At 43.9% G+C, this 144,179-nt stretch overlaps 1 protein-coding gene and 1 pseudogene across 2 annotated transcripts; both read left to right on the top strand.

Moving 5' to 3' along the window:
• Positions 1–23,884: 23,884 nt before the first annotated feature.
• LOC311199745 (DNA mismatch repair protein Msh3-like) lies at positions 23,885–104,926 on the top strand (the record flags this gene model as incomplete). The annotated part of the gene is made up of 21 exons (XM_084273878.1): positions 23,885–23,991; positions 25,675–25,747; positions 26,668–27,376; positions 27,584–27,811; positions 29,934–29,985; positions 39,648–39,760; positions 40,999–41,113; positions 47,981–48,065; positions 48,658–48,767; positions 58,970–59,102; positions 65,297–65,484; positions 67,518–67,686; positions 71,008–71,072; positions 72,318–72,434; positions 74,099–74,206; positions 77,714–77,828; positions 81,135–81,292; positions 98,597–98,783; positions 98,987–99,116; positions 101,244–101,418; positions 104,472–104,926. The coding sequence occupies 21 exons, from the start codon at positions 23,885–23,887 to the stop codon at positions 104,578–104,580; spliced, it is 3,246 nt and encodes a 1,081-aa protein (XP_084130004.1). The 3' UTR covers positions 104,581–104,926.
• Positions 104,927–115,534: 10,608 nt separating this feature from the next.
• On the top strand, positions 115,535–123,372 carry LOC311199743 (tubulin polyglutamylase TTLL13-like; annotated as a pseudogene). The gene is made up of 9 exons: positions 115,535–115,600; positions 115,981–116,111; positions 117,033–117,189; positions 117,479–117,625; positions 117,783–117,868; positions 118,010–118,235; positions 122,184–122,355; positions 122,842–122,866; positions 123,085–123,372. The product of its transcript is annotated as a tubulin polyglutamylase TTLL13-like (transcript).
• Positions 123,373–144,179: the final 20,807 nt, after the last annotated feature.

Raw genomic sequence — 144,179 nt, 5'->3', positions numbered from 1 at the left:
TGTCCTCAGTCAGGATTTAACCCCTTATCTCATTGTCCAGGGTCATCTGTATATAGCAGAGCTATGTACTCAAATTGAACCCTTATTTGAGAACAGTATTCCCCCTTATTGTATGTGCTATCCTAAATTCCCTACACAGGATCTCTGATGAGTCAGCCTGAGTCCTCTCAGTCAGTAAAGAATACAATAACATTTTTCAGTTTGCAAAAGCAACATTTCTTACCATTTTCCACAATTTCCCCTTCTTTTCTTTATACTCACTGTTGTCTTTTGCATATTTTCAAAGTCCTGTTTCATATGAAGCTTCTAACCTGGCCAGCATTGCTTCACATTCTTTTTCCTGAGATTCTCAATTATCTGTTTCTTGTTCCTCTAGGAGAAGCATATTATAAGGCAGTGGTCCCAGGGGCATCTTCTTAGTTATTGCAGTTTCTGTTAATCTCTTTATAAGACCCCTAACACAAGGGATTCTACAACACCCTATGGCCACTAAAATTCCTGTTACACCTATCAGGGAAGTGAAAACTGGTATCACCTTTCCCTTCCATTTTCCAAACCAGGATTCCTACCACCCAGTAAGAGAAGTAGCTATTCCTGTATTTTCTGCTAGTTCATCAGCCAAAGTGGTAAGGCCTTGTAAAGCTCTGCTAATCGTTCCATCAGGAGCAGTAGTATTTGGTATAAATGTGCAACACTGTCCCCCTAACATGACACATACTCCTCCTTTCTCTGCTAACATCATATCTATGTTGGAGAAGGAAGACACGGACACCAAGTGGTTCGTCAGGCTGTCTCAAACTTTAATCACACAAGCATAGCTTAAATATAGTAGTTAATTAGCTCATTGAATCCTGAATTAGCTCATTGACCACTGAATCCTCCATATTTCCCCCGTTTTCTTTTTGGGCTAATAGCGTCTGATTGAAAGCTGCCGATACCATTTTTTGCATCATGTTCTGCAGACACATACAGAGACATGGTAAGAGTAAGGTAAAGGTTAGTAGTATTATTCCTATCAGAATGGCTGCCTTTACTATGGATAGCAGCCAGGGTTCCAGTCCCAGTGATTGTAACCATCCATCAAGTCCTAAACTAGAATCCACTTGTAAGTTGTTAGTTAACCTCTGTAGTTCATTAGTTTGGGAATGTATGGATCGCGAATGATCAGAGAGGTTCATCCAACACATGCCTTCAAACTCCTCCTTGGGTTGAGGCAGTGCGTACCTCTGTCTTCAAGGTCAGTATGTTTGAGAATGTAATTACCAAATACCTCTCAGCATGAGTAATTTTCCTGTCTTATGGGAATTCAAGGATATTGTCTTCTGTGAGGAGAGCCAGGCCGCCGGCAGGCCCACTGTCCTCCTTGCCAATTTTTCCTTTTTAGCATCTGTGTCACAAAAACTGCTTTTTGAGGTCTCTGCAAGGGCCCTTTGCAGAAAGGTCAATGAACCCGACAGTAAATGTAAGACAAATACCATAATTACCAAATCCAATAATCCAAATTTGACCATCCACAATATCCATCCTGAAATTCTCCAGTCATGAAACCAATTGTAAGTGCCTTGATACCTTTGTTGTTGCATTTGTTTGCTTTGCCAATCAGGAGTGTCAGGAGTGCAGATAACATCAGCCTCATGTTTTCCTGCAGGTACTGATCGCAATCTGTGACCTTAGGCTGTTCAGAAATGACTATTTCCCTAATTTTCATTTAGCACAAATACATGTATTTTTTCAAAGACTGTCAGATCATTCAAAATATCTCGCAGCAAAGTTCATCGTCCACTGTGGTTGCACTTGGAACACTTGACTTCAGTCACTGGGATCAGGATCTTGTCCTGGTTCATGCAAGCTTGAGTTCTTCTGGATCCACAGCTTTATCCGCTTGGCTCCCGTATCTGTAATGACACAGGCAGATCTCCTTCCCAAGTTAGTACCTGTAATTTCGTTCTTAATAACACTTGACATTGACTTTTCTCTCCCGTTTTCCCCCTCTTTTTTTTTTTTCTTCTTTTCCTTTTTTTTTTTTTTTTTTTTTTTGCAAACCTTCTTTTAAACCTACTGCATGGTTCACTATTGGAGGTACCAAACTGTTCTGTGAGAGACATAACTAGGTCAAAACATAAAGAGCTTTCTGAGAGTTTGATTCATATATTTTACCATGGTTTTGCCTGAAGGCAAATGTGGTGTCCCTGTAACACAGGCAGTGTTTGTGCCATATATTCTGAGCTGTTGTCCAGTTTGATTTCACGGGGTATTCAAGTGCTGCTATAGCAGAGCACACTTACTGGATTCCCCTGTTTGTGTAGTAGCTCACACTGCCAGAAAACACAGTAATCTCTAATCCTTTGCACTGGTAACTCATGAATCAAACTTTCAATGTCCAAACGCATAATGGAAAATAAAACCCAATCCTTGAAAATCTTTGCATGTTCCACAAACTTGCGGAAGGCTTTATACACCTCGTAGTCAGTTACTCCTGTATTAAACGTTGCAATTGGGCAATTTTTTTTTGTTTTGTTTTGTTTTGTTTTGTTTTGTTTTTGTCCAAGTAAGTAGTTAGTAATCAGCCCAAACGGGGATTTTTTGTTTTCCAGGTTAAATTTATAAAGTAAGCTGCCCAGTTTCAATGATTGCTATCCCAAATCCCTTTGCTAAGTAGGCAGCCTTGCTCTCAGTGGACAAACGCATCTCTGAACCCATAGCACATACAAACAAACACTGCAAAGCAAGTCATCAAACAAACCACATTGCAAGATGCAAGTTGTCACATCCAGTCCGTATGGGTGGGTGGGTGGGGGGTGGCGGGGGCAGTTCTCCCACTTCTACGGCAGTTCTGCCAAAGCACTCGGCTGCGCAGCCTGGTGTCAGGGGTCTGGGCTGCTGCCCGCAGCGCCCTTCTCCTCTCCGTGCTGTGAACCACAGCGCGACCCCGACGGTCACCGGGGCCGAGCCCTGGGTGAGCACTAGGACCTGGCGGAACACCAGGACCTGCCGCACAGTCTCCCCTTTCCGTCCACCTCCCACCTCCCCACTATTCACTCTCTGCACCACCCGCTCATTCCCACGTAAACTTTTCCCCAGTAAGTTCTGCAACTGAGTAGGAATCCAAATACCCTGATGTAACCCTTTATCCCATTCTGACGGCATCTTACATGCCCAGGCTGTGACGAGCAGCCTCTGCAGAGTGTCTCGGGCGTCAGGAGACAGTGATGGATTGATGAGTTCGTCGGGAGGTGAGGATGATGTGTCCATCTCCGTTGGGTTCTTGTCCCCATGCTTAGGTTCTTTGTCCATGGGGGCAACACTGCTCTGTGCCTTAGTTGGTGATTCTTCATGTAGGTAGATCTTATCTCAGTAATTTTCAGGTGGGTGGGTGGGCAGTTCTGCAAACCCTTTCCCAGCAGGGCATGCCATCGCCCGCTCTGCTTTTTTCCAGCTTTTCAAGAACAGGCTGAAGTTGTCGATGCCAGTTAACATTTTCAACTGCGTCATGTGGTGCTTTAGGTGCAGTAAAAGTTAAAGGTAAACAGATATTAAAGGCAGTCAGTTGTACGTTTGTTTCCACATTTTTCCTTCCAAAGGTATAGTAGTGGGGGGGGCGCAGGCCGTGGTGGCAGATTTACGCGCACTACACGCTCCCCTTCCCGGTCAGTTCTGACAGATTTATCACTTTGTTCTGATAACACGGCATTCTTACTTGGCATAGTAACTGGGGTAGATGAAAGAGCACCCAGAAACAAAACCACATTCTTTATAGTAGATTTTTCCCTTTTTAAATCGGTTCTGTCGAATCCAGAACTGGTGCTAAAGCTGCAAAGGCTGAAGTAGCAGCTATGTTTTCTGTCTCTATTTTGGTTAAAGTCGTTTTACTTGATTTCCAGAGAGTTATTAAGGATTTAGTTTCTTTCGCCCGAACTGAGGGTTCGTCAAGGATTTGAGCTCCAATAGCTTCCCAAGTAGGTAAATCAAATGTGCTGTCAAGGCTTGTTATCAGTTTTCTTTCTTCGCTGCTCAAAAAGGAGGGATTTCAAAGACTTCATAATTCTTAATCACTCTCTTAGACAGCAGATTGTAGAGGAATTGCCTCAAAAGCCCCTGATGTTTTAAAGGGTTCAGCTGTTACCAATAGTCCAGTTGGGGTGGTAGGTACATAATCACTTTCTAAGACTGAGTTTCCGTCTTATCCCCTTTGGTCTTCTAATTGAGCAGCTTTTGCTTGATATTGCTTTATACAGTTAACTCGTGAACCGTGTGCAAGTTCTGAAAACACCCCTTAGCATACCCATAAGCCAATAACCCCGGTAATTCCTTTTTTAGATCTAACCCCTTAATATCCCATTTTCTTAAAGTATTTGCAAATAAATCATATACCACTTGCCTATCCATCGTGTAATCCTCAGCGCGCGCCGTTGCAGCTTCCAGGCTTCTGTGGCACGTATGGCCCAAAATTACCTTTGTAATCTTTGGGGGCGCACCCTGATTAAATCGCCGTCCTGCCTGCTTACAGGACCCAGCTCGACTTCTTCGACCGTGGTGCCACGTTGCAGTATTCACGTCGGGGGATTGGGAGTTGACGAGAATCACGTCGGGGTCACCATTTTGTCGGAGAAGGAAGACACGGACACCAAGTGGTTCGTCAGGCTGTCTCAAACTTTAATCACACAAGCATAGCTTAAATATAGTAGTTAATTAGCTCATTGAATATTGCAAAGCCGAGCTCATCATTGGTCCAGCTAATCGATTGCAGTCCTGCCCTTGCTTACATTCTATTACACATTTGCTTACATTCTGTTGCATTTTGTTATGAGAAAGACCTCTTTCTAAGACAACAGGACTGCCTGCAGCTGGTCCCAAGGGCACACTGACTTTGAACCAACCTTTACCCTACATATGCCATCTCGAGCAGGTCTGTGCAGCTGTGTCCCTTCTCCAACAACCAAGTCTGCACTGAATCCTCCACATATCTAGGACCATCCAATTGTCCCATGTCATTCTGCTATTGGCATCCAGCTGTTCTGCTATTCCTTTAACAGCATCCCTCGTATGATTTATGAATCTCTGTTGATTATAATAGATATAATTGATCCAATGTACATTTTTATTCACTGTGACCCACCAAAAAAAAGAATGATTCAAAACCTGCAGCAATCTGATTCCTAGCCTTAAATTCCTCAGGAACCCCTCGAGGAACTCCAATTGAGTCTCTATATATTCCTTGAGTCTATATATATTCTGTCATCAAAGGAGGTTCCCAATATGCTGCTTTTGGCCCTGATCTTTTGTTCTCTAGAAACCTTATCCTCTCTGAATGCCAGGTGGCCCTTGCATTACATTGAACCATGGACATGAAATTACTGGTTCCACATACCTCAGGACCAATCGCTTTCCCCTGTATGGCTTATTCCCATTTCATCTATCTGTCCATGGGTGTCTGGATCAGGGTTGTTTGCCTCTGCATCCCAAAGTCTTATTATCCCAACAAAGGGAACATAAGAACAATTTAGGCTCCAAATGGAGGTTCGATTTAATGTATTATTAAATGGTCATTTCCATTCAAAGTCTCCCCAAAGAATCGACTTATTCTGGTTCCAAAGCCAGTCTAATTTTTTACCCATATCCACAGGCAGAGCTGTTATAGGGATCCCTTGAGCAGGGATATGTGGTAAAGGCAAACAGGTAATCACATGAGAAAAGTTAAGCATATGAGCAAAACCTCATATCATTTTATAGATCAGACTTTATAAGAGAATTTATAATTGCAGAACCATCAACATGTTGCAAACAATCACACCTATTGAAATGAACAGACAGACAGACAAAAGTAAGACCAGAAACTCAAAGCTGCCAGTCTGTGCTTCAGGTTTCAGTATTTCTTCAATTTCCTCCAGGTACGGTTCATATTTCAGACTTATACCCATAAGGTCTGCACCCTGTGTCTTCTCAGCTGTCCCTTTACTTTTTCTTACTGGAGCAGTCCTGTGATTAAAAGAGAAGAGAACTGCAGGAACATACATATGCTCGACAGTGAATTGGGTAGAATTCTGGTGTCATTCACCTTTTAGGAGATCATTTTTCTTCAATGTTCTTACCAGTGCACTACGGGCAATGGCAGAGGAGCGTTTGCATCCTTGGGGAAGTTGAAGGTATATTGTGCTCCCTCCCAAGTGAACACAGATTGATGTTTGTTTTGTCCTCCTGGAAGAGGAATCGTCCTATTCAGCTTGCATTTGGCCGACTGGTTCAGCAGAGCCAGCACCAGCGGCTGAGTGGCACCGTGTCACTGTTGTCTTTGATCCCTTCTGTGATCCCCTGCTTAGCAGCAGATGGTAAAGGGTATTGATTATTCTGGAAGGAGGTGACTCAACAGCTTCCCCAAGCACTGGACCCTCACAGAGCAGGGATCCAAAGCTCCACACTGTTCCATTAGGTAGCTTCCAGACTTTGCTGGGACATCAAATCTTAGTATATTATTTCAGTATGGACCACTGACAACCTTTATCTTAGATACTGGGTTTTCCCCTGGAGAGCAAACACACAGAGTACAAATTAGTCTGTTTTCAGGGGCTCCAGTTACTCCTCTTATATTTATTTTTGCCTGGGTAGCAGTCAGTCCTAACCTTTTGGCTGATAACACTTATTTGAGTTCCTATATTAATGGTGAAATGCACAGGTCTGCGCCTGGGACCAGCGGTGAACAGAACATGTGGGTCAGTGTGCTGGTCAGGCCATTCTAAGGTGGGGATCATGCGAGTGGTTCAGCCTGAAATTCCCCCCACCTTTTCTAGTTGAAATCCATCAGGTCCTTCCTTAAGTCTGAGTAAGGACTGACTGACAGGCACAGAGGTTTCAGTTATGTGCATGTTAATTTTGTAACATTTTTCATTTTGCAAAAGCAACATTTCTTAGCACTTTCCACACAGCCACTCTTGGTTAGTTAGATAGAAAGTTCCCATTACCTATGGATTCCTGGGAGCTGCTGCCCCATACCTTTCAATTCACTTCCGCTTTTAGCTGCCAACAACAGAAACCATTGTTCCATGCTATTTCTCAGTTTCTCTTAACAGAGGAAAAGGCATAAGACATGTAAAGGTGATGTTACTGAGAAAAGGCTGGGGTTTTGTTTGCAAGTAGAACTGCAGAGAAACGGTGTCGATGCTGGTTCCTCTTCTTATTGCCTGATTTTAGAAAAAGTAATCTCAGATTGTCAGCGTTGATTTTTTGCAGCTTGTGTGTTTCTCATTCATTCAGTTTTACCTTCAGCATTTAATAATGTAGCTCCAAGCCTCATCTCTCAGTAGGTTGTAAAGGAGAAAAGACATTACAGAAACATCACCTGAATATCTTGTTGCATGCTGGATAACCAAATATTATAGGTTCCCCATTGATTTTTAGTCTTTATCTGTTCTTGCTTGTAGTGTTTTGGTTGCTGGCTGATGTTATGTTTTTGTTTTTGTGTTTGTGTTGGGGAAGAAAAGTCCCTTGAGAGTGGGATGTTTGTGCTGTGACCTTCTGCCTCAGGGATTCGTAGCGCCGTTAAAGGATGCTGTTAGCACAGCACATGTGTCACTGCAGCTCTGGGAACTTGATTCAGATGCAGCTTCTGCGGTGTGAAAAGCAGTTTCATTGCATGGTGGGTTTGACTTTTGGAGTTGCAGCAGGTACTTTGCATCTGCTAACTGACAGTCCTTTAACTTTGATGCAGTTTTGCTTTACCCACTGTTGCCTCTTTTTTCACTGGTTCTGCACAGGATACAGTCTGAATAGAGAAATGCTGCTCCAGGATTGGGGACTCATTTGAACCCACTCCCACATTCTGAGGGTATGAACATACTGTTGCTGTTAAGCATGGGGGGGGTGGAAAGTTTGTTAGCAAGGAGGGATGCAAGGGAGCTGGGGCTTTGCTGTGCTCTTCTCTGAGATCTGCAGGAGCCCTTAGTTTCTAATGAACGGTGCTTCCACTTCCATGTCCTTCCCTGTGATCTGCTGGGGAGGGCAGGCATCAGGGCTTAGAAGGAAGGAGCAGATCAGTCCTGCTGCTGAAGTTCAGCTGAAGCTGCTGGAGAATAATCCCTTAGCAGGCCGTCAAGGCCACCGCTTCAGAGCCCAGCTTCCCATTCTGCCCACTGGTTTCCGTGTGTGCCGGCTTTCCTCAGCTCTGGGGGAGGATCCCTGCTGTCCCTTTGCTGACTGTCTTTTCCCTCTGCACCTCTTTCAGAAAATCAACCACTTCCCAGGCATGATGGAGATCTGCCGGAAGGACTTGTTAGCGCGCAACCTGAACCGCATGCTCAAGCTCTTCCCCGAGGAGTACAAGATATTCCCCCGCACTTGGTGCCTGCCAGCTGAGTGAGTGATGGGCATTAAAGCAGCTGAGAGCAGGGATAGGAAATGAGGCAGTGGGAACCTCTCTGTGGTGGGCTGGGGGGGTCTCTCACACTTGGGATCCCTCCCTGTGACTGAGCGGTGTGTCGGCACACGTCTCTGGCTTCAGGCCGTGTGCCTTGCAGGCAGAGTGCAGAGGGGCTAAAGCTGGGGAGGGGCACCCACCCGGAATGCCAAAGGGCAGTGGGCGAGGGAGGAGTGTGAATCGGCTTTTGGCTGGAAGGTGTCTCTGCAGCTTGGAGCGAGCAGGAGAGGCGGCAGTGGCGGGGCGGCGGGGCAGGCTCTCGTCTCCCGGGGGCTGGGGCAGTGCCCATTGCTTGCCCGGGAAGGGCATGGGACAGGGGCACGAGGCGGATACACCCCACCGATGGCGATGGCCCCTGTGTCTCTGCCAGCGCTGCAGCAGAGCACGCTGAGGCCAGAGGGTGGTGGGAGAGCGCGGGTCACTCCGCTGAGCAGAATTCTGGGCACAGTGGGATGGAAACTCCCACCAAGGTCCCGAAGCTTTGGGGCGCACGGCCTGGCTTCTCTCTTCACGTACGGGCGAGCAGTGCTCGCAGTGCGGCTGAATGTGGCCCAGGAGCACCCGGTGTCGTGGCAAGGGGCCAAGATGCCCATTCCTAGGCAGATTTTACTCTGGCCATTGCCTGAAAACCTAGAATCAGGGCTCCCATCACCTGCTCCATGGCCACACCCTCCCTCACGCTCAGCAGCATTTTCTCCATTCCTGACCAAAAGCATCTTCGCTGCAAGAGCATCTTATTCAGCTGCTCCTCATAGGGGAGATGCTGCAGGCCCTTAATCATCTTCGTAGCCCTACCAGCGTCAGCACCTGCCTGCACCAGGAGACACAGCAGTGGCATTTAAGAGAGGTGCTCCTGTCTCTACCGGCCAACCCAGTGCTGGGCAGAGCCAGCCATGATGCCCAGGAAAGGTCCATGCGATGAGGGGCAGGATGGGGAAGCCTCAGTCTCCCTCCCCTCAGGAGCACTGGCATACTGGGGCGGTGCTTTGGTGGTTTCCTCAATGACTGTGACCATGGTGATTTTCTGGACAGGTTTAGCCACTGGAGTTTGCCACCCTGGGCAAGGAGCTTGCCGAGGAGCTGTGTGTCTGACGCCTCTTTCCCTGGCTTTGCTGAGATCGTGGCTGCCTGGGAGGCCGTGTCTGTAACTGGACACATAATTGCCCTGCTGGAACATAATCTGGTCCCTCAGAAGGCGGTCAAGGGCACCGCTTTACAGCTTCCCGTTCTGCCCACTGGTTTGCATGAGCACCGACTGCTGTCTTGTCTCTTTCCATTCCAGTGTTCCCTCCATCAACCTGACCAGCTGCAAGTATGAGAGTGGTAAGCCCGAGGTGTCGCAGCGTGTCCTTTTCAGCCAGGGATGAGCGCTGGTGCCCAATGCCCGCGGCACGCTCGCTGTCGCTTCGTGCCTTTATTGCTCACAAGCCCCGTGGAGCCCTGTGCAAAGGAAGGAGCGACACCGCAATGGCGGTGCCAGCCCCCCGCCCCCCGTCTGCCTGTCTTTGCCGTCCAGCTGCTGAAGTGGGTGAGAGGGGTTTAGTGAGGGGCAGTTCGGATGCCAGACTGGAATGATGGGACAGCTCTGGCCTGCACATGGTACTCTGGGACCCTGAGGCATGTGGACTCAGGGTGCTGAGAGGTCCCGGAATACCTGCAGCCAAGGTCTGGGCTGTGTTTAGCTGCGTAAAGCTTTTCTGTCACCTCTCAAAGGGTTCAGTGGGTACCTTGCATCTCTGCGGGTGGAAGCACAGGCTGGAGTGTTTTGTCCCCCACCATGTCCCCAGTTATACTGGGGGTTTAGCAGTCCCGGGGCCCCTCTGCCTGGCCCCTTTGTCACCTGCTCTCTTTGGTCCAGTGCGGCGGGCAGCACAGTGCTGTGGGCTTAGAGAAGCGGGAGAAACGGCCGTGTCTGTAACTGGACACGTAATTGCCCAGCTGGAAACTAATCTGGTCCCTTAACAGGCAGTCAAGGGCACCACTTTACAGCCCAGCTTCCCATTCTGCCCGCTGGTTTCCGTGTGCTCCGGCTTTCCTCGGCTCTGAGGGAGGATCCCTGCTGTCCCTTTGCCGACTCTCTTATTTTTTTTTTCAGTGTGGCCCAAGGGGACATTTTACCCAATGTTCTAATTTATACAGCTGCCACCACTGATTGCAATAGTTAGTCAGTGTGTTTCTGTCTTCTGTTTCTGCTGACCCTACAATATCTTTCCAATGGGCCAAAATACACCCCAGGGTGCTCTTTTTCAATATCCCTCCCCCGTTTTTGCCCACTTTGGGCGAGTTCTAAAGGAGTGTTTTCCCTGCAATGGATGTACTTAAACTGAATGTAAATTCAAATAAGTTCAAATAAAATGTCTGTATAAACCTGTATAAACCTGTATAAATGGGCAAAGACTTATTCTTGCACCTGATTGAGAGATTGAAAGTTCTCTAAAGTCCTCCTCCCATATATTACTGACTTTTTACACTCTTTAGATTTCCACAAATCAGTTGCTTCAGCTGACATGAGCTAAAAACCTTCTACCACTGACACCAGATGTCAACAATCAGTCGAATATTTATTACACCCAGTCACACATACACATAAGAATTCTGAGAAGAGGCTGGGTTATTCAAAGCAGTGCTGAGAAATCATCATCATCAGTCTCCTCGCTCTGGGGCGGGCACGCTGCTATGTGGTGGTGGTCTTTTGGGGTCTTCTGGAGAAAGGCTCATAGTCTTCCTTGCAGTCTGTTCTGCACCTTCGGTTCAGATTGCTGAGTTAATAGACACAGGGACACTTTAAACTGTTCCCTCCTTGAATAATCGCACCATTCGTTTGCTTGTCATGTTTGATCTCCTTTGGGTTACATGTGATGAAGATGCCTTTTCCCTGGCAGCCACTGGTGAGGCTGCAGATGAACATTCCGGTTTTCCTCTTGCCTCTGCAGGCCTGGAAATCCCCATAGCTGTGGGAGGAAGCGGGGGCTGTTAAGACCTTCCACCCAAAAGCCAGTTCACACTCCTCCCACACTGAACCCCCTCATCTACAGCATGAGGAACCAGGAGCTCAAGGATGCCTTGAGCCAACTGACGAGACATTGCTCAGCAGCTACACGCTGCCGGCCTTCCTAGGCAAGTGCCTCCCCGTGTGGGGTTGAATATTCCCAGTCTGTCTTTGCTTCTTCTTTTGATGTTCCCTTTTCCAGTCTGTGGTAATGGAAAGAAATGGATCATCTCCTCCTACGTCAGGAGCCACCCGTCTTGTTCTTCCCGGTGAATTTGTGTGGGAGAGGAGCCAGGCCTCTCTGAATTGAAGCAAAAGAAATGAGCACGCAGCAACTTCTTTGCCTGGGCCAGGCAGGTCAGGAAAGAATGGGAACTGGGAGCAGCTGGGCTGCAGCAGCTCAAGGCCAGCTACTCTGTCCCTTGGGAAGCAGAAGCAGCCAGAGAACTGCCAGGGTTGGGGATCTTGTGCTGGCCGAGGGGAGCGGGGAATGGCACAGAAGGACTTGCACACCCCTCCCCATCCTCTGGGGTGGACAACAGGGAACACTGAGTGCCACTGACCTGATTTTCCTTGTTCTATGGATGCCCCAGTCTCTGTGGCTGAATGCCCCTGTCTGCCACCCAGGAGCTTCTGTGCCCTTCAGAGGCTCTCTGGGGAGGGACCAGAGCTCTGCCTTGGGCACTGCCCAGACTGCCCTCTGCTGGGGAGAAAGAAGGGGAAGGCGAAGAGTTTTTTGGGAGGTAGATTGGGCTAGAAAGTGCCCAGGGAAAAAAAAAACAAACCCGTCCATGTGTCATGGTTTTAGTGTCATGCTTTTAACCTCACCTGGCAACTAAGCACCAGGCAGCAGCTCGCTAACTCTCCCCTGGTGTGATGGGGGGAGGATTCAAAGGGTAAAAAAGAGAAAGAAACTCATGGGATGAGCGAAAAACAGTTTCATAAGCAAAATCAACTTTTAAAAGGGAAGAGGAAAAAAGCCCAAACAACCCCCAGCAAAGAGGGAGGAAAATGAATCCCATGAAAAACAAGCAATGTGCCACAGCACAGGCCCAGAAGTCAATGGAATAGGGCGTCTGCCTCTCCAGAGGATGCACTCCTGCAGATTCCTTCCCTTCCAGCACTCACCAGCTTAGGTGCATCTGTTGAGCACCAGAGCTGCTCCCAAGGAGGGCTCAGAAGCCGGCGGTCTCTGTGCCAGCCCTGTGAGGAGTGGGTTCTCCCCAGGGGCAGCGTACCTGGCACACTCCTCCCTTGCTGTGGATGCGGCCGTTTCCCGGAAGAGGGAGATGCTCTGCTTGAAGAACGGCTCGTACTTCTCTGTCCCACACGCCGGGTAAATGCGCCGGAAACCGCCCAGGTGGGACTTCTCATACTGCTCTGCCTGGGCCAGCCAGGCAGCCTGGTTGCTCTTCAGCTCCTCGTGTCTGCGAACCGGGAGGAAGCAGAGGCAGGGAGATGGGAGAGGAGGCTCCAGGTGCTGCCTAGGTGAGGGACAAGGGCCTAGCAAGCTTCTTTCCCTGTCTGATACCTCCTTTCACATGTGTGCAGGGAAACAACGCAATATGTGCTCCACCTACCCCCAGAGAGGGCTGGGGAAGCACTTCCAGCTCTCTCCCCTGATGCCCAGGCTCTCACCCTGCCCCTCAGCCTTTTCCCCCAGCTAACCCAATGATAACAGAATTCCTTTAGAAGCCCCTGCTCGAGGCGTTCCTGCCACCCCGCACACTGTCAGGAGCTTTCCTCGCAGGCCAGCGGGGAGCTTGGAGCAGCTGAGGCTGCAGGGGCAAGCCGAGTACGGGGTTAACATGCTCAGCAGCTCCAGCCTGGAGTTCTCTTGGGTGTCCTAATTGAAACAGGAGCTGCAGGGGTTCCTGCCCACCCACCGCCCCCTGCCCCCCCGTAGCAGGAAAAGCCCGGGCAGTGGGCTCGATGGGGATGGACCTCAATGCACAGGACCCAGAGCACCCAGCGCCTCAAGTCTCCTCATGCCCAGAGACAAGCCCTGGCGCTTCCTTGCAGGATGCCAATGGCTTGGGAGATTTCTCCTCCGAGGCCTTAGAGTGCCACAGCCTCCTCTGGATGCACGGAGAGGAGTGGGGACTCATTTGAACCCACTCCCACATTTTGAGGGTATGAACATACTGTTGCTGTTAAGCATGGGGGTGCGGGAAAGTTTGTTAGCACGGAGGGATGCAAGGGAGCTGGGGCTTTGCTGTGCTCTTCTCTGAGATCTGCAGGAGCCCTTAGTTTCTAATGAACGGTGCTTCCACTTCCATGTCCTTCCCCCTCCTTGCAAAACCCAGTTGTTACATTCTTCTGCTAAAAGCATAAATTGTGTGCAATTTCATTGGGGGTGTGTGGATGTGGTGTGGGTGTGTTTGGGGGTTTCTTTAATTTTAAAAAATGTGATTCCTGTCATGTTCTTCTGTCTTGAAGTGCACACAGAATGTGACCTCACTGAAGTGAACAGGGAAGACGTTTGGAGCTGATAACCTGTGATGTCAGGGAAAGAAAAAATGCAGGAAAGGGTTTTCCTGAAGTTTCTGCAGAAAGCTTTCTTTGGGCAGGTGAAAGCTCAGCTGGTTCCCACCTTTGTCTCTTGGCAGCCTTGCAGGTTCTTTAACCAGGATTTGTTATTAAGATTACTAAACTAGCTATTTTCTGGCTATGGAGGATTTTCAAGGTCACCTCCTACTTGGGTTAATGCAACCTGGGAGCAAAAATAGGTCTGCCCATTTGTGGAGAAGTTCATCCCCATTTTCTACCACTGATGGTTAGTTAGTAAAGGTCTGTTCTGAAACCCCACTAGTGCTGCAGTAGCTTTGAAAGTGTCTGTCCTGGAATGGGCCAGGGGCAGGTACACTTGTTACAATCCTGTAAATTGAGCACATTTTCCCTTCATCCTTTTGTCAGCAAATGAAGGAGGTTGAAGTTCAGCTGCAGGGTAGGAAGTCCTGAGAGTCATTCTGCTCTTCTACAAGAGCACAGGAACCCGTTACCTCCTTATCTCCAAGGTGGTTCCACTTCTGTGGGTCAACTGTGCAGCTCCTTTTATGAAAATAAGTCTAAGTTTATAAAAAATCGCTTAATTTTATGCCAAGTTCTCTATCTCAATTCCCTCCTTTTCTATTTCCTTGCAAATTATTTTTCAATTTCAAAGTCTACTGTGATTTTCAAGTGATTTAACAGAACATTTTCCTCTTACTCCCTGCATTACAGGGAGTGGACATCCACATGCAATGACAGTGATTTGACAAGAGGCTTTTCCTTTGCATGGATCAAAACACAAATTCCAATTTCGGGCTCTGTAGTTTACACCAAAGTTTCCTAATTTCAAGGCACCTGTATAATTTCTCATGATGATTATGGCTTTTCAAACTTGAGACTGGTTCTGTTCTCTAATCCTTTATTCTTGGGACTGTACAATGATGTTGGGATACCTGACATCATTGCAGCTGTTCCCCAGCATAATGTTAGGGAGTAGCACAGATTCCTGACCAGGGAAACACACAACTCCTTCAATTTCTTTACCAGACCAACAGACTTTCCCAAACTTTCTTCTGGTGGGTATTGAGCAGTGGGTGGTAAAGAATTTCAGTAGACACCAGTGATTACACAGCCATAAACACCCTATCATTAATCCTGTTGTTTCCTAATAGTAATTAACTAACTCTGCCATACTGCTTGTACTCAATTCTGTTCTACTTTACATTCCCTTCCTTAGGTCTCTATTGCATCCCTGCAATACGGCTTACTCCTATCTCCAAACCTCTCCCCTCCACTTGCTCCTTTCCTCTTTTCTTTCTTCCCTTCTCTCTTACTCAGCTTTTCCTCCTGTTCTTTCCTTTCCCCTTCCCCCCCTAGCCCCCTGCCTGCTCTGGCCTCTGCTCCTTGGCTGGGTTTGGGTTTTAGGTTTTTCCCTGCTGCCCCCCACCTGCCCCTTCTTCCTGCTCTTTATTTACTGGGGTTTCTGGGCTACCCCCCAGCCCGCCCCTTCCTCCTGCTTCAGTTACTGGAAGAGTCACTTCTAGGAAGCCACTAATCCCTGTGGCTTTTTGGGAGCCCCTTGAGCAGATGGCCGGAGCTGTTGGGGAACTCTGGGGTCTCTCCAGGTCCTTGGGCTGACTGCTCGAGGGGCTCCCAAGGCTCCCCGACACAGAGCTTCTCCTCACTGTGCAACCAAAGAGTCCTGGCCACCCAGAGCTGCTCAGGGGACCCCACAAAGCCGTTTGACCCACCCATAAGCAATCGACCCCCCACATCCACCTTCTCTCCTGGTCGTTCCTTTTGTCTTTTTTTTTTTACACCCGTCACCTGCCCACCTCTTCCTCTTGATCTTTCTGTTTCTCTTGCTTCTGATTTTTGTTTCCTTCCTGTCCTCCACGCCCCCCTCATCCATCCCCTTCCTCTGACTCTTTCTTCTTTTCTTTTTCTTGGGATATTTCTTTTTTCCTCTTCTCCCTACCCACCCCTCTCTCCTTGTCTTTCCTTGGGGTGCTGATATATTTTGGTTTGGGATTTTTGTCCCCATTTCCCTGTCGCTTCCTCTATGTCTTTTCTCTATTTTTGTTTGCAGTTCTCCAGCTTCTCCAACGTGAGTCCTTGCCCATGGGGTTTCAGCTCTTCCCATCCAGCGTGGGTCACTGCTATGGGGTGCAGTCAGCAATCACAGAATATTTATCAGGCCCAGACTACTCCAGCCTGGTCTTCCACTGGGACACAAGCCACCCTGTCAGCAAACCTGCTCCAGCGTGGATCTCTCTCTCCCTCGCTCATCTCTGTGTCTCTGTCTCTCCCCACGGGCTGCAAGTGCTGCCAGGGGTTTGCTCCAGCCTGGGTCACAGCAGCTCCTGTCTGTCTCCCCCTGCTCCAGCGTGGGGCCTCTCCAGGGGCTGCAGGTGGGGGTCTGGGCCTTGTCCATGGGCTGTGGGGGGACACCCGCTCCACCATGGGTTTCTCCAGGGGCTGCAGGGGCATCTTTCTCCCTGGCACCTGGGGTGCCTCCTCCCCTCCTTCCCTGCCCTTGGTCCCTGCACAGATTCTTACATCTTCTCACTTCTTCTCTGGGGGCACAAAGCAGCTGCTTGTGGGTTTTTTCCTTCTCACTGTGATTCCCAGAGGCGCTGTGAACGTGGCTGATGGGCTCAGCCTTGGTCAGCCGGCTGGTGTTTGCTCTGTGGGGCCTGCAGAGAGCTTCTGGCTGCATCTTGCTGCAGCCCTTTCCTACAGCCCCCCTTCTCCACCTGAACCCAGCCAGGCAAAACTACAACAGGCACTACTGAACTTTGCTATAAAATGAACGATGCCTCAGTTCACTTGTCTGATATCCAAACAGCTCCCAGTCAGTGAGCTCAGGTACTTCATTCGATCGGGGAAGAACAAACACCAGATGTGTTTAGAATGTATTTCCTTTCCAGTCTTCAAATTCCCTTCTTGCCAAGTGTTGTTTCTGCAGGAGGAATGGAGTGGCTTGAACCGTAGGATCTCTGTGGGAGCTGTGGCTGATGCCTCATCCTGTCACCTCCCCACCACGAGGAATCCTATAGTACCAGTGCCACATCTGCCCCTGGAAAAGGGACACAAGGGCGTCAAGGCGGCGGGAAATGTCATGCACCGAGGGAGACGACTTCGTCCCCTCGCCATACCAGATGGCACAGAGCCCCCTCTAAGAAGGGTAAGCGTTTGCCTGATGCTGGAAGGTGCCTGTACATAGTGTGAGTGCAGGTTCAGGGCATTTCTCAAAGACAGACAGCTTGTAGCTACCAAAAGAGAGAACCGCCACCCCTGTCTGTATCTGCTGCAGCACTTGTGGGGTAAAAAAGGGGCTTGAAAAACTGCACCAGAGGAACTCTAGCTTAAAGCCTCCCTTTCTATGATTTTAGTCAACCTGCCCCCACCTGTGGCCCTAGCTGGTGCCAGGATGTCCGAGGGGTGTCTGAGACACTTGGAGTGTATGGAAATGTCACCTGGTACACTGTTGCTCCAGCCAGTTTTGGCTCCTGTAAAGGTTTTTCCGCTCCAGATATTTCTCTGCCCTTCTACATGTTTGAAAACGTGTTCCAAGTTCAGCAGGTCGAGGTCTGTTTGAAAAGACAACCTCAAGTGCCTGCTGTGGTTACATGGTCATTGTGTTCAGCTTCTCTCAGAGCTGGAAGGTGAATGAATGCACTTTTTGTGTCTCTCCTGCCTCAGAATGCCGGAGGATTCCCCCAGTCCCTGCTCTGCAGCAACGCACGTGTTACCATGGTCTTCCTAGGGAAAGGCATCTGTTTATCCCGCAGAGCTGCTGGTGACAGAGGTGAAATCGCAGTCTGTCAGCAGCACTGTGGAGGAGAGAACCTGTGTGTCTAGCAAGGCAACCTGCTGGAAGGAGGTAAGGGTGCAGAGTCAGAGAGTTGCTGCTGATGCAGGCAGCTGGCTCCAATGTGGGCATGAGTGCGAGCGTCTTGGTGCGGGCCCAGAGCCCCTGGCGTGGCCGCTGTCCCCATGGGGAGCCTGGCTGCACTCTGCGAGGAGGCGCCGCTGAGGAACGCCTGCATCACCCTGCGGGAGCTCTGGCTCGCTGCTGCACGGCCCCATCAACGCAGGCACACGCCGGGATCCCCAGCTTCCTGCGCATCCCGCACACTCTGCTAGGGGAGGAGGCAGAGGGCACCTTGCTGGGCCGGGAGGCTCTGGGTTCTGTTGGGCTGCAGTGCGAGCGGCCCAACTGAGGATGGATTTGCTTGTCCCAGGCGTGCCCAGCTTGGTAGTGTGGGGTTGGAAAGTGCCAATGCTGTGGTGTGAGGAGGAGGTGGACTTTTGCCACCCGATTAATAGAGCCGAGAGCCAAAGTACCTGACCTCAGAGGGCTGGCTGCTTTGGTGGGAATGCGATGTGATGATGGCAAGAGGCTGCAAGCACAGCATAACCTGTTTCTGTGAACCCTTTCCTCTCTGTGATTGCAGAAAGCTTCCAGTTCATCTCCAAGAGGCACCATGGTTTCCCATTCAGCGTCACCTTCCTCCTCAATGGGATTTGGGTGTCCTGGTTGAGCACGTGCTGCGAGTACAGACATCAGAAGCGCTGCAGAGTGGGAGGCAGAAGTGGATCCTTCATGTTCCTTAAGGAGGAGGGAGCATCTCCTTGCTACAGGTACGGAGACAAATGCATGTTGCTTGCTCCTCAGGACTTCGTGTCCTGCTTCTTAGCGAGTTTCTCCCTCATTTCCTCTTCTTGAATGTTCCCAGCACCCCAGAGCTCTCTAGAGCCTCATCTGTCCCTTGAAATGTGCAGAACTGAGCTGATCCCTCAGGGTCCCACCGTCCAGGCTGCCCCCCGAGTCCTCTGCTTGTGTGTGCCTCCTGAGTCGCTCTGTCGAGTGCGCGCAGCCACGGACCGTGTTGGCACTGGATGTGTCAGCTGGTCGGGTGGCAGCCAGCACTTCCTCAGCAGTCGAGTGTAGGGGAACAGGGCTGGGGTGGCACACGTACACCACTTGCACATGCTGCTGGTGGAAGCAAGAGTGACAGAATTCTCCTGAGTGCTGCTGGGTTCCCTGTAGTTCCCAGGGTTTTCTTCCGATGGTGAGGAGAAGTGAAGGTATTTTTAAACGGCTCTGCCTGTAAGGTGGGACCCTGTGGTAATCCCCCTGGCTGCAGCATAAGATGCTGTTCAATGTTAGCCACATCTCAGCTGGCAAATGTGTGCAGGAGGCTCATGGTTTGAGGCAAAAGTCAATGCTGTGAGCAACAGCTGCCGTTTTGCCAAGAAGCTTTGATGTGACTCAAATCTTCCTCGTGCCTGATTCCTCAGTCACGCCAGAGAGGTAAACGTCAAATGGGTGTAGTGGCTCTAGAGCTTAGGAACTTCCCAAATCTCAGCTTCTGTGCGATGCCTTCGAAGTCTTGCAGTCAGTTTGCTGGACTCACAGAGTCTCCAAAACCTGGCTGATACTGAGAGTTTTCTGCTTGCCTGGGTCCAGCCTTTTTGTACAGTAGAAGGGCTTCAGTATCTCCATGGCCCCTGAAAAATACAGCATGGACTAATAATTCAGAGGCAGGGCTCTCTTCACAAATGCTCACATTGCCTACAGTGTCTGCCCACGAAATGGAATGATTTCTAGAGTGACTGAGGGACAATCAAGGCAATCAAGCCTTCCATAATAACAGAGGGAAAGAAAAGGAGCTCAGTGTAGCTTGACATTAGCAACACTGGTGGAACTGCATCGATGTCTGAGGAGCACTTGCAGATTTCAGGGTGCTTCTCCCAGCCAGTGCTTCTCAGTAATGGTGATGTCTGAGTGGCAGTGCCAAGGCAGACATGGACAAGGTGTTACTGCTGGTGACAAGCTGAATAGCTCTGTGTGCTGGCTGCCCTACCATTGCCCCACATTGTTTTGCCTGTTTTTCCTTGATGTGGTAATTTGTGCCCCATTGTCAATCAACATGGTCAAAGCCTGTTCAGTTGGGCCAGATTTCCTTAAGTTCCAGCCCATGTCCTCAGTCAGGATTTAACCCCTTATCTCATTGTCCAGGATCATCTGTATCTTTTAGCAGAGCTATGTACTCAAATTGAACCCTTATTTGAGAACAGTATTCCCACTTATTTTATGTGCTATCCTAAATTCCCTACACAGGATTTCTGATGAGGCAGCCTGAGTCCTCTCAGTCAGTAAAGAATACAATAACATGTTTCAGTCTGCAAAAGCAACATTTCTTAACACTTTCCACAATTTCCCCTTCTTTTCTTTATACTCACTGTTGTCTTTTGCCTATTTTCAAAGTCCTGTTTCATATGAAGCTTCTAACCTGGCCAGCATTGCTTCACATTCTTTTTCCTGAGATTCTCTATTATCTGTTTCTTATTCCTCTAGGAGAAGCATATTATAAGGCAGTGGTCCCAGGGGCATCTTCTTAGTTATTGCAGTTTCTGTTAACCTCTTTCTAAGACCCCTAACACAAGGGATTCTACAACACCCTTTGGCCACTAAAATTCCTGTTACCACTATCAGGGAAGTGAAAACTGGTATCACCATTCCCTTCAATTTTCCAAACCAGGATTCCAAGCACCCAGGAAGAGAAGTAGCTATTCCTGTATTTTCTGCTAGTTCATCAGCCAAAGTGGTAAGGCCTTGTAAGGCTCTGGTAATTGTTCCATCAGGAGCAGTAGTATTTGGTATAAATGTGCAACACTGTCCCCCTTACATGACACATACTCCTCCTTTCTCTGCTAACATCATATCTAGGACCATCTGATTTTCCCATGTCATTCTGCTATTGGCATCCAGCTATTCTGCTGTTCCTTTAACAGCATCCCTCGTATGATTTATGAATCTCTGTTGATTATAATAGATATAATTGTTCCAATCTACATTTTTATTTACTGTGACCCCCCCCAAAAAAAGAATGATTCAAAACCTGCAGCAATCTGATTCCTAGCCTTAAATTCCTCAGGAACCCCTCGAGGAACTCCAGTTGAGTCTCTATATATTCCTTGAGTCTATATATATTCTGTCATCAAAGGAGGTTCCCAATATGATCCTTTTGGCCTTGGTCTCTTTCTCTCTAGAAACCTTATCCTCTCTGAATGCCCTTGCATTACACTGAACCATGGACATGAACTTACTGGTTCCACATAGCTCAGGACCAAGCGCTTTCCCCAGTATGGCTTATTCCCATTTCATCTATCTGTCCATGGGTGTCTGGATCAGGGTTGTTTGCCTCTGCATCCCAAAGTCTTATTGTCCCAACAAAGAGAACATAAGTACAATTTAGGCTCCAAATGGAGGTTCGATTTAATGTATTATTAAATGGTCACCTCCATTCAAATTCTTTCCAAAGAATCGACTTATTCGGGTTCCAAAGCCAGTCTAAATTTTTACCCATATCCACAGGCAGAGCTGTTATAGGGATCCCTTGAGCAGGTGTATGTGTTAAAGGCAAACAGGTAATCACATGAGAAAAGTTAAGCATATGAGCAAAACCTCATATCATTTTATAGATCAGACTGTCTGGTTCAGTGTGATTTATAATTGCAGAACCATCAACATGTTGCAAACAATCACTCCTATTGAAATGAACAGACAGACAAAAGTAAGACCAGAAAACCAAAACTGCCAGTCTGTGCTTCAGGTTTCAGTATTTCTTCAATTTCCTCCAGGTACGGTTCATATTTCAAACTTATACCCATGAGGTCTGCACCCTGTGTCTTCTCAGCTGTCCCTTTTCTTTTTCTTACTGGAGCAGTCCTGTGATTAAAAGAGAAGAGAACTGCAGGAACATACATATGCTCGACAGTGAATTGGGTAGAAATCTGGTGTCATTCACCTTTTAGGATATCATTTTTCTTCAATGTTCTTACCAGTGCACTACGGGCAATGGCAGAGGAGCGTTTGCATCCTTGGGGAAGTTGAAGGTATATTGTGCTCCCTCCCAAGTGAACACAGATTGATGTTTATTTTGTCCTCCTCTCGAAGAGGAATCGTCCTATTCAGCTTGCATTTGGCCGACTGGTTCAGCAGAGCCAGCACCAGCGGCTGAGTGGCACCGTGTCACTGTTGTCTGATCCCTTCTGTGATCCCCTCCTTAGCAGCAGATGGTAAAGGACATTGATTATTCTGGAAGGAGGTGACTCAACAGCTTCCCCAAGCACTGGACCCTCACACAGCAGGGATCCAAAGCTCTACACTGTTCCATTAGGTAGTTTCCAGACTTTGCTGGGACATCAAATCTTAGTATATTATTTCAGTATGGACCACTGACAACCTTTATCTTAGATACTGGGTTTTCCCCTGGAGAGCAAACACACACAATACTGATTAGTCTGTTTTCAGGGACTCCAGTTACTCCTCTTATATTTATTTTTGCCTGGGTAGCAGTCAGTCCTAACCTTTTGGCTGATAACACTTATTTGAGTTCCTATATTAATGGTGAAATGCACAGGTCTGCGCCTGGGACCAGCGGTGAACAGAACATGTGGGTCAGTGTGCTGGTCAGGCCATTCTAAGGTGGGGATCATGCGAGTGGTTCAGCCTGAAATTCCCCCCACCTTTTCTAGTTGAAATCCATCAGGTCCTTCCTTAAGTCTGAGTAAGGACTGACTGACAGGCACAGAGGTTTCAGTTATGTGCCTGTTGATTTTGTAACATTTTTCATTTTGCAAAAGCAACATTTCTTAGCACTTTCCACACAGCCACTCTTGGTTAGTTAGATAGAAAGTTCCCATTACCTATGGATTCCTGGGAGCTGCTGCCCCATACCTTTCAATTCACTTCCGCTTTTAGCTGCCAACAACAGAAACCATTGTTCCATGCTATTTCTCAGTTTCTCTTAACAGAGGAAAAGGCATAAGACATGTAAAGGTGATGTTACTGAGAAAAGGCTGGGGTTTTGTTTGCAAGTAGAACTGCAGAGAAACGGTGTTGATGCTGGTTCCTCTTCTTATTGCCTGATTTTAGAAAAAGTAATCTCAGATTGTCAGCGTTGATTTTTTGCAGCTTGTGTGTTTCTCATTCATTCAGTTTTACCTTCAGCATTTAATAATGTAGCTCCAAGCCTCATCTCTCAGTAGGTTGTAAAGGAGAAAAGACATTACAGAAACATCACCTGAATATCTTGTTGCATGCTGGATAACCAAATATTATAGGTTCCCCATTGATTTTTAGTCTTTATCTGTTCTTGCTTGTAGTGTTTTGGTTGCTGGCTGATGTTATGTTTTTGTGTTTGTGTTGGGGAAAAAAAGTCCCTTGAGAGTGGGATGTTTGTGCTGTGACCTTCTGCCTCAGGGATTCGTAGCGCCGTTAAAGGATGCTGTTAGCACAGCACATGTGTCACTGCAGCTCTGGGAACTTGATTCAGATGCAGCTTCTGCGGTGTGAAAAGCAGATTCATTGAATGGTGGGTTTGACTTTGGGAGTTGCAGCAGGTACTTTGCATCTGCTAACTGACAGTCCTTTAACTTTGATGCAGTTTTGCTTTACCCACTGTTGCCTGTTTTTTCACTGGTCCTGCACAGGATACAGTCTGAATAGAGAAATGCTGCTCCAGGAGTGGGGGCTCATTTGAACCCACTCCCACATTTTGAGGGTATGAACATACTGTTGCTGTTAAGCATGGGGCGGGGGGGGGGAAATTTGTTAGCAAGGAGGGATGCAAGGGAGCTGGGTCTTTGCTGTGCTCTTCTCTGAGATCTGCAGGAGCCCTTAGTTTCTAATGAACGGTGCTTCCACTTCCATGTCCTTCCCTGTGATCTGCTGGGGAGGGCAGGCATCAGGGCTTAGAGGGAAGGAGCAGATCAGTCCTGCTGCTGAAGTTCAGCTGAAGCTGCTGGAGAATAATCCCTTAGCAGGCAAAGGTCACTGCTTCAGAGCCCAGCTTCCCATTCTGCCCACTGGTTTCCGTGTGCGCCGGCTTTCCTCAGCTCTGGGGGAGGATCCCTGCTGTCCCTTTGCTGACTGTCTTTTCCCTCTACTCCTCTTTCAGAAAATCAACCACTTCCCAGGCATGATGGAGATCTGCCGGAAGGACTTGTTAGCGCGCAACCTGAACCGCATGCTCAAGCTCTTCCCCGAGGAGTACAAGATATTCCCCCGCACTTGGTGCCTGCCAGCTGAGTGAGTGATGGGCATTAAAGCAGCTGAGAGCAGGGATAGGAAATGAGGCAGTGGGAACCTCTCTGTGGTTTGCTGGGGGGGGTCTCTCACACTTGGGATCCCACCCTGTGACTGAGCAGTGTGTCGGCACATGTCTCTGGCTTCAGGCCGTGTGCCTTGCAGGCAGAGTGCATCTTTGCTGCAAGAGCATCTTATTCAGCTGCTCCTCATAGGGGAGATGCTGCAGGCCCTTAATCATCTTCGTAGCCCTACTAGCCTCAGCAGCTGCCTGCACCAAGAGACACAGCAGTGGCATTTAAGAGAGGTGCTCCTGGCTCTGCCGGCCAACCCAGTGCTGGGGAGAGCCAGCCATGATGCCCAGGAAAGGTCCATGAGATGAGGGGCAGTATGGGGAAGCCTCAGTCTCCCTCCCCTCAGGAGCACTGGCATACTGGGGCGGTGCTTTGGTGGTTTCCTCAATGACTGTGACCATGGTGATTTTCTGGACTGGTTTAGGCACTGGAATTTGCCACCCTGGGCAAGGAGCTTGCCGAGGAGCTGTGTGTCTGACGCCTCTTTCCCTGGCTTTGCAGAGATCGTGGCTGCCTGGGAGGCCGTGTCTGTAACTGGACACATAATTGCCCTGCTGGAACATAATCTGGTCCCTCAGAAGGCGGTCAAGGGCACCGCTTTACAGCCCAGCTTCCCGTTCTGCCCACTGGTTTGCATGAGCACCGACTGCTGTCTTGTCTCTTTCCATTCCAGTGTTCCCTCCATCAACCTGACCAGCTGCAAGTATGAGAGTGGTAAGCCCGAGGTGTCGCAGCGTGTCCTTTTCAGCCAGGGATGAGCGCTGGTGCCCAATGCCCGCGGCACGCTCGCTGTCGCTTCGTGCCTTTATTGCTCACAAGCCCCGTGGAGCCCTGTGCAAAGGAAGGAGCGACACCGCAATGGCGGTGCAAGCCCCCCGCCCCCCGTCTGCCTGTCTTTGCCATCCAGCTGCTAAAGTGGGTGAGAGGGGTTTAGTGAGGGGCAGTTCGGATGCCAGACTGGAATGATGGGACAGCTCTGGCCTGCACATGGTGCTCTGGGACCCTGAGGCATGTGGACTCAGGGAGCTCAGAGGTCCCGGAATACCTGCAGCCAAGGTCTGGGCTGTGTTTAGCTGCGTAAAGCTTTTCTGTCACCTCTCAGTTTGCGCGGCAGTTCGCGCAGGCAGGTCAAGCAGGCAGGGTATCTTGCCCTGACACCAACATCTCAAACATGGTCCTCACTAGGAAATGGGCTTCCCATGCAAAGGCTGTGGCAACCCAGACAGAGGGTCTGCTCCATAATGTGGCAGTTCAGGTTTCTGACTGCCAGGAGTGCCTCAGCCTGCTGCTGCCAGGGAAGGATGAGAAGGATTCCACTTGCGTGCAGTGTGAGCAGCTGCTCAGCCTTCTTGTGGAGCTTAGGAAGGAGGTAGATAGACTGCGGACCATCAGAGAATGCGAGCGGGAGATAGACTGGTGGAGCAACTCTCTGCGAAAAAGGCGCAGAGATTGCACTTCCCAGACTGAGGGAGTATTGGGAGATCTCTCACCATAGTCAAGCAGGGAGAGACAGCTTGAGAGGAGAGGAGGAATGGCAGCAGGTCTCAGCCCGGCGTTGCAGGCGACCCCCATCCCGACCTACCTCGGTTCCGCTGGTCCCTCTCTGTAACAGGTATGAAGCCCTGAAACCAGAGGGAGACGTGAGTGATGATGACATAGGAGCGCTGCCGCCAAGCTTGCCCAAGGTAAGGCGGACGGCTCCACGTTTGAAGACTGCTTCCTCCAGGAAAGAAAGGAGGGTGATAGTTGTGGGCGACTCTCTTCTGAGAGGAACAGAGGGCCCAATATGTCGGCCTGACCCTACCCATAGGGAGGTGTGCTGCCTTCCCGGGGCACGGGTCAGGGATATTTCTAGAAAACTCCCCAGCCTTATCCGCCCCTCCGATTATTACCCTTTATTGGTAGTTCAGACTGGCAGTGATGGGATTGCTGACAGAAGCATGAGGATTATAAAAAATGATTTTAGGAGGCTGGGGAAGTTAGTCGATGGAGCAGGCATGCAAGTTGTGTTTACCAGTATTCCTTTGGTGGCAGGGGCAAACACTGAGATAAGCAGAAAAGGCCATCTTATAAATGCATGGCTGAGAGGCTGGTGCAAACGCAAAAATTTTGGATTCTTTGCTCACGAGGCGGCCTACTCGGCACCTGGCCTGAGGACAGCTGATGGGAATTGCCTGTCTCTGAAAGGGAAACGGATACTTGCCCAGGAGCTGGCAGGACTTGTAGAAAGGGCTTTAAACTAGATAGGAAGGGGGAAGGGGATAAAGCCAGGTCTGATAGAGATCGGCCTGGGGAAGTGGTATTGGGATTAGGAGAGAGACAAGGGGCTCAGCTGAGGTGCGTCTACACTAACGCACGTAGCATGGGCAACAAGCAAGAAGAGTTGGAAGCCATAGTGCGGCAGGCAAACTATGACCTGGTTGCCATAACAGAAACATGGTGGGATTGCTCCCATGACTGGAGTGCTGCAATGGATGGCTACAAACTCTTCAGGAGAGACAGGCAAGGAAGGAGGGGTGGTGGTGTGGCTCTATACGTTAGGGAATCCTTTTCTGCTACTGAGATTGTGACTGGGGATGATAACATTGAATCCCTATGGGTAAAGATCAGAGGAAGGGCTGACAAGGCAGACATCCTGGTGGGCGTCTGTTATAGACCGCCAAACCAGGATGAAGAGACAGATGAGGTGTTCTACAAGCAGCTGGCACGAGCTGCACGGTCATCAGCCCTTGTCCTCATGGGGGACTTCAACTTCCCTGACATATGCTGGGAGTACAGCACAGCACAGAAGAAGCAGTCTAGGAGGTTTTTGGAGTGCATAGAGGATGCCTTCCTGATGCAGCTGGTCAGAGAGCCCACAAGAGGAACTGCCCCGCTAGACCTGCTGTTCATGAACAGGGAAGGTCTGGTAGGAGATGTGAAGGTTGGGGACTGCCTTGGACAGAGTGACCATGAAATGATACATTTCTCAATTCATGGTGGAGCTTGGAGGGGGAATAGTGAAACTGCTACCTTGGACTTCCGGAGGGCGGACTTTGATTTGTTCAAGAGACTGGTAGGGGGAGTCCCTTGGCATTTAGTCCTAGCGAACAAAGGGGTACAAGAGAGCTGGTTGCTCTTCAAGAAGGAAGTCTTAAGGGCGCAGGAGCCGGCGGTCCCCCTGAGCCGCAAAATGAGCCGGCGGGGAAGAAGACCGGCGTGGATGAATAGGGAGTTATTCTTGAGGCTCCGGGAGAAAAAGAGAATCTACCGCCTGTGGAAGGAGGGACGGGCAACTGAGAATGAATTCAAGGAAGTCGTCAGGATGTGTAGAGGTGAAATCAGAAAGGCAAAAGCCCAGCTTGAATTTAACCTGGCCGCTGGGGTGAAAAGGAATAACAAACTCTTTTATAAGTACATTAACAGTAAGAGGAGGACAAAGGAGAATATCCACTCTTTACTGGATGAGGCTGGGAATATGATCACTGAGGATAAGGAAAAGGCGGAGGTTCTGAATGCCTTCTTTACGTCTGTCTTTAAAGGTCAGACCAGTTATGCTCAGGGTACTCCTCTCTCTGACCTGGTAGTCTCGGCTGGGGAGCATGCTAACTCCCCTGTGATTCTGGAAGAAACGGTCAGAGACTTCCTACTCCAACTGGACTGCCACAAGTCCATGGGGCCTGATGAGATCCACCCGAGAGTGCTGAGGGAACTGGCAGAGGTGGTAGCCGAGCCGCTTTCCATTATCTATCAGCTCTCCTTGTTGACTGGTGAGGTCCCAGAAGACTGGAGGCTCGCCAATGTGACTCCCATTTACAAGAAAGGTTGTAAGGAGGATCTGGGGAACTACAGGCCTGTTAGCCTGACCTGGGTTCCAGGGAAGGTTATGGAACAGATAGTCTTGAGGGAGATCATGCGGCATCTGCGGGATGGCCGGGGGATTAGGCCTAGCCAGCATGGGTTCATGAAGGGCAGGTCCTGTTTGACCAACCTGATCTCCTTCTATGATCTAGTGACCCATCTGCTGGATGAGGGAAAGGCTGTTGATGTGGTCTACCTAGACTTCAGCAAAGCCTTTGACACTGTCTCCCACGGTATTCTCCTGCAGAAGCTGGCAGCCCGTGGCTTGGATGGGTACACCCTCGGCTGGGTAAGGAGCTGGCTGGAGGGCCGGGCTCAGAGAGTGGTAGTAAATGGAGTTAAATCCAGCTGGCGACCGGTCACGAGTGGTGTTCCCCAGGGGTCGGTGCTGGGGCCTGTCCTCTTCAATATCTTTATTGATGACCTAGATGAGGGCATTGAGTGCACCCTCAGTAAGTTTGCAGATGACACTAAATTGGCTGGGAGTGTGGATCTGCCTGGGGGTAGCGAGGCCCTACAGAGGGATCTGGACAGGCTGTAGAGCTGGGCTGAAGCCAATGGCATGAGGTTCAACAAGAGCAAATGCCGAGTCCTGCACTTTGGCCACAACAACCCCAGGCAGCGCTATAGGCTTGGGGTGGAGTGGCTGGAGGACTGTGTGGAGGAAATGGACCTGGGGGTACTGATTGATGCACGGCTGAACATGAGCCGACAGTGTGCGCGGGTGGCCAAGAGGGCCAACGGCATCCTGGCTTGCATCAAAAATAGTGTTACTAGTAGGAACAGGGAGGTGGTTGTCCCCCTGTACTCAGCACTTGTGAGGCCGCATCTCGAGTACTGTGTTCAGTTTTGGGCCCCTCACTACAGGAAAGACATTGAGGCCCTGGAACGCATTCAGAGGAGGGCTACTAAGCTGGTGAGGGGTCTGGAACACAGGCCTTACGAGGAGCGGCTGAGGGAGCTGGGATTGTTCAGCCTGGAGAAGAGGAGGCTCAGAGGAGACCTTATGGCTCTCTATAGCTTCCTTAAGGGGGGTTGTAGTGAGCTAGGGGTCGGCCTCTTCTCCCGTGTAGACAGCGACAGAACTAGAGGGAATGGTATCAAGCTGCGGCAGGGGAGGTTCAGGCTGAACATTAGGAAGCACTACTTCTCTGAAAGGGTAGTCAGGCACTGGAATGCACTGCCCAGGGAGGTGGTGGAGTCACCGACCCTGGGGGTGTTCAAGGAAAGACTGGACGTTGTATTGAGGGACATGGTTTAGTGGGAGCTAGTAGTAATAGGTGAATGGTTGGACTGGATGATCTTTTAGGTCTTTTCCAACCTTGATAATTCTGTGATTCTGTGATTCTGTGACTTTTGTATGAGAGTTTCAAAACTCATTTTTCAGTATTATCCTGTCATCTTTTCCTTTATTCTGCTAGTCCAAAATTTTTGGTGTCTTTTAGATCTAGTCACTCTCTTCCCACTATTCAATTTACTGCTCTTGTTTATGGCACTTGAAGTTTTATTTAAAGATGCAAGGTAGGACTGTAATATTTTAGTTACACAGTATGTAATACAAAGCTCATTTTTTTCTGCCTGACACTGTATTGTCTGGTTGTGTCGACATTCTCTAAAAGTCCCTTTTGGTAAAAGACCTTGGTAATTTAGGGGGAGTTTTGAGAGTCAATTATCACTATGTTAGAGGATCATTTTAAATAGTATTAAATGGTTGCTGTAGGTCTTACAGTCAAGTATTAAATTATCTGAAGTATTTCTTAGCATGAGTAGATTCAACAGCATTTTGCAGCAGTGCATTGTCTTTGTAAAAATAAATAATTCAGTATGGAATAATATAGCTGGCTTGTGGGGGAAATATATCAAAAGCAGATGAAAATGACACTGTAATTCCTGGATTACATTTCTGCTTTCTTTTCCAAATAGTTATATACATGAGACTCGTTATTTGACCCAGACGTTGCTTCCTTCCTTTTCCCTAAACATCAGTTTTGTTGTGCTTTCCAGAGACAACAGTTCCCTGTGTGTTTCTAGTGCGTGTCATGTACTGGAAAATCTTGGCACTGGGCTCCTCGTCATGGTTACCGTAAGGAGCTGTTGCTTTTCATGCTGCAGTGTTTCCTTTTAGCTTGTGACCACATTAACAGATATATTATGCTGTTGCCTTGTGCTGTTCTCTGTGGGAACTCAGGGTGTAGCTCCTGCAGCTGTGGCTGCTCCCATCCCACCGTCCTGTCTTTTGTGCTGCATTTCAGAATTCACTTTGGTCTGACCTTGGACTTGCTCTTACAACCTGCTTCTCACTTCTGTCAGCTCCTTTGTTGTACCAGTGACAGATGCTACACGGTTTAGTGAAATGACCTATGTGATGCTGGCGACCTGTGTGATGTTGGTGGTGGTCCTGCTTCAAGTGTAGGGCTGCAAAACATGACCTCCAGAGGCCCCTTGGTGATTTCTGCAGTTTTAGAGGTGGTTCTGCGTGGTCCCACTCTGCTCACTGTGATCACTCCTGACATTTAAAAAAATTAAGTGTTAAGCAGTGAAAATAGGAAAACTTGGATGGGGGAGGGGGGCAGAAGGATAAGGCACTGAAAGTCTCTCAGGGGTGAGTCCTTACACTGACCAGCTGCAAATAGTGAAATAAAGCATCTGGCCCTAGGGAGGGGCTGGAAGAGAACTGTGATACAAGCCTGAGACAATAGCCAGTGCTCCTAAAGCTATCTGGTGACAAGCTTTTGCCACAGTTTCCATTAGAACTCTGCTCTGTCTACCATCTCTTCACTCCACTGTTGGTGAGACATTTAACTGTGCTAAAGACAGCACAATTTTTTTTCCCTTCTCTCCACCATTCTTTTTTTCTGTCATAGCATGCTCCAAGTGCTTGGTGCACAGTCAAAAAAGCTCCACAGCTATTGCAGAGTGAACAGTGGGAATAAGCAAGCAAAGATAAGGTGAGGAGAGTGGTACCATGACAGTGAGTAGCTATGTTGATGTAGACACGCAGAGAACTGCATAGAACTGTTTAGGTTGGAAAAGACCATGAAAATCGTCCAGTCCGACTGTCATCGTAGCACTGCCAAATCCACAGCTAAGTCATGTCCCTAAACACCACATCAGCATGTCTTTTAAATACTTATAGGGATGGTGACTCCACCACTTCCCTGAGAAGCCTGTTCCAGGTTTTGACAAGACTTTCAGTGAAGAAACTCCTTAGTCTAAACTTTCCCAGGTGCAACCTGAGGCCATCTCCTCTTTTTCTGTTGCTTGGAAGAAGAGACCAATGCCCACCTGGCTACAACGTCCTTTCAATGAGTTGCAGAGAGTGATCAGGTCTCCCCTCAGCCTCCTCCAGGCTAAACAGCCCCATTTCCCTCAGGCACTCCTTGTAAGACTTGTGCTCCAGGCCCTTCACCAGCTTTGTTGCCCTTCTTTGGACATGCTCCAGCATCTCAGTGTCTCTTGTTCTGAGGAGCCCTAAACTGAACCTGGGACTTCAGGTGCAGCCTCACCAGTGGTGAATATGGGGGACAATCATTTCCCCAGTACTACTGGTCGCACTATTCCTGATACAGGCCAGGATGCTGTTGGCCTTCTTGGCCACCTGGACACACTGCTGGCTCACAGTCAGCTGGCTGTCAGTCAACATCTCTAGGTCCTTTTCTGCTGGTCAGCTTTCCAGCCACTCTGCCCCAAGCCAGTGTGTGGGGTTGTTGTGACCCAAATTCAGAACCCAGCACTTGTCCTAGTTGAACCTCACACCATTGGCCTTGACCCATCAATCCAGCCCTCCTGGATCCCTCTGCAGGGCCTTCCTGCCCTCAAGCAGATCAACACTCCCACCCAACTTGGTGTCATCTGTGAACTTACTGAGGGTGCTCTCCTTCTCCTTGTCCAGATAAATGATAAAGATATTAAAGAGAACTGTTCCCAGTACTGAGCCCTGGGGAAGTTCATTTGCACCTACTAATTGAGACCAGACACAATTATAACAGTTAGCTTTGACCTAGGTCAGTATTTATCCCCTCCCTTCATATAAATTACGCTTGTCTAGCTGTACATTGTTGTATGAATTTTAAGACCGTGTGTGTGAAGAAAATACTGAAAATTACCCTGTCTGGTGGAAAAGAACACAGATTATTAACATGTTGTGCAGTACTCAGCAAAGACCTGAGCAATGAAGAGAGAGGTGATGATCCATTCTTGAAGAAAAAAGGGGGAGACAGTAGTTCAGAATTTGAAAATGATCGCAAAAGCACAATGTGGTGCTCAGGTGTTTTCATTGACTCTAAGCCAGCTGCAGAGAAAGAGACACAGAGGAGTCCTCTATAACTGATTTTAGGATATAGGAGATATATATATATCTATCTCGTAGATGTGGAGCTTCATTAATTTCTGTCACCCATGTATTTTTCATCTTTGTAAATGTATTGTCTGCTTGGGGTTTTAGAAATACTTGCATTTGCTTTTACATTTCCTGTCCTTCCTTCCTTCCCACTTAAAGTTAACATCTTGAAACGAAGTAGCAAGCTTCAAAGCATTCTGTTCCTTTAAAATCCTTGGTGCTCTGGTAGGATAGAGTGTTTTATCAGGATTTTCTGTATCATAAGAAAAAGATGTTACAAGGTCTATGGGTCATGTTAGGACCATGTGGGGGTCATGTCCGTGGTGTCCTTTTGGAGAAACTCTTCATGGCTGTGAACTGTTAAACCTCTTTGTCATGCTGCTGTGTGCCTGAACCCTGAGAGTTTCAAGGACTGCAGAACAGCATGCACCTGGAGCTTGTGGAACTCTTCTCTGACAGTGAAATCATCTTTTGGGGGGTAGGGGGGAAGTCTGTGCTAATTCTCCCAGAAAATTCCAATCTTACAGAAAATTCAGGGCAGGAATACCCATAGACCACAAAATATGCCTGTTTGTGGTCGACTTCATGGTGTGCAGAAAAGAGGCAAACCACAGGGGTGATCCCAAACGATCACAAGTGAACGATTTGAGCTATATTATCACTCTCTCCTCACTCATGCTTTGATTCAGAAAGGGGTATTTTCCATGTTGGGGTGTAACTGGGTGAACGTTACTTCCTTGGCTTTAATGTAGTATGGCAGATGCCAGGTGAGATGTTCCTACATTTTGTTTGTGAGGGTGCTGCTTTGGGGCTTTTTGCTTGTTTGTTTAATTTTTTGAAGCCCAGCAAGAATAGCAGTAGCTGCTGGAGCACAACTGTGTCTGTGTTTTGTTCAGTAGTACCTAGTTTTGTTCTTACAGAAGGCACAGTGTCATCTAGTACCTACCTAACCCTCTGCCCTTTGCTTTTATGATAGTTTGCTCTACTTCCTTGACAACTCCCATCTGAGTTCCTAAAGTTGAAATAGTATTTTCCTCAAATTTCTTGGACCTAGACTCTGGTAGATGTATTTTGAGTGCTTGTCAGGAGTGGTTCTGCTAAGGTGACTAGAAGGAAACTGGGATGTGCATGCTGAGAAATGTTGATAGTTTAGATAGTAAAGGACAAGCAACACATTGTCTGCAAGATTTTTCTTTGTGTGCATTATATTTTTGTAAAATATCTGTGTGTATTTTAAAAAACTGTGTCAGAGTTGCTTCTAGGCTTTCTAGCAGCTTCTAGCACAAATAAGGGTCTGGGAGTTTGATCTTTGACAAGCTGAAGGTCTCATAGGGTAATATGTTGTATGTAGTATACTGATAACATACATGTGGTAATGATTATTATTACAGGCAGCAGTGGTTTATATCACTCTGAGAGTGGCAGATACTCAAAGAACGTGACTGTGCTGCCATTTTCATTGCAACAATATTCTCTCCATTTCTGGTATCTGAAGGTTTTTCAGAGAAAATGTGGAAAAGTACTTTACTCTGGCAGGAGAAAAAAGCTGTGCTCTGGTTATAAAAATATATTTACTGAATGCCAGAAGAACAGCTGCTTGGAAATGTCATTGAGGCTTTGCCAGAGAAGCTACTGTAGCTCCATGCCAAGATTTGCCAAGAAAGGAAGGAGGATTGTTTTCCAGTTCTCACAGTCAAGTTCAAACCTAGACATCCTGAGCTATAAGAAACTGTGTAATAAAGGCAACACAATGGTGACAAATAAAGGAAATGTAGTTTCTGTTGAGCATGCTCATAAGGGGAGATGACTATGTATACTTGGATTTCTGAAAGGATTAATGCATTCAGGTTACCTTGCTCTGCTGGGCAGCGTTGGCATTTTCCCCTATGATGACACACTGGTAATCCTATTACAGTGCACTATGAGCAGTGCAGAGAAAATAGCAGTTTGAATAAAGTGTATAGGAAAAATTAATTAGATTTTTTTTGCATTTATAAATCTGTGCTTAGAATCAGAATTAAAACCTTCTTAATAAGTTGTGGGAACAGAGATTTCCCCTCCTAAATTCTGTATCATTTATGAACTTGTGATATATGGATGTACAGTAAAGTATTGGTGCCTGCACTCTTGCGTTTGAATAGAACCATAGAATGTGTTAGGCTGGAAGGGACCTTTGAAGGCAATCTAGACCAACCCCCTCCAATGAGCAAGGACATCTTTACAATATCCAGTTGCTCAGAGCCCATCAGTCCTCACTTTGAATGTCTCCAGGGGAAGAGGCCTCCACCACCTCTGTGGGTAACCTGTGCCAGTGATCCACCACCCTCACAGTGAAGAACTTTTTCCAAATATCCAAGCAAAATCTCCCCTTTTCCATTACCCCTTGTCCTATTGCTTCACGTCCCTGGGAACAGTTCTTCCCCAGCTTTCTTAAAGGCATCTTTCTGGTATTGGAAGGCCACTATAAGGTCCCCCCGGGCCCCTCTCTTCTCCAGACTGAACAAGTCCAACTCTCTCAGCCTGTCTTCACAGCAGAGGTGCTCCAGCCCTTTGATCATTTTTGTGGCCTCCTCTGGACATGCTCCAGCAGGTCCATGTCCTTGTGTTGAGGGCTCCAGAGCTGGATGCAGTACTGCAGGTGAGGTCTCACTAGAGCAGAGGGACAGAATCCCCTCTCTCAATCTGCTGGCCACACTTCTTGTGATGCAGCCCAGGATGGGGTTGTCCTTCTGGGCTGTGAGTGCACATTGGTGGCTCATGCCCAGCTTCTCATCCACGAGCACCCCTAAGTCCTTTTCCTCAGGGCTGCTTTCTAGCACATCATCTCCTAATCTGTATGGATAACGGGGTTGCCCTGACTCAGGTGCAGGACCCAGCACTTGGCTTTGTTGAACCTCATGAGGTTCACCTGGGCCCACTTCCCCAGCCTGTCCAGGTCTCCCTGGATGGCATCCTGTCCCTCTGGCACATTAACCTCACCACGCAGCTGGGTGTCATCAGCAAAGTTGCTGAGGGTGCACTCAGTCCCACTGTCAGTATCATTAATGAAGATATTAAACAGCACTGATCCCAGCACAGACCCTTGAGGAACTCCTCTTGTCACCATCTTCCATCGGGACTTGGAGCCATTGACCACCACCCCCTAGATGTGACCATGCAGCCAATTCCTTATCCACTGAACATTCCACCCATCAAATCCACATCTCCAGTTTAGAGAGAAGGATGTTGTGGGAGACTGTGTCAATGGCCTTACAGAATTCCAGATAGAAGGCATCAGTAGCTCTTCCCTTGTTCACTGATGCAGTTGCTCCATTGCAGAAAGCCACTGGATTGGTCAGGCAGGACTTGCCCTAGTAAAGCTGTGGTGGCTGGCTGGAATCCATGGCTCCATGTGCCTCAGAATAGCTTCTAGGAGGATCTGTTCCACGATCTTCCCAGGCACAAAGGTGAGGCTGAGAGGGTGGTGGTTCTTAGGGTTCTCTTTCCTACCCTTTTCAAAAATGGCTGTGATGTTTCTTCTCTTCCAGTCACTAGGGACTTTACCTGACTGCTATGACTTTTCACATATCCTGGAGAGTGGCTTGGCAACTGCATCAACCAATTCCTTCAGGACTCTGAGACGCATCAGGTCTCGCAGACCTGTGTGAAACACAAGTCACGACCCTGATCTTCTCTTACAGTGGGAGGGACTCCCATCTCCTTAGTCCCTGTCTTGTGGGCCCTCAACTTGAGAGCGGTGAGGGCAGAGGTCACCAGTGAAGACCAAGGCAAGAAAGTTGAGAACCTTAGCATTTTCCTCATGTGTTGTTACCAGTTCACCACTGTTCCTCATCATGGGCAGTACACTTTCTTTAACCTTCCTTTTCTGGTTGACATAACCTGTAGAAGCCCTTCTGTTTTTTCTTGGCATCCCTCGCTAACTTCAGCTCCAGCCATGCCTTGGCCATCCTGACCTCTTCCCTACAGAACCAGGCAACATCCCTGTACTTTTCCCAGGATACCTGTGCCTGCTTCCACTGCCTGTGTAATTCCATCTTGCTTTTTGGTTTGACCAGCAGGTCACGACTCAGCCATGTCTGTCTCTTGCCTTCCTTGCCCAGTGTCTTACACCTGGGGATTTAGAACTCTTGTGCTCTGTTGAAAGCATCCTTAGATAGTCCTATGAATAGTCCTAATGCAGAATGGACAGGGAAGAATATTAGTTGGAAAGTGAAATTCTGGAGTCATTTGCTTTCCTTAGGAAAGCTGCCTGAGATGTAAGAAAACTTGGTTTGCATGTGTTTGTTTTTCAGGACATCTTTATGCACTTCATGCCTTGATACAAACTATATTCTTCTTGCTTTTAGCATTTTTTTAGTCTTAAGAGATCCCCCTCTCTCCATCCCACCCAAGTTTAATGATCTCTTTCAAATATTTTCCCTGCAGCACCTTGTAGAGCAATGAATCTTTAAGTTCATGGATTGAATTGTAAGATAAATAGAGGGATAATGTTGATCCTTTTATTTTCCTTGTAGGGTGACAGATAAATTAGTCTCTGTAGTAAGTGAATCATAGAACAGTATAGGTAGAAATGGACTTAATATATTAGGTTATTTGCACAAAACTGTGTGTGTGTGTAAACCTGTGTCTCTGGTCAATATCCAGTTAAAGGTAGTAGCCAGAAAAACTTGTGCTAGGAATGTAAAAGGCTTTGAAAAGTTGAGTTTCATCACTGACTAGTCCTATCAGCATCATGGGACTATTGGATTGCTTGTTTTCAGAAGTACTACAAAGGATATCAATAAAATACTGGATGAGCTGCACAGCAGTTCATTGCAGATGTTCTGACAAGAATGATGTTTACAGAAGTTGATGGCAAATTGACTTCTGATTTAAATAGGCATTGGTAGCTGGAGAGATAAAGCATCAACATAAGCATCAACATATCATTCTGGCTATAATCAGAAAAATGGCCTATGGGTGATCATCTGGCTAAACAAAGGACAGACATGAGAACCTTCTGCAGAAAATTTTATTTTCATACATCTTGATAAAAATGCAGATTTTTCTTCATGTTGAATAGATATATGTAACCTAGTTTTTTTTTGCTTTATCTAGAATTTCAGACATACTTTTAGATAGACAAAATGTCAGATACTTGTTTGATTATGCCTTATCTAGAATATGTATATTAAAATATGTGAAGAACTATTTCCTACCAATATATAGTTGATGGACAAAGGTATCAGTATAAGTCACTCAAGTTATATTGATTGTAAGTATAATTTGCCAAAGTTGATGCTATGAAGCTGGATACATCTGGTTATGGAATGAAAGAAAAATCACAAATGCATTGAAGAAAATGCCAGTTTTTCTCTCTTTAAAAACAAGCAGGTGTGGCATGAATCATTCAATGAATTAACCTCCCCAAAGTCTCCTGTTTTGTCATTGGTTCTAAAAATTAGCTCTGCAGACCTTGCTAGGCCTGGCTTTTCTGAAGGCAGTGTTTTGAAAACAAGTGGAAATGAAAAATAAAAAGATTCCTGCTGTCTTGTTGGACTGGCTCAAAGGCTGGTACTCTGCTAACCTCCAGATACCCTACAACATGTTTTAAAAAGTTTAATGCTGAGGTGGTATTCTTGAAAAAGGCTGTAGTGACTATCCATCCTAATTTAGCAGAATGGATGGATGTGTTAGAGCAGATTATTACTGAAGGTTAGAGCAAGTGAGAAATGCAAGGAGGACAATAGGTGATTGCTATCGGAGGTTGGGGAGCACAGACTAATTGTCTTTTACAGAAATCCATTTGTTACAAAAATGTTTGCTCATTCAGAGTATGATTGGGGCAGAGGAGAGTCACAGAGGATCTAAAGACTAAAAGCTTAATTAGATCAGTCAGTTAAAACTAAGGGACTTGAAGTAGGCAAGGGATCACCTGGGATGTGCTAAGAAAAATAAGACCTCTAAGACTCAGTTAGTTTGTCACTATTTTACCTGTTATAGGAAAATATCTCTCATTTTTAAGACTTGATCCTCAGAGACATATTGATGCTTTCTGATGGAGATATGTACGATGTAATGCAGAAACCCTGGCTGGCTGAAATAAAAAAGCCCTGTAAAAAGGGTATTGATTAATTTCCTTCCTATAATACCTACACAATCCCTCACATTGGCATAATTCCAGTGTGCTGGAATTATTTGGTTAATTCACATCCGGTGGTAGTATGATATTCTGATACTCTGGTAGTATGATGCTTAGATACTCTGAGGCCAAGTATGTTTTATAAATGTCTTTTACTGTCAGCTTCCTACTGGCCACTTCAGTGCTATTCTGTAGCTGTGTAATTAGGCTCAGTGTTAGCAGGGGGAATGTGTATGATTTTTGTTTTGGTTTTTAACCAGCACATCTGTTGAATGCTGAATTACCAGCTCTACAAATTAAATTGATAATGCAGCATCCACTTTTCATTTCAGTGAGCAGTTAGGAAAATCAGCCAGTGTAGAAAGGTTGTATCTTGTAAAAAGCACACACATATTCTCCTCTGAGTCAGATTTTGGCATCTCAGGTGTACTGCTTGACGCTGTAGCCCAGGTACCACACAACAGTGTGCATTGCAAAGAATAAAGGGCTTTGCCACTGACTTTCATAAGCAGGCTGTGGAAGCAGGGGTCACAGGAAACAGGCTAGATTAATTTCTCATGGGTCACAAAACTGGCTGAAACCCTGTACTGCTGTAATTCTCAGTTATTTGCTGGCAGGGAAGGGTTCATTTGGCTTAATGGTGGAACAGAGTAAGTTTGCTACATTTGCTGGTACTGTGAAACTGGCAGGAGCTGCTGGCTTGTTGGGAGCATTGGGCCATCATTAATGACTCCCTGACAACCAAGAAATCACCTCCTTTAGTACAAGGAAGATAAGAATCTTCAAATAGTTACAAAAGGACAAGAATACTTTATTTCAGCTTTATAAAGGAAAAGGTTGTAGGTTAATGTTGCAGTGAGTTGTACAGCATACAACAAAGCCTTTAAAGGATAATGAAATGTGGTAATACATAGCACAGGGTAATTGCTTTATTGTTTACTCAGTCTTTAAGAATAGATAAGGCAAATACTTGTAATGTTTGATGAAAACATTTACATCTATGTTGCAGGTGTACTAGACAACCTCTTGAAGTCTCTTCTGGGCTTGCTTGCTGTTGCTGTTTGGATTTTGTTTGCACTTTTACAATGGAAAGAAGAAAGCTTTTTGAAAAAAAAAATCACACTTAGATTCTAAATGTTTCCAGCCCACACAAATAACTCATCTCTTCATTTTTTAACCATTCAATTCTTAACAAATGAAAGAGAAAAGAAAGTACGCTTTTGTAGTAAGTGTTCTTCATGAAGGAAGCATAAATACTCAAAAGTCCATTATTTTTTCTTTGCAGGTTACGGGATGACCGAATCAGGATAGAAAGGATGGGAAAACTTCATTTTGAATACAGCCATGCTTTCCAGCTGATCACTGATTTTTACACAAAAGAAGTGCCTGATACTACAGGTATCTTGTTCAGATTTTTACATAAAAGAAGTGCCTGATATTACTGGTCTGCCATTGACAACATCTGTTAGCTTTTGCACAGATAAAAATCCATCCTCTTAGCTTTTACACAGATAAGGAATACATGTGGGTATACCTCATCAGGTCTCACGAACTTGTCAATGTCCAATTTGGTTAAGTGTTCCCTAACTTGCTCCTCCTCTGTTAAGGACAAATGTTCAATGCTTCAGAATTTTCCACTGGTCTGAGAGACCTTGTGTTCCTTAAAACACATCTTACCAGTAAAGCCCAGAACAAAGAAGGCACTGAGTTTCTCAGCCTCATCCATGTCCTTTGTCAACCTGCAAGCTTGAACATTCTCTGTATTCTTCCTGGATCACTTGCTCCTGCTTCCACCTCTCGTACTCCTCCTTTCTTACGTTTGAGCTATTTGGGAGCATCATGTTCATCCATTCAGGCCTTCTGCCACTTTTGCTTAATTTTCTGTACACTGGGATCTTTATTGAGTTGAAGGAGGTGAATCTTGAAAATTAACATTATTTAAATAGAAATGAATATAGGGTTAACATGCCTTTTTAAAAAAAAATCTTGAAGATGTGTGTTTAGGCAGGTTTAAATTTACATGTATGTAGCAACTGAGGGAAATTATTCAACATCTGAAATGTTCAACTTCTTGTGTGTGTTAACAGTCTAAGAACAGCTTTAAAACATCTGTGAAAAGAAAATTAAATAAGGTTTTAAAAATACCAGTTAATGTTGAGATATTATGCAGTGAATTTTCCTATTGTTTCAACTGGAACAAGGGCTGTGTTAGGGCGCTGTCAGATACAAATAGCTGTCTCACAAAGATGGATCCATATTCTACAGACTGGCCAAGGCAGATAAATCATTAGCACATGTGCCAAGGCCCGTTTGTTCCTTTTTAACTTACACAGATGTTGCCTACAGTAATGGAGAGTCCAGAATTTTTATTTGTTTGTACATTTACAAATTTGCTACACCAAGTTAGTCATTTTTATGAAGCAAAATCGTGGAGTCAACTGTTTTTAAGTGTTTACATTATTGTAATGTTCTACATTCTTTGGAACCATATCTGTTGTTTTGGAACCTCACTTTATGTTGATTTATAGATATCATAGAACAGTGTGCATATATTACAGATTTCTATTTATTTAAATTGAAGAATAGCTTTTTCTGAAATATGTTGCATGGTAAACAATGAGATGGGTTTTTTTTAGGTCCTCAAAAACTATCTGTAATACTAAGCTTGGATAAGCCTGTTGTTTGCTCTCTGGCAGCAATAATTGCATACCTCAAAGAATTTAATTTGGAAAGGATGCTTTACAATCCAAGGTAAGTTGCCTTATATAAACTTCCAATTCACAGCACCAATAGATGTACCATTGTTCTCTAGTCAGTTTTATCAGACAACTTCCCTTCAATGTAATGAACCCTCCTGCTAGAGCGATCAACATAGTCTTTTTAAAAACTCTACTTTACATTTAAACTCTTAATCAGAACTAGAAGAATCAAGTGTTTTGGGGGTTATTTTCCCCCGCATGATGTTTCATGAATATCTTAATGAAATATGTTTGTCTAGACATTACTATCAGTAATGTAAATAAACTTGTACTGCTGCCAAGTGTATTGAAATCCAATAGGGTGCAACACTGGAAGATAGTAGGAGGGAAGTTTTAGGTTTGTTAGTCAGCCTCAGCCATCATATCTCAACCTCAGTTTTACCCTGAATAAAGTTTTGGGCTTTTTGGCAGCTTTAAAAAAAACACAACGAACAACAAAACTCACCTGTAATTTAGCTTTGCAGTTGTTTCATTTTGCCAGAGGTGTATAAGGAGGTATAAATGCTAATGTGTTGTAATGTTTAGACTGTACTCAGCAGGTCTGAGATAGTGAATCTAGTTATCTGTTACAAATAAAACAGACATTCAACACACCCTGGCTTTGGAACAACCATGCAAAACATTGGTCATAGAACATCACCATTTGTGCAAGATTACTACAAAACCACACAGAAATGGAAATAATCTTGTCTTCCCTTTTGTAGTCACAACACTTAGGTTTATTAGATATGCTCAGTTGAGTACTCAAAATTTGTAACAGGATTATGCAGGTGGAATCAAATGAAAATTGAAATACTGCCACTCAAGCATCTTTTTATCCTGTCTTGCACAAGTACAAAAGATGGCAATCCTACCTGTTGTAAGTTTGAAAAAATAATTGAAGCTTATTAAATGCTTTAATAAAACAGCTTTATCTGTTGTGGATCCTGTGCAAAATATTCTCTTGGTTCTTTCAGTATTCTTCTGTCCAGTAAGTAGACAGGCTTTAACAAAGTAAGTCTGGCTACAAACTGGAACCTTAGAAATATGTCATCAGTTGTAGATTGTTCACATGTTTGTATGAGATAACTGCAGTTGCAAACCTTACTATGAAGGGCCACCAACATTTACAGGTTTTTAAAAATGCAGCTGCAATAAAAAACTGACTGCAGATACCAGTTTTAAACTTCTCTAAGATGCCTACTAAAATATCTAGAAATTACATATACCTGTTTTTTCTGGTTTTTGGAATAAATTTTCTACCTTAACCCTTTCCCTCTTCAAGTGCTATCAAAATGTTAACAGAAAGAATTGCTGTGGTGTCTTTTAAGCTATCTCCCATGCCTCATCCACCAAAGAGTGTTCTGACCTGTTGTATTCCTGCTCATCCTCTTTCATAGGCTTGCTTGTTTCCATTTTCTTTCTGTTTTTTTTTTCTTTTTCTTTTTTTTTCCTTTTTTCTTTCTTTTTTCTTTTTTTTAAATACTTGGGTGGCAAGGAAGGGAGCAGGATAAATCTTCTTGAGAGTTTCTGAAGAAAGTGAACTGCAAGGAAATGCCATTCCACTTTCAGGTCACTGGTGTCACAGTGTGTTACGTGCGATTGCACACAAGGTGAATGTTCTTTCACATGGGGGAAACAGAAAATACATCTTTTATGTAGAATTCAGAAGCAAAGGACAAACAACATTATGTGAAGGCTTACCTAGCAGCGGTCAGTCACATTTCTAGGAACTGCATCTTAAAATCAAGTATAATTACAGACCGGAAAGGAAAAGCACTAAATCTTAAGAGTTGACATTTGCCTGCTGAAGGTTGCTTTAACTGACTTCCTGTGAATGTACAAGCACCTGAGTGGAAAGGCAATGAACTGTTTGAAACCTTGGTGATAGGCCGTAAAGAAATAAAATGCATTCCTTGAGGTAACTTTGTTCCTGTGCGCAGGAGCTTGGATTCTACTACATTTATTTCTAAACCCTTTACTGCTTTGACTGTTCTGATACTGAATTCTGCTTGCTGGTTTTAGTGTGTCACATATATTGAAACAGTGAGGCAAGTACTGAGGCAAACTCAACTTTAGTATTTTTCCTAATGCCAACAAAATACTGTCTAATTACTGAGAAGGGAGAGCCATTTATGCAAAGGGTGCCAGGCTTACAAATCCTCTGTGATTCTGCAGGAAATAGAAGAGAGAGGCTTCCATAGTACTGTCAAGCAACTTAAAATTCCTAAGAGAATTCAGGTCAGTGAGCATATACTGATGAGTCAGTGAGCATGAAGTTAGACTTGTGAGATAGTTTCCAGTTTATTAATGTAAGTGACACAGATCAGGATGAAAAGGACCTACCTGATAGGAAGAGTGACAAAAGAATTCCTTGCATCTCTGTTCCCTCTTCAGATAAACACTCTTCTCTCAGCTGGACAAAGTTCCAGCTCAACTTAACAATAAGACTCATAAAGTGAATTCAATAAGTGATGAGGATTCTTCATTACTGGGAGGGACGAATTATGTTTTAATATTCAGGTAAAGCTTTTAAATCCACTTTTTCAGATCCTAAATAAATAAAGCAAAATCCTAAAAAGGAGAAAAGATTTCTGCCACAGCAGACCCTGGAACACGCACAGACTGCATTAGAGCTCTAACAGCAAGTGAGAGTGGATCTAACAATGAATGATACAAACTTTTTTTAATCAACATGATTTAAGACCTTTGCATACAGAGACACCTTCACTGGCTTTTGACAAGAAGCTGGTACACAGCTAGGAGAGGTTTCCAAATACCAGTAGAGTACCCAGTATTGCTTGAAAAATCATAATTTTCATCGCAGTTGCTGGGAGATGTCTAAGTGTGTTTTAAATTTAGCTACATGTTTTCCAGCATATTGGACACAGAAGAGAGAGACTGCAGTGATACATGAACTTCAAGAAATGCAGGGAATGAAAGAGACAGGTATCTTTCTGAAGGAGGGGAGTAGCTTTGCAACTGCAGGGCTATTGAGCAGAGAATATAGACAGAGGCAGAAGTGAAAAAGGTGAGGGGAGGGTTAAAATGGCTTTGAGGGAGAAGAGGGAAAGAATTCAAGGAGAGGAGAAGTGTTTGATTGTACTTTCTAGTAGGGGTGGAAGGGAGTTAGGGAGACGAAATTGACAGAGAAGTCAAAATACAAGTTCTTCAGCTTAAAATGGTGAACATCCTTGGGTTTTCAGGGGGAATGTCACCAAACTCGAGGGAATGGTGTTCATAAGGCTTTCATATCTCTTGAGTGCTGATAACATCAGAAACAGAAGGTGTACAAGACAATGCATCTATTTTATTACCCACTGTCACTGTGAGAAAGGGCATACTGAAATGATTTTGGGAGATTTCAAAGTCAGCTCAGGAGCGTGAAGGGCTGATAAAGGGAAGACATGATTTTCAGACACTAAGAAGAGGTGCTTAGGACAGGATATTCCATCTCTTCTAAGACTTCAGAAGAGCAGCAGGTGGGCCCTCCTGCGTGGTGGACATTTGGAGCTTGTAGGAGTACTGAGGCTGTGTACAAGGAAAGTGGGCCAAGAGGCTGCTGACGTCTGGGTAGAGCAAGGTTGCAGGCCCACTGCTTGGGGTGAGTGAGTCCAGTGGAGAAAAAGAAGACTAATTCAAGATAAAATTGATGGGGTCTGTTTCTGTTTCTCTTAATTCTTCCTAGGTCCTCTGATTTCTGTTCTTGTTCTTGGCTTCGTATTTCTTATTTTTGTGTGTGTTTTTTTAGGTTGTTATTGGTTTAGGTGGAAGTTTCTGGATTCCTGTTGCATCACAGCTCCAGATCAGAAGTTCTATCCCTGTAGCAATAATTTGCTAATAAATTTAAAACTGGTTAATTAAATACAAAACATAGTCTGAGCTTGATGTCCTTCGCTACTTAGACTGTAGTAAGTATCTTTCTGAGAAATTGAGAGGCTTGTTTTTACTTCTTAAAGCTGAATGGGGATTTCTGCAACTCTTGTCTAAACATATAGCTTTGTTCAGTGGTTTATTCACCCTTCGAAATCTCAAAGACACAGACACCAGAGGTCTGTAAAAGGTAATTGAGCACAGAAAATCTGCTGCTTAGTAGGCTTTCAATGCAGTGCCTTGCAGCTTTGCTGGAAAGATTGTACAGATTTGCAAAATTAAAGTTGTTGAGAACTACTGATCTGAATAACATGCATTCAATTAGGGTGGGTTACTAAGTACAAAATGATATATAATATCTTCTGTGGAGAGAATAATGAATAAAGCACAAAAGGTGCCTTTCACCTCAAGCTTCTTGGGAGGCAGAATAACCAAGATGATGCACGGGTGAGACAGAATAATCAAAGTCTGAGGATGTAGTTTACTGTCCTAAAGCAATCATATTTACCTTTTAATACTCATCATCAAGTGTGGTTCTACTCTGAAATGTCATTTCATGAGTAGGAACCTCTTCCTCATGAGTATTCCTCAGAACTGTCCTAAACCTTACTAGAGGCTTGTGTTTCTTTTTGTTTCCTCTCTTTGTTTTCCTTGACTCAGATGGCATGATCCCACCTTGCCTTGCTCATGTCAATTCTGTTCTGTGCTGTTTAAGTACTTTACAGTTGCAAACCTGTCCTTTGAAACCCAGGTCACTGTCACCTACAGAAGGAACTACTGCATTGTCATTTAGTTGATGTGATTTTGAAGGGTTGTTATTTACTGATGCAGGATATGGTTGAGAGCAGCACATTAGAATTTCTCACAAGGGGGTTGTTGACATCCTTGCTGCAAAACCGGCAGGGATGACTTAGTATTTGTTTACAGCCACCTTCTTATGCCATTTTGTCCCTAAATATCCTACAAAGAGTCTGTTCACGTTTTTATCAAGTTCTGATCCCAAGCTGAAGGAAGATGAGTGGGTGGAAGCAAAACATGTTCTGTGCAGTGACATCTGGAATTGTTGGTTGGGCATATACGGCAGTTGATCCTGGCTGTTACTCATGTACTCTCAGCTCTCAGTTATCAGGGTTAATAGCAGGGTTGAGGAGCTCAGGTAACGCAAATACCTGGATAATACAAAACACACATAATTTATGCTGTGAGAGCAACTTTGGCACATCTAATTCTGAAAGAATAGTAAATATACTCTGCAATGGAGTAGAGTTAGTGGTCTTCAGATACCAACAGAGAGCAAGCTTGCTGTGAAACAACACAGGGTGTGAAGTGTTCTGGAGGCAAGTGAAGTGGGGAAGCACTAGAGCCAGGAAATAGGCAATCTTGAAACTCACATGTGGGTGATTGCGGGTTAATAGAAACAGCCAAAAGCATCCTTTCCATTTTCAGCTATGGTTCCTACACTGCTGGCTTTTAGAGACTACAGGCAAACTGAAATGCAGTAAATGGGGAAACTGCAGTTTAGCCAAGTCCCAGATACAGAAGAGGTGCTTTGGAAAGAGTGGGTAGGATATGTTGCAGATCATAAGGATAAATCATTCCTATTTAATTTTTGCAAGTGTCAGCAGTTGAAGATAATAAAAGGAAGTATTGTTTTGTTGCTTATAATTTTGTATACTTTGAAGACTTGCTGCTTCTTTTGCCTCCAAGGTTTTGTTTTGCTGGTCAGCTTTGTTGGTTGCTGGGATAGCATACTAAATCAGAATAATTATGACAATGGGTGCAGTTCAGAGTCAAGCTTACTTCCAAACCGTCACTGAAATTCTTTAGGGCATCAGTTAAAGGGGCTGCTGCCACCTTTTTTTTGGTTGTGTGTGTAAAATACTTCTCCTATGACTCATTATTTAGGAAATATGCTAGTAGGCCCCAACACCTGCATACAACATAAATATATAAGATTAGTCTCTGAATATTTCATGTTTCTGAAAGTTTTTTTACAATTTTTGTTTTTAATATAGCAATAATGCAGCTGTGTATGCCTAAAACAAAAGTTTGAGCATTTGAGTGCTTTCCCAGAGTGATTAAAATTGAATGCAGTGAAAAAAAACTTGTGAAAAGTCAAGAAAGCAGTTTTAAATTGTACCTAGCAAGTAATTCTCTTTAGTCTAAGACAATAAAGAGTGTCCTAGATTTTGTGCAAAGGGCAGTCAGCAGTATGATTAACCTAGACAATCACGACTTGATTTGTCAGAAGCATTTAGTGAGGATCTTGCACTTTGTGGTCCCGGCTACCACATGTGTATGTCTGACTCTGGAATAATTTTCCTATCTAATATGACCACACATACAATACAATACAATTATTTTATTAATGTTTGTTCTAAGCCAACACAACCTTTGGGTTGGTCTCATCTGTTCTGTTAGGGAGTGTGAACAAGTCGGGTAATTTCAGTCATAGTTATTTCAGATTAAAAATAAAGTAGTTTAAATATGTTTTAGTTTTCCTAAGTAATTGTACTAACGCCAATTTAAATTTGTAGTAGTAGTGAAAAGTAAGAATATGTCTTTTGATACACTGTTTTGATGATGTGTTTAAAGTCTGTTCTACTCTTGAAATATTCTTAGTCCTATCCCTGACCTTCATCTTACAGTAACAGAACACTAACAAAAACAAGTACTTTTTCAGTTTCATCATAGACTGAAGAAGGGGCACTTCTTTAACCAGTTAGTGCATTAGGATTAGATAATAGGAGAGTAGGATTTTCTTCTGGGCTGTGTCAGAGTCATTGTAGGAAACTGGGAATTGAGTCATAAATCTTGTTTTCCTAAACAGTAAATTAAACTAAGTTGTAAGTATTCAGTTCTTTTATTTATTTGAATAGATTTTAATGTCTTGATTACTTTTTATTTTGGATAACGAATGAATTCTCTAATGTGAGAAACTTGACAGTGTTTTTACCATTATGTCTATGCCTTAATTTAAAATATAACATGAAATTCCTCTCCCCAGCAATTTCAAACGCCTGCCAAGTGAAACTGAATACATGACAATTAATGGGACAACAATGAAAAATCTTGAAATTTTACAGAATCAGGTAAGGACAGCTGACATTTAAAAACATTTTTTTTTCTTTTTTTAAGAAATGCTGAGATCTTCATAGTTGCTTGACATGTTGTTGCCAATGAAGTTAGTTTCCAAATATCACACAGGTTTAAATTCTTCTGTATGGGATTGAACTGAAGGAGGAGGAGTACATTTTCAGAGGCATAAACGAAAGTTAATCTGTGCTGGCTGTTAGTATGAATTAGGAACCTTATTGCACTTTCACTAGCAAAGAACTTTCCTAAAGTTTGAGTTCTTGAGCAACTGCAGACAAGTCATAGGACTGTAGTAGGGTTTGTTTTTCTTTTGTGCTACTGCACCGACCTTTATCTGCAGACTTAATTTAACATGTGTAAATTATTCCAGTCGTTTTCTAAAAAAAAATTCTGTCTAAAGGAAAAACATACTTAAGTATCTTACGATTGCTGGAGGTACTTTATGTAAGGCATTGTTGGTGAACAAGATCTGTAAACATACAGTTGCTCTGTCTTAAGGCCTAAACAGAATGTTTAAGGAGTATAGTTAAGATCTTTAAGTAACTGATTATTCAGTTAAAAGTAACGGTGCTTTTTTTACTGTTTTAGACTGATATGAAAACAAAAGGAAGCCTACTCTGGGTCTTGGATCATACTAAAACTTCCTTTGGACGTCGAAGATTGAAGAAATGGGTAACCCAGCCCCTCATTAAATCCAGGTGAGATAGTTCTTTACTGTAGGCTAAATTTGTGTTTATTTTTTCCTAAAGATTTGAGGTCCATGGTAGAGTTTAAACAGGAAATTATATGATAGAAGATGTGGATGTTATATATAGATTGGAAAGAGTTAAACCACTGTTTGGGCGCCAGGCATCTAAGTAGTTCAAACCAGTAGGTTTGGAGCAAGTTAGAGATTTCTATGCAGAAATCAGAATGAGTACTGTTGTGTTTCAGTATCCTTTTTCAGACCATGGATGAGGATTGCCTGCTATTGGAGGATGTTTTATTCCAAAATATGCCAGTTAGTGTTTGATGTCTTTCTTGCTTCACAAGTATTTGCATCGTTAATGTATTTGATTTGCTCTAAATTAGCGGTGGATATTTCTGTTAGCCCTGTATACAATATGTTGCATATGAAAGTATTTCTTTTTATTAGTTCTGAATATTAGTTCTGATATACTATATATATTGTATTTCTTTTCATTAGTTCTGATCACTCTTGTATATTGAGCTATGCTTTATTAATTAGCGCTTCAGAAATGCTTTATTTTATAATGTTGTCATGCTCATGCTTGGTCTTAGTTGTCTCCTGAAATGAAATCCACTTTTTCTGATTTTATTTTGCAGGCTTTATTGGAGTGTTTTACTTGAATATGTAGTAAATAGCAGTATTGAGTCCATGGAAAGCTTGTTGACTACATTTAAAGTTTTTTGGATTTGTTCCTTGGAATGTGTGTTCTGTGATGGTTGTCAATGTAGATTTTACTTGTCACTTCAGCTATAGTATAGAGAAAATCTTTTTGGTTTGTTTGCCTAAAATAATTTTTTTACTGTTTTACTTTTAAAAATATATTGAACTGCTCTAGCTTTTATTAAATTCTAACAGTTCTAATTAGGTGTACCAATATTTTTGCACCTTGCTGTTGTTGGTAATACACAAAAGTTTCTATGGAACCAACTTTTTTTCCTTGACAGAATTTTTAATATGTTTATGTACTATATTCTGAAGCATCTCTGCTTAATTTTCTTATTAGCCTTTTTGTAAGGATCTTTTCTCAATAGTGAAAGAAAAGCTCATAGCTGTTTTTTCCTTCCTATTTGATTGATTTGTAATATTAGAGAACATTTCCATTTGTAGGAGCATTACTTGCCCCGCTTTTTAAACTGTTTCACTCTGCAGCTTCTGGCAGAGATTAAAAACGTTGATTTCAGTATGCTATTTTTAAAAAAAGATAAATTCTTGTGATAGTAGCTTTTATATATTTCACCCACTCCAAAAAGGCTTTTTATGTAACTATCCTAAAATACTATTAGATTCTGTGGAAGTTGGTTAAGTGCCTGGTGTTCTCCTTGAAAGCATTTAGATAGATTTGCTGGGCCACTTTACAGGAATGAATTGAAATAAATTGGTTTCTGTTTTTTCCCTACCCTCTATGACCTTTTGGGAATTGCTGGTAAAACTGTCGGCGGGGGGAGCCAGAGCACAGGCTCTGGTGTGGTGTGTGGCAGCACTGAGTTGAGTGTCTCTGAGCTTGCAGCAGGTGAAATACCAGTCAACAGTAAAATAGAGCCCTTACGTGGACGCAGAGGACAGAAATCTGCTTGGGACTTCAGGCTTTCTCAGTAAACAGCTAAATTTGCTGGTTAAGAAAGAAGCAATTCTTCCTTGTTTCAGTGCAGAACCAGCTTTACAAATTTGCAGTTTTGGTTTCTTCTCTTTCTCTGCTCTTTGCTCCTTCAAAGCTGCGACAGGGGAGGTTTTGGATGGGTCCTAGGAAGAGGTTCTTTACTGAGAGGGGGGTCAGGCACTGGAACAGGCTCCCCAGGGAAGGGGTCACACCTCTGAGCTGGACTGAGGTCAAGAAGCTTCTGGACGATACATTCAGTCCCATGCTCTGACTTGGCTGGGCCTGTGTGGAGCCAGGAGTTGGACTCACTGATGCTTATGGGTCCCTTCCGACTCCGGAGATTCTAGGATTCCATAATTCTGCAGATTGCTACTTCCCCTTTCTAGCCTTGTTTCTCAGTATGGAAGGAAGCTCTGTGGTTGTAGGGGACACTGCTCCCTCCTTGAAGCTAAAAAAGCTATTTTGTTTCTGCGTATTTCTCCCTTTCTGACTTTGTTGTAATTTCATGTACTCAGTGCATCAGACATTCAGCAATATTGTTTCCATTAATGCACACAAATGCTCTCAGAGAACAGTCTGTAATTGTAATTCACCTGTGCCTCCTGGAGTGACATTTTCAGAGGAAGTAGGGTTTCTGTGCTGCGTCTTTTCTAGTCAGTGGGCAGATGCATTTCCCTTAGTGTATCAGAAAGTGAGAGGATTAATTGCATACTGCTTTATGCCTTATAGTTGAAAATCACTAGGGATGATGATTAAATTTCCAGGGGAGAAACTATACACTAGACTGAATAAAGGTGGAATGTGTACAGACAGCTCATTTGGGCAATCCTGAAGTTGTCTGTTAGATCATCAGTGATCAGTACCTTGGCTTCATCAAGGAAGTTCTAATGTCCTCACTTACTCACCTAGGTATACAATGATGAGATAAGAATGTGTGAATCATTGAAGACTGAACTTTTTAGGAGGAATCAGGAAAGTCATCGTTTTTTGAAGGAGTCTGCTGATTTGAGTTCCATCTTTGTGGATTACAGACCCCTTATCTTGCCTTGCTCATCTTGCCTTTTAAATGTTAAATTCCATCAAGTACCTTTCTTGCTTAATTTCTGTAGGGGGAGCAGGAAGAAAAGGAAATAGAAAGCTGAGTTGGTTGGAACATCTTTGACTGAAAAACATGCTCTTAGTTTGTGAGTTATGAAAGTATCTAGTACAAAATTTTAAAAGCTGGAAGTGATGTTTCTTGTGTGTGTGATGCGAATATAGTAGTTTGCACAGTGCTCTCTCTTTGGGATGATAGCTGCTGTTTTATGAAGTAAATTTGTATTTTTTTCATATTCTGTTAACTCTCTTAGGGTTTTTTTGTATGTTATGTATGATATGCAGAAGCTAACGTAATGAGGTTAATTATAAGATTAGGGATAGCAGAATGCCCTAAACATAGAGTTCAGCGGTCATGCAACTTACAACGTGGGAAACTTTCTTTTTTGGGGACAACAGGCCTTGTTAGTGTGTGCTGAAATAGGACAAACACCCATTCTCTTGCCTGCACACATGACTTCACATCTGTGTTTTGAGGATACACGTGTCAGTTCTGGTGTAGCACAAGCCACAGAACATGCTTAGTGTCCTGGACTAAATGTAGAGCAAAAAACTAAACGCCTCTAATGTAAGTCAGTGTGCCATGGGAAAAGAGTGGTTGTCAAAGGTTTCATCAATGTCTTGGTCCTCTGCAGTAACAGAGATGTAGTGAGATAAAAGTGGCAATACCCACCTCACCTGGAGGTCCAGTGTCCCTGCTTTCTGTGCAGACCCTGAGGTAGTGGCAAGGTGTAGCCAGCACGAGGGTCAGTGTTTTCTCAGTATTCCCAATACACCTCCATGTCAAACACTCTGATGCTGCCACTGGTGCTGAGTTCATGGAAAATGAAAAAGTCTAAATTCTTCCAGACCATTAGTAGAAGTCCAGAAGCATGGAACTAATTAGTTAAAAAGTATTCTAGACCACATCAAATACATGGTGATGAAACCTCTTTTTGTGTGCTGCAAGGGGCATCAGCAGATCACTTAAAACCTTGTTAGGATGAGCTCACATTTTTGTCCCCAAATTCACCCCAAGGTATTTCAGCTTTTTACTGTGATGTAGTTCATGATCTTGTCTCCACAGCACACTGTTTACCAGTAGTAAATATGGGTTAGAATGGTTAGAACTAGTTCCTTGCTTGTTATTTATTTGTAGTCAAATTATAATAATTTATCTTTTTCTAGTTAAAGCTGATGTTTAAATCTCAAGGAAGGGCAAAATTTTTGTGTATTCAGAGAGTTGCCAGAAATATTTTAACCTTTGCTTTGTGCTAGGGAAATGAAGTATCTCAAAAATAAGTTTTCCATTTTTCTCGCTGTTACTCAAGTAGCTTTGTTGTACTCCAGTTCTTCCACTGTAGAATGACATCATGCTTTTATTGAGGCTGACACAAAGTTTTGTAAGATAATACCAATAATTTCTATTAGCTTGACTATACTTTGCCTGCAAGAGCACAGAACGACTGTAGCTTTGGCAGATTTAGAACTGCACAGTTCAGAACTGCAGATGCTTCCTTATCTACTATTAAAGAAGAGAAAGAGTGTAAATTGGTATTACCAATGCAATGTCACCTTTATTTGGAGATGTGCTGCAGCACTGGAAAGAAGAGCATCCCTTTATAGTGATGTTGGCAACATGTCTTTCCGAATATGAAACCAGCTTGTTCTAAATCCTCTTAACTTTGAATGTATTGAGTGCTGTTTTATTTATACTTCTGTGCACAAAGTACCATCCTAAAGGAAAGGCTTTGAAGTTTGACCTTGTCCCATAATTAAGAGACCTAGGCAGTAAAACAAACTACCTAAAGGTCTTTAAAGAAACCCATCTTAATTCAGAGTTAAACTGGTTTCCTTTAGCCATCATCATCACCCAGAGTTGGATTAGAATCTTTCTTTGCAGCAGTGATTTAGGGATAAATTCCAACCATCCCACATCAGAATTTCACAGGCTAAATTTTCCTCCTAACAATAAAGATTTTATAGCATCACTGCCAATACAAAATGCACAAATGCAGGTTACAGCATATGCCTGAGATCTCAAAATTGTTGTAGTGAAGAAAAAGACTGCAGCATCATCACATGTACTCATTCATTTCTGCTAGCTCTGTTGTGGCACCATTGAATGCTCTGTCTAACTCCTTATAAATGTAGTAATCAGGAATTCATTCATGTTGGCTAAAGTATCTAACAGTTCCCTTTTTTGTCACCAGTAGCTGAAATACATTGTGTGTGAGCATAAACAAAAGTGTTTGATTACCATTTTTTACACAATCTCTTAAACAGATGTGAAGACAAAGTTTATATTACTTGTATATTGCTGTTAAGTATTTGAGATCCATCAGGAATATTGTCTTCTCCTGGCTGCGTGTTTATTTAGGGAAATGCTTAGCCTCCCTGGAGGAGTGTAAGACAATAGGAAGTTTGAGACTAAATTACTCTTTCTCCTGTGTATAGAAAAAAAAAGTGAACAAGTCCAGAAGGTTGCTAAGGTTTTTTTAGGTTTCACTTAAATGTCACTGCCGTAATTATGATATAATTACCCATATGTACTCTTTCTTTGTTGTTAATACATAAAATTACAGTGGCCACCACAGAAATTAACAATTCTGGATTTATCCCATAAAGTTGCCCAGATTCTAACGTTGCCACTTAGGTAAAAAAGCCAGAGATCGAGTGTATTTTTGTGTGATTGTTGTTTAGAAAGACATACGTACTTTTTTATGGATTGTAGAGTGGTAATTCTGCCATGGCTTTGGGTTTTGATGACATTAATTGCTTGTTATGTAAAACAGTGATCTGAAGCAGAAAACACTCTGTACTCTTTTACATGGTCTTTAACTTGATCGGCTCATGAAGTCTTTGTAAACTGTGTTCCGAAGGAAGATGAAAAAAGTGTAAGTGAGACAAAATATAAAGCAGCAGAAATTGTGATAGCATTCACCTTGTACTGTGCTTAGGTAAATGCTTCATGCATTTCTCTTAGGTAAGCAGCCACTATCAGAGCAGAGTGGGAGCAGAGCAAGCACTCTCCCAGTTTCCAGCAATTTGCAGTTCAGAGACTTCCTCAGGCACAGTTGATACCCCTGTGAATCTTGCATTTGCTCGATGGTTAAGTAATACATTTTCTTCCTTTGAAATTCTGCAGTTAGACAGGGGGCTGCTAGGCTTTGATTTAGATAATGTATCTGAGGGAAAGCAATGTTTGTTGTTTCATACCTTCCATTATATTTTTTCAGCTGTTGAATTCTGGTGACTGGTAGTTTTGCTTATTGCTGTGGTTTCTAAACACATTTAGTCCATTTTATACATTCACTGTATACTTGAACCTATGTACTACCATAATCAGTGAACTTGTGCTTCACACATTTATCTTAAGCTAAGAGATTTCTGATCAATTTGTATTTATTTACCTTGTATAAAAGACTTTATATGACTGACAATTTTCTGCAGTTCCTATACAGTAATGTTATGAGTTTCCCCCTGCTTTAATTAAAATGATATCACATCTAAAAATGTTTTGCTTCACTGTGTGAGAGGCGAACGTATCTTTTAGCATGCCAGCAAACAGCTGTCCTGTTTATATTGTGAAGATGTTCATATGATAATTGAGTACAGTGCATTCGTATCTGCAGCCTTCAGCTTTGTTAAAATAACTTTCAGTTCAGGATTCAAATGTTTTTGTGTTTGCTAGTATTCTGTATTGTTCACCTCTGGCAGTAGAACAATACAAAGGGGTATCTCAATTTCAAGTAGTTCTTTTAAGTGACTAGAATAAAAAAATTCTGCATTTAGATTGTGTTATGTTTAAATACATTACAGAGTGATTTTTAGTATTGTATTAATGATGCTATTCTGAGGTGGAGGGTGCAGCAGAAGTAAGTGTATTGCTTTTAGTCAATTGACTTATGTTACATTATTTCACAGAAGATTGTTTGGAAAATTGGATAGAGCTCAGGTTGCTGACATGGTTTATACAGATGGGAAAGAATAGTCCAATATCACACCTAAATAGAGAATGAAGTAATAGCCAGTTTATAAAATGTGAGAAGGGTGCTTAGCATAAGCTGCTGAGTTTTGTTGTAGAATCCTAGATTCAGATTTTCTACTGATGGAACATTTTTCCAGACCATGAGAGATTAGAAACCCCGAGCCATACATCAGATGTGTTGAATAACTGTGCAGCATAGAACAAACGTCTTCTGAGGTGGTTTAACAAAGATCAGTAAAATATAGTGGTGTTCAACAAAATGTTTATTAGCTTAAGTATAAATAGTTAACGTTTAAAAGCATACTTTGGAATTAGTCATCTGGCTGTTTTTATAATTTCTTTTCCCTGTCTTTCCTTCCTGTTACACGTGTAGCTTTACATAACTCTTCACTATACTTTCTGGCTTTTGAAATAGAAAACCTGGTATGTTTTGTTTACAGGTGGAAAAAATGGGTCATTTGATACTGGATACCGTTTTCCTGACCCTTTCTTATTTGTAGGATTAAAGCAGAAAAACTGTATGGATGCTTAGTTTTAGATTGCTGGGGCTGCAGTAACATGGCCATATGTGAGGATGATTAAAGTGGAGATTAAGCTTTGAAGGGAGGAGGGTTTTTTTAATATCTGCAGCTATTTTACATATTACTGTTGGTCACAGATAAAATCATGCTGTTCAAATTAAGTGACAATGTTCTAGAACAGAATTATTTTGTTTACACGTGCTTTTTATAACAAAAGCACAGATTATTTTCTTTTTTAAGGTACACATGTGTATAATTTAACAGTTCACTACTCCTTCACACAGAGGAGCATTCCAGGGTCTTCAGTACAGTGAATTTTAATATTTCTCCATGAAAATGTAGTTGTGGCTGATGATAGTGACCTTTCAGAATTTCAGTGTAAACATTTGCTAGCTTCAAAGCTGCCTACTCGGGGTATTTTATTACTTCCTCACTGATATTAACACTTCTCAATTTCCTTTCCATTACCCAGTTGTAAAGCACCTCACTAATTGATGCGCAAAGCTTAAATCTCTGCTGTCTTGGATACTCTGTATGGATGCCAACAGTCTGCTCTTTGGTTATTTGGTTGCATAACTTAGTAACCCTGCCACTCTACACCAGATACGTGATTGTGGCTCTTAAGGATGGGATTTAAAGCTCAAATGTGTTCTGTGCTGTAAACAGCCCCTCTGAGAGCAGTTGCACTGACAGTAGCCGCCGTCTGCTGCTGCTGCTTCCAAGTTGCCTGCCTGCCCAGAGGAGTGGGAAGAGTTTTTAGTTTTGTGTATTTTGCTGGAAGGGTGGAATGGTGATGGGGAGGAAGGTATTCCTGTGACCTGCAACAGGGCTGCTAAGCAGAGCCTACAAAGCCTGACATTTCAGTCCTTCAAAATACTGGAATATTTTGGTGGTTATGATATGATTGGAGAGGCTGTGGTCCAGCTCAGAGATAACTGATGGAGTTCTGTAGTCAGTGCCCAGGGTCAAGTGAGCATAAAGTCTGTCCCCAGTTCACATAGTGGCTATGAAGGAGTGCATCCACCTGTGCTCCAGGTAGATGATGGCAGGTGGGGCACTGCAAACCCTGGTGATGTACAGCAAGGCTGCTCTGGGATTAAAGCACACCATTTGTAGTTTCACTGGTTTTATTGTTTTAGTGTAAAGCAGCAGGTCACTGAAAAAATCCTGGCACTTAAATGCTGTAAGATTTATTTGTATCCCAGGGCACATCCAGTCATGATGGCATGTAATAAAATTTCCAGGACTCAGATTTAGCTGTCTTCAGGGCCAGAGGCCTCTGACTGCTGGTCTGTTGTAATGCCTGCAACCTGTGGAGCTGCCTAATTTTATTGTTTTTCTCATGGATAGTATTTGTTAGCAGGTACAATGAAAAGTGGCGAGTCAGTTCTGCAGTAAAAGTCAGGGACAAGAGCAGCAGCCTCCCCCAAAACCTTACATTTTGATTGCATCCTTTCTTTTTATCCTTCTGTGCTTCCTGAGCTCTAAGCATCTCGCTGGTCCATGAGAACCGACGTGGGCTGGGCTGTATTTGCCTTGCACACACTTGGCTGCTGTATGAAGTGTCTGTATCAGAAGACAGCTTTGTTCTTAACCTGCACGGGTGGACAGGCACACACAGAACAGCCTGGGGAATTTCTGAACTTTCTTGTCTCAGGAAGAGAATGTTGTGATAAGGCTTAGTTGTCATTCTGGAAGAGACTGCAAGGGTTTTAAAATAAGCACTGGGACGTCTTGAGGATTTTTAGAGTGTCGTGGAACATGATGTTTCAGATTTAGCCTTACTTGCCGGAAACTTTCCCAACGCCAGCTAAAGCCTTCCAGCGCGCTTGTACCCACAGAGCAGATGTTTTTGTGGTGAAACCTCAGCAGTCTGAGCACAACTTTCACCTAGTCGACTCAGTTTTGTAGCGCACACAAACTCTGCACCTTAGAGATAAAGCCTGAAGGTGGAAAAGCTGCATTCAGAGGGATGGTGCTATTCAGCTTTGACATGTCTGTTTCAGTGCTGTCCCTCAGCCAGCTAGCTACCTTTCGCTCTGTTTCCTTTGGGCTGCATGAACTGACAGTGCTTTGGCTCACCAGCTCCCAAAGATAAACTCTTAACCTGTATGTTTTGGAAGCACCCCTGTAATCCTAATCTCAGTCTTTGCCTAGAAGGTAGCAAGGAGGCAATTTGGTTGCACAAAAAAGCAGAAATGGGAGTTAAGCTTAGGTCTGCAAACTACAGCCAGTTCATGGACCTGGTAGAAATTTTAGCTGTGCCATTAGCATCAGTGTGGATACAGGTGAATCTTGGCAGTAAGTTGTCCATTTTAAAAGCTCTTTTCCAATAATGGCTGCAAGAATATGATTGTAAGGGAGGTGCAAAGAACTACAGAATTGTTTCTGTGCATAAGAAGTATTTCCTCACTGTTTCACGTAAGTCCTGAAATGTGGAGATTTGATGTTACAGATTTTGGAAGTTAAAAAAAAAAAGGCAGCCAAAACCCCAACATGGTTCTGATTCATGTTATTGCCAGTTGCTGGTCAGGATAAAAAACCAGGCAAAATGATAACTAATATTTATACCCTTTTGGAATAAAGTATACTTTATAGAGTTCAAGCCTAATCTCCCCCCGTCTGTCCCGCCCCCCAGCCTCCCTCTCCCCCCTGGAACTTACTTGCAAATTTAAGGTTAAGTATTCAAGATTCAGTGCTGCTCATACTGTGTACCACTAGAAGAACATGAAATTTATGTTTGGTTGTTTGAGCCAAAGGAAGGCTTAATAAGCTTCTATGTAAGGTTTTTCTTGCATCTGAAATGAAAGTCTGAATTTCTCAGCATTTATTAATTCTTGCCTACTATGTGCCCTTAGTCAAAGTTTTTAAAAAAACACAATGCAGCAAAACCTAAACAAACTAGAGGAGAAAGTTCACTAGTTCTGTGGCTGCCTGTCAGAGGAACAGAGTTTTGCTTTATTGATCTTATGATTATTCTTTTACAGTGAAATAAACGCCCGGCTTGATGCTGTGTCTGAAATTCTACAGTCAGAATCCACTGTATTTGGTCAGATTCGAAATCTTCTTTGTAAGCTGCCAGATATAGAGAGAGGCCTCTGCAGTGTTTTTCATAAAAAGGTATACCCGTAATTATCCTAATTTATTGTTTTCTAAATAGCATTATTCTGTCTTAATATACTTCCATAGGTTTTCCTGTTTGTTTAACAATATTCTTAGTAAGACTGAGGCTGACATCCTAAAGGGATGCAAGTTATAAAAATTATTTTTGTCTTATGGTAGAACCTTATTTTGTATCAGTGATACGCTGGTAGAAGAAATGTCTTGAGTAGAAATCTAGAATACATATACTGTATTGCTAATGCTAACAGGAAAAACATCTATGATACTTATGATTTAGTGGCTGGATTCAATGAGATGGGATGGTGTAATAGGTCTTTGTGCCATAAATTACTTCCCTTTACAGAACGCAACACATTGTTTTATACTTATCTAAAATCACACTTGCAAGTGAAACCACTTGGCTGTAGCTAGCTATTTTCAAATGAATGTTAATTTGTTTATGAAGTCTGTAATTCGCATCTCAGTTGCACATTTTAATAAGAATTACTTGTAATGAGACACTGACAATTCTTAGTTGAAGCAGATTAATGTGCTAATAGCACCTGTGCAGTACTTCATGTTCTTTCATTTCACTGCTGTATAGAAGGGTTTTGACAGTTTGTTTTAGATGAAGGAATAGGTGGGTAGAAAGAGAACAGAGTTGTAATTTCTTTGAATGGTTCAGCACAAAGGTTTCCTCTTTGAAAATCTGAAATTCTGTTCTGGAATAATTTTTAAAGCCCTAATGTGTTGCAGCGGAAAGACTTGTGTATTTCAATGAATGGATACAGAGATCCAGCTGTAATGGTATTTGAAAGGGCTGAGTCCACCAACTTCCTCAGCCTCTAAAGTGTGCTGTATCCACATGATATAATTGTTCGTTCAAAACAACTGTCCAGGAATTGGAAAATTTACTTTTTAATGGTTTAACTAATTTCAGGTTGAGTGATACCTAAGAAGGTTTGTAGGGATACATCTGTGTCTCACAACATCCTGGCAAATCTCTACTGCTATTCTGTGCTTCCCTTTTTTTCTGGCCCCTTTTTTTTCAGTATTATTTTGTACCTGTGTCCCCTCCTATTTCAAAGCCTGATTGCCCTTCTCTGCTTTAAAGCCACTATTTAGGTGGAACCATTCAGAGCCCCTGTATTTTCATAGGATTTTTGGAATGAGGTGACTGTAGTTTATTTTAACAACAGCCACTGTAGCAAGAAGTTACATGTTTAGTGATTCAGATGGTGGAAAGACGTTGTGGGTGAGAAGTGCACCAGCAAGACTATGAAGAAGGGTAAATGGGGTGGGGGGAGCTCCAAGCACACTCTTCCTTTGATGAGTTTGCTTCACTTGGTAAAAGTCTAGTTTGTCATTCATTGCAGAACACTGTGGAGAGTGCCCAGAGGACTGAAGATCTTTAGGAGTTTGAGGAGATGACAGTATCCCTGAAAATCTGTGTCTGTTTTGAATAAAGAATCAAAAGCAAACTTGGGGAAACAGATTCCATAGTCTAGACAGACAGTGAATAGGGAGCCTGAAGAAAGGTCCCTGCAAAACAGATACATATTCAAGAACACAGAGTTACTGGTTTTCATGATTTTTTTTTGGAGTATCCATTAAACTCTGCCATTTAATCTCCCACTAGGAGCCTTTCCAGTTCTGTTAATTCCAGATGTCCATCTCTCACATGCTCAAAATAAGGTTCCCTGCAATTTATTCCCACTAAGGATTCCAAAACTCCCAGTGAAATGTGTTGATGGCTTAACCAAGGAAATATGCTGTAATACAGGCTTGTTAATTCAATGTCAACTGCAGGAAAAATAGGTGAATGTGACAAATATTTAATCCTTCAGGTCCTTTTGATGATCTTAAAGGTTTTTTCAACCTTGTGATTCTGTGATTTAGATTTCAATGACATTAGAATTTGAGGAGGAATGTTTCATGAAAGGAGACCTCAGCACTGTACAGAGGTGGCTGGATTATCTCAGATGTTCCAAACATCTTTCATTCAGGTCAGCCACTGCAGGTATTTTGTCATGGACTGCACGTTGCACTAGTAACCTCTAGCGGAGACAGGAAAAAACAGAAGGCCCAAAATTGCTTTGGTTTGGAACTGACTTTGCAAGGCAAAGCATTTTTATTGGAGGTCTTTGAGTAAATAGCATCATTGTATATTTTCCTTTTTTAAAGTCTGCTAATGATTCTCATCTGGTAGTATCATTCAAATTGGCAGTTGTTAATTTGACCCTCCATAACTTCCCATTACCCCAAACCACCAAGAAATATTGCTGATCTGCCTCCAGGTATGAGCAACCTGGTATTAGAACAGCATTCTTTGTAGTGGGAATTAGATATTAACCTTGGAGGTTGTATTGCTAGTGGTGGGTTTGCTCCAGCCTGGAAGAGAACTAGGGAATGGTTAAGGAGACAAGCAATGTTGCTGTTGCTATGGAGAGTGGAATTAATATATGAGGACTGGTTGTTCTCAGTTCCTGCAGCTCCAGTACCTGACATCTTTCAAGGCAGAAACACTGTCAACAGCAGAATGGCCTCACCCTTCTCTATGGCAAGAGAAGTATGGCTGGAGATTAATTGTTTGAAGACTTCTTGGTAGCATTCAGAAGTTGACTTCAGCAGTAAACTGAGAGGCAGCAGTGCCTGGAGTTGGTGCAGATTTAGATCTTGCTGGAAGACACTGTCTCAATGCCTTCTGTAACTATTTTAGCCATGTCCTGTAGCCCTTGGAGAGAGCCACGGAGTAAAGGAAAAAACTTTAGGCCACATACATTTCCTTTTGTGATCTACACCTCAGGACTGTAGGAAATACAAATGGCAGGACACTACTTTTTTTGTCTCAAAGTGATGACTGCATAGTCTTGCCTTGGAGTGCACAGAGCTGTCAGAGACCTGTGCTTGAGTAGGTCTAAAAACCAACACAGAGAACACGTGCCATGGGTACTTGTAAAAATGTTTCCTGCAGGGCCATTCTGATGTTATTTGCTGTTTTCATGCCTGGTTTCATGCAGTGTGTTTCAGAAGATAAATATTTATACAGGCTTGATCCATAAATGTTTGTTTTATTTGTACCCTCTGCTCAGTAAACATTCTTTTTTTGACTAAAACTCCCACTTAATGGGGCCCAGCTTTTTGGAGTTATTTTTATGTGTCTGTTCCAAGTTATCAGTTTGCTTAGTAAATCATTTCTTCAGTGGAGCCATTAAATTTTAGATGCGAAGTCCTGCAGTGCTACCAAAATGAAGCCAGGGGAAACAGTAATACTCTGAATAAGCACAAAATAGGGATGTTGACTCTCTTTCTTGGGAGTGTTGTGTTTAACAAAGTTGTTTGCAGTAAAGCATGTTGAATTTCCCACCTGTAGATTGTATCCCACAGTAGCATCGATTTTTTTAACTCATTAGGTGACTGTTGTGGTGTGTAGACTATCAGAGTTGCTGTGAGAAGCTTCAGCATATTCATTAAGCATCCTTCAAGACATCTCATGATTACTTTCAGGGTTGTTTACAGTATCTTTTATACACAACCAAGTTTGTGTGTGTGTGTTTTTTCCCTCCACAGATTCTTTTATAGGTGACACTATAAAAACCTGGCTTCCTCCTGTTATTGAAACCTCACCTTTACCAGCCTCACCACCCTGGTGGAAGAACTCCTCAGACAGGTGTTCTTGCATATTTGTAACCCACCCTCCTATAGGTAGTGTAGTAATTAAATAACTATTGGAATTCTGTTTTAAAAAGAATAATGTAAAGAAAAGCCCAAAAAATGCCACCTGTTAAACTGATACGTTTCTTAAAGTCCGTATTTGCTTGTTCTTCTTTTCTGGACATTGTTCTCCTGTGAATCACTTGATGCTCCAGGGACCTACTTCACAGTTTTGTGTAGCAAGGCTTCAGCCTTTACTTCTTTGAGTAATTTTGTAGTCAAAGGAAGTCTTCCAGAATTTTGTCCTTTATGTGCATCAAGGTTGATGATGATGATGCAGTCAGTCATACTGCACTTTATTTTGACGTTGAGTCCAAGACTGGATTTATCACCTGTTTAGTCTTTCAGACCTTTCCTTTGTGCTTTGACTTCAGATGCCATTGACAGATTTACTGTTTTATTATTTTATTTTATTTTGTTAGAGCTTTTACAAGATAGAATAAGTAAATTCCAGATTATCAGAAAGATGTTGATAAATTGCAGCAAGTGCAGGGGACTGCCAAAGTTTTCATGTGGCTGAATAATGGACTGTTCATGAGGATAGATCAGAAGATTATTGTGTGGTTAAATTGATGATTAAAAGATGTCAGAAGGTTTAGAGATATCTGAAGAGTATTAAGAGCAAAGAGGGAGTTGAGTTAGTGTAATACAGGAGAGTATTAATTTAATGGATGGGAAGTTGAGGCTATTGGATAAAACTTTTACATGGCAATACTTACTGCTTTATGGATTAGTTTCTGAAAGGAAATGGTAATCATGTAATTCGTTGGAATATAAGGACCTGGAATATAAGGGGCCTCTCTGCGGGCTGCAGGGGGGGTCTCAGCCTTTTCCATGGGCTGTGGGGGGACACCAGCTCCACCATGGGTTTCTCCAGGGGCTGCAGGGGCATCTTCTCTCTGGCACCTGGTGCACCTCCTCTTCACTTCTCACCAGCCTTGGTGTCTGCACAGTTTCTTACACCTTCTCACCCCCTTCTCTGGGGGCAAAAAGCAGCTGCTTGTGGGTTTTTTCTCCCAATGTGGTTCCCAGAGGCACTGTGACCATCGCTGATGGCCTCAGCCTTGGTCAGCAATGACTCTGACCATCAGCTGGCTGCTGTTTGCTCTGTGGGGCCTGCAGAGAGCTTCTGGCTGCTTCTTGCAGAAGCCACCCCTGCAGCTCCCCTTCTCCACCAGAACCCAGCCACGCAAAACCAAAACACTTTACTTCCTCTGATGAGGAATGTAAACATGGCTTTTCAGTAGTGTCAGTTGATTGATGGGAGAAGTTCAGAAAACTGAAGAAGGAATGTTCCTATGGATCAGTAAAATGTGAAAAAATGCTGGCATAACTATTTATGGACAACTTTTTTCAAACCTCAAATGGAATTGTCTTGGAGTGACACTGAATTTAGCAGGGTTTGAAGGCATTAAGTGTCTCTGAGTTCCGTTTAGTATGCAAATGTTGTGTAGCACAAAACCAAACGTGCTATCAGGTGGAGCATGACTTCCACAGGTAACTAAGAGTTGAATAGGACATCTGCATGGAGGGGATTCCGAGCGTGGCAGGAAGTGCAACGTTCTGTTAAAGTTGTTAACTGCTTGCAAAGTCCTGCCTAATGCTTGGAAATGAACTGAAGGTAGCAAACTGATGAGTTTGAAGAGTGTCTGGAATCTAACAGCAAAATATTTGAGCCACATCAGAAGTCATGTTAATGTTTAAAAAAGGAGTTTCACTGTTTATGGTGAGAAGCTGCTTCATGGGAACCAATATGCTCCTGCTCTGTGGATATCATGAAGCAAGCTCTGAAAGTGCTGTGTGGTATTGGCTGAAATCTGGAAGATTCCTCTTCTGTGGTACCTGGCTAACTGTCTGACATAGGTAGAACAATCTCTTTCTACCTATTGAGGAGAGGATGAAAGGCAAAGTCCAGGTTAGTGTGTTCTTATTACATAGATCTAGGAGTGACCTGACAGAGGCTGAAACTGGCAATAGCTACAAGCACTTTAAGCAATGACTGCTGGTTTTCTCTTTCTGTGGGTTTTTTTTTCTTTTATTTTCTGTGTTCTTATTCCAAGACTCTGCCTCTTAGTGCCTGACCTTGTCTTTGCAAACCCCCTCTTGCCAAAACAGCAGCCTGGGGATTCAGATAACAGCACATAGATGCAGAAATCCATATGGAGAAGTTGTGGTACTCATAAAGTTTCTCAGCCTGCGTTTTTGATTCTTGCACATAATTAGTCCATTTTTCAGCTATTTGTGTACTGCATATGTGCTACAGACCACCATCCAGCAAAAAGTGTAATGTACATCAGCTCTCAACTGTTTGTTGACAACAATGGTTAAAACAATTAGTATGCTTTATTAACCTTTTGAATGTGATGATTATGCAACTGTGTTACAGTTAATTCATTTAAACTGTATTTTATGTCATTTTCTGAAAGCAAAAAAACCCCAACTATGTAGGATTAAATGAAAATACACTGTAATGGTTTACATATTGCCTTCTTTCTCAGTGCTCAACCCAAGAGTTTTTCTTGATACTCAGCACCCTGTCCCGTCTGGATTTGGAAATTCAAGCTCTTGTTCCAGTCATACATTCTCAAGTGAAAACTCCACTATTACAAAATGTGCTTTTGGAAATCCCAGAACTTCTCTCCCCAGTAAAACATTATTTAAAGATCCTTAATGAAGAAGCAGCCAAGTAAGTAGAGAAAATAGATTAGTCTTCTGTGCCTTGTGGGCTTGCTGACTACATGTATTCAGTTATGTGAATTACACATCTTATTTTAATATACCCTAGGTTTATATTTTTGATTTTATATATGTACAGGTTGCTTATAGTTAAGCAGAGATTGTGCTTTTCTACAGCTCATACCCTTCCCCTAAACCAGGCAAGCAAATATTTTGCCTAGTGGATATCTGCCTCAGGTTGAAGAGTTTTTTAGTTTCTTGGCTCTTTGGGGGAATGAATTTATAGCAAAATGTGTTTTGCTCATGTTAAATTGTTTAACAATTTATGAAATACTTTGTTTTTAAGCTATTCCTTTTGAAGTGAGACTTGACCTTTAGCAAAGTGGCTGCTTTGCAGTCAGGAATGTGGCTTCTACTATTGTTTGTGAAAATTTTTCAAAGCTTTGCATGTCCCACCATCCTTCTTAAAAATACATTTATATGCTCACTAACAACAGAGAATATGCAGTTGACAGCTACATGCATGCTTGCACGTGCATGTGTATATTGCATTGTGTTAGTTGTATAGTGCAGGTAAATCCTGTAATAGTTTTCAAAAGTGGCCCTTTGCTCCAGGGAGGAGTTTGAGATTAAGGGTTAAGGGGAGTTTGAGATGTTGGGTTTTATGTTGGGGTTTTTAAACTGTCAGTTTTTGAATTTTTGGTGTACATCACATAGTGACAGTCTTCACAATCAGCTGCTGGCTACTACCGATCATTTTATCCTTTCCATTCCCATGGAAACAAGTCTAATTAGCACAAAATCATTTCTAAAAATTAGTACTGTATTTACAAATGGCATCTTTACTGTCACTTATATAATAATCCTGTGTAATGCAAAATCAAAGTCCAGCTTTGCGTTACCTGTATGGTCACTGGCTCCATCTGTAGTTTCATTCTCAAGCAAAAGGGGTATTGATATAAGTAGAAAATGAGACTTTCTATTATTTTTGTGTTTTAGTACTTTCAGTTTGCTAACTATTTGTTCTCCAAATATTAGATTTCAAGGTAATTATCTAATTAAATGGTACAGTTTTGTATTTGCTCTAAAGTACAAATGTATACTTCAGTTCATTTAGGCCTGTTTGTACTACTTTTTGTTGTTTGCCTGATAGTTATTAGGACAACTTAAATTTTTGTTACTTTTGATGACAACAATATTTTTAATAGTTTGTTCGGCTTCCAGTTTTAAATATTTGAATGATGTTATTTCAGGTTTCAATCCTGAGCTGAGATATTGCAGCCAAAACTATTTTGTCATTTTCTGACATTAAGACTAGAAAAGAGCAGATTTTTTGCATGTATTAAAAACTGCTCTGGTTAATCATTTCTTTAGAAAAGAAGCAAGGTACTCTGAAAAACTCCTGGTGACATTCTGCTTTGATGAGAACTTTATAGGATGTTTTTTTCTTTGTAATCCTCATTAAAATCTGTCCAAATTTGGACAAATTCTAAATATGCAAAAAAATCTGTGTTCCTGTTATGCAGAAATTATCTAGAGCTTCACTTTTGATCATGGTAAAAGGGGTTGTCTGTACTTGGGATCCTCCATGTTGGGACAACAGTTGTATTCTGAAATTCTGGATTGAGCCAGAAGGGAATGATCTGTCTTGTGATTCCTTTTCTTGCTTTACTTGACTAAGGGAAAACAAGCATAAAGCTGCAGGATGCACACTGAGAGATGACAGAAATCCAAGTCAGCAGGGTTTGGCATAGAAGGGCAAATATAATGTAGACGAGTAGAAAGCAATAGCAATAGATGGGTTTTTTAATACAATGGGGAAAGGACTATCAGTGTTTAAATGCCTTTGTGTTTATATACTGTGCATAGCAGCTTTTGGTAAATGTGCTGTACTATGAAGAAATAACAGAAAAAACTTACTGAGAGAGGAATGAAGCTAGTATTAAGTGAGAATAACAAATAAAAATATGGACACAGCCAGTAGAATTGGGGAGTGTGTCTTTTGGTTTTACCATTACTATATCTTTTGCTCCTTATGGATAGGACTGGAGATAAAACCCAATTGTTCAAGGACCTTACGGACTTCCCTGTCATCAGAAAGAAAAAAGAGGAGATCTTGGATGTGCTTTCTAAAATCCAGTTGCATCTGGTAGACATTCGTAAACAGATCAAGAATCCTTCTGCCGAGTATGTTACAGTTTCTGGTCAAGAGGTAATATGGTGTCTATTATGGATGGCTGTTCCCTTGCTTGTCTAGAAAATAGCTTAAAAGCTAGGCTTAACTAGAACTCTCTTCATTTAGTATGGTACTTGATCAGGTCATTTGCCTATATTTGCACAACTTCAAAAAACAGGTTTTTGACAGTGTCACTTTATTTAAGTCAATTTCTTTGGTGATTTAAATAATAAAACCACATTACTGCAGTCAAATTTGTTTCAGTAATGCTTTGCTTTTTTGTGTATTGAATTGAAAGTATCAGTGAGATACCACTGTTCAGCATTGCGCTGGAACTGAGAGTGGGAGACCTGGGGAAAACTCCACAGAAAGTTGGGAAAAGAAATTAGCTTGGCAACTGAATGAGGGTTGAGAGTAAAAGAGATGAATCAGTGAGGACAGTGTGGTATGAAGCTGGAAGCAGATCACCGTCCCACTGAGGACCTGGGACGCTGAGAAAGACCCAAGAGATGCAGCAGGGAGCAAATAGACAATGCTGAGAGGGGATGGGAGAAGGGATGAGTTAGAGTATCACTTGATAAAGACCTTGGGTGGATATTTCTTTTGCTACTGAGGTTCAGAAGAACAAACATGTGGCAGGAGAGTTGGGGAGGATGTCAGCTAAGATGCTAAGTCCAAGAGGAAATGTGGAAGAGTGCATTTCGGTATTGCATGAGGAAGGAAAGAGCCAGGATTTGAAGGATTTCTCTGAAATACTGGCTTAAGAGTTGGATGATGACATGTGTGTGAAAGAGGGAAGAGTTGATGAAAGAGGAGAGTATCAAGAAAGTAGCCAGGTCTGAACTGGAGAGTTTCAGAAACCACCAGTTAACTATGCCTGTTTTAGAGGGGCCCCTTGTAGCAGCAGACAGCTCAGAAACCATTGCAGGCAAAGAGCTCTGTCTTGGGAAATTCATTAATGGAGCTGCACAAGTTAAAGCTATCTGTCATTTAATTACATCTGGTATGAGTGTATTGCAGACATCAAAAGACACAAAAGAGGAAGGGTTAGAGAAGAGGGTCAGTGAGGAAAGGGAATTGAAGGGGAGGAGCAAAGCATAGACACGAGTCTGAGTTAAGCTCAGCCTTCCTCAGAACTTGTGCTGTTGTAGCACTCTAGCACTCTGATAGATGTTGTGTTCAAGCACTTCTTTGCAACAGGACTGGTCAGAAGTAGGTTTATGGTTTGCTGGTTCTGGAAGAAAAAGAAGCTGCCAGGAAATCTGTTCTCTTTATCTTCCCACTCCGAACACATTCAGAGAACAGACGTTCTGTCAGGGAGGCACTCAGATTCTTTGCTCCTGCATGTGTGCCCTCCAAACACACTATTATGAATGCAGTCAGCCCACAGTTTATTAACTTAAATTTGTGAAGATCCACTTGACATACACCTTTTCAAAAATATGAGGTTACATCCATATCTGTCTTATCTTTCATTTCCAGACCTCTAATGTAACTAATAGCATCACTAAACAGGACAGAAAGCTGTCCAGATAGTGATAGCATTGCTATTCTTTTCAGGCAGGATTTAGAGAGAAATTGCTACATTTGGGAAAAGTTTGCTTCCTGATAAGCAGTGCTTCAGGCCCAGTTTATTTAATACTGCACATATTTATATAATAGGCCTAAGAATTAAAGGGTAAAAAAGGAAATGTTTTTGTTGTTTTGAAGAAGATTGCAACCTCTCTACTTCTTTCTTGCTAGCCACACAAACACACCAGGCAATTGAACTGGCTGTGTAACTGTTCTGAGTTCAGTTAGTCGTCTAGCATAGACACAAATATGGTCTTGTTTTCTGACTACTCTTCATGAACACGGCTTGCTTAATTGTTTTGAGCTAAAATTCAAGAAAAAAATGCAATACTAGCACATCAGCAACACTACTAGCAGCAGCAGCAGTTGATTCATTTTCAAATCTTTGTCTTGTGTATTATGCAACTTCAGGGTTTCAGAGGTACCGATTATTTTCAAGGTGTTTTAGGTAAATTAAGAACTAGTGTAGTCTGTCCATTCTGGAGTGTGCTCATGTTAGGGTTATTCTTCTTGTTTGTAGTCTAAGGTGATTGCTGGGTATTCTGGTGAGGTGTGGAAGGTTTTATCTAAATCATACTAACTGTAATGTAAGAGCTTTGTCAGATGAGTCTTGGGCATTTCTGTAAAGGTGATCAGATACTGGGCTAATCTAATCTCTGCTGGAAATTAATTTTCCATCTGTGTTTTTTATTCTTTGACGTCTAGAACCTCAGGCTGGTGTTATAAAAATAACTGACATGAATTGTATAAAATACTGCAGGAAAGACGTAATGTAAATTTCACTGTACTAAGCTTCTTGCCATTACTGCTGGTTTCCTCTGTTCTTTCCATTTCTGAACTCCAATTGATCCAAACGTGAAGGAAGGTACTGTACATGCAGTGCTAGCATTTGAGGTTTTGAGCTCTTGTCTGTGAAATACTGTAGGTAAATATGGCTCAATAGGAATCACTGATCCCTGGGCAGGAAAGCACATCTTACTCGTAAGGCTGAGGGACTTGGGACTCTTTAGCCTAGGTGAGACTGAGGGAGGATCTTACCAGTCCTTTTAAATACTTGTAGGCTGGGTGTCAGGAGAACAGGGTCAGTCTTTTGACAGTGATGCCCTGCAACAGGACAGAGGCAATGGGTACAAAGTGAAATATAGGAAGTTCCAGCTAAACATGAGGAGGAACTTCTTTACTGTGGGGGTGGCAGAGCTCAGGGCCAGGGCTGCCTAGAGAGGTTGTGGAGTCTCCATCTCTGGAGACATTCAAAACCTGCCTGGACTGTGTCCTGTGCAACCTGCTCAAGAGGACCCTGCTCTGGCAGGGGGGTTGGACTAGATGATCTTCAAAGGCCCCTTCCAACCCCGATCATTATGTGATTCTGTGAAACAGCCTGAGTACAGCTTGTGTATAGTGTAGAGTCTGTGTAAATGCTGAATTCTCTGCGAGGCCCAGTCAGGATCAGGTAAGTCTTAACTAGCTTTAGTCTGGGTTTGGCTTGGTAAGAGGGAGGTGAGCAGAACATTTTAGTAGATGGAGGAGCAAAAGGGCAAAGATGAGGCAGGAACATGGCAGAGCAAAAGAACAGCTCAGGGTAGAAGTTGCTCTGTTGGCAGCAAATGTACGTGATTACCCTCATTTTTAGGGAAGAAAGAACATTAGCTTCTGGTCTGCTCAGTCTCTTCAGGATGAGTATGGGTTTCGTCTGATGCTTGCAGATTTCTTGATTTCATTATGGTTATGCTTCTGTAGTCTTCTTAACTTCCCATGATGTGTAATATTATATTTCTGTTTGTTTAGTTTATGATAGAAGTCAAGTATTCCCATAAATCATCCGTTCCATCTGACTGGGTTATGGTTAGTAGGTATGTAAAATGTCTTTAAAGTTTGCTGTATTTTAATATATAAGGAAAAAAATATAGTATGGGCCATTTTGGTTTTACAGTTAATTAGATACACATTGTCACAGCTCCATGTGTGTTTGTGGTTTGGGGTTTCTTTAAACTAAAAGCAACCAATGAAAATGGTTACATTGATTTATTGCCATAGCAAGTTTTGCTTAAAACCAAACAAGACCAAGCTGAAAAACCGGAACTTTTAAAAGTGTTTATTTTTAAATAGTACTTAATGTTTCAAAGCAGATGTATTGGCATGAAAATTACGGTTTTGATTCAGTTGTGCCTGTAGATTGTAGATTTTTCGTAAAATTTTAGTTGTTCTTACTTTATTCAGAAAGGTAAAAGTAGCTGTGCAAAATATCTCAGTATCTAAGACTTAGTGTATTAAAAATGTTTTAATTTTATTTGTTCATACAAACAAGCTTTGCTTGCTTTGTTACTTAGTGTTGTGTAAGCATGATTTTAGATAGTTTAGATACTTTTTCCAGTACATGAAACAGAGGTGAACTGGAAGATCATTTATTATTTAAACAGGTAGAATACCTTATGTTATGATGTGTACACAGAGCCATGTCTCATCAGAAGTAGGCATAATAAAGGTGAACTCTGAAGCGATGTTCTATTCACTGATGCAAGAATTCGATATTGAAGTGCACAGAGTAGACAGAATTAAGGCGATGAAGGAAAAATACAGCTATTCTGGATATTGTAAAAGAATGCCTGGGAATGCCAACATGAGTCCTTAATGGAAATACATAAATAAAGAGCAAGTGCCTTAAATGGAAACTAGTATCCATGCAATACAGTCTGTATTTACTAAGTTTATTCCAGGTTTATTGTGAAGTTTCAGCTTTAAAGTAGAAATTTTTTTGTTGGAGGTTGTTGTATATGCAGCCAGTCAAAGAAAAATCATCTTTGTGAAGCCTGTTGCTGAAGAGAATTTTGTGAGATATATAAGCTTCAGTGATACATAATACATTGTGAAAAATGCAGCCTTCAGAATGGGCAGCAGTACAGTAGCCAATCACTTTATTCACAGTGAAGATCACTGGTATCAATAGAGTTTGGTACCACAATAAAAGAACTGGCTTTTTTACCGTGCATTTTCAAGGCTCAGAGTGAGTTAGAAAACTAGTCCAATTTTGCATGTAGATGGTGTAACTGATTGCTTAGTAACCTTGATTTCCTATTTGGCTTCTCTCTGTTTTCCAGCACAAAAGCTGTCAGCCGTTTCCACTCGCCGTTTGTTATAGAAAATTACAAACATCTGAATCAGCTCCGGGAGCAGCTAGTCCTTGACTGCAACGCTGAATGGCTAAACTTTTTAGAGTGAGTTGATAAAATAGACTCATTTTTTATTATTTTATTTATTGCTGTAAGAACAGAAGAAGAAAGAGTTTTATCTTAACAAAAAAAATACAACCAAAGGAAAAAACGCAGTTGATAACTCAGTTATGCTGCCCATGGTAAAATACTGTTCTTCAACATAAAGCATTTGAAAGCGAGACCTTTACACACTAAGTCCTGAAGGCAGCAGTGATGTCTCTAGATTTTAAAATTCTGATGACAGCACACTATTAAATATATACAGTGGCTCTCAAAATTTGAAAATTGAGTGAAACTGAATCTAGTACAGTGTAACTGAGATGAGAATAGAATTTATTATACAACAATTGCAGTGTTACAGTTTTTCAGTTAGGAATGTTCAGGGTGTTTGGGCAGTTGCTTGTGTGAGTGTGATTCTCCCTACCCCTGTATGGAAAGCGGCCTGGTGAGCACTTCTGCTAGCTCCTTCAGCACCCTGGGATGGATCCCATCTGGCCCCATAGACCTGTGTATGTTAAGTTTAAAATATATTTCTCAAACTTCTGAACACCTTTAATTTTCAGGTGTCAGGTTATAAATCACTGCTTTACTTCCAGGAATTACTAGCACACTGAAATTATCCCTCAATTCTTGCAATAATAATTAACTCACTTGTGCTTTTTTCCATACCACAAAAACTTCCTTCTGAAATTGCCTCACTGCATGTAACTGATGCCAAGTTTTGCCTCTTGGTAGGAACCCAGAGGTTCTGTAAACTTTATTAGAAACTGAAATTCCAATTCACTCTTCCAGATGTATTGCCTTTGCAATACCATAAAAATAGTTACATTATTTTTTTTGTTACTATATTAGCCATATAAGTTTTAGTAGACCTTTCTTTACTTAGATCTGCTGCTTTTCATGTTCACTTTGATGATTTCAATAGTGTCATATGATAGCAGCGTACAGCAAGGAAAGATGTGTAGAGAGTGATCTTCCCCAGCCCTCCATTTATTTATTTATTCATTTTTGCTCCCTTACTTGCTTTATATTCCCCAATTGTATCTTTGAGGCTAGGAGTGGAGAGAAATAAATTCTACAGTACTAAAAGAATGAACTCTGCTTTCTCCTGGTAATGTTATTGTTGTACTAGGGGCATCGGTACCATAAATGGAAGGTGAATTCTTGAATTTTCTATTGTACTTACCATATTTTATTGATATTGTAGACAAATCCTGTATTCAGGCACTTCAGGGTTTGAGGGTTTTTTTTATTGTTTGGAGGGGGGGTTATTTGACTGTAACTTACAGCTGAAGTGAATTGGCAGTTGCGATTCAGCTGCCACTGTGATAAACAGTGGCATTTTCAGAGACCTTATTTAGGCAGCAGGGATCAACTGTGGACCCTTTATATGCTATTAAATGAGTTTCATTTTGCCGCCTTTTTGTGCTTAAAAATAATGCCCTGTTACAAGGGAAGCACGAAGTCTGCTGTGAGCAAGATTGTGTCCTCATACTGTAAGTTAATACACTGCTGGGAGATTTGAATTCAGAGTAATTTAGAGACTGTAGAGAGCTCTGTGAGAAGCATGCATGAGGTGTATTTTGACAGTACATTCCTATCTGTATGAAATGATTTTTTTTTTTCCTCTTTTCTTCCTCCTGTTATTTTCCCCTGTTTTGGTGTAGCCATTTCAGTGAACATTATCACCCCGTGTCTAAAGCACTTGGTCACCTAGCAGCTATCGACTGTCTGTTCTCATTGGCTCAGGTGGCTAAACAAGGAGACTACTGCAGGTAATAAATGTTTAATTTTTATGTAAGATTTTATAGGGAATTATGAGAGAGCTTTTTAAATAAATTTGATTTTAATATGTGTACCGTGATAAAATGCATTATTGAAATTGTTTGCAGTAGTTTCGACTTAATCTGATTTTGCAAAGCGGCACTTCTGGGCTTAATTCAAGTCTGTAAACATTGCGGTTTAAATTTGACATCTCATGTTTGTCTGGTTTTCAAACTGTGTGTGGTTGGTAGATGATATCTCACAAACATAAATATATGTTGGACTTTGCATGGAAATTTTTTTCCTCCTATTTCTTTTCTCCTCATCAAAGTCTGACTTTATAGTGTATAATACCTAAGATTTTAAGGTGTATGAGGTATGTTTCAAAGATGTATTTCAGGTAAATAATAGGTAATTAGAGCCAGCTTCCAGAGCAGGGATGGTGCCTTACCTAGGAATGTGTGTTAAATCTGATGAGCTGTGCCCTTCCCTCTGTGCAAGACCCACACGTGCACACCAGGCACCACAGCCTGCTGCATTCTGCCATGAGGAAGCATGAACCCTTAAGGCTTTCTGCCTCAGAGATTGGTCCAGAGCTGGCTCCTGAGTGTGTACAATCTGCAACTTGGGTCTTCCTCCCCCTCACAAACCCCCCACATCCCTTGCACCTACACAGAGATAGTCAGTCTTATTGGTGTGTTTTCTTCTATATCACGAGGTCTGTGTCCCCAGAGAGACTCGATGCTCGCTGAACCACTGCTTCAGCTTGCTGAGTGCTGTCCTAGAGATTGGCATTTACTGTTTCTGAGGCTTACTGTGAACACCCTTGTGAGGGCTATCTGTTTCCCGTCCTCAGCCATTCCTTCTTCCATACAGTCCACATACTCTTTTTTTGAAAAGTGCTGTGTGGTTTTTAAATGTCATTGTGGGGCTACATTGCAAGTAATTGGGCAATTGCTTATGTATAACCATATGAATTGGTAACATTTGTGACCCGTGGAAATAACAGCAAATCATGTATTAAATGTGTGTGGATAAAGGGAAATCCACTTAGATATCCTTCTGCATTTATACAGCATTAAAGACAGTATTGATCACTTCTGGATTCTTGATCATGCCTGCTGCTAATCAAAATCTCTTTAAAAGTAATTGCTCGTTTATTTCTGTATACTGAGATGAGAAAACAAACTGAAATTTTATTAATTCACTGTGCAGTGTTTAAATAATTCACTGAATTTTAAAGAGTGGCTTAGAGCTTATAAACTGGCAGGAAGGAGACTTCTCAGTGAAACTTCAGCTGCAGGGAAGGTGTCAATAATTAATTTTGGAGGACTACTGAAGGAAAGACGGGACATCCATATTAACCAACTCGAGTATTTCGGGAGAATGTTTTTTTGATTGAGGATTGTTTCATATCATCCTACCTGAGGCAGGTAAACAAGTTGTGAGGTTGGGAGCACTGGTGCTCCACATGGTTGTTGGAGAGTAGTAAGCATATCTTGGAGTTTCAACCTGTCTCTGGAACCCTGCTTTGGGAGACTCAACCCTGACATGGACAATGTAAGGCATTGGGCTCCCAGGACACAAAGTTAGATGCCTAACTGGTGTAGGTAGCCCAGAGATCATCATCTGAAGTTTGAGTATCCATTCTGCAAGCAGTGAGTTTGTTTAAGGAGCACCATTGAAAAGATGCATGAATAAAGGACGTTATACATTCCAGAGCAATTTCCACCCCCGTCCCCCAGTTCTCTCTTACTGCATGACATGTGATTGTCTAACTGGGACAGGGAAGAACTTTTAAATGACTGTGGCTGAGGGCCTGCCTCTGCAAGCCCCATTGTGTGAAACCAGAATAGGCAGAGTCAGCAAGGCTCATGGCATCTGAAACTCACATCATATTTCACAGTTACGTGTATGGAGGCTTGAGCAGTTAGGATAAAGACAATTATGCCCAAAGTAGAGGGCAGAATTATAAAATGGCAAATGGATCATTCAGCTGTTATGCCTCTCTTCTGAATGCAAAGTGGAGAAATCCAGAAGGAAGTGCTTCTAGGGATGTTCTCCCTTTTAGGACTATCATATTACAGCTCCAAACAGCTTACCAGTTCATCAAATGGAGGGTGACATTTCCTTTCTTTATCCCAAAGGCCTAAGACTCTGTCCATATTGGTTTAATCTCAGCTATTCAACTGCTGGAAATATCTTCGTGCTAAAAAGAAACCAACCCACACCATTCTTAACTTGCACCTCTTTCTCCAGTGCATTGTGCTCCTAATATGTCATTTATTTTATCTCCATGTTCTTTTCAAATTGCATCATCATTCTTCCACTCAGGAAAAATCACGCTCCTCGCGTCTTTTCTTCCCTCCCCTCTAAAGTCCATCCAAAGTGTTAGTTAATTTCCAGTAAAAAAAATATGTGTCTTTATTCCAGTATTACTCTTTTACTCAGCTGTCGTCACTTTCCTAAATTACTGCTCTTATTTCAGAGTGATTATACTTCTTGTGTAACAAAATGTTGCTGAGACATGACACCACATTTACCTCTCCATTGAATGCTGCACTTCAGTTTGCAATGAAAAAGTAAATTTAAGTTGCAAGAGAACAAAAGGAAATCACAGTCATAATTTAGTGGAACATGCTTCTTTTGCATTTTTCTCTCTGTGAAGAGCACACAGCTCTTGGAGGTAGAACTTTGTTGATGTGAAGGTGTATAACGTGGAATTACACATGTATGACTAGACACATAGATAAATTTGTAGCTAAGGTGGAAGCATTAAAGGCAAAACTTTTTACATGGTTTGGAGATGAGAGAAGAAAGTAAGTAGTATTGATCTGGTTTGCATACTAATCTCTGAAAAGGTACTGTCATTTCAGTATGTCAACTTAAATAGTAAGCTCTTTCTATAGACTGTTATGGTTTGATGACTCATATGTTTGGGAGTTGCTGTCACATTATGAGAGCTGCTAATGTTTATAGGAGAGTTACAGCTCTGTCATACTGTACTCTTTGATTTATATCATTTAATGTGTTATCAGTCATAATATACAAAGTTGGACAATTATTTTTCCACTCCCCACACTAGTTAGGGTTTAATGCAGTAGCAGGTTGGACTAGTTCAGCAAGATCATTCTGAGAGTATGAAATGTGTCTGCAAAAGGTGGCACTTGCAGAAGCCACTGTAGTGGTGGGAAGAAAGCAGTCCCCTCCAGTTTGCGTATTTTTGCTACTGCTTGTTCATTTTGTAGTTCCTAGTATTCCTTTAGAATACAACTAAACAAACGAAAACATTCCCTAGGTAGTGGAAAAATGAAGAATTCTAAAATTTTGTTACCCAATCTGCTAATACTTTTTTTTATCACTGAATGAAACCAGGGAAGTCCTTAGAAATATTTGACAGCATTAATTAATTTTTGTCATTTCTATTTTTTTCCTACCCTTCTTCAGGCTTTAGCTGCAGTACTTCTAAGTAATCAGTTACAATGAATGTTGAAATTAATGTCTCTTCCTTTCTGCAGACCAACTGTGCAAGATAATCGTCGAGAAATAATTATAAAAAATGGGAGGCACCCTGTGATTGATGTGCTACTGGGAGAACAGGATCAGTATGTTCCAAATACCACTAACCTTTCAGTAAGTACTGAGAAATGGTTTGAGCTTCAGCATCATCCAAGGGGGGGAATTTGGCATCTGCATCCTGGCCACGAAGTTAAAATAAATAATTTAATCATACAGCTTTCTGCTTGGTTACATTTCAGAGAGATATGGCTAGATGTGATCACATCTGTTGTGTCCTTTTTCTGCTATCTAGCAGCCAGACACTCTCTTTACAACGTTGTTCGCTTTTCACGGCATTAAGAAAGATCACAGGATCACAGGGTTGCAAAAGACCTTTGAAGATCATCAAGTCCAACCAATCCCTTCCTAAGCTAAAACAGATGATCTCAAAACTAGGAAAATAAAAGTTTAAAGTGGCTCTTTTTGAAAAACAAATTAATAATTCCAGGGGTTTTACCAGTGTTATCAGAAGAAGTCTACATTTTGTCATAACTTTATGTGAGATTAGTGGAACTTTTTAATGTTCAAATGCACAACAAATGTTTCCATGTCTTACAGGCTCACTTTCCAAGACAGTTCTAAGATAGCTCAGATCATTTTTGGTGGTATTACTTTACTATGTGTTTTCCTTTCTTTCTGGAGGTATTGATTTCATGCAGCCTTTTTTAATCTGACAGAGCAGATTTGGAGCTCTGACTCTTGACTGTGTAGTGGCAAGTCCATTCTTTGTAGATTGCACACTGGTTGGAAGAAGCCTTTCATATTAACATATGCTAAAGATCCCCCATGCTTAGCTTGCAGGCAGTGTGTTGCCCCTAAGTCTCCTTCTGGCTGTTGTTTTCTGCAATAGAGAGTGATGTTGAGAAGTAGTAAGACTCTTGCTTGTTATTGTTGCCAAGTCGTCAAAGAAAGTGGGTAGGTTATTTCCTGACATTTTCTATGCAACATTACCTAAATTGCATGACCTACATTACCTAAAATTGCTATAAATACACAATTACCACAGGTAGGAAGTATTGTCATATTTTACTTCACTTAATCTGTTTCTGATAAACATCTTTTATTTTGTTTCCTCCTTTTTTTTTCATCAAAACCTAAATTTGTTTTTTTAAGTGGCATGCCCTTTTGGCATTTTTTATTAAATATTTACCTTTCTGAACCTTTTTTTAAATACTGTGTTTCTGTTCTTAATACAAAAAATGCACTGAACTGTGTATACGTAACTGCTTTTTCATACAGTTGATATATAAAAGGTATGTCAGTGTGGAGCATGGGCTGTGATAAATACCATTCAAATGTGTATGTATTTCTCTGGAGATATTTTTAAACCATGTTATATACTGAACAATGATACAGATATTGTGCAATACATCAGGGAATGTTTTCAAAATTATTTGTCAACTCCAAACAAACGACAGATGGCATTTACAGAAAACTCATCATTTCATTCAGTAATCATCATGCACTTTCCCCTGTTAGCCCCATTCTTATGTTGGCTTTCTAAATACTGAATATTACAAAATCAACTGATCGTGGTGGAATCGTTTTTGCCTCTACTGTTAGAGTTCTGTCTTTTTTGAGAGAGGTAGGTGGGAACCCAGTTTATTAAAACGTGTCTGGTTTTAAGCTGATGTATTTGAATCAACAGTAAAATGCAATTGCTGTCATGTTTTCAGCTGAAATGTTGTCAAATAACTAACTTTAGGAAAAGCTTTCTTGCAGTGCCCTGAAATAAACATCTTATTTTTCAGTTCTCCCTCTCTCATCCAAATATTCATGGAAATTCTAACTTCATCCATAAATTCCACTAAGATGTTAGCTTATGGTTCTGTGCAATTATAAGGGCAGATGGGCTCTCTGGTCTGATGTTACAGCATATGTTCTTTCTGAAAGCTGGCTTTGCAAGCCAGCCACCAGTGTCAGAACATGGCTGGAGGGACCCCAGAGGGATACCAAACACATGGAAGAAATTTGTGGGTTCTAACAGATTAACTCATCCTGGATTTAAGTATCTGTAATTCTGTTGTGTTGAGCCAAATGGTGGTCCTGATGAAGTTTCAGTTGCTGTATTGAAACTACACCTCAGAGACTAGAATGTTGTGAGTTTTGTTCTCATGTAGTCATATGCATGTTATTACTTCCATTCTTTATTCCTGATAATGACATTTTTTGGGTTTTGACTTTATTGTGACTTCCTTATGGACAGGGTTTTTTTTTTTTTTCCAGCAAAAGCTAAACAGTTTTCTGCATTGACCTAAGACTGATTCCATCCATCTTTTCTATGATGTGGATTATGACATGTGACATATAAATCTTATTTGCCTCCCTCTTAACAAAATGAAATCCCTGTAAAGATAATCATGTTTATTCCTCAGAGATATGTTGTTGTCATCACAGTGCCTGGTCAGTTCCAACTTCCCTAAGTAGTGTGTCTAATGTTCATTATGCTTGTCCTGTCTGACATGCCCCGCCTGTGGAGCAGTGAAATATGCTGACTTTTGGTTAGTTCATCAGTTGTTGGATTTCATTGTATGTATGTAGTAGAAAGTAAAAACTCTAGTTATTCAACATCCTTGCATAATCTAATTTCCTAGTTTTGATGCAGGCTGTGATAAGGCTTTATAGACTCATTGATGAGTTTTAATTTTGTATTAGCAACTGTCTTCCACCAGAAGATGACAGTTTTATTCTGGAGCCATAGACCTACAGCAGTACTGTAGGGACTTTTACAGCTGAGACAAGCTCTTGCATCTGATTCATTTTTCTGTAAGATTTCAGTGGTTGGATGCACCAGTCAATCAGAGATTGGATACAATCTGCTCACAATATCTGTGTTGCAGTCAAGTGTTGCCAAACTCAAAAATGTCTTGATTTCTTCTTGTAGCCCTTCTGTTTGAATGTGTGTGTGTTGTACCAAGGCAAGCAGTTATGAAGGGGTCTAGGTCTGATCTTTGGCTGCCAGATTTCCCCCCCATTTGGCAATGAGAACTCCTTAACTGGAGCAGAATCCAAATTAGGACAGCACTGGCTGTGCTGAAAGCTGGTGAAGTTCCCCCTTCAGATGAAATTGTACAGATGCTTCATGGATTCTCTTGGTTCCTTGATGGACCAAGAAGGTTCTCCTCACTTTGTTTTGCTCAAGAGTAATGAAAGATGATAGTGATGCTCCTCTCTTATGAGCCTGGAGAGGACTTAGGAAGATTTTTGATACGTGGCATCATAAACTCTTGAAAACTGAATGCTGTGAAGGAAGCTTTTTCAACTACAGACTGTGTCCTGAGGGCTTGTCCTTTATCCCTGTAGGCACATACACTCAGCAGCCTTTCTTAGAACAGCACCATGTGCAGGACAGTATGTTTCACCAATGTTTTATGTTTCCAGGGAGATGGTGAAAGGGTCATGATAATAACTGGACCCAACATGGGAGGAAAGAGTTCATATATAAAGCAAGTTGCATTGATCACAGTCATGGCACAGATTGGTTCTTATGTTCCCGCAGAGGAGTCGACGATTGGTATTGTGGATGGTATTTTTACCAGGTAATCTTTCAAACTTTGCTGTATGTTTATGAAAATGTTACTGTGGTGGGGCATGTGTGTGCACATCAAAGTATAATTTAATGTTTCACTTAGAGCTTTAGAATTTATATTTGATGTTTCCCTTTTTCATGTTAAATACGTGCATTGGTTGTTGGGTTTTGGTTCTGATTTCCTGCTAAGCTATGGTACTTGTTTTGGAGTCTTTGAATCTCTAAAGGATAAAAATGTTAATGTGTCTCTCTTGATTAAGATGCAGGTATTGAACATCATGTGTCTGAATGGACACCTCAGCCAAATTTATTCTGCCAGGTGATAGCCAAATGATGTTTCCCCTAAAATGAATACTGTCACCTCTAAAAATCAGATCGGTTTCTGCAGGGCAGCACAGTTGTACATACAGTATTTGACACTGAGAATTTTGGGGTTTTGTCCTTTCTGTACTATCAGTCTTGAACACACTTCAGGTATTTTAAAAAAATTAATAATGGCAGTTCATTTCACTTAACATGTCTCATTTTCAGGACAGTGCTGAGTAATTTTTGAAGTCAAAACTTCCCTATTTTACTGTCTAATGTTTGCCAAGGATCATCCAGCTGGTTTTCCCCCCTTTTTTTCAGTCTGTTTTTGTAATCAGCAGAAGTTCTGTGTTACTGGTGGTACTGGAGATGGAAACTTATTTGTGGTTTTAAGTTTCACAACAATTATATATCTGTAGTAGGATTATTTTTTCTGAAATTCTAGTTCTGTGATGGCAGAGTGCATTTCTTAATTTTACAAGGAATCTAAATACTGGTCATTTGGGATTGCTTCATCATATAATGATGATATGTTCTTAGGCCTCACTGTATCATGACAAAAATGAATGCAGTTGTGCTTTGATGCACTTTGGTGCTAAGCAGGTGAATAAATTAGAAAACAATTTCTGTTATCTTTATAAAATTAATTGGAGCTGAAAATTCAAAATGGTTACCTTTTTCCCTGTCCTGCGTTGAAAGTAATTGACTGGTTGATTGGATGAGCTTTTCTCAAGGGAATATAGGACACACAAGATCTGAATTACTTTACAGAAAAAAATTACAACATTATTAACAATTTGAACATTATTTTTGTTTTCCTTTGTAAGTGAACAGAGTACTTATCTTGTGTTCACACTGACAATTTCTAACCATACTTGCAAAAGTCTGTTACTCTTAAGCTTAATCTCCCCTTTTCTCTATTTTTATTTGGCTGTAATTGCTTATTTTTGCAGAAAAATTAAGAAATGTGACAGAGTCACTGGGCATGCCATTTCATTTTGTACCTTCTAGAAAGAGAATAAATTGGTTCTTATCCTCTACAGTACCTTGAAATTTATGTATCTGAGTTCCACCTGTTCTGCACTGCATTTCTCTGATTCTACTTGGCTTTTCTCTACATTATTGATATTGTTCAGATCTGTTCTGATAATGTAGTGTGGTTGAAGATAGAATTTATTCTTTCAGGTTTCAAGCCAAGCAGACACAGAGCATGTTACTTACTGACTGAGGTTTCAGACCATTAATTTGGAGCCCAGACAAATTCTAACACAGGGGATTGATTGATTTATTTTTTTCCCTTGTCTAAATTAGCTTTGGAAGCTCAGCTAGATATGCCATTCTTCATTTAATGTGAAATGTGTCAAACACCAGATGAATATAGTAAAGAATTACTTAAAATCTTGTCATTGTGCTGGCAATTAAGAGTAAGCTAATTGGCTCAATATTAATCAAGAAGAAATTGAACATGCATTGAGATAGGAAGAGTCATGCATTAGTTAAAAGGTTAACAGGAAGGATAAAAAAATAGAAAAGAAGCTGAGCTTATGTAATGCATTCCTTCAGAAATCCAGGATGGTCACTTCAGTTTGTAAAAGACTGTAAGTGGATCTGCTTGTCTGCATCTCTTTAAACTTCTCTCTTCTGTATAGTGTATTTTGAGGGAATTGATTGTACTGGTGGGACAGGCATTAACTGTGGTGTTCTTACAGGATCTTGACCCAGTTGTAGCTTTTCTTTCAGTAAAAATGCTTAAAATACTTGGATCATTTTGCTTCAGCCTATGGAGTATAGCCCTTCCTTGCTGTACATATCCAAGTGATCATCATCCATGCTGATGATTGTAGGTCAGTTGTCAGTGCTCTTTTCTGTTCTGCTGTGTTGGATTGTCAGTAGCCACAGAGTGGTCTTTTGTCCCCAGTCTGGGCATGCCTACTTCCTGCTTTGTCCACATCTTCTCCAAATCGTGAACTTTGCTCTCTGCCATGAGAAAAGGAGAAACTTAGCAGATTCTGCAACTCAGAGGGAAAACGTGTACAGAGACTGTCCAGAAAGTTGGTACCTCTGTTTTGGTTAGTTTGAGAGTTTGGGGTAGGGTTTTTTGGGGTTTTTTTTCAGTGTTCTGGGAAGGCCTTAAAGTATGTAAGTCTAGGTTAACGTGGTGTTACACTCATAGTATTTCTTAGCCCTAGGAAGTAATTGATGAGTAGTTTTTAATGCCTGGTTGGAAGAGAAAACCAATAAATTCAGCTACCATGCAAAATGTCTTACATTGTTTCTTTAGTGCTCTCACTGAACAGACATGTATAAAGCCTTAGAAAAAGTTCTCTGCTTTTGCCAAGAACTCTGCTCTAGTAGGGAATGAGCTTGAAATTATTAGATTTTTCTCTTGACTTGCCCCCAGTTTTGGTTTGGCTTTTTTAGTTGTTTTCTTCTTCTGTGTTTTGTTGTCAGAAGAGCACATCTATGCTGACCTCATTTTGCACTGCCACACCAGGCCACATACATGTCTTTCTGGAGAATGAGATTTTTTTTGTTGTTGTTGATGATTTTGGTATCTTTTTAATCTTTAAAAAACATTGCATGGGAAGATGTCAGTTTCCAAGTTATTTTCATCACTGCCATGGTGTGTTGTTTTCTAGCACCCCTGCTGTGAGGGATGCTTTACAGGCTGACTCTGAGGAGTTCTGTGCATAAGGAGCACCAACAGTTCTGCTGCTTGCTAAATTTTTTGAGATACTGGTGCTTTATATTGCAGACTCTTTTGTTTGTAGACTGCATCTTTGAAGTGTGAATTTATATAGATTTAAGAGATTAACATTCATGTAAGATTTGATCATGTGTTGTAAGTAGGGTTTCCATGGAAATGGAGAGGTTGCTACTACGGTTATTCCTTTGGATCTGCCTAGTATTTATGTATGATAGCTTCTCTAAACTGGCTTTAAATACAGCATTATATTAAACATTTTTAAAGATGCAAAAGGAATTATATTGGTTACAGGTACGGTGAAAATAAAAGTGATTAATCTTCATTACTGGGTGTATACACACAGTAGAGTGCTAAGGCTACTCTGAACATTTCACAGTAGTGTTGAGCATTCCATCCTAAAGAGGTATAATAGGAGAAAATCTTCTACTGCAAAATGTCCCTAAGCCCAGATGATATGCTGTTACAAGTCTGTGAATTGAAAATTTGGAGGGGTGGGGGTGAAAAGTATTCAGCTCGTGTTATTCACGTAAGTATCTTGAGTGCTCTGATGGACTCTCCCAAATCTCACCATGTTTTATGCTTAAAAATGGCCTTAAGTGTTTCCATTGATAGGATTTTGTTCCTAAACCTGAGAAGAGGGTGATAGTGGTTGTTAGTAAGCAAAAAGTTTGCATTACTGTTTGGTGGTCCGAGCTTCATAACATCAGACTAAAAAAAACACTGAAATATTCTTCATATTGCTGTATTTAAAGCTGTGTTTAGCGTAGTTTTGGAAAGATCAGTGCTCAATTTATATTGACTTTCAGTGTGATTTGAGTACTTAGTTCTCTGATGTTTGAAAATTCCTAATCAAGTTTCTCCGTTCAGTAAATGGGTTGAATTTCTGCTTCAAATTTGAACATTCAATTTGTTCTTCTACTACAGTTATTCAAACATGGAAATTAACATGTTTGTGTTTGTGTAGAAAGACAAAGCAAGTGTGGAGGTGTACATATGGAGGAACTAATGAGAGAAATTCTGTTGACCTAATCATGTGGTCAGAAGAGATGATGTTTAGCTGCTGAAGAAATCTGACCTTTAAAAGAGGTCTCACTTAATTACTAATGCAGTTTCTTAGAGCTAGAAAAGTACCTGTAAGTCACCAGTAGCTTTTCATGAGGGTCAATTTTCAAAATCGAGAATAAGAATGCTAGAACAACTTCAAGGTAAAATGTGTTCAAATAAACAAGGTAATTAATAATTCAAATTACTGAGTGCCTTGTATTCAAGATTCTGACTCAATTTATTAAATCACAAGCTGCCATTAGAAAGAATACTGTGAAAGAGGCCAACTCCTACCACCTCTAGATGATGGTGAAGGGACAAAGAAGAATTTCCTTCCTAGAGCGCCTACCTGCCTGGCTCTCCCTGTGTGCTGAATTAAAAGCAGTTTCACTTATATTCAGTGATCAGATGCACAGTCACACTTTGGTGACATGCATCTTCCAAGGACATTTAACACCATCAGTCAAATTGGGCTTACTGTTGAAGGTGCAGCTTCAGTTGACTGAGCTAATACATTGCGTTGTGCTTCAGTTTGGAAATTGCCTCTTGCAGGTTACGTGCCACATGCTTAAACGTTGCAGGAATAAATAGAAGCATCAGTAAGATCCATGTAGATTATCCTTTTGTGCACTTTGTCTCTTCTGAAAGTTATCCTGCTGTCTACTGATTCTCAGCATGTCTTTAATCTTCATGATAGCAAAGAAATATAGAGTTTGAGTTGTCTGTGGAGGTGTATTAAGAAGAGAGAGAGGTGGTGGAGGTTGGCAGTACAGGTTAGTGAGTGATAGTGGTGGGTTGCCTGGGTAAGCAGCAGTTTAATGCTTTTGCTTTATGTAAGACATGCAGTTGCCTGCACTTCCAGGCAGTTGTCTTGGTAGAGGCTCTGTGCATTGCGTGATCTGTATGAAGGTTTACAGAACTTTGTCCTACATTTTATCCTTGTAACAGATGATTTAAATGTATTTTTAACATGGAGGGCACTCCTTATTGCTAAATCTATAGCTAGGAGATACTCAGCTCAAATTCCCCTGTGTATCTGAAAATGCTGTGAAAACAGATGGTAGTTGTTCACCTCAGCTGGGGAGGAATGGTTTTGTTCTTCTGGCTTGTATTGAGTGTCTGTATACAGGGTCTTTCTTATAGACAAGGCCACAGTGGAATCCTGAATCCGTTCTTGGGCTTAAGTGACATAGCTGTGTCACTGGCTTGTCTGTCTGTCTTTGTATAATGATTTTGAACATGTGTAATAGTTGCTCATTCAACTAAAACTGGAGTGCAAAGATCTTCAGGCAGCTGATCTTTAACACGTCTGTTTGGCATAACAAAGTTGCAGAGCCATATAAATTAGGCCCTCTGACTTTGAGCTGTTGCCATCATACAGTAACTTGATGCTTCTGATCAATGCAGCAGAAGCTGTTTCCTGCTGAGGTACTTGTGTGTGTCCCTGGCTTGCACACAGCCTCCTTGTGTTTGCAGATATGGAAACCAAGGGAAAGCATCAGGTTCAGGCTGAGCTTCTGAAAGGTGACTTTGAAGGCAGTCTTCAAACCTCTGCTCAGAGACCTACCTCATTGTCCTTCACACACAGGACACATTTGTGGTCTTTGCTTTCATAAGGAGAGAGGGGAGGCAGAGGAAAGGAAAGGATGTTTTTCTATATTGGTTGAGAACTGCCAGCCTCATTTAATACTGAAATAATGAGGCAAATTCATCCTCCTGGCTGCTGGCCTTAGTTGGGTCGTTTATTTCAAGTCCAGCATCCAAGATCCAGTTCCAGCCACATACCTCGGCCAGGAGTGGTGGTTCTGAGTTGATCAGGGGGTTGGTAAAGGGAAGGAGTTTTGATTGCTACAAGGAACAACAGTGCTATTGAGATTTGCCAACTGAAGATCAACTCCTGCTATTGAAAACTGCATTTCAGGCCCAACCCATGGTAAGCATCAGCTATGTCCTCACAGCTGTTAGATGTGGTGACAGAGTTCAGGGGCCTCTCTCACCTCATTGATCTTTTTCGAGTCTAAGAAATCATCTCTGAACAGGCAGGCTTTACCCTTGAAAAGACATCCCAGGTGGCTGCATTGCTTGGTTTGCCATTGCAGTGTCATTGAGCAAGACACAGCCAGTCAGTCACAGACCAGCACATCACTCCAGCCTGGATTTTTTATTCCAGTTGAGCCTTCTTGTGGTAGAGTGGCACTCTGTTTTAGAGGCACCCTAGTAGTTCCCACCTTCTTTCTCATCTATGAAAGAGAATAGGTGTAAGGAAACAAAGCTCTTTTTGTGTTCTCAGCTCTTTGAACAAAGTGACCGTGCATGTTTTCAGTCCTCTTCACAAGTCAGTCAGTCAGCTTCCATTGTGTGTTCCAGAGTAAAGAAGAACTGGCATTATTTGTATGTATGCCTGGCTTCACATGGTGACGCTGATGAGATTAAGTCTCTCTTTGTTAGTAGGAAGCTGCTTTAGAGGCCAAGACATTTCATCACCAAGTTCCTCAATGCATCGTGCTGTTCTGCCAGCTGGTGGCTGTACTTCCCTTACTGCTTGTCATTGCTTGCTCTGCTACTGCTCTGGTAGCACCTTTAACTGGTCCTGAAATGCACAAAGCTGACATGTGGGCCATTACACTTTATCTGTGAACACTGCATGCTTGCATGGGTAGTGAGAGCTGATGTTAGATCTAAAAAAGCAACATCTCAATGCTTGCTGATGTGACTTATTTCCATCATCCTGTGAGCAGAAAGACCTTTGTCAGTCACGTGCAATGGGATTCATGAAGATGGAAGAAAGAGCACTTATGTCATCCTGAAGTGACATTTCTTCTATGAGGTGCTACAGCCGTCATGGACTCTTCACCCATTTTATTTCTCAGCCTTGGTAGTTGGTGGCACAATGAGAATTTACTAGCCAGAGAGTAAGGGAAAGCTTCTGGCTGCACCTCTGTAGGCTCAAGCACAAATGCAGAATGTGTGGAGCTGTTGGCTTGTTCACATAATCCCTCCAAGGACTGCAGGTATCTCTGCTTCTGCAAGGTGTGTGAAGAGAAATCTTTTCCCATTGGTGTGCCCAGCTTTTGGGGATGAGAGGGTTGTTTTCCTTGTGCCAGAAAAATCTCACGTATTGTCAGTGGCATGATCATCAGCTGAAGCACACAAACATGAGATGCATAAGACTCAGGGGAGTGTAGATAATGTATTCTTTCTGTCAGGTCTTCTACTGTGCACAGCAGAGTGTGGCTATTCTCTGCCAAGGTGAGAAAACAAACTGGGATCAGCTTCTGACTGACACATTGTTCTCCCATGTAGGAGAAGTATGTTTATTCCACCTATAGTTGTATATTACAAGACAGAACTGTGACTAGTTGTAGTAATTTCTTACATATGATACAAAGGACCTTTAGAAACAACTGAATTTGTTTTGAAGCCCTTAATCCTTACCTTGTCTAGAAGATGAGATGATACTCTGGAAAGAAATGCTGTTAAAGCTGAGAAGATGGTGTAGATATGAAGGATTTCTTCAAAGTAAGCTAAAAAACCCAGGAAAATTCAGCCCTTATAAATCCACATTTCTTAAAAGGCTGTCCATCAAACATGCCATAATGCTTTCTTCTCTGTGTTTTATTCTGTCTGTTCTCTAAGTTTTGGACTTTCAAAAAGGTTGGGTCTCACAATAGATAAATTTTGTATGTTACCTCCCTAAGTACTTTAACAGCTATTTAATTCTGACAACTTGACAAACTCATTCTACAGTTTTGTCATGAGTGTGTGGAGCTGAAAGAAACTATTAGACAAACCTCACTATTTTCACTCTAGACAAGCTTTTAAAAAAATCTATAAAATGTACATATTTATGGCATCATTACAGATCTAATTACAATTAAAAACTGTGATGCAAAGCAAATACTGTGCATAAAACCAGCAAACATTTGGGCAGTCAGTTTTAGATGTTTGCATTTATTTTTTTCTTTGCTTCACTGGACTGTCACTGTCTCAATAATTTTACAGATATTTAAATGGGGATGATTTACTTTTACACAGGTTAAAATGTTTCAAGGCTTAAGATTACCTTTTATAAGAAATCTTGAAAAAATCAGAAAGCACAGGATGGAGTGGTATGTGAAGCAGGAAAAAGAGAACGTTTCTGTTTGAGTGGAAATTGAGTGGAAGATGTTTCCCAGGTGCCTTTCACAATAAATTGAAATCTGAGGTAAATCACTTAAGAATAAAAACAAAGTAGTGCTTGTAAATATTAATGGAAATGAATGTTCCATTGATGTAGCTGCTGGTGGCAAAAATTCTTCCCAGCTTTTTCGAGCTACACAAATAATGTTGCCCTTAATTTCATTCCAGTTTTACCAGTTGGTCAGTTGGAGGGAGGTGCACAGGAGCAGAGGGAAGATTTTTGTATTTAAAATAATAAGTAACAAGCTCCATTTTTTCAGAGCTCCACTGCAGAGATGGTGCTATTCGGACAGCAGTAGGCAAAAAGAACAGTTTGTAACCAGGATGCAGCTTGTTAGATTTTTATGCATTGCTTGGTTCACAGATGAGCTGTATTTGGATAGAGATTGTCCAGGAACACGCTTGCTTGAAAGTGGGTTAGAAGTGTTCTTCATTAGAAATCTCTTCCTACAGAGTGATTTCACTAAACACGATAAAGAAATGGACATCATCCACCCAAAGCTGCTCTGTGTGTTTCATCTTGATTGCTGAGGGAGCAGCACACTGATGACATTTTAAAATGGTTAGCAGACCACAGGAGATTTGGGGGGCTTTTATGTCTTACATGAGCCTTTCCTATCTTCTTGTTAGTCTTTTATTCTCTGGATGGAGTATGATGGTACTGTTTTTCACCCCTTGAGGGGGTCTGCATTAATTCTGTTTTGTAAGAAATCTTAACCAACATATCCTATAGTATATTCTATTATGCACTAGAGATTACATAATCATGACTTTTTTTTTTAAATCTATGGAAAAGCCTTTTCCTGAAATCACTACATCACTACCATTTACAGGTTTCTGCGTCTTTCTCAGAATTGTTGTGCTGCCCACAGCCTCCAGAATCAGTCAGAATCATTGGGCTGGACTGAGACAGGTTTTGAGCATTCACATATTTAGCATAATAAATTCTTGTCCTTTCTGGTAAACTCCTCAGTAATTTGCCAGAATAGCTTATAGTGTCTGGCATATCACATGCAGTCTTTATTGTTCTGAACTCAAAAGACTAGTTTCTAAACTAAAAAATTCCTTGCTTCCATATATTGCTTTATTGATTTACTTGAGGCTTATAGGGTGGGATTACGAAGATTAGTCTTCCTGTCTGTCCTAGAAATATCAGTTAAATCACAAAACTTGGCATTGAAATTCAGCTAGTCAGTTTCTTCATACCTTTACCATAAAAATCTAGGCTATGAAATTCAAGTCTTGAGGTGACAGCAGTGTTGGGCATCCTATGTAATGCAGAAATCACCGTGAGACTGAGTGCTGAATAGAAACTGTGGAGGGGTTTATCTCAGCAGAGTAACTTGTCTGTGTCTTGCCGGGTTTTCTCTAGAACTGTGGTGGTGGTTGTGTTGGCTTTTTTTTTTTTTTTAGTTTATTTTTAGTTTTTTTTATGCCTGAAAATAAACATTTAAATTTAAAGTCATGCAAAAACTAGATTCTCTCAATTTGCCTGTGTAGTTAGATTCTTAAAGGCTAGAAAATTAAAAAGTAAAGGTACCTTTTCATGTTTATTACATATGTGTGTATCTGTATATGTATAGCAGTGCTTACTGGTTTTGTCATACACACTAATTTATCTATTGTGCAGGAAGCAGGGAACTGTTATTACAATGCAGTTGCATACGTGTAATTATATGCTAAACAAGCATTGTTCCTATTGCTCTGGAAAGCAACAATGACAGTCAGACAAACAGAACTTGTTAGTTGTCAAGAACCCAGAAGTAACTTCCAGAAATGTTACTGCTTTGTGGCAGAGTAATTTATTTTGTTTGTTTCTTGCTTAATTGTGTTTGTGTTTATTGCCAGGATAACAACAATTACTTAGGCCTTTCATTTATATTTACAGTGTTGTAATGATGCCTCTGGGGTAGATTATGCCCACCTTTCAAGGGGAAAAAAAGGTGGTGTAATAATATTCATTGAACCTGTTTTCTGTCACATGGAGATGTTCTTTTTGAAAAAGACAATAATATGTAAAAGTTGTAGTGAGTGTTCAAAGAAGTTGAACATTATTTGCTGTGTTTTTTTCTAAAAATGTGTGTTGGACATATCACAGTACATCTGAACTGTATTTCTGACAGTGTTAAGTAGCTCAGTAGAAATACATTAAGCTGTGCTGTACATATATTTGTAGATAATTTAGCTTCATGTCTGGTCATTTCATAGTAACATAAATCTCCAATGTTAGGATTATATTTCATATACATGTAATAATATTTAACAAAACAGTCTTTGGCTTATGTAACTTTCATTTGATAAAATTATTAATAAAAACACCTGTTTTGTTTGCAGCATTTTAAATCAGGCTTGAAAATCCATTTAAGTTAATAAAAGACAGTTATTTAAACATAAAGTGAGATTTATAAAACAACTTCTGTTGCTTATTGCAGTATTACTGATAGGGATTGAAAGGCTTTCCCTGTGATAGTATTGTGTGGGCAAGGGGGAGGGGGGACAAACAAAAATTTGACTGTGAAGCTGACCAGCTCTCTTAACAGTCAAGTTGAAACTCTGACACTGAACAGTGGTATTTATCTTTCTAAAACTCTCCCCTGATATGATTTAACCTAGTCACAATGCGAATTGGATTTTCCATAGCGTCCACAGGTTTAAAGGGGAAAAGTTCACTTGCACTGAATACTTCAGCTGTTGTCCCTAGTCTGTTACTATAGTTTCTGCCTTTTAATCCCCCCTTGGCCTCAATCCTTCAGCTACATATGCACATTAACTTAATTACCTCGAGTTCCCTCCCTGGAATCCAAGAGTAGCAAGTGTAAACCTGTGCATATTTTAGGGATGAGTTTTTCTTTGTCTCCATTTTTTCAGCTTCTTTGGGCTAATATTGTCAGCTCACAAGTGAACACCCTAATTTGGATATCTCTGCTTGTAATTTAACCTTCAGCAAAATGATTGTACTCTTAATCTGTTCTTTCCCTTGTGACCATCAACAACATTTATACAGTGTTAATGGTTTCCTGTAGGAAAATTGGGGTAAACTTGTTTGGAGCTTCAGTTGCTTAATGCAGCTTTCATAAACTTCTCCACCTTGCACTGGCCTTCTGCTGTGCTCTCTGTCAGTGCTGGCAGATCTGTCCCTCAGGAGACACTGCAGTAGGGAAACCTCAGTTTGGTGCCTCTGTACAGGAACAAGTCATACCTTTCTCACTCAGGGCAAGAAAAAGAAATGCTTAGTTCTGTGTTTGAGTAAATGTAAAAGCTGATGGACCTGTGGAAAGCAGTCCATTGATGTGTTTGGCATGTTTGAGCGTGGAATTTAAGCTATTGCATCCTCCTCCTGCTACCAGACTCCCTGTTCCTCTGAGGGCTTGACTCTTGTGCCTTGAGAGCCAGCTCCTGTAAGGTTGTGTGTAATGTGGGATGGACAAAGTGAACTCACTCAAGCAAGTCCAGTTTTAAAAATACAATGGAAAGATTTAGAATTAAGCAGAAATCTGCCAGATTAACTGTGTGTAATTTATGTTCCTTAGGTGACAGGTATTTTTAAGGAGTTCTCTTATTATTGAGGGTATCATTGCTGAATTTTGGAGAATAACTTTCTTGGGTGTTCTTCACCAATTAATGTAACGTAAGCTTTTGGAAGGAAGCTTACAAGGGCAAGTAGTGATAGCACAAAGGGTAATGGTTTTAAACTAAAACAGAGTAGATTTAGATTAGATAGAAGTAAGAAATCCTTCCCTGTGAGCCTGAGCCTGGCGCAGGCTGCCCAGAGAAGCTGTGGCTGCCCCTGGATCCCTGGCAGGGTTCAAGGCCAGGCTGGATGGGGCTTTGGGCACCCTGGGTTACTGGAGGGTGTCCTTACACATAGCAGGGGATTAGAAATAAATGTGTTTTGAGGTCCCTTCCAACCCAAACCAGTCTGATGCTGTGATTCTAAGAACAACTGAATTTCTATTGCCTTGTAAAGCATTAGAAATGAGAGGATATTAGTAACTTCTTCTCATTCAGTGACTGTACTGACTAGAGCAGCATTGTGTCTTTTGAACTCAGTCCCACCTGAGTCCCATTCAGTCTGTTGAGGTGAATTCAGCTTTCAAATTATTAAATGCAATCCAGGGATGTTTTTCTGTCCTCCGGTTTTCAGCAAGTAAAGCAATGCAGTTCACATCTTGAAAGCCAGTCCTGTTAGATACATCTCTTTTAACATTCTGGGGTGCTTGCCTGTGCAGCATGCCTCTGTTGGCCAGGTCTATAAGGTAATGAGGATTTAAGTGATTACTTGTGTTGACTATTTCAATTAGCTAGTGATATGGGGGACAAAGGAAAAGGTTACAAAATGCTATGAAACTGAGTATTAAAATGACTTTGGACTTACTTTTCTTTCCAGGATAGTACAAAGTGTGTATCCCTAGTGATCTCAGGCTTTCACTAATTTGTCAGAGACTGAGAATACCATGTGTCTACAATAACTTACAAAATAAAAATGTATTTCACATTAAATGTATAATGTGTTCTGTCAGGCTTTTCAACAACTGTTCTAAATAAGGTAACATCTTCTGATTTCCTACATTGCCATCTTCTGCCAACTTCTTCTGAAAGGCAGCATGGAAAAAAAACTTAACTGGAAGTGTCTGGATTTCAGATTAATTTTTCTGCTAGGGAATTCCTCCCACCCCACCCCCTCACATCCCCCCCCCCAGCCCCCTCCTTCTCTCACCCTGGGGCAGTTTCAGTTTGAAGCTACAAGTCATTACGTTCACCCCTGGACTGCTGCACAGGGCAGCTGCAGTTCTCTGGGAGCCTTCTCTGCTCTGCTCCAAAATAAGGTTTTGTGTTATTCTGTTGGTTTGTGCCACTGGTAGTCATCAAGCCTGCAAGTCTTCCCTGTCTCCAGGACACTTTGGTTTTTTAAGAGCAGGATGCTGTGAGAAGGAGCTACAGGAAGGCCTCCATGGCCTCAATTTACATTTTCTCCTTCTAAACAGCTCTTTAGGGGTGACTCTCAAAGCCCTCAGATGTTTCTAGCTGATCAAAAGCTTGAGAGCACCAGACTTGGAGGTGACTTTCAGGGCCACGCAGTTCAGGGATATTAGTTCCTGCCTGTTGAGTGCAGGTCTAAATGGATACTAACTGCATAAAAATTCTTCAGCTGCAAGGAAAAAAGGTACAAAGTTACTATTTCATTCTAGTGACATCATAGCTTGTATCATTAAAAAGATTCCTTACATCTCCAGAGCCTCCTTGAACAAAATATCCCTGGATAACTTCCTAGAATGATGAACACTGGCATTGGAGAAGGTCAGTACTATGTGCAGGCACTGACTCAGGAGAGCAGATTAGAAAAAGCACCCTTTGAATGCTGCAAGTGTAGGATGTGGAAATCTGTGTCTTTCTCTCTAAGGGGTCACATGCAGGTTAAGCATGTTGTACTAGCTGGTTTGTATAAAGCTGGCTGGTGCTGCTGCATATCATCTAACTTATCCCACCAAAATTAATTTTTGGAAACATTGCTTCCCTGTTGTTTTCTCTGAGTTTATAGACAAGAATCTTTACCACTTGAAACCTAGCAATGAAAAGAGATAATGCTTCCTCCCTTTTTTTTTCCTGTTACATAATAGATGTGTTGAACATTGTAAGAAGAAGAGCTTTTAATTTTATGAAATTTGGTTGGCTGTCAAAGAGACATTATAAAAAGTGGTTTCTAGCCAACTTGCATTTGCTGAGGAGTGATGAATCTCTTGCCAGCACTAAAGAGGCACTCTCCACATTGGATATCTGCACACTTGTCATGGGCAGAATGCAGTAATTTTTCTGAACGTAGACAGTAGAAATTCCATAGCAGAAATTGAAGTTTTCGTATTAACTGTCACTGCTTCCAGCAGCTGGTGTGCTGACAAATAGAGCAGAGGTGGTGGGGCTGGGTGGTATTGTTCCTGCTCTGATGGTTTGCTGTTGTGATTGCCTTACTCTCTTGTAAACTTCATTTTCCTGTACATGTTTGTGTTTTGTTGGTTTGTTGGTTTTTCTTTTGGGTGGAGGGGGGGTGTTCAGTTAAGAGAAGGAAGAAAATAAATATTATGCAGTGCATAACATGACTGCATCACTCAGGGATGACTCATACCTCTTCTCATATCCCACTGTATTGTCACCAGACATATTGTTAGGGTGAATGCAGTATTAAAATGTAATCAAATAGTTATTTTTGTGTACATATAAAAGTCAGAAAAATATCTGACCCCATTGGAGGCAGGGTGCCAGCAAAAGTGAGGCTTGGAGACTTCATTTAGGACCCTATGTAAAACAAATGAAAAAAGGCAGACAAACAAGATGATTTAAGGGGTGACAGCTTTAAGGCTCAGTATCTATAACATTTCTCTTTGCATTTTTACCCTAAAAGTTCATTGGGATAGCACCCAGGTATTAACTGTAAATTAGCTGCTAACAGTGGTAAATCATCTTCATTCTATTGAACATCAGGAGAAAGTTTAATGTTTTGACGTATAAAAACATTTAAGAGGCAAGCTACATTTAAATGTAAATTGAAAGCGACTGAATCCCACTCTAGTGGGATTTATAGTGGCTGTTTTAAACCTGAAGAAATGTTTAAGCAATAGGTGTTTTGTATCAAAAACTTCATTAGATCAGGAATAACACACAGTTGGAGCAATGCCTTGCTGCATATTAACTGTTAGTTTGATAAATGCAGACGTCCACATTAAAATATTTATTCTTACTTTTTTTGGATAAAATTATTGACGAGATACATTTGAAAAACAAGTGTGATTCTTCCTTCTAGTGTCAAGGGCACAGGCAGAAAGAACAATTTTATCCATTTTCAAAGGAAGATATTTCAGAGGTTTTATATCATTGAGAAACATACTGTTTTGGTTTTTTTTTTTAAAATCTGTAGATGAGCCTGAGTTGGATTTGAATGTTTCAAGATGCTGAAAAGAAATCTTCTTTTGCAGCTGTTGTTAAGAACAAGAGAACGATAATACTAATTTCTGTTTGTATCTTGAGCATTTAGTGAGGAAGTTCTGAAAATTATTTTCCTGAATGCAGATAAGATGCAAAATGGCTAAATGATTTTGAGGGCTCTATGGATCTGATGCAATCCAAGAGAAAAATAGAACTGAGAACTCTGAGTGTAATCATGCTAAGTTCAGAAAAGACAGCCTGTTTGATGTTCTCTCTGTAATGAAAAGCCAAATAAAAATTACATTGTAATAATGCTAGGGTTGTAAATGAAGTTGAAGTTGCCCATTATGGAGCCAGAGACTGTTTGGACATGAAAAGTATTGGCTGTTCTGGTAAATTTATTTGTAGTTAATAGTGATAAGCATAGTAATGTTGGAGTATACCTACTACACGTGCAATCTTAAGTGCATACTCAGTGAAGTGCAGTTTGCTTGTTGTATGGTAATGCCCTGCCCATCTCCAACCAAGATCAGTTCGTCACAAGATTCACATGTCATGGAGTTACACATGACACCATACAAAATTTCCAGGGCAGGAACCAGAGAACCTACAGAAATCATAATTTTAATGTGTCCAGCCTATTTGTAGCCAGTTACTCTTGGCAATCAGAGATCCCCATAAAATTATGAGTATCTTGTTAGTGCTTCTGTAGGCAACAGAAGCGATTACATTAGAGAGATGCAGCAAAAGATTGAGAAAAAAAGGCTGTCTTGGGATTCTCTTTAAAGGTTTTGATTGGCTTTAAATACTGTTGTGGCCAGCTGTTATATTTGAAAATGTGATATGTTAAGCCCAAGAGTCAGCTTTCCTTAAATCAATGAGGTTTGTATGTAACTATACTGTTGGCTGATGAGAGCGAACAAATCCGTTATTGCAGCTGTACTCCGTGGATTGCTAATGATAACCTATCTCAGAAGTGGTATTGTAATGTGGTTAATGTAATTGAAAAGCATATGTGGGAAAAGGAAATTCTTTCTGCCAGTTAGAAAGCGTATTAATTGAATCGGTTAGGAAAGCTGCAGAAGAGAAGAACAGGGTGGATTACCAGTCGGTTTCTGAGGTGAAAACTGTTTCCTGATTTGAGATAGAATCTGACTTGAAATGGTGCTAAAAGACCTGTATGAAACGTGAAGGAATTTGTGTGTCTGAGTTTGCATGTGTATGTGTACAGAGCGTAAGAGAAGCTCACCTGCTTGGAGACCATTAAGTTCAGGGACATTTGTGGAAAAGGATGAGGAGAGAAATGTTTCTCTTAAACATGTTTAAACATGATAGTAAGATTGTGTACCTGTGTAAGTAGGGGAAATCATTGTTATATTGTTACAGCCTGAAGAAACTAGCTTCTGTATCTGTTTGGATGCTTAAATACCCGGTCACCTTGAGTGTCCACTTTATCACTACATGGAGATTCTAATATCTGACACTTTCAGGTCTTGTAGGCATTTATAAAACATGCAAATTACATGGTCACACTAAACCAAAGAAGTAAAATTTGTTTTCACTGCTACATTTGCTGTTACCGTTCTAGTGAGCTGAATGGTATGAATTCCCAGGGTCCTTTTTAGGAGAACAGGCTGCCTGCTACTGTTTGTGAAGGTAGAAGAATTGCATGATAAGAAATACCCCCTTGTCTACCTCATCTTTTTCCTCTAATTCCTATAGTTGACATGTTATGCTGAGATTCCTGTCTACAGATTTACCTTGGGACTTAGATTACTGATGGCCCAGAAAAATTCTCTGCTGTTCCTACAGTCTGACATTCCCCAGAGGCCCACAGGGTCAGTATAGTCTTGGAGAATGCAGGCAAGCCTTTATTAATGGTACATGAATATTTTATTAACGGTACATGGATAGATCTTTCACTCTTTTAGAGTAACCTCACATCTGCAGCATGTACTCTTGCAGCTTTTCTTCCTAAGCAGTAGCTTGTTCTGGAAGGTGAATGTTCTGCCTTAGTTTTACTGCTCTGCTTGGATCAGCAACATGACATTTATAATAAAATGGTTTCATTATAAGAAGGTTTGTTTTTTTTTTTTTCCCCAACATTATCTGGCATTTATTTGAAGTTAATAAATTGATCTGTTTTGAATCTCAATGCAGAATGGGTGCAGCAGACAACATTTACAAAGGTCGAAGTACTTTTATGGAAGAACTGACAGATACTGCTGAGATAATAAGAAAAGCAACTTCAAGATCACTAGTAATTTTGGATGAATTGGGAAGAGGAACTAGCACACATGATGGAATTGCTATTGCTTATGCTACACTGGAACATTTCATTAGAGTTGTAAGTGTTTGATCTGACATGTGGTTGTGAATGCTTTTTCAGCCTGTACCATGTTAGGCTGAACTGGACATGATGCCTGTTTCCTTGTAGAAATGTAGCATGTCTAGACTCAGAGCAAAGGGGCATGGATAGAGGATACCAGTGTTGTGTTTTATAACTGTTTTAAGCCAAACCTTCTTACATGCCTTACCTCATTGTTGTAGGTGGAGTCACTGACACTGTTTGTCACTCACTATCCTTTGGTTTGTGAGCTAGAGAAGATGTATCCAGACAAAGTTGGTAATTACCACATGGCTTTCTTGGTGAATGAGGAGGAAAGTGCTGAACAAAAAGGTACAGTATAAATCCATCTGAGGTTTTCACACAACAGGTGTAGGCAGAAACTGTAGAAGTGTAATTTAAACCTCAACATGAAAGTTACATGTTCAAATTCACTAGAATATCAGCCTATACAGAGATTTTGGAGGGCTTGAAAACTGTACAACCGTTTCTCTTTCACATTTAATACAAGAATCAGTAACCTGGGTCAGATAAAAGAGTCACACAGCTTGGTAACTCACAGTAGATGAATACAAAGGATTAGGGAGGAGGGATTAGGGATCAAATGTGTGTTAACTCTTTCTCTAGAAGATCTCACTGTCTGCAAACATTTGCTCTTTTGGGGGCTTCAAGAGCTAGATGGTTTTCTGATTTTTATTATTTTCAACAAGGTTGTCTAGTTTCTCTGTGTGTGCATGTGTACTTTTGGCATCTTCATCCTATTGTGTAAGCAGTTTTCACTGCATTGTGTGAAGAACAACTTCCTCTTGTTTGTTTTGAAACTCTTTTGAAACAACATGTAGCTTCACCTGGTGGTCCCAGTTCTTTGAATTGGAAGAGGCAGAGGAATAATCTTTGTTCTTCCTGTCTGTGCCATGCCTAATTTTGTAGATTGCTGCCAGGCAGAAGAGTTGCAGCATTTATGCTTGTCACTGTTGCTCTGAATTAGTATTTTCAGTAAAGTTTGTCAGCTCTCTGCTTAGCCCTTTTCCTTGTTTGACAAGTACCTTGAGCCTCTCTAACTGCAGTGATGATCACCCTTCATGGTGAGAACTGACTGTTACTGTAAGTTTCCTATCTTTTAACCAATTATATACAAATGCAAAGGCATTCCTTTTAGATTATGGCTGCTTAGTTTTCAGAGGAGCACTTGATGCAGGGCTCTTGTCAAATACCTTTCGAAAATTCACACAGGGTTTATCCACTACATGTGTCTTACTCACATGGCATCCAAACTTAGAACAGATTTGTGATGTAGGAATTCCCTCCATACCTTTGCTTTTTTTTCTTTTTCTTGATGTATCAGGTTTAATCAGGTGCTTGACAATTCTGCTTGTATTCTGGTTTTCCTGCTTTGCCTGAATTCTTCTTAGGAATATTGAAGAATTGATATGAGCATCAGCATGTCCTTTGCTCACAAAGTTCATTAACTGGAGTGTTGATCTTTGATCCCATGATACAACTGAGATGTTACCAACATTCAGTACTTACTAGTCCTTAACAGCTGTGTCCACAAAGCCCTATCATTTATGTTTCACTTTGTCTTATTTCATGTTTATGTCCTGCTTCAGCATTTCTACCTTAAATGTTATTTTACCTGAACCTTCAGGTTATATGTAGTCTTTACAGTTTTGCTACAGAGAGACACAATAGCCTGTGAGCAAAAATGCATCTGTGTTTCTTACTCTATAACTTTAGCTTCTGTTGTCTTAACATTTTAATTGTTTCATTTAAGGTGAGTTTTATGGCATGTTTTTTCCCAATCTTTGACTTAGATAACTCAATTCACCTTGAGTCATTATCAGTTATGGAAATGTCCATTGTTCCAAAATCTTGCAGTCTTAAAACAGAAAAGTGAATGGTAGTGAATGATGTTGTAGAGTTTCTGGTCTTTACACAAGGCCTGGCTTGTGCAGAGTTGCAACAAGGATGTCTTAAGAGGAAAAGGAAGGAGTCATAGGACCTATAATGATGTCTTTTACATTTGTACCTTTTCATCCTGTAGAAAACCCCCTAGCAGAGGATCCACCATCCCAACTTGTATTTTTTTCTAAGCATTTTTTATGGCTTTCAGCCTCCTGGTAGGCAGGAAGCTTTTTAATGTGGTGTGGTTATGGACTTCTTGACTGATAGGTTACTGACACTGTCATTGCTTTAGCAGACATGAGATGGAGTGTCCCAGTTGCAACATAATTAATCAGTTTGACGTACAGTTTTTGACACACAGAGATAAGTCTGCTAAAAAAGACACCAGGTAAACATCTATTTAAGAGTTTTTTCATTCTCACAATGGGTAGGTAAAACAGAATAAATCATACCTGAAGCATGAATGGCAATGAGACCACAGTCTTTGTCATTTCAGTCTTTGGTCTGCTGTGTTTTATTAACATAATAGTTTCTCATTTTGGTTTTATTTTTTAGGATTTGAACACGAAGAGAATCCTGAATTTATCACTTTCCTTTATCAAATCACTAAAGGAGTCTCTGCAAGGAGTTATGGGCTAAATGTTGCCAAACTGGCAGATCTTCCTGAAGAAATCTTGAAGAAGGCAGCTCACAAATCAAAGGAGTTGGAGAGGATAGTGAATATGAAAAGGTCAGAACAATTGTGATTTCTCCTCTCCTCAATGAATATTCAGCTATGAATTTAAGAACATTTCACACAGTATGCATTAAAAAATGTACAGTAAGAACTACTTCAGCTACCCTCCTCTACTTTTCAGGGAAGACAGTGAAACAAACCTCAAAAAAAAAAAATCTTAGGGAAATCGTGCTATCTCTTTCAATCAAAGCTTTAGATTTAAAAGGTAGATACTATGTCAGAGGTTAATTGCTGCTCTCTGGAACAGGATTGGAAAAAACTAAATGCATGTTGAGCTAACATTAGGAATAAACTGTGGGGGTTTTTTTTCTTATGCTAAATACGTAATGTATGCTTTCATGTATGTATTTTCTCTGTTTTCAGAGAAAATATTTAAACATATATTTAATATTTAGAATATAACTCACATCTAGTATCTCTTCTGTTCTACCAGCGATAGTGAAAATATTAATATATTTAATTTGGAAAGGATATTATTCTCCGTGGAACTTGTATTTGCATAATACAATATAGATGAATATTCTTCAGTTTAACTTAAAAAATTAAGTATTTATGATTTATTTTAAGTATTAATAATTTATAATTTATTTTGTTTACCTCCTCCTCCCACTCCCCGACACAACACACAAAAATTTACTGAAAGTTTGGGCGTTTTAATATCTTTCTGCTAACCACTTTTCATTTAGGAGCTTATGCACTTTATATAGAGACTAGTTATGAAAATTCTTATGTGTGTCAAATAGTATCACCTCTATAAAACCTGTAACATTATATATATAGTTTAGATATAAGTATGTGCGAGCATTCATATTAATTTCCACTGAATTTTTTGTTATTGTTGTTTTCAGTGGCAGTCCTATCAGTAAACCTTCAGGAATATAATAAATTAACATCCTTGTTGCCTGGTGGTTGTAACTAATCCTGACAGAATAATTTTGTATGAGAAAATTTTGAGTACTAATTATTTGTAGGTGCAAGCAGTTCTTTTGAAACTGAACAGTGCTTAGTGCTTAACACCAGTTTTTATCCCTTTTTCAAAAAGCAAAATAATTCTTTTGATGATACATGACAGTTTGTGGGAAAAATAATGTGGTGGCTTCTGTTAATTGGAAATAATAGCCCATAATTGACAAAAGTAAAACAACAAATTACTAGCAGTGACTTGACTCTGTTGTTATGTGGGGTTCTAAAATCAAGGAAAAAAAATGTTTTCCAGAAAGGTGAGAGTATGAGCTGGAAGGGTAGTGTTACTGTGTAATAAAATTAAGATGCAAAATAATACCATATGTACATTTAGCTTGTATTACTTTGTTCTGTGAAAATCATGCTAGCATATTACTTGGACAGGGCACAGAGTTCTAGTGTGTCTCCAACCTGTGGGCAGTAAAACTACTATCCAGTGATGTCATTAGAAGATTGATTTACAGTGCCCATGGAGGGGTAGCATGAGGGCTGACCAGCCAGTTTTAATTAAGGGACTTAATTGTGCCCAGTTGTTCAGCTTTTGAATAGGTAGGTAAGCGATTGTCTCTATTTTAGATTTTGGTATAGAATTTGCTTCTGTACTTGTGGTGGTTTGGCCCTGGCTGGAGGCCAGACACCCACCAAAGTCGCTCTGTCACTCCCCTTCTCAGCTAGGCAGGGGAGAGGAGATATAATGAGAGTCTCAGAAGTGAGATGAGGACAGGGAGAGACCATTCCACAATCAGCACCAAGGGCACAACAGACTCAACATGGAATAAAATGCACCTATTTATTACCCAACTGAAACAGGGCAGGGTAATGAGAAATCAAACCAAATCTTAAAACCCCACCCCTCCCATCTTCCCAGGCTCAACTCCACCCCCCATTTCTCTCCCTCTTCCCCCAGCAACACAAGAGGATGGGGGCTGGGGTCAGTCCATCAGATGTGGTTAACCTGCTGCCTCTGAGACTAGCTTACACCATGTGATGTTTGACGCTTTCTCTTCTCCCTTTAAGGACAGTGAGCTACACAGGGGGTGAGGGACAAAGGACATCCAAGGCACATCAGTTGGTAATTCATCAGATTTGACCTGTAGCAGGTTATTCCTTCACTGGAGACCTTTTGCACACACTTTGTAGGGAACTTCATGCAGCTGTATAAACCTGGAGCTCAAGTCAATGACAAAGTAAAAAAAATCCCAACAAACAACTATTATGTCCAATGACTTCAAAGAGTATAAATGATTGTATTAATTTTTCCAGTTCTCCCGTGTAGGTCATTATAGAAATACTTGCTTTTGTATATTCCTGTTTATTTTCCCTTATTACCATGATGTCATCTAAATGCCAGAGTATTTTCCTATACCTTCTCCTCAAAAGAGGCATTAACAAATTCAGAATTTGGTATGACATATCAGTGGTAGGAAATAAAAATTATCATGAACTTGGGAATAAAACTCAGACCTCTTCGTAGCAGTATACTTGTGGTGTAACAATACCCACAGGCTAGCTGTCTTGTCTTAGTTTTTAAAACACATTCATTTTATTTAAGAAAATCCACTGTGTAATTCCATCCAGTCTTGACATCTTTGTCATCAGGAATGTATTAACCTATTTTAAACATCCTGTTGTTATTTGTGTCAGCTCTTTTTAAATCAAAAAGTATTAAAAAAAGAACACAGAAGGATGTGTCTACTCATTTATATTGAAAATATCTCTTTATGGTTCTACTAATGCACATTTGTTGGAATTGAATGCTGAAAATTAAACAGTGCAAACTACAATGCTGTTTGTTGCCTTTGCTCTTGCTCAGTGTTCTATTTCATCTCATCAGTGTTTCTAGTGCTCTGAAGTTAGCTATAAAATTAAATTGTTGACTGACAGAGCTGGAATAAATATGTTTGGAAATGTTAACTAATTGTTTAAAGATCACATAACATTTTAAACTGTGCAAACTGCTGGTTTTGACTGTGTATAAAATTTTGCATAAGACTATAGGGCTTTCAAGGTTTGATGTGTTTAATTTAAAAATACTTCCACATTCTGACTGATATTTGTTTGCCCCCCACCCCCCTTTTTTCCAGGAAAAGGCTAAAGTGCTTTGCTGAAGTATGGCAGATAAATGATTCTCAGGAACTACAGAAATGGAAAAGTATGTGTGAACCTGAAGATGAAAGAAAGGACAGTTTTTAGTCTTCAAATCATGCTTAAAGATTGAAAATATTGGGGATGCAAAATACAGATCTGAAGACAAACAGATTATAGGTGCATTAAGCTGACTTTTCTGCCTTTTGAGAGATAAGAGATGATGCATTGTGATATGATGCTCCACACCCACTTCCTGATTGTATCTTTCTCACTCCACATTTCCTCCCTGAAGTGTTTTCACCCTTTTCCTTTAATGCAAAATGTCTAGTGGCATTGGATTTGGTTTCTAATATGTTTAGAAAACAAGAGAAAAATTACGTTGATAAATAATTTGGCAAATATTTTTAAATAAAATAATGTCTTTTAAATTTATCACATTTCAATTTCTATAAAAATCCCTCTGTGTTGCAAAAATGTAGCTGAGTCTTGACTATGCTATACTGCTGTGCAACTGGTAAATGACTGCCATAAAGAGACTTTTTTGGTTTGTTTGTTCTAGTATTAATGCATTTAAAAATCACTGGTTTTGTAGATCACCCTCTAACATGCACCATGAATTACGAACAGTGTGTGGCTGGATAGGAGAGATGGTGCAACTAGTAGTTCTCAAAGCAGCAGCACAAAACACACATTGACTGGTTTTCCTCTTCATTCTTATGCATACCTGCTTCTTTTTCAGCTTCAGCTTCTGATATTGGCATGGTCTGAAGACTGACATACCCTAAATAATGTTGGAGTACCATAAGATGAGATGAAAAAGGCAATTCAGACTATGCAACTGACATCCCCTGTGCTCTGTCAAATGCAGAGTAAAGCTGGGAAACATGTTTAAAAACAGAAATGATGTTTTTTAAATTTTGAGTGTGATATCCAATTGATTTTCCTTTATAAACATAACCTCTTGCTATGAAAGTGGACAGTGATGTCCAGACACTTAAAACTTGGTAAATACTTTGTTGTGTTTAAAAAAAAAAAAAAAAGTGGAAAGAAATTAAATAAAATATAGTCTTTATTTTAGTCTTTTTTATAGTCTTGATGAAATGAGGTTTTGTAATCTTGGAGACAGCTGAACCTTTCTAATTTTTTTCAGTTTATATGTTTTTTTCTGAATAATGCATGTCAGATGAAGATGAAGTAGTGGTATCACATGGGATTGAATTAGCCTTTCCAATATAGAGAACTTCATGCAGAAAAGCTTGTAATTTTTTTTACCTGTGAAAAACAATTGCTAACCTGCACCAAAGATTTTTTCCTGATAGTTCAGATGACAAAGCATAATTAAAAAAAATATATAGTTTGTCTGCTTCAAATAGCAGCATCTATTTAATACAAGCATCTGCTTCTGCTGTGTGTGGTGTATTGATGTAAATCAGAAGAGCTGAAGAAGGAAGCAGTTTTTTAAGGTGTTGTTGCCCAAGTGTTTTTAGCTTTGCCACATGTTGTGAAGCACAATGAGTGTAATACTCCATTATTAATGCACACAGCTGTGGTGCATTGGAACTCAGGACTTGTGACCACAGTCTTCAAAGAGAATAAATAAGCCATTACTGAATTCCCATATGTGCTAAATGTGCCTTTAGTGAGACTCTCTTTACCCTCAGGGGAGCATTCAAACTGTGCCTCTGACAAGGAAAAAAATACCCACTACACCTGTATGAAGTCTGAAAAGAATTGAGAAATACAATTAAGGATGGAGAAATGGACATGTTATTACTGGCCCCTTCATACTATCAAGAGCAAAGCAATTACAGCAGGCTTTTCTCTTAATGCCTGCGATCGTATTAGAAATAACTTCTGAATTTAGCCCTGCTCAGTTCAAGGACAGAGTTTATCTTGCTATCCCAGTAAGGTTTATTTCTAGATGTGCAGGCTAATTATTAAAGCCACTGTTTTATTCTCTGCTGATTCCTAGCAGATAGGTAAAAAGTTACAACCATTTGAGGATGCACTATGAGGAGATGGCGTACTATTGTTACATGTGTTTGCTGCTGATTTTAGGATACATCTGTAATGAATCACACAGTACAGTGCCACTTCATCTAGAGCTTCTTCTGATGACGTGGAGCAGCCACCCTCATTAGCAGGGTGAGTGCCACGTGAGTGTGATGACTCTGGGATGTGACGAGTTCAGACCTCACTTGGGTACATTTGCAGAGCATGAGATTAGGTGTAGTCTAGACAGGCAGCCAGACAGACATTCCTTGGCCTTTGTTAGCACAGAACACTAGAGGGATATAAAGAAACAAAGGCTTGCTGGAAAACCTGCAAAGGCATTAATTTTGTAGGAGGTTTGGGGTTTTTTTCCATGTTTTTTTGCTGTTGTAAGCTGGGACTTGCGTGTCTGTCATAGCAGGAGTTCTAAGAGATGGAAAGATGAGAAGCCTCTTTTGTGTTTTCCTTTTTTTCTCCTTTCTTCTTTTCTTTTCAATTCCAGCGCACTAAGTTTCATCATAAAGACAGTTTGAAGTACGGTTTTTGGTAGGTGGTACAATCCTAAACATGTGCCCAGTTTTTAAACCAGAGAAATAAACCTTTTGTCCCAGTGCTGAGTCAGCAAGTTTGGATCTTTCATGCTGACAGCTGCAAGACTAAAGAAGAGTGATCCATACACAGAACATGCTTGGTTGTAGTGGGAATTCGTGCTCTTCTGGAGGTCGCCTTCAAGAAAAGAATGTCTAAATATCTTTGTCAAAATATGAATATTTTTGGGAACCTGCACAGTGTTGGCTCCTCCTGCCTGTGCCAGCATGTTACTGACAATAGTAAGATGTAATACTGATGTGAAAAATACAGATTTGTACTATACATAAAGGTATGGTCTCCCTGAAAGACTTTAGCACTTGATGGCTTTTACCTGGTTTCCTGAAGTATTTATCACTTCCTTAGGCTTTCCCACTGTTTCCTCTCCCCTGCTCTTGAAATATAAATTTTAATGCCTTTGTGCATCTTGTCTGGAATGTTATTGCCTTTAGAAACCGCAGTGCCACAGGTTAGCAACAAAAACTGGTAGATGGTTTTGATGGAAGAGAAGGCGAGAGAGGGCTGGGTACACTTGTCACTGCCTTTTTGTGTTTGGTTATGTAAGAACGTAATTATAGAATACCCAAAGTAAAACACATTACCAGTAGCAATTACCTTTCTTACTGGCATACAGTGCCTTTCACTGAAGTAACTCTCAAGAGGATTTTCCCATGTATCACAAAGTTTTCCAGAAGTATTTATAGAAATTACATTAATTTACCTACCACATAAGTTTACAACCCGTATAAATGAATTTAAAGATCACTGAAATGTCATCTGAGTCAGGTATTGCAGTTAAGTCTGTTCACTGCAATCTGTGGGAAAGCAAAGCATCCAAATATTTCTACTATATGTAAAATTCAGTGAGAATTTAACTCAGTTATTTGAATTTCTTGCAGGTCTGACATAAGTGCATGTTTCATAGGGAGATAAGAGTTTGGTAGATTGCATTGCACTGAGAGAAGTAGGACGCTGCTCCAGAATCTGGATCACACTGCTAGAATGGCTGTTGGAGGGCCTCCTCCCCACTCTCACCCCAGGTGGCCACTGCAGTCTCCTTCAAAATCTTAGCACCAGCACTGCCAGTCTTGGACAGCAATCTGAAATGCAAGTCTGAGCCCTCTGCCTCTTCCCCCTCTCCAGTTTTACAGCCCATGAATGGACTGGATGCTTCTCATCACCTTTTAATTGTTCCTAAACGCAAAGGCCACAGCAAGCGGAAATTTACCATCACAGCATCATTTTCCCATCTGTTTTCAAAGCCTCCCTCACACCTCCCTGCAAAATCCTTGACACTTGAACCCAAATCAAATGTTTGTTAAATCCCAATTCAGTTCTGGGGGACCTACCAGTCCAGCTGGTAGGTAAGCATAAGATTCAGCTGTGAGACCACTTATTTGGGTCTTAGAACCACATCAGTCCAGTGCTGTTGACGGTCCTTGTTTTGTAGCTCTGCTTAGGAGAAGCTCTGGATTTACCCAGCTTGGTACAGTCCTGTACTAAAAATTCTCTTACCAAAATTATAGAACTCTGCTCACTTTGACAATGCTTCATTTGTCACTGTACATGGCTAAGCACACTTGGTGTGGAAATCCTTCCCTTGAACCGTATATTAGTTTCTTCCTCAGCTACTGATGCACAAGCTTGATGACTTCCTTAATTACATTATAGATTTTTCTCCTTGCCTAGCCGTAAAGACAAGTAGGAAGCAAAGGATGTTCTCTTAATTAAAAAAAAAGAAGAATTTCTGAAACATCTTGTTTTGTAAGATGTGAGTCCTTGCAGGTCATGCTATTAATTGTGAAATAATCTATTTGTCCGAGACTAAACTGGATTAAGTCATAAATGAGCTGTAAAGAAAAGGATGACAAGGCCTAAGATACTATTCAGGGGAAATAAAGGGTGAGCAAGATAAAGACAAATACAGAAATCTAGGAATAATTCACTGTTCTAAGAACAGCAATAGGAAACGGAGTGAGCAGGCACTGGCTTGATGCTTTGGCTATAGGTAGAAGACATAAGGTGAAGAGAGCTTGCCCAAGGCTGAGTGCTGCAGTGAGCTCTTGTGCTGTTGCTGTGGATGGCCAGCACTCAGACTACAAGCAGTATCTTTCCTTCAGAGGTGTGATCAAGAGCATCTTGCCCAAAGTAGTCACAGGGAGATGGAGGTGGTGCCTGGTCATAGGATTCATGTCATTGACATCGCAGCTTGTGGAGGATGAACTAAGCCATCAAGGGAGGGCAGGGAGATAAGTTTGATGGCCCCTCTCCTCTCTGTGGGTCACACACAGAGGTGTTCTCATCACTCATGATGGAGAAGGCGTTTTTATTCCATCCTCAGCCCTGCACAGGTTCATCACAGAATAAAGTTCAGCCCTGAAATACAGGGCTTTGCCTGTCTTTTAAATATATATTTATAGAATGTTCATTAAAAGGCAGAGTTTTCAAATATATTTTTTGAACTTGCAAGGAATTTTTAAAATTTTGACTGCCTTCCTTCCAGATGTTTCCTTCTAAGTAACAATATTTTGGGGGGTATTATAAAATGAGGTAATTTTTATTTAAAATACTGGTAGATGCCCCTAGTAACAAAACTGAAAAATACTTCTGATTTAAATGTATTTTTAATGTTTGGGTCTTTGTTTGTGGCAATCGGTGATTCCTGGGAAAGAAGGGATTGGAAAACACAGCAAAATTTAAATAAACAATCTGCAATGAAGAAGTAGAAATCAACATTGCTTTTTACTTACAATAATCCAAATATCCAGGGTGACTTAAAACTCGGTGTCCTGAATACCAGGAAGATTACTAGATATAATTATCTCACTCTTATGTAACACAAAATAAAAAGTTTCAGTCAAGTGCTGAGCTTTTCCTTCTGCCTACATACTGAAATATTTCTCTTTGCATATTCCCCTCTGCGTAAAGCATTAGAAATTGACTGTCACCTTAGAGCATTTCAGAGTGACTCGTGTATTGTGTGAGCACATGTTTTTAGTTCTCAGTTTGGGGAAGGGGAAATGACAGCACCGTGATGCTCACGGCTAGAGGCAGGTACCGCTGAATTTGCCTTACGGGACCTCCTTTTGCTGGTAGGTCTGTCAGGGTGGGGGACTGGCGTTTGCCTTTACATGGCTGAGTAGGACCCTCAACCTCCCCCAGGGCCCTGGTCCTCTGGCTGGACAACATCACTTGGGAGTAGGGGGGCTGTGGGTGGGGGAATGCCAATGTCCCTTCCCTGCGGGATCCAGCGGGACAGGAGGACCAGGCTTGTGCCCTCGGAGGACTGGGTTGTTTAGTCAGCTGAGGTTCCCACTGCTGTAGAGGAAAGGAGAAGGGAAAAGGTCTGTTCTCTAGTTGATCCACCACAGGGGACAACACCACACAGGGCAAATATTTATTTAGCAGTGAAAAGGCTAAAGATCGTTCCTTAGATCTCTACTTGGATGTGCTAACAGGCAGCTTGTCAGCCCCCCTGTGTGCCTCAAACTTCTCTATTGCAATCACTGGAAAAACAAGTGCTTCAGTGAGAGCAAGCAAAGAGGGAAGTGGGGGGGATGTTTAAGGAGAAGACCTTGAAACAGCGTTTTTGTCAGAGTTTAAGTCAGCCTATTCAAAAAGCATATCTCCAGGGAGTGATAAGGCTTGTAATTTGGGATTTTTTTTCAAAACTCCAAAGTAACTAAGTTTTAAGAAAGCCAAGTACACAACACCAAGGTACGTTGAGCTGGCTTTTCCAGCTGGAATAGCTGGAATGCTCCCAGCTATTAAGATTGTCACATTGCAAGAAGCATAGTGTCCAGGGAGACTTCCCCTCTTCCCAGCTGGTTGGTATCTGTGGTGTTTATGTTCTCCTTAGTTATGTCTTGTGCATACTTTGAGTTAATGTCATTTAATTTTGGCTCACTGAAGGCATCTCCGTATACTGCGCTCTATTTGCAGTACTTTACTTAAGCAAAGACTGCATTAATGCAATAATTAGCTATATTAAACCAGCTGATCATCTATGCAAATTCATATTTTTAATAGCGTCCACATAGAAAAATAAAGCCCTGCTAATCCTTTAATTAATTTGCAATCTAAAACTGTGTAAGCCTTTGACACTCTGTTTTCAGGAGCAATTAAGTTCAAGCCTGTGGCCAATGGTAAGTTCAGCTTGAGCCTGTGTTATGTCCCACAAGCCATCAGGATGAGCAGCTGTAGTTTTCCTTCCCCTCTGTACCCAACAGCTGGGAAAAAATCTCCACCTGTTTCCCAAGTGATGTGTGGCACACAGGCAGCAGGTATGCTCACATTTTATCCACTCCCACGGAGTTTTCATTCTTGACCTCAAAGATCTTTTCCAGCCAAAATGATTCTGTGAGTCTATGATCCTAAACAGGACTGTTTTAATTCCTCTTTGGGTCTCTCCAAGGCACCTTTGCATACTAACATCCTCACCACCATTGCTGCCCAATTTCCTTTAATCAGTCTTACTCCATGTAACAGTTCTAACAGGCTTTGCAGTATGTTCTTCATGTTCACCGGTTGTTTCTCAGCTGGTATATGCTACAACGATCTCATCCATCATTGCCAATAATTTTCCTTCCTCCTGATGAAGACAGAGGGTGTTCAACAAAAATAAAATAGCCCCTTGTCCCTGAATTTAAACTTTCCTCTGTACAGCAGCACCTTACAGCTAATTCCTCCTCCCTCTGATAACCAGGCATTTCAGCGGAGGCTACGACATTGCTCTGGATTTTATATTCCCAATGCTTTAATGTAAGAATGCTTCCATACATTCCTTCATTGTGCTGTTCTTCAGGCCAGCGTGTCCTGCAGTCTCTCCTCTCTACCCCAATTTCTGTGAAGACCTGTCCACATGCCTCATAATCAGATGCAGGCTTGATGAGACCAGGCACACAGTAAACAAGATGCTTGCCTGCAAGGATCTCTTCCTACAGACTGGGAAATGCTGGACCACATATCTCCTTGCATCTTGCCAGGGTGAGTGGGTTTAGTGCTACCTGCAGTTTCTCAGCACATCCTCAGTTCTAAAAGCTTTATCTTCAGGGCCCTTTAAAAATGTTCCCAGACACTCTAGTGAGGGTCGATTTAGATTCTAGGTTAGGAATTGGTTTATTTCCCCTGTGTTTTACAAAATCCCAGCTAGCATTGTCTGCATAGCTTTGTTTTCAATTTACACATTTAATAATTTCTTCCTTCTGCATTTTTGGAATGTAGGAAAGAGAATGATAGGGAGAGGCATTTTGACTCCTCCTCCACCTTTATATGGTAATCCTTTAATACTTCATTTCAACACCATGGTGATAAAGCAAGGGAATTGTAGCCTTCCAGTACCTGAAGGGGCTACAGGAAAGCTGGAGAGGGACTGGTTATGAGGGACTGTAGTAGAGAGGACAATGGAGAACGGCCTTAAGCTGAAGGAGGGAGCATTTATATTAGATATGAGGCAGAAATAACTCCCTGTGAGGGGAGGCCCTGGCGCAGGCTGCCCAGAGAAGCTGTGGATGGATGTCTCCTCCCAGGCAGTATTCAAGACCAGGTTGGATGGGGCTTTGGGGCAACCTGGGCTAGTGGAGGATCTCCCTGCCTGTGACAGGAGGTTGGGACTAGATAGGCTTTGGAGTCCTTCCAACCAGAACTCTTCTAGGATTCTGTGAATATCTGAAATTAGATTTTTCAAGTCTGGACTTCACTTGGTATTTCAGTTTTATATCCACTAAGCCTCGAGGCACGTTGATAGTGAGTGGCCCAGTGCTGCACATCAGTTTCCCTTAGCTTGTTTGACAGATCTCTGTGATCACTACTAATAATTTTAAAAATTTCCGTTCCATTTCCTGTCCATTGTCTTTTGGCACCACAGATAGCTGCTTTGTCAAGCACGTACTGAAAGTACATTTTCTTTTTTTTTTTAAACCCCACTCACTTCCTCACTTTCCTAACAGACCTCACAGTGAAACTGTCTGCTAACATACCAGTGTAATAATGACAGGACTTCAGAGCAAAACACATGAAACTGGTGGTGCACAAGGCAGTGTCTCAGCAAACTGCACAACTCAGCCGCACAGCTCAGAGCTGCACTGAAACTGGATGGTCCCCAAAAATGTGTGTCCTGGAGCTGCCTGCTCCTCCCCCCACCTGCCCCTCTTCTTTGCTGAGCATGACATCATTGGTATGGAATACCCCCTTTGGGCAGCTTGGGTCACCTGTCCTGGCTGTGTCCCCTCCCTTCCCGCTAGCAGTGACCTATCAACAACTGAAAAGTCCTTGACTGCTTGGCAACAGCTAGAACATCAGTGTGTGACCAGCACTGCTCTCAGCCTAACTCACTCCCAAACATAGTATTCCATCAGCTCCACTTACTGAAAGTAGATTTTCTTTTTTTTTTTTTAACTGTTGTGTTTAAAACCCCACTCACGTCCTCACTTTCCTAACAGACCTCACAGTGAAACTGTCTGCTAACATACCAATGTAACTGCCCTGCACTGAGGAGGGAATCGGCCCACTGTTGCTGTGAGAAAGGAGCAGAGGAACTCTGAAGGCGACTGAGCAGACCCATGTCATGTGTTAGTGAATGGGGGGTGCTGCTCCTACAAGAGCTTTCTATTAAGCACTGAGCAGGTGGGCTCTTCTCTAGGCTTGGACACAGCCACGGTCTTGGAGGAGAGGAGAAAGTGCCTGTGGCAGCGATGTGTAATGCAAATTCCTGAGGCTGCTAAAACCCCGAGGAGACAATCTCAGTGTGAACGCTAAACTGTGTTCCCTCAGAGCTGTGCTTGAAGAGGAAACATGCAACATCTCCTTCCTTCATGCCTCCAGCCTCCTACCATGCATTTAGCAGAGCAGGAATTGTCTTGGCTGATAGGTACAGGAGAGCTTAACTATCTTGCATGGTCCTGTCTCCTTAGAGGCTTGTACAGCTTCTCAGTGGTGCTCATGAAAGCCAGCAGCAGGCCAGAAATCACTAAGAGGTGCTGTCTTGGTTTTGCCCCAGCTGAGAGCTGAGCCCCACGCAGACGATTGTTCCTTAGGAGGGAGTGTGGTGGGCACTACCAGGACAAGGTAGATACAAGTTGGAAATTAGGAAAATGTTCTTTAGAATGAGGGTGTTACATCACTGGATCAGGTTGCCCAGGGAGGTAGTGAAGGCTCAGTCCCAGGAGATACTCAAGGTCTCTGAGCAACCTGATCTAGGCAAGATGTCCCTGCTTCCTGCAGGGCAGGTGGACTAGAGGACCTTTAAAGGTCCCTTCCAACCCAGTATGAGCATCAGCTTCAGGTAGGGAAAAATGCCAAACCCAAGACTTTTTCCAGTGCACAGTCTGCCTTCTGTTTGAGTTTCCCCCCAACGCGGCTTCTTAGGCAGCAAAGATTGCTGATGGCTTCTTCTCATCTGTCTGGCCTCAGCTAGGTCAGCCCTGGACTATTTGTGCTTCTGATCAAACGTGTTGCCATATTCCAAGTTCCAGGAGCATGGAAATGACATTTTCAATCCGCACAGGGGCCAGTGCCACCCTGTGCAAGATCGCCAGGAGCAGGAGGCCTGCTGTGATGCCAGCAAGCAGTGGGATGTGACGTCACGTCACTGGGTGGTTCTCTTGGGGCACCGGCAGAGCCTGGCTCAGTCTGGCTCGTGCCTGGACTCCCACTGAGCGTGCCTGCGAGGTGTGGAGGCTCAAGCCAGGCTTCTCTGGGTGTTTTGGTGTCTGCCATTGGCAGCTTTGGTGCCCGTTCAAGAGCCGTGCGGTGTGTTTCCCCAGCCCTGCCTAGCTGAGGCAGCTGGACACTGTGTGGTGTGCTTTTGGCATTGGAGGTGAGCCGTGTGAGGAATCGTGGCTATGGGGTGGCCATGGGGTGGGCTGTGGGGCTTGGGGAGCTGGGAGGGTGTCCTTCTGGAGCCAGGGGCCAGGGACCTGCTTCCTCCTCTCCCCTTCCCGGGACAGCCAGTGACTGTGGCCCCTCTCCCTTCTGCGGTGCAGGTCTCCCCAGCCCGCTGCAACAAGTCAACATGGCAACAGAGAAGGAACAGTGGAGCTGCCCCATCTGCCAGGGTGCTCCAGGTGACATGGCTTACGTGACACCCTGTGGCCACAAGTTCTGCCTGGGCTGCGTCCTGCGGTGGGCAAAACACAAATCATCGTGCGCCCTGTGCCGGCAGCAGGTCAACACCGTCCGCTTCTCCCTGCGGTCTGAGGACGATTTCTTGGAGTTGGATCTGCCACCACCATCAGATCCACTGGAGGACCATGATGACCAAGAAGAGCAGGAGATTGAGGAGCCGGCACCCAGCAGAGATGTGGCTGGCTTTACACCTGAGGACTGGGCAGACTATTTCCGCCAGTCTGAGGAGACACTGGAGCCCCTGCTCCCCTGGCTGAACCAGCATCTGCCATCTGGGGCTGAGTGGTGGGACGCAGATCTTCTGAAGAACACCGTCATCTTCGTTCTGTGCAGCCAAGGACTGGACGAGGTGTCCATGGTCCGTACCCTGCAGCCCTTTCTGCACGACCGGACAGCCAACTTTGTCAATGAACACATTGAGGTCGCGGCAGAGAGCTGCAGGGAGCAGATGCTCCTGCACATGGGCTTCCCATTCTACGAGGCTGCTGAAGATCAGGAGTACAGCCCTGCCACCAGCCCTGTGCCTGCCCTCATCCCTGGGGGGACTCCTACATCATCACCGGAGGGAAGTCCTGTTCCTTCACTGCAGGAGACTCCTACCACCTCCTCACAGCCCACTCCTGCCCCCTCGCCGGTGGTGACTCCGTCTTCCAACACCAGCGCAGAGGAGGAGTCCTTGGAGGAGTTGGGACAGGAGGTGGCAGCTTCCTCCATGGCTGCCCAGGGCAGGGAGTCATCACCCGGCAAGAGTTCCACCTCTTCACCACGGCTGACTCTCTTTTCCCTCTGCACCTCTTTCAGAAAATCAACCACTTCCCAGGCATGATGGAGATCTGCCGGAAGGACTTGTTAGCGCGCAACCTGAACCGCATGCTCAAGCTCTTCCCCGAGGAGTACAAGATATTCCCCCGCACTTGGTGCCTGCCAGCTGAGTGAGTGATGGGCATTAAAGCAGCTGAGAGCAGGGATAGGAAATGAGGCAGCGGGAACCTCTCTGTGGTGGGCTGGGGTGGGTCTCTCACACTTGGGATCCCTCCCTGTGTCTGAGCGGTGTGTCGGCACACGTCTCTGGCTTCAGGCCATGTGCCTTGCAGGCAGAGTGCAGAGGGGCTAAAGCTGGGGAGGGGCACCCACCCGGAATGCCAAAGGGCAGTGGGCGAGGGAGAATTGTGAATCGGCTTTTGGCTGGAAGGTGTCTCTGCAGCTCGGAGCGAGCAGGAGAGGCGGCAGTGGCGGGGCGTCGTGGCAGGCTCTCGTCTCCCGGGGGCTGGGGCAGTGCCCATTGCTTGCCCGGGAAGGGCATGGGACAGGGGCACGAGGCGGATACACCCCACCGATGGCGATGGCCCTGTGTCTCTGCCAGCGCTGCAGCAGAGCACGCTGAGGCCAGAGGGTGGTGGGAGAGTGCGGGTCACTCCGCTGAGCAGAATTCTGGGCACAGTGGGATGGAAACTCCCACCAAGGTCCCGAAGCTTTGGGGCGCACGGCCTGGCTTCTCTCCTCACGTACGGGCGAGCAGTGCTCGCAGCGCGGCTGAATGTGGCCCAGGAGCACCCGGTGTCGTGGCAAGGGGCCAAGATGCCCATTCCTAGGCAGATTTTACTCTGGCCGTTGCCTGAAAACCTAGAATCAGGGCTCCCATCACCTGCTCCATGGCCACACCCACCTCACGCTCAGCAGGATTTTCCCTATTCCTGACCAAAAGCATCATTGCTGCAAGAGCATCTCTTTGCAGGCCTCTGACTGTTCTTGGGGCTGTTTCCTGGAGCCAGGAAAACTTGCCCTCTGTTATGGGTGAGCTCAGGGGATGGGGGTTTTTTGCAGCTCTGAACAGCCCCCACTTCCTCCCACAGCTATGGAGATTTCCAGGTCTACAGAGACAAGAGGAAAACCGGAATGTTCATCTGCAAGCCTCCCAGTGGCTGCCGGGGAAAAGGCATCTTCATAACGCGAAACCCAAAGGAGATCAAACACGACAAGCGTATGATCTGTCAGCAGTACATCTCTAAGGTAACGGGGACAGTCTCAAACTAGAGCTGGGGGTGTGCAACCTCGCAGCTCCTCCAGCATCCCACATCCCCCTTGTGTCCTCTCCCTGCACCTTCCTGGACCTGCCAGGGGCACAGAGGTGGCCGCAGCTCAGCAAAGGCCTGGCGAAAGCTTGCCTTTCTCCTCGCTGCTGAGGGGCCGGGGAGCGGCACAAGCAGTGAGACAGAGCAGCCAGCCTCGTGCAGGGCAGCCAGCAGCCGCCTCGCAGCCTTTGCTTTTCTCACGTCCCTCCTGCCTTTTTTTCTCACAGCCTTTCCTCATTGATGGCTTCAAATTTGACCTTCGTTTTTATGTGCTGGTCACCTCTTGTGACCCACTGAGGATTTTTATCTACAAGGAGGGTCTGGCCCGCTTTGCCACCAAGAGGTACATCGACCCCAGCAGCACCAGGAACCCAGTAGGAAAGGCAAGTCTGGTGGCTTTCATGGCATGCAGCTTGCTTCTTTCCTGTTCTTTGCACCCTCTGTACCTCTTCCCAGAACAGTCTGTGAGCAGTTTGTGTTGGTGCCATATGGCTTATAGTAAATGAAAGCCTCTCACGTATCCTCTCTCAGGATGACACCTGCATGCATTTGACCAATTATGCCATCAACAGACGCAGTGAAAACTTTGTCTGGGATGACGTGAAGGGCAGCACGAGGTACGGTCTTGTGGGGATGCTGCAGTGCCTGGGGCACGACCTGCAGGAAGGCTGCCTTTGGGAGCCCTGTTTGCCAGGGCCTTTCTCAGGGCGATCGTGGTCTCACAGGGCAGCTCTTAGTGTCTTCTGTCCTGCACACAGGAAACTGTCCACCCTGTTTGTTTGGATGAGAGAAAACAGCTTCAATAAGGCCAAGCTCTGGGAAGATATTGAAGATCTTGTTATCAAGACACTGATCTCCGCTCAGCCCATTGTGAAGCACCAGTACCACAGTTGCTTTCCCCAGCACGTGACTGGCAGTGCCTGATTTGAGATCCTGGGCTTCGACATTTTACTGGACAGAAAGTTGAAGCCGTGGCTGCTCGAGGTGAGGAGGGAATCTCCTGCTGGGCTGAAACAAGACCGGAAGCAGTGGAGAGCCGACAGCTGGCTGGTCTGGGGGGAGGCTGCGCAGCAAGGAGCTGTGGGCTGAACAGAGCTGATCTGCTTCAGAAGGGCCTCCTGGGTTAAGTCCCAGGCGAGCTGCTGTAGCCTAAGCGGGACTGGAGGGTGTCCCTGACCGTTCCCTGGACACCCTCTCCAACAGCAGGGAGTGCCCTGAACCCAAGGCCTTCTTGACCTGTAAGAGCATCTCAAATCCCGAGAGCTGCTCCACACACCCAGTCCTGCGGGCTGTGGGGTCTGAGTGGCCGACCGACTTCATCGGAAAGTGTGTGGTACGGCTGGGGCTGGTTTTGGGTCCAGGGATGAGGTTGGGGCTGGGGCTGGCTGCTGGCAGCGCTTGCTGGGTGCTGGAGTGTGAATTAGCTCCTTGTTTTGGCAGGTGAAGCACTCTCCCAGCTTCGCCTGGAGCGGGAGGTGAAGGATGCACTTCTCCGCGATACCATCAGCCTGATAAACGTGCCTGCCTGTGACAGAAGGAAGGTGCTGGAGGAAGACAGGCAGCGCGTAAAGGAACGGCTCCTGCACAACCATCAGACTCTCCGTGCATGCAGGTACCGCTCTTCCCCATCGTGCCACAGGTCCCAGTGAGAAAAGATCTCCCCAAGGCTTCAAACGTAAGCTCACGGATGCTGTGGCACTCTAAGGCCTTGGAGGAGAAATCTCCCAAGCCATTGGCATCCTGCAAGGGAGCACCAGGGCTTGTCTCTGGGCACGGGGAGACTTGTGGCGCTGGGTGCTCTGGGTCCTGTGCATCGAGGTCCATCCCCATCGAGCCCACTGCCCGGGCTTTTCCTGCTGCGGGGGAGAGCGGGTGGTGGGTGGGCAGGAACCCCACTTGTAGTTTGGATCAGAGTCAAGGGGTAACTGAGTCTGCGCAAGACAGAAGGTTACTTGCGGTGACAAAGAGGAGCCATCCGACTTCATCCCCATGACCCTCAACGACCACCACCAAACAGCAGTGCGCAGGCGCAGTGGGGAGGAGTTGATGGAAATCACTTCTTGGAACTCATTTTAATAGGAAGCGGGACAGGTTATGAATATGTACAATTGTATGAGTTAACCGAATGATTTTTGAATAAGGATATGGTATAAAAGTGCTACAAACTCTGACCAAAGGTGTGCCTACTTTGTTAGGTACCAGCTCTTGCAAGAATGTATAATAAATTACTGTTTCACTAACGTGTGTACCTCAAGTCCTTTCTTTAGGACCATTGGCATTTCTAACACTCAGACACCCCTCACAACATTTGTCTTCCAGTCCCCTCAGTAGCCTCTTGCCCCTCCTTGCCCAAATGAAGCTTTGGTCCATATTAGAGGGCCTGGGGATCTACAAGGAGGCTTAGAGCTGGAAAAGAGGGCATTGGGCCCCACACAGGAGAGTCTGGACCCTCAAAAGCAGGGGTTTGGCCTTCAGAACAGGACTTTAAATGCCGACAGTGGAGCTCTAGGAATGGAAAATGTGGCTTTCCACCCCGAAACCAGGTTTGGAGCCCTGAAGAGATGCTTTGCAGCCTAAACCAGGCTCTTTGGAGTCTGAAAACAAGGCTTTGAGCATGAAACAAATGAGGCCTTTTTCCCTGAATGAGGAGTCTGCACCCTAAAACCAGGCTTTGGGCACCCACAACTCTGTGCTGAATCTTCAAAACTGGGCAATGATTCCTAAAAGCGACACGTAGGAGCCAGAGAAGGAGGCTCTGTACTCTCACGTGGAGGTGGTGGTGGGGCCTTCAAAAGCAGGCTCGAGGCCTTCAAAGGGATGGTCTGGGCTCCTAAGGAGGGGAGTCCTGTCACCTTAAAAGTGCAGCTTGGAACTTTTCCATGAGGCCTTGGACCCCCAAAATGAGTCTTTTAGACCTCAAAGAGAGACCTGGGCAGACCAGAGAGCTGGGCAATCACCAGCCGTGCGGCCATGGGAGCAGGTCCAAGGCTGGGCCTTACTGGGCGACAAGCGTAGAGAGCAGCCCTTGGGAGAGGCCTGCAGAAGGGCCCTGGGTGACAGCCTGCATCCCTCTGGGGTGGTTTGACAGGCAAGAAAGACCTGTGGCCCTCCAAACAGGGGACACAACTCCACGTGCAGCCAAGTGCCTGTGTCCCACAGTGCAACCGGTGCTGAATGGCACCCTGCAGGACCCAGCACCGCAGCCATGGCAGGGCCTCGGCAGCCTCCTGTCTCCACAGGCACCTGGCTGCAGCTTCAGGAGGCTGGTCCCACACTGCCAGCTGCACCTCGCAGCGGGACAGACGGACAACCGATCCCAGCTCCTCTGAGAGCCGGAGCATCTGCAGCAGCCATCGTCATCATCCTGAAACGCTGCCTGGCAGCTGCAGAGCAGCAGGGGTGGACCTGCTCCCACCAGATCGGGAACCCTGGTACCCTGTGACGCCTCTTTTCTTGGCTTTGCAGAGATCGTGGCTGCCTGGGAGGCCGTGTCTCTAACTGGACACGTAATTGCCCTGTAATCTTGGGGCAGCTGGAGCTGGACAGGGTGGGCTGGTATCCCGGGGACCCTCGCACTGTGGCGTTCAGTGCTCCTGAGAGCTGGGCCCGAGGAGCGATCGCTCCCTCAGCACCACAGCAGCTCCCTGGGAGAACCCTGTGTGCCCAGAGCAGCTTCTTAGCCAAGCAGCAGAGAAACAACGTCCAGGTCCATTCTGAGAAAGGGCTTGCCCCCCCCATTTTCTACCCTTCCCTGTGGTCAGAGTGGGGAGAACAAGCAGAGGGATCAGGGTTACCCTGGGGTCATGCCAAGGAGAATTCCTGGGAGTCAGCCCAGGGGACGATCCCTGTGTTAAAAACCCCAGGATCTCCTCTAGCCAAGGGAGGTGTGAGGGTGCTGAAGAAAGACAAACCAGAGAAGTGTCTTTTGCAAAGCTTCCCCCTGCGGCACACAGGAGATGTTTGTGGTGCACAGACCCATCTTCCAGCTGGCCAGGACTAGTTCTGGCTGGGGGGGCTCGAGTGCCCCACAGAGATTATCCCTGGGAGGAGAAGGCAGCAGCCAGACTCAACTTCATTGCTCAGCAGCCATTTCCCACTCCTTGGAAAGGGCTGAGAGAAGCAAGGCATTGCCTCCAGACATTGGGGACACCTGAGAGCCGCAATCTTGCACCCAAATTTGGCCTTCAGTAGCAGGGATTATTTTCATTCTCCATGCAGATGATGTCAAGGTTGAGCTACTTTAGGAGGGGCCATTAGTCATTGGGAAGGTGCGGGACAGGGTGGTGATGTCACCCTGCCGTGGTATGTAGTGCTTTGCAACAGCAGCAGCAGCAACAGAAGAAGCAGCAGCAGCAGAAGCATTATTCAGGCAAGAAGGGCCACAGCCCCCACCTGCCTCTTTATCCTTCTGCTGGTGGCCCTGCGACCTCAGGGGCTCAGGGCTGCTCCATGCCGATCCCGGGAATTAGGGATGTGGCAGGTGAGGGCAGCAGCCAGTCCTGGCAGCAGAACCCACTGCCCCTCTGGGTGACAGTGGGGCTGAGCTCGTGGTGGGGTCGAGCTGGGAGAGCCGTGGGGCTGGGTCAGGCTGGGTGAGCCATGGTCAACTGCACAGGCAGGAGGTGGCAGACGCCCCGTGGGGAGGCACAAGTTTCACGGCTGCTGTTACCCTGGAGCTTGCCTTGGGATGGGCTAGCAGGGATGATGTTGCTCCTCCATGCAAATGATATCAAGGTTGAGCTGCTTCAGTAGGGGCCATTGGTCATTGCCATGGTGTGGGACAGGGTGGTGATGTTTGCGGCTGCTGCCACGGGTATTTTCCAGGCAACTGATGGGGCCGGGATCCGTGAGAAACCTTTGTCCCTAGAGCTGTCCCTGTGTCCCCCTGCCCTGGGGCAGCTTCCTTCGGGCCTGTGCGCCTTGTTTTGGCATGTGAACCACTCTCCCAGCTTCGCCTGGACCGTGAGGTGAAGGATGCACTTCTCCGCGATACCATCAGCCTGATAAACGTGCCTGCCTGTGACAGAAGGAAGGTGCTGCAGGAAGACAAGCAGCACGTAAAGGAACGGCTCCTGCACAGCCATCAGACTCTCCGTGCATCCAGGTACCGCTCTTCCCCATCGTGCCACAGGTCCCAGTGAGAAAAGATCTCCCCACGGCTTCAAACGTAAGCTCACGGAGGCTGTGGCACTCTAAGGCCTTGGAGGAGAAATCTCCCAAGCCATTGGCATCCTGCAAGGGAGCACCAGGGCTTGTCTCTGGGCACGGGGAGACTTGTGGCGCTGGGTGCTCTGGGTCCTGTGCATCGAGGTCCATCCCCATCGAGCCCACTGCCCGGGCTTTTCCTGCTGCGGGGGAGAGCGGGTGGTGGGTGGGCAGGAATCCCTCCAGCTCCTGTTTCAATTATGACACCCAAGAGAACTCCAGGCTGGAGCTGCTGAGCATGTTAACCCCGTACTCGGCCTGCCCCTGCAGCCTCAGCTGCTCCAAGCTCCCCACTGTCTGGAGAGGAAAGCTCCTGACAGTGTGAGGGGTGGCAGGAACGCCTCGAGCAGGGGCTTCTAAAGGAATTCTGTTATCATTGGGTTAGCTGGGTGAAAAGGCTGAGGGGCAGGGTGAGAGCCTGGGCAGCAGGGGAGAGAACTGGAAGTGCTTCCCCAGCCCTCTCTGGGGGTAGGTGGAGTGCAGATCGTGTTGCCTCCCTGCATGCATGTGAAAGGAGCTATCAGATGGGGAAAGAAGCTTGCCAGGCCCTTGTCCCTCACCCAGGCAGCACCTGGAGCCTCCTCTCCCACCTCCCTGCCTCTGCTTTCTCCCGGTTTGCATACGTCAGGAGCTGAAGAGCAACCAGGCTGCCTGGCTTGCCCAGCCAGAGCAGTACGAGAAGTTGCACCTGGGCGGTTTCCGGCGCATTTACCCGGCGTGTGGGACAGAGAAGTACGAGCCGTTCTTCAAGCAGAGCATCTCCCTCTTCCGGGAAACGGCCGCATCCACAGCAAGGGAGGAGTGTGCCAGGTACGCTGCCCCTGTGGAGAACCCACTCCTCACAGGGCTGGCACAAAAACCCCTGGCTTCTGAGGTCTTCTTGGGAGCAGCTCTGCTGCTCAACAGATGCACCTAAGCTGGTGAGCGCTGGAAGGGAAGGAGTCTGCAGGAGTGCGTCCTCTGGAGAGGCAGACGCCCTTTTCCATTGACATCTGGGCCTGTGCTGTGGCACATTGCTTGTTTTTCATGGGATTCATTTTCCTCCCTCTTTGCTGGGGGTTGTTTGGGGGTTTTTCTCTCCCCTTTTAAAAATTACTTTTTGCTTATGAAACTGTTTTTCTCTCATCCCATGAGTTTCTTTCTCTTTTTTACCTTTTGAATCCTCCCCCCATCACACCAGGGGACAGTTAGTGAGCTGCTGCCTGGTGCTTAGTGGCCAGCTGAGGTTAAAACCATGACATTAAAACCATGACACATGGACGGGCTTGTTTTTTTTTTCCCTCCGCACTTTCTAGCCCAATCTACCTCCCAAAAAACTCTTCGCCTTCCCCTTCTTTCTCCCCAGCAGAGGGCAGTCTGCGCAGTGCCCAAGGCAGAGCTCTGGTCCCTCCCCAGAGAGCCTCTGAAGGGCACAGAAGCTTCTGGGTGGCAGACAGGGCCATTCAGCCACAGAGACTGGGGCATCCATGGAACAAGGAAAATCAGATCCATGGCAGCACGGTGTGCTGTGTGAATCGGCTTTTGGGTGGAAGGTCTTAACAGTCCCCGCTTCCTCCCACAGCTATGGAGATTTCCAATACTACAGACATAAGAGGAAAACCAGAATGTTCATCTGCAGCCTCCCAGTGGCTGCCAGGGAAAAGGCATCTTCATAACACGTAACCCAAAGGAGATCAAACACGACAAGCGTATGATCTGTCAGCAGTACATCTCTACGGTAACGGGGACGATCTCAAACTAGAGCTGGGGGTGTGCAACCTCGCAGCTCCTCCAGCATCCCACATCCTCCTTGTGTCCTTTCCCTGCACCTTCCTGGACCTGCCAGGGGCACAGAGGTGGCCGCAGCTCAGCAAAGGCCTGGTGAAAGCTTGCCTTTCTCCTCGCTGCTGAGGGGCCAGGGAGCGGCACAAGCAGTGAGACAGAGCAGCCAGCCTCGTGCAGGGCAGCCAGCAGCCGCCTCGCAGCCTTTGCTTTTCTCACGTCCCTCCTGCCTTGTGCTCTCACAGCCTTTCCTCATTGATGGCTTCAAATTTGACCTTCGCATTTATGTGCTGGTCACCTCTTGTGACCCACTGAGGATTTTTATCTACAAGGAGGGTCTGGCCCGCTTTGCCACCATGAGGTACATCGACCCCAGCAGCACCAGGAACCCAGTAGGAAAGGCAAGTCTGGTGGCTTTCATGGCATGCAGCTTGCTTCTTTCTCATTCTTTGCACCCTGTGTACCTTTTCCGCCTTCTCTCAGAAGGTATTTCAGGTGTGTCTATGAGCTGTTTGTGTTGGTGTCCTGTAGCTCATTGTAAATGAAAGTCTCTCACGTTTCCTCATTTGTCCTCTGTTATGGGCGAGCTCAGGGGATGGGGGTTTTTGCAGCTCTGAACAGCCCCCTCTTCCTCCCACAGCTATCGAGATTTCCAATACTACAGACACAAGAGGAAAACCGGAATGTTCATCTGCAGCCTCACAGTGGCTGCCAGGGAAAAGGCATCTTCATAACACGAAACCCAAAGGAGATCAAACACGACAAACAAACGAACGGTGCAATTATTCAAGAAGGGAACAGTTTAAACTGACCTTGTGTCTATAACTCAGCAATCTGCACCAAAGTGAAGAACAGACTGCAAGGAAGACTATGAGCCTTTCTCCAGAAGACCCCAAAAGGCCACCACCACATAGCAGCGTCCCTGCGCCAGAGCGAGGAGGCTGATGGTGATGATTTCTCAGCACTGCTTTGAATAACCCAGCCTCTTCTCAGAATTCTTATGTGTATGTGTGACTGGGTGTAATAAATACCTGACTGATTGTTGACAACTGGTCTGAGTGGGAGAACATTTTTAGCTCATGTCAGCTGAAGCAACTGATTTGTGGAAATCTAAAGAGTGTAAAAAACCAGTAATATATGGGAGGAGGACTTTAGAGAACTCTCAATCAGGTGCAAGAATAAGTCTTTGCCCATTTATACAGGTTTATAGAGGTTTATACAGGCATTTTATTTGAACTTATTTGAATTTACATTCAGTTTAGGTACATCCTTTGCAAGGAAAACACTCCTTTAGAACTCGCCCAAGGTGGGCAAAAACAGGGGGGAGGGATATTGAAAAAGAGCCCCCTGGGGTGTATTTTGGCCCATTGGAAAGATATTGTAGGGTCAGCAGGAACAGAAGACGGGAAGACCCTGATGAACTATTGCAATCAGTGGTGGCATCTGTATAAATCAGAACATTGGGTAAAATGTCCTCTTGGGCCACATTCAGCCGCGCTGCGAGCGCTGCTTCCCGTAGGAGGCTGGTCCCATGCCCTGAACATAGTATCATACAATCACAGAATTGAAGGGGTTGGAAGGGACCTCGAGAGATCATCAGGTCCAACCCCCCTGCCAAAGCAGCTCCCTAGGACATATCACTCAGATAGGCGTCCAGATGGGTCTTGAATACCTCCAGTGAACGAGACTCCACCACCTCCCTGGGCAGCCTGTCCCAGGGCTCCCTCACCCTCACTGTGAAAAAGTTTTTCCGCATGTTGGTGCGGAACTTTCTATGTTCCAACTTGCAACCATTGCCTCTTGTCCTGTCCCCACAGACCACTGAAAAGGGGCTGGCCATTTCCCCCTGCATCCCCTGCTTCAGATAATTATAAACTTTAATTAGGTCCTCCCTTAGTCTTCTCTTCTCAAGGCTGAACAGCCCCAACTTAGCCTTTCCTCATAGGGGAGATGCTCCAGGCCCTTAATCATCTTCTTAGCCCTTCTTTGGACTCTCTCCAGGAGATCCCTATACCAAGGAGCCCAGACCTGGACACAAAACTCCAGGTGGGGCCTGACCAGGGCAGAGTAGAGGGGGAGGATCACCTCCTTTGATCTGCTGGCTATACTCCTCTGGATGCAACCCAGGATCCCATTGGATCTCTCAGCCCCCAGTGCACACTGCCGGCTCATGGCCAACCTGTCATCAACCAGGACCCCCAGGTCCTTCTCCATTGAGCTCTTCTCCAGCAGGTCACCCCCCAGCCTGTGCTGATACAAACGGTTGTTCCTTCTCCTGGACCTCCCCTACTTCAACCAGAGGGAAATTCTTCATTTCCCAAACACTCCTACTTTCATCCAGTGTCTGTGAGTTCCAGGGGGCCTTTGAAGTGAAGACCGAAGCGAAGGCGGCATTCAGTTGCCACCTTGATTTTAACCCACAAGCACTCGATGGATGGTTCATCCTTCCCCAGGTGGAGCTCAATACATTCTAGGTGCTCTCTCACATAAAGAGCAACTCCTCCACCTCGCCTCCCTAGACTGTCTTTCCTAAACAGCACATAGCCATCCATGACAGCGTGCCAGTCATCCAGGTTGTCCCACCACGTCTCTGTGATTGCAATGAGAACGTGGCCCTGCGACCGCACAAAGATCTCTAATTCTTCTTGCTTGTTCCCCATGCTACGTGCATTTGTATAACGGCATTTTAGTGGGGCAGCAGATGTAGGTATCCTCAACAGCCCACAGCGAGATTTCTGACAGGGGACTGGCAAAAGTGGCTCCACTGAGGAGTACTCAGGGCAATCCACAGAATTTTCTCTACTCTCACGTGGAAAAACTTCCCCAAGTCCACCACTGTGCTGTTGGTATTTACCTTTTTCCACCATCAACTCCCGTTGTGACTCCTGAAGCACTTGCCTAACCCCAGCAGCCTTCTTAATATCCCCTTCCTAACTAGTTTAAAGCTTGATTGATGAGCCCTGCCATCTCCTGGGCAAGGATCTGCTTTCCTTTATAGGACAGGTGAGCCCTATCAGCAGTCATCATGCCAGGAGCAGAGTACACCGTCCCTTGGTAAAAAAACCAAAGTTCTTGTGCCGGCACCAGCCTTTCAGCCACACATTCAACTCATGGGTCCTCGTGTCCTGCTCTGAGCCCCTCCTCCCACAAGTGGGGATAGACGAGAATATTATTTGGGCTCCCCCCCTCAACAAAGCGCCCCAGATGCCAGAATTCCCTTTTGACAGCTCGAAGGCTACACTTTGTGATTGCGTTCCTGCCTGCTTGAACTATCAGTATGGATAATAGTCAGTGGATCTTACCAGCCCTGGTAGCCTTCTGGTAATGTCCCTGACCCAGGCTCCAGGTAGGCAGCACACCTCCCTGCGTGTAGGGTCTGGTCTACATATAGGGCCTTCTGTCTCTCTGAGAAGGGAATCCCCTACTACAACTACCTTTCTCTCTTGCCTAACAGAGGCAGTCTCGAGGCGTGCGGATGGTCACCTCACTCTAGGCTTCCGCTTCCTCTGAGGCAGAGGGGCTCCATTCATCTCCTCACATACCTCCTCCTCAACTGCCATGATGTTGGTATGACATGAGTGCGGAGAGAGATCGCTGCTGCAGCAGGTTTGCTGAGGGGAAGCTTGTGACCCCGTGGGGAACAAGGCTGGTGACATCTGGGCCTGAGAGATTGCACCTCATGGAAGGGACCAACACTGGGGCAGTGGGGGAAGATCTGAAGCCTCCTGGGAAAGGACTCTCCCTGTTGGAGAAGTTCACTGAGGATTCATGGGGTATTCTGTAGAAAAACTGGTGTTGAAGAGAGAGTGACAGAAACATGTTGAAAATCACAGATGGCATGTGCTGCATGGATCTGTCTGACCAGACCAAACACAAAAGATAGAAGAAGGAAAGGGATTTTTTTGGGCTAGACAGCTTGTTTCATGGGTGGGGAATTCATGCTGGATATTGTCAATGGTCAAAACAGGATTATTGATTTTGATAATTGTAGTGGCTGTCTGCCTGCTGTGTTTGTTGAGCTTTCAGCAAAGGGCCCTGCAGAAATGGCTGTGGGCAGTTTTGTGCTACAAACGCAAGAATGGGGTTGGGGAAGGCAGCAGGTCTGTCAGCAACCTGACTCTGAGCTCTGAAGGGATTGGCCTGGACAATATGCCTGCTGCTCCCGTCAGATAGCAAAGTCACTCAAGCTGAAAGCTGTGTAACCAGTTCAGGAACATGGCGACCAGGAGGCCAGGGTGTGCAGACCAGGCCCAGCCGAGGAGGAGGCAGGGTGGCCAAGCAATGGAAAAAGGGAAAACCAGCCCTTCAGCCCTTTTTCAGGCAGTTTGCTGACATTTTCTATAAAAATCCCTGTGCCCTTGCAATAGCAAAGCCTTCTGGAGTGTAATAAACCTTGTATAATCAATTTGTTAATCAAACCGGTGGGCAGTTAAACTATGTTAACCCTTGTAACTAAGCTGTTATCCCCTTGCTACAGAAAAACTGACTAACAAGGACATAAATCAGCTCAGACTGATCAGAACACTGCAAGCTTGCAAGACCCTCACATACCAGGCGAAAGTTGAAAAGTACATTGTGAGGACGACTCATGGCCTTCTCCAAAGGACCACCAGAGCCCCTCACTCACAATTCCTGGAAGGATCTGTGCAAGTGCAAAGGACTGATAAGCTAATGGACATGTGAAGCCAGAGTAGGTGGCTTTAGGTAATAAACCCACCTTAGGTAATGTGGCTTTCTGTATTTTCTGTCATACCCAACAAAATAAGGTAGAAATTGCAGCAAAGTGTTGGATGGCTTTACACGAGTCAAGACTGTTCATAGTGATCCTGCTTCCTGCTTCTCTCCCTGTCAGAAAAGTGATGCTTGAACCTTGCACCACAGCCTTTGTTTCCAGTGACTTGAAGTACAGTGAGATCTAAACCAGGGAATGGGGGGAGCTGTGCACCTCTTCAAGGCTGGAAATAATAATCAGTGGCAACTGGCAGCCTGGAAGAGATGCACAGCTTGTAACAGTGCCTGCGTGGCTGAAACCGTGCTGCCAGGCAGCACCCCCACTAACATGGCTGCCAGGCAGCACCCCCACTAACATGGCTGCCAGAGCCCCTGGCTCGGGCTTTGCTGCTGCTCCTCGGGCTCTCACAGCTCCCCTCCCACCAGCACAAGGTGTCTCCTTTCCCGGGCGGCTCTTCCATTCCCCACAGGAGGGGGGAGTTTCTCCCCGGCAGCCTCTCCTCACCCCCGGCACCCCCTCTCCCTGCAGCCCCGCTCCCCCGCCCAGCCGGGGCTTTTGGTATCTGCCACAGCCTGGGCAGCAAGTCCCTGCCGGAGCCATCTGGCCTCGTGTGGAGTTGGCAGCCCCAGAGCTTCAGGCCCTCAGTCCCCGGTAAGTCCACCCCTCTTTTCCACCCCCTTTTCTTTGTGCTGGTAAATTCTTGTGCAGATTGGGCAGTGTGCCACCTGTCTGGAGGGTCTGAGCAAAGCATTTCCCTGCTCCCAGCAGATGGTGAGTTTGTTTCCCCAGTGCAGCTCTGAGCTGAGCTCTGACAGAGCAGCAGGCGCTTTCCTTACAGCCTGGTCACCCTTGAGTAAGATTTGAATCCTTTGTTAGAGTAAGGATGGCATGGGTGGGAGTGGGACAGGGATGCCCTCTGTTTTGGAGAGGAAGCATCGGAAATGCCTTTGTCACTTGCACTTTACTTTGTGGTGCTTTGGGATGTGATGAGACAACATTTATTAGTTCTCGTTGCAGTAGCAATTGTCTCCTGCCCAGCAGGACAGACACAGCCTCTCTTAGCAGTCCTGCCTTATACCAGCTGATCAGCTGGCAGCCAAATGTGATTGGAACTTCATGTTTTGTCCTACCACTGAACACCGTCCGTCTCCCCTGTGATTCTGTGAGGGCTCAGGCTTTATTCCTGGGATGGTGCCCATGTTTGCCTGGCAGCCCTGTTTCAGAGGGAAGGAGAAGAGGCAGGCAAGGGCAGCTCTGTACCCTTTTCTTTTGGTAGGGTAATATTTTTCATGAATGCGAGTTACTAAAGAGGGATTTCTAATTAATAAATAATATTATAATTTATAATTAATATATTTATAATTAATCAGTCTATTTTTAAATGAAAGGAGAAAATAGCCACTCTTGGTTAGTTACATAGAAAGTTCCCATTACCTATGGATTCCTGGAGCTGCTGCCCCATACCTTTCAATTCACTTCCACTTTTAGCTGCCAACAACAGAAACCATTGTTCCATGCTATTTCTCAGTTTCTCTTAACAGAGGAAAAGGCATAAGACATGTAAAGGTGATGTTACTGAGAAAAGGCTGGGCTTTTGTTTGCAAGTAGAACTGCAGAGAAACGGTGTCGATGCTGGTTCCTCTTCTTATTGCCTGATTTTAAAAAATGTAATCTCAGATTGTCAGCCTTGATTTTTTGCAACTTGTGTGTTTCTCATTCATTCAGTTTTACCTTCAGCATTTAATAATGTACCTCCAAGCCTCATCTCTCAGTAGGTTGTAAAGGAGAAAAGACATTACAGAAACATCACCTGAATATCTTGTTGCATGCTGTATAACCAAATATTATAGGTTCCCCATTGATTTTTAGTCTTTATCTGTTCTTGCTTGTAGTGTTTTGGTTCCTGGCTGATGTTATTTTCTTTTTGTGTTTGTGTTGGGGAAAAAAGGTCCCTTGAGAGTGGGATGTTTGTGCTGTGACCTTCTGCCTCAGGGATTCGTAGCGCCGTTAAAGGATGCTGTTAGCACAGCACATGTGTCACTGCAGCTCTGGGAACTTGATTCAGATGCAGCTTCTGCAGTGTGAAAAGCAGTTTCATTGCATGGTGGGTTTGACTTTGGGAGTTGCAGCAGGTACTTTGCATCTGTTAACTGACAGTCCTTTAACTTTGATGCAGTTTTGCTTTACCCACTGTTGCCTCTTTTTTTACTGGTCCTGCACAGGATAGAGTCTGAATAGAGAAATGCTGCTCCAGGAGTGGGGACTCATTTGAACCCACTCCCACATTTTGAGGGTATGAACATACTGTTGCTGTTAAGCATGGGTGGGAAAAGTTTGTTAGCAAGGAGGGATGCAAGGGAGCTGGGGCTTTGCTGTGCTCTTCTCTGAGATCTGCAGGAGCCCTTAGTTTCTAATGAACGGTGCTTCCACTTCCATGTCCTTCCCCCTCTGTGCAAAAACCAGGTGTTACATTCTTCTGGTAAAAGCATAAATTGTGTGTAATTTCATTGGGGGTGTGTGGGTGTGGTGTGGGTGTGTTTGGGGGTTTGGTTAATTTTAAAGAAATGTGATTCCTGTCATGTTCTTCTGTCTTGAAGTGCACACAGAATGTGACCTCACTGAAGTGGACAGGGAAAACGTTTGGAGCTGATAACCTGTGATGTCAGGGAAAGAAAAAATGCAGGAAAGGGTTTTCTTGAAGTTTCTGCAGAAAGCTTTCTTTGGGCAGGTGAAAGCTCAGCTGGTTCCAGCCTTTGTCTCTTGGCAGCCTTGCAGGTTCTCTAACCAGGATTTGTTATTAAGATTACTAAACAACTCCTGGGGTTGTGCAGATAGAGATTTAGATGGTCTGAGAGACAAGGAAGGGCTTTGTTACTTTCTGGCTATGGAGGATTTTCAAGGTCACCTCCTACTTGGGTTAATGCAACCTGGGAGCAAAAATAGGTCTGCCAGTTTGTGGAAAAGTTCTCCTTAGTTCCTCTCCATTTTCTACCACTGATGGTTAGTTAGTAAAGGTCTGTTCTGAAACCCCAGTAGTGCTGCAGTAGCTTTGAAAGTGTCTGTCCTGGAATGGGCGAGGGGCAGGTACACTTGTTACAATCCTGTAAATTGAGCACATTTTCCCTTCATCCTTTTGTCAGCAAATGAAGGAGGTTGAAGTTCAGCTGCAGGGTAGTAATTTAGGGTTGTGGGCAAGATCCCAAAAGGACTACAAAAGTACTTAAAGTTGTTTTATTCTTTCAAGTTGGCACTAGGCTAAGGGGAAATTTGATGAAGGTAATTTGAAGCCTTGAACAATAAAGCTGCAGCCTACCAAATAGGAAGTTAGGAAGAACGGGGGGAATAAAAGGAGATCTAGACTAGACTGACATGGCAGCCAGTGCCCAGAACTCACAGTGAGATCATGATTTTAGATTTCTTTCTCGCTATTTGACAACATTTGATTTGACCTCAGGTTCCTTATGTTTCAAAGCCTGCCTTGCAGGGTGCATTTGAGCAGCGTCCTTGCCTGCAGATTTAGTGTTAGACACTTGTGCAGCACTGCTTGCAGTAAGTCATGCTGTAGCTCAAGGCACAGTACTCCTGTCACTGAACTTCAGCCTCCCTGTGACCTTTCAGAGAGAGAGCTGTGACAGTGTGTGCAAGGAGGAGAGTGCAGACATGCCCTTGAATTGGGACAGTGTGTTTAAGCTCCAGACATTCTGCCTTGGGCTTTAGGATAAACTTAGTTTGCGTTCATCTGATTCCCTGTGAGTGGAAATCCTGACACTCTTGTTTGGAGTTCTCCAGCTTCTCCAACGTGAGTCCTTGCCCATGGGGTTTCAGCTCTTGCCCTCCTGCCCCAGCGTGGGTCACTGCTATGGGGTGCAGTCATCAATCACAGAATCTTTATCAGGCCCAGACTACTCCAGCGTGGTCCTCCACAGGGTCACAAGCCCCTCGTCAGCAAACCTGCTCCAGTGTGGATCTCTCTCTCCCTCGCTCATCTCTGTGTCTCTCTCTCCCCATGGGCTGAAAGTCCTGCCAGGGGTTTGCTCCAGCCTGGGTCACAGCAGCTCCTGTCTGTCTCCTCCTGCTCCAGCGTGGGGCCTCTCCAGGGGCTGCAGGTGGGGTCTGGGCCTTGTCCATGAGCTGTGGGGGGACACCCGCTCCACCATGGGTTTCTCCAGGGGCTCAGGGGCATCTTTCTCCCTGGCACCTGGGGTGCCTCCTTCCCACCCCTCACTGCCCTTGGTGCCTGCACAGATTCTTACATCTTCTCACTTCTTCTCTGGGGGTACAAAGCAGCTATTTGGGGGTATTTTCCTTCTCACTGTGATTCCCAGAGGCGCTGTGAGCGTGGCTGATGGGCTCAGCCTTGGTCAGCCGGCTGGTGTTTGCTCTGTGGAGCCTGCAGAGAGCTTCTGGCTGCTTCTTGCTGCAGCCCCCTCCTACAGCCCTCCTTCTCCACCTGAACCCAGCCACACAAAACTACAACAGGCACTAATGAACTTTCCTATAAAATGAACGATGCCTCAGTTCACTTGTCTGATATCCAAAGAGCTCCCAATCAGTGAGCTCAGGTACTTTATTCGATCGGGGAAGAACAAACACCAGATGTGTTTAGAATGTATTTCCTTTCCAGTCTTCACATTTCCCTTCTTGCCAAGTATTGTTTCTGCAGGAGGAATGGAGTGGCTTGAACCGTAGGATCTCTGTGGGAGCTGTGGCTGATGCCTCTTCCTGTCACCTCCCCACCATGAGGAATCCTATAGTACCAGTGCCACATCTGCCTCTGGAAAAGGGACACAAGGGCGTCAAGGCGGCGGGAAATGTCATGCACCGAGGGAGACGACTTCGTCCCCTCGCAGCACCAGATGGCACAGAGCCCCCTCTAAGAAGGGTAAGCGTTTGCCTGATGCTGGAAGGTGCCTGTTCGGAGTGTGAGTGCAGGTTCAGGGCATTTCTCAAAGACAGACAGCTTGTAGCTACCAAAATAGAGAACTGCCACCCCTGTCTGTATCTGCTGCAGCACTTGTGGAGGAAAAAAGGGCCTTGAAAAACTGCACCAGAGGAACTCTAGCTTAAAGCCTCCCTTTCTATGATTTTAGTCAACCTGCCCCCACCTCTGGCCCTAGCTGGTGCCAGGACTTCAGAGGGGTGTCTGAAACACTTGGAGTGTATGAAAAGGTCACCTGGCACGCTGTTCCTCCAGCTAGTTTTGGCTCCTGTAAAGGTTTTTCTGCTCAAGATATTTCTGTGCCCTTCTGCATGTTAGAAAACATGTTCCAAGTTCAGCAGGTCGAGGTCTGTTTGAAAAGACAACCTCAAGTGCCTGGTGTGGTTACATGGTCATTGTGTTCAGCTTCTCTCAGAGCTGGAAGGTGAATGAATGCAATTTTTGTGTCTCTCCTGCCTCAGAATGCCGGAGGATTCCCCCAGTCCCTGCTCTGCAGCAACGCACGTGTTACCATGGTCTTCCTAGGGAAAGGCATCTGTTTATCCCGCAGTGCGGCTGGTGACAGAGGTGAAGTCACAGTCTGTCAGCAGCACTGTGGAGGAGAGAACCTGTGTGTCTAGCAAGGCAACCTGTTGGAAGGAGGTAAGGGTGCAGAGTCAGAGAGTTGCTGCTGATGCAGGCAGCTGGCTCCAATGTGGGCATGAGTGCGAGCGTCTTGGTGCGGGCCCAGAGCCCCTGGCGTGGCCGCTGTCCCCATGGGGAGCCTGGCTGCACTCTGCGAGGAGGCGCCGCTGAGGAACGCCTGCATCACCCTGCGGGAGCTCTGGCTCGCTGCTGCACGGCCCCATCAACGCAGGCACACGCCGGGATCCCCAGCTTCCTGCGCATCCCGCACACTCTGCTAGGGGAGGTGGCAGAGGGCATCTTGCTGGGCCGGGAGGCTCTGGGTTCTGTTGGGCTGCAGTGCGAGCGGCCCAACTGAGGATGGATTTGCTTGTCCCAGGCGTGCCCAGCTTGGTAGTGTGGGGTTGGGAAGTGCCAATGCTGTGGTGTGAGGAGAAGGTGGACTTTTGCCACCCGATTAATAGAGGTGAGAGCCAAAGTACCTGACCTCAGAGGGCTGGGGATGGGATGTGATGACGGCAAGAGGCTGAAAGCACAGCATAACCTGTTTCTGTGAACCCTTTCCTCTCTGTGGCTGCAGAAAGCTTCCAGTTCCTCTCCAAGAGGCACCATGGTTTCCCATTCAGCGTCACCTTCCTCCTCAATGGAATTTGGGTGGACCGGTTGAGCACGTGCTGCGAGTACAGATATCGGAAGCGCTGCAGGGTGGGAGGGAGAAGTGGATCCTTCACGTTCCTTAAGGTGGAGGGAGCATCTCATTGCTACAGGTACAGAGACAAATGCATGTTGCTTGCTCCCCAGGACTTCGTGTCCTGCTTCTTAGCGAGTTTCTCTCATTTCCTCTTCTTGAATGTTCCCAGCACCCCAGAGCTCTCTAGAGCCTCATCTGTCCCTTGAAACGTGCAGAACTGAGCTGATCCCTCAGGGTCCCACTGTCCAGGCTGCCCCCCGAGTCCTCTGCTTGTGTGTGCCTCCTGAGTCGCTCTGTCAAGTGCGCGCAGCCACGGACCGTGTTGGCACTGGATGTGTCAGCTGGTCGGGTGGCAGCCAGCACTTCCTCAGCAGTCGAGTGTGGGGGAACAGGGCTGGGGTGGCACACGTACACCACTTGCACATGCTGCTGGTGGAAGCAAGAGTGACAGAATTCTCCTGAGTGCTGCTGGTTTCCCTGTAGTTCCCAGGGTTTTCTTCGGATGGTGGGGAGAAGTGAAGGTATTTTTACACGGCTCTGCCTGTAAGGTGGGACCCTGTGGTAATCCCCCTGGCTGCAGCATAAGATGCTGTTCAATGTTAGCCACATCTCAGCTGGCAATGTCTGCAGGAGGCTCATGGTTTGAGGCAAAAGTCAATGCTGTGAGCAACAGCTGCCATTTTGCCAAGAAGCTTTGATGTGACTCAAATCTTCCTCGTGCCTGATTCCTCAGTCACGCCAGAGAGGTAAACGTCAAATGGGTGTAGTGGCTCTAGAGCTTAGGAACTTCCCAAATCTCAGCTTCTGTGCGATGCCTTCGAAGTCTTGCAGTCAGTTTGCTGGACTCACAGAGTCTCTAAAACCTGGCTGATACTGAGAGTTTTCTGCTTGCCTGGGTCCAGCCTTTTTGTACAGTAGAAGGGTTTCAGTATCTCCATGGCCCCTTAAAAATACAGCATGGACTAATAATTCAGAGGCAGGGCTCTCTTCACAAATGCTCACATTGCCTATAGTGTCTGCCCACGAAATGGAATGATTTCTAGAGTGACTGAGGGACAATCAAGGCAATCAAGCCTTCCATAATAACAGAGGGAAAGAAAAGGAGCTCAGTGTAGCTTGACATTAGCAACACTGGAGGAACTGCATCGATGTCTGAGGAGCACTTGCAGATTTCAGGGTGCTTCTGCCAGCCAGTGCTTCTCAGTAGTGGTGATGTCTGAATGGCAGTGCCAAGGCAGACAGGGACAAGGTGTTACTGCAGGTGACAAGCTGAATAGCTCTGTGTGCTGGCTGCCCTACCATAGCCCCACATTGTTTTGCCTGTTTTTCCTTGATGTGGTAATTTGTGCCCCATTGTCAATCAACATGGTCAAAGCCTGTTCAGTTGGGCCTGACTTGCTTAAGTTCTAGCCCATGTCCTCAGTCAGGATTTAACCCCTTATCTCATTGTCCAGGATCATCTCTATGTTTTAGCAGAGCTACGTACTCAAATTGAACCCTTATTTGAGAACAGTATTCCCACTTATTTTATGTGCTATCCTAAATTCCCTACACAGAATTTCTGATGAGGCAGCCTGAGTCCTCTCAGTCAGTAAAGAATACCATAACATGTTTCAGTCTGCAAAAGCAACATTTCTTACCACTTTCCACAATTTCCCCTTCTTTTCTTTATACTCACTGTTGTCTTTTGCCTATTTTCAAAGTCCTGTTTCATATGAAGCTTCTAACCTGGCCAGCATTGCTTCACATTCTTTTTCCTGAGATTCTCTATTATCAGTTTCTTATTCCTCTGGGAGAAGCATATTATAAGGCAGTGGTCCCAGGGGCATCTTCTTAGTTATTGCAGTTTCTGTTAATCTCTTTATAAGACCCCTAACACAAGGGATTCTACAACACCCTATGGCCACTAAAATTCCTGTTACCTCTATCAGGGAAGTGAAAACTGGTATCACCATTCCCTTCCATTTTCCAAACCAGGATTCCTACCACCCAGGAAGAGAAGTAGCTATTCCTGTATTTTCTGCTAGTTCATCAGCCAAAGTGGTAAGGCCTTGTAAGGCTCTGCTAATCGTTCCATCAGGAGCAGCAGTATTTGGTATAAATGTGCAACACTGTCCCCCTAACATGACACATACTCCTCCTTTCTCTGCTAACATCATATCTAGGACCATCTGATTTTCCCATTTCATTCTGCTATTGGCATCCAGCTATTCTGCTGTTCCTTTAACAGCATCCCTCATATGATTTATGAATCTCTGTTGATTATAATAGATATAATTGATCCAATCTACATTTTTATTTACTGTGACCCACCAAAAAAAAAGAATGATTCAAAACCTGCAGCAATCTGATTCCTAGCCTTAAATTCATCAGGAACCCCTCGAGGAACTCCAATTGAGTCCCTATATATTCCTTGAGTCTATATATATTCTGTCATCAAAGGAGGTTCCCAATATGCTCCTTTTGGCCTTGGTCTCTTTTTCTCTAGAAACCTTATCCTCTCTGAATGGCAGGTGGCCCTTGCATTACATTGAACCATGGACATGAAGTTACTGGTTCCACATAGCTCAGGACCAAGCGCTTTCCCCAGTATGGCTTATTCCCATTTCATCTATCTGCCCGTGGGTGTCTGGATCAGGGTTGTTTGCCTCTGCATCCCAAAGTCTTATTGTCCCAACAAAGGGAACATAAGAACAATTGAGGCTCCAAATGGAGGTTCGATTTAATGTATTATTAAATGGCCACTTCCATTCAAAGTCTCCCCAAAGAATCGACTTATTCTGGTTCCAAAGCCAGTCTAAATTTTTACCCATATCCACAGGCAGAGCTGTTATAGAGATCCCTTGAGCAGGGGTATGTGTTAAAGGCAAACAGGTAATCACATGAGAAAAGTTAAGCATATGAGCAAAACCTCGTATCATTTTATAGATCAGACTGTCTGGTTCAGTGTGATTTATAATTGCAGAACCATCGACATGTTGCAAACAATCACTCCTATTGAAATGAACAGACAGACAGACAAAAGTAAGACCAGAAAACCAAAACTGCCAGTCTGTGCTTCAGGTTTCAGTATTTCTTCAATTTCCTCCAGGTACGGTTCATATTTCAGACTTATACCCATGAGGTCTGCACCCTGTGTCTTCTCAGCTGTCCCTTTTCTTTTTCTTACTGGAGCAGTCCTGTGATTAAAAGAGAAGAGAACTGCAGGAACATACATATGCTCGACAGTGAATTGGGTAGAAATCTGGTGTCATTCACCTTTTAGGAGATCATTTTTCTTCAATGTTCTTACCAGTGCACTAGGGGCAATGGCAGAGGAGCGTTTGCATCCTTGGGGAAGTTGAAGGTATATTGTGCTCCCTCCCAACTGAACACAGATTGATGTTTGTTTTGTCCTCCTCTCGAAGAGGAATCGTCCTATTCAGCTTGCATTTGGCCGACTGGTGCAGCAGAGCCAGCACCAGCGGCTGAGTGGCACCGTGTCACTGTTGTCTTTGATCCCTTCTGTGATCCCCTGCTTAGCAGCAGATGGTAAAGGATATTGATTATTCTGGAAGGAGGTGACTCAACAGCTTCCCTGGAACCTCACACAGCAGGGATCGAAAGCTCCACACTGTTCCATTAGGTAGTTTCCAGACTTTGCTGGGACATCAAATCTTAGTATATTATTTCCGTATGGACCACTGACAACCTTTATCTTAGATACTGGGTTTTCCCCTGGAGAGCAAACACACACAGTACTAATTAGTCTGTTTTCAGGGACTCCAGTTACTCCTCATGTGGGTCAGGGTGCTGGTCAGGCCATTCTGAGGTAGGGATCATGCGAGTGGTTCGGCCTGAAATTCCCCCCGCCTTTTCTAGTTGAAATCCATCAGGTCCTTCCTTAAGTCTGAGTAAGGACTGACTGACAGGCACAGAGGTTTCAGTTATGTGCATGTTAATTTTGTAACATTTTTCAGTTTGCAAAAGCAACATTTCTTAGCACTTTCCACACAGCCACTCTTGGTTAGTTAGATAGAAAGTTCCCATTACCTATGGATTCCTGGGAGCTGCTGCCCCATACCTTTCAATTCACTTCCACTTTTAGCTGCCAACAACAGAAACCATTGTTCCATGCTATTTCTCAGTTTCTCTTAACAGAGGAAAAGGCATAAGACATGTAAAGGTGATGTTACTGAGAAAAGGCTGGGCTTTTGTTTGCAAGTAGAACTGCAGAGAAACGGTGTCGATGCTGGTTCCTCTTCTTATTGCCTGATTTTAGAAAAAGTAATCTCACATTGTCAGCGTTGATTTTTTGCAGCTTGTGTGTTTCTCATTCATTCAGTTTTACCTTCAGCATTTAATAATGTAGCTCCAAGCCTCATCACTCAGTAGGTTGTAAAGGAGAAAAGACATTACAGAAACATCACCTGAATATCTTGTTGCATGCTGTATAACCAAATATTGTAGGGTCCGCACTAATTTTTAGTCTTTATCTCTTCTTGCTTGTAGTGTTTTGGTTGCTGGCTGATGTTATGTTTCTGTGTTTGTGTTGGGGAAGAAAAAGTCCCTTGAGAGTGGGATGTTTGTGCTGTGACCTTCTGCCTCAGGGATTCGTAGCGCCGTTAAAGGATGCTGTTAGCACAGCACATGTGTCACTGCAGCTCTGGGAACTTGATTCAAATGCAGCTTCTGCAGTGTGAAAAGCAGTTTCATTGAATGGTGGGTTTGACTTTGGGAGTTGCAGCAGGTACTTTGCATCTGTTAACTGACAGTCCTTTAACTTTGATGCAGTTTTGCTTTACCCACTGTTGCCTGTTTTTTCACTGGTCCTGCACAGGATAGAGTCTGAATAGAGAAATGCTGCTCCAGGAGTGGGGACTCATTTGAACCCACTCCCACATTTTGAGGGTATGAACATACTGTTGCTGTTAAGCATTGGGGGGGGGGGGAAAGTTTGTTAGCAAGGAGGGATGCAAGGGAGCTGGGGCTTTGCTGTGCTCTTCTCTGAGATCTGCAGGAGCCCTTAGTTTCTAATAAACAGTGCTTCCACTTCCATGTCCTTCCCTGTGATCTGCTGGGGAGGGCAGGCATCAGGGCTTAGAGGGAAGGAGCAGATCAGTCCTGCTGCTGAAGTTCAGCTGAAGCTGCTGGAGAATAATCCCTTAGCAGGCGGTCAAGGCCACCGCTTCAGAGCCCAGCTTCCCATTCTGCCCACTGGTTTCCGTGTGCGCCGGCTTTCCTCAGCTCTGGGGGAGGATCCCTGCTGTCCCTTTGCTGACTGTCTTTTCCCTCTGCACCTCTTTCAGAAAATCAACCACTTCCCAAGCATGATGGAGATCTGCCGGAAGGACTTGTTAGCGCGCAACCTGAACCGCATGCTCAAGCTCTTCCCCGAGGAGTACAAGATATTCCCCCGCACTTGGTGCCTGCCAGCTGAGTGAGTGATGGGCATTAAAGCAGCTGAGAGCAGGGATAGGAAATGAGGCAGCGGGAACCTCTCTGTGGTGGGCTGGGGGGGTCTCTCACACTTGGGATCCCTCCCTGTGTCTGAGCGGTGTGTCGGCACACGTCTCTGGCTTCAGGCCGTGTGCCTTGCAGGCAGACTGCAGAGGGGCTAAAGCTGGGGAGGGGCACCCACACGGAATGCCAAAGGGCAGTGGGCGAGGGAGGAGTGTGAATCGGCTTTTGGCTGGAAGGTGTCTCTGCAGCTCGGAGCGAGCAGGAGAGGTGACAGTGGCGGGGCGGCGTGGCAGGCTCTCGTCTCCCGGGGGCTGGGGCAGTGCCCATTGCTTGCCCGGGAAGGGCACGGGACAGGGGCACGAGGCGGATACACCCCACCGATGGCGATGGCCCCTGTGTCTCTGCCAGCGCTGCAGCAGAGCACGCTGAGGCCAGAGGGTGGTGGGAGAGCGCGGGTCACTCCGCTGAGCAGAATTCTGGGCACAGTGGGATGGAAACTCCCACCAAGGTCCCGAAGCTTTGGGGCGCACGGCCTGGCTTCTCTCCTCACGTACGGGTGAGCAGTGCTCGCAGCGCGGCTGAATGTGGCCCAGGAGCACCAGGTGTCGTGGCAAGGGGCCAAGATGCCCATTCCTAGGCAGATTTCACTCTGGCCGTTGCCTGAAAACCTAGAAACAGGGCTCCCCTCACCTGCTCCATGGCCACAACATCTGCAAGAGCATCTCTTTGCAGGCCTCTGACTGTTCTTGGGGCTGTTTCCTGCGGCCAGGAAAACTTGTCCTCTTTTACGGGCGAGCTCAGGGGATGGGGGTTTTTTGCAGCTCTGAACAGCCTCCGCTTCCTCCCACAGCTATGGAGATTTCCAGGCCTACAGAGACAAGAGGAAAACCACAACGTTCATCTGCAAGCCTCCCTATGGCTGCCAGGGAAAAGGCATCTTCATAACACATAACCCAAAGGAGATCAAACACGACAAGCGTATGATCTGTCAGCAGCACATCTCTACGGTAACGGGGACGATCTGAAACTAGAGCTGGGGGTGTGCAACCTCGCAGCTCCTCCAGCATCCCACATCCTCCTTGTGTCCTCTCCCTACACCTTCCTGGACCTGCCAGGGGCACAAAGGGGGCTGCAGCTCAGCAAAGGCCTGGCGAAAGCTTGCCTTTCTCCTCGCTGCTGAGGGGCCGGGGAGCGGCACAAGCAGTGAGGCAGAGCAGCCAGCCTCGTGCAGGGCAGCCAGCAGCCGCCTCGCAGCCTTTGCTTTTCTCACGTCCCTCCTGCCTTGTGTTCTCACAGCCTTTCCTCATTGATGGCTTCAAATTTGACCTTCGTTTTTATGTGCTGGTCACCTCTTGTGACCCACTGAGGATTTTTATCTACAAGGAGGGTCTGGCCCGCTTTGCCACCAAGAGGTACATTGACCCCAGCAGCACCAGGAACCCAGTAGAAAAGGAACGTCTGGTGGCTTTCATGGCATACAGCTTGCTTCTTTACTGTTCTTTGCACCCTCTGTACCTCTTCTGCCTCCTCCCAGAAGGTATTTCAGGTGTGTCTGTGAGCAGTTTGTGTTGGTGTCCTGTAGCTCATTATAAATGAAAGCCTGTCACGTTTCCTCTCTCAGGATGACACCTGCATGCATTTGACCAATTATGCCATCAACAGACGCAGTGAAAACTGTCTGGGATGACCTGAAAGGCAGCAAGAGGTACGGTCTGGTGTGGATGCTGCAATGCCTGGGGCACGACCTGCAGAAAGGCTGCCTTTGGGATCCCTGTTTGCCAGGGCCTTTCTCAGGGCTATCGTGGTATCACAGGGCAGCTCTTAGTGTCTTCTGTCCTGCACACAGGAAACTGTCCACCCTGTATGTCTGGATGAGAGAAAATAGCTTCAACACGGCCAAGCTCTGGGAAGATATTGAAGATCTTGTTATCAGCTCTCCACCCTGTTTGTCTGGATTAGAGAAAACAACCTCAGAACGGCCAAGCCCTGGGAAGATATTAAAGATCTTGTTATCAAGACGCTGATCTCAGCTCACCCCATTGTGAAGCACCAGTACCAGAGTTGCTTTCCTCATCACGTGACTGGCAGTGGGTGCTTTCAGATCCTGGGCTTCGACTTTTTACTGGACAGAAAGTTGAAGCCATGTCTGCTGGAGGTGAGGGGGAATCTCCTGCTGGACTGAAACAAGTCTGGAAGCACTGGAGAGCTGAGAGCTGGCTGGTCTGGGGGAGGCTGCGCAGCAAGGGGCAGTGGGCTGAACAGAGATGTTCTGCTTCAGAAGGGCCACCTGGGTTCACTCAAGTACCAGGCGAGCTGCTGTAGCCTAAGCAGGACTGGAGGGTGTCCCTGTCCATTCCCTGGACACCCTCTCCAACAGCAGGGAGTGCCCTGAACCCAAGGCCTCCTTGACCTGTAAGAGCATCTCGAATCCTATGAGCTGCTCCACTCCCCCAGTCCTGCGGGCTGTGGGGTCTGAGCGGCCGGCCGACTTCATCGGAAAGTGTGTGGTAGGGCGGGCCAGGGATTTGGCTGGAGTGTAATAAAGTGGCTGGAGCATATTAAACTACACTGATCACTGAATGGTGAGTCGTGTCTGTCCCTACAACAACATATGGCCTGGCTTCTCTCATCACGTACGGGCAAGCAGTGCTCGAAGCGCGGCTGAATGTGAGGAACTGATCCACGGCATTGCCTTGCCAAAATGGTAATGAAAACATGTTGGCAGTGTGCATTCCAGCACTCAGAAAAGCACTGCCCCAGGCAGCTGCTGCCATTCTGGCACAAGCTCTGCTGCCCAGGAAGCTCCCGTAGCGCAGGGGTTTGCAGATGGCAACATGACGGCCATCCCACAATGCAGCCGGCTGTGGCCTGCAGAGTCTGGACCCTCAAAAGCAGGGGTTTGGCCTTCAGAACAGGACTTTGGGTGCTGACAGTGGAGCTCTAGAAATGAAAATGTGGCTTTCCACCCTGAAAACAAGTTTGGCGCCCCTGGGCGATGTGTTGCTGCCTAAAAATGGGCCTTTGGAGTCTGAAAACAGGGCTTTGAGCATGAAACAAATGAGGCCTTTTTCCCTGAATGAGGAGTTTAGCCCCTAAAACCAGGCTTTGGGCACACAAATATCTCTGCTGAATCTTCACAATTGGGCTATGGTTCCTAAAAGCGACACGTAGGAGCCCTAGAAGGAGGCTCTGTACTCTCACGTGGAGGTGGTGGGTGGGCCTTCAAAAGCAAGCTCGAGGCCTTCAAAGGCATGGTCTGGGATCCTAAGGAGGGGAGTCCTGTCACCTTAAATGTGTGGCTTGGAACTTTTCCTTGAGGCCTTGGACCCCCAAAATGAGGTTCATCCAACACATGCCTTCAAACTCCTCCTTGGGTTGAGGCAGTGCGTACCTCTGTCTTCAAGGTCACTATATTTGAGAATGTAATTACCAAATACCTCTCAGCATGAGTAATTTTCCTGTCTTATGGGAATTCAAGGATATTGTCTTCTGTGAGGAGAGCCAGGCCGCCAGCAGGCCCACTGTCCTTCTTGC

This window comes from Gallinula chloropus (assembly GCF_964237585.1).
Source record: "Gallinula chloropus genome assembly, chromosome: 21".
Taxonomy (NCBI): Eukaryota; Metazoa; Chordata; class Aves; order Gruiformes; family Rallidae; genus Gallinula; species Gallinula chloropus.
The sequence above is the reverse complement of the archived record's forward strand: the minus strand, read 5'-3'. Positions and strand labels throughout refer to the sequence as shown.